This window comes from Achroia grisella, unplaced genomic scaffold (genome assembly GCF_030625045.1).
Source record: "Achroia grisella isolate CSIRO2021 unplaced genomic scaffold, CSIRO_AGI_Agris_v1 utg1186, whole genome shotgun sequence".
Lineage (NCBI taxonomy): Eukaryota > Metazoa > Arthropoda > Insecta > Lepidoptera > Pyralidae > Achroia > Achroia grisella.
In genome coordinates this window covers 4,717,491-4,829,986 of record NW_026712592.1, presented here as the reverse complement: position 1 = coordinate 4,829,986, position 112,496 = coordinate 4,717,491, and the positions used below count along the sequence as shown (strand labels likewise).

The following is a 112,496-nucleotide window of genomic DNA, read 5'->3' as shown; positions in this document are numbered from 1 at the left end:
CTCTGCCCTTATAACCATCCACATTCATTTGTAACATCTTTCTTAAAATATTATCCTCGTTCCTACGCATTACATTACCTAATTACCAAATATATTTTACGATATTAATAATAGGAATATAAAATGTATAATGATGTATAAATACTTACAGCTTTCTAAAACATATGTATATAAGATTAAGTGTAAATATATGTTAAAAACAATTTTAAGTAATATATTTAATGCTTCCTTAAAAATAAAATATTGTATATCATGTCATGCTTACGTCATTTGGCTGTAAAAATAAATAATTCTGTTAAAAGTAAAACAATATGTAGGTCTTCTGTTAGACAAGTGGCAAAATAATCTATCACTCACAGGCAAATGTGGCGGTTTTTTATGGTAATACAATAACAGAGATCTAATAGAAAAATTAGACGTGGCATGAAATTAATGCCTATTACCCGATAGGTGTATGCAAACTGTACTTATACTTTCATAAATATACCAGATAATATAAAAGCGAGAAAAAATATGAGCTGAATTGTGGAATACATCGTGAACCTAATATAAATAATGTGCCTAAAAAGAGAAATGTAAAATTAAAATATCGAATCGATTTTTAAAAATTCTCTAATTTATAGATAGGTAGCTAAATGCCGCAGAATAAATAGGTATAGCTTGTAAATAATAAAGATGAATTGATTGTCTCCTCCGCCTTAGAATCAGTGAAGATCACATGTAGGTATATTTTATTTTTCTTTTTGATTAAATATAACTTTAGAATGAATAACTTACAGACAGCTGAAAAAAATGAATATAACAGTCTTAACAATATTTTAAGTGCAGTGTATGAATAATAAAAGTAACGGTCCATTACCAGGTGTACCGGAATTAGGATACTAACGAATGATAAATTTAATATGTAATAGAACTGCCAACCCCAAATTAAGGAAGAACAGGATTTTAAGTTGGAAAAAGATGGACAATACAGTTCTAAAACAGGACGCAGGAATAAAGTTGTAATAGTTAAACTAATATGTAGTAGATGTAGATGAAATGAAATTTATGTAATTAATAAAATAGTTTCTTTTTTATTAAGGTATTCTGGTATTTGAATAAAATTATATATTTTTATTTAATTGTAAAATATTAATCTGTGAAATTAAAAAACCCAGGACGCCGCTTAAACTATTCAGGATGTCCCAGAACACTACAAAAATTAAGACATATCCTGGGAAATCAGAACGGTTGGCAATTCTAATATACAAAAATCTCGTATCACAGTACGCATGTAAATATAATAATTGATATAGTAGTGGTGTAGCGCTTTATTATTGTGGTTCAGTAGATTACCATACAACACGTTAACTTTACCTCTTCATATTATTACTATATACTATAAATATATTGTTAAAAAATAATAACTTACCGTCAACTAAAAATAATAATTTATTTGATTAATATTACATGTAGGTACCATACCTACTGTATACTACTGGGGGACCTATGGTTACTACATGGACCGGAATTGGCTGGGATCTGGCCTAATACCTCGCTATCAGATTTATGCATGCGTAGAGCAAAAGTGACATGTAACTACCTTTATTTATCAAGTATAGTGAGAGATTAACAAAGAGAAGTTTCGAGACTCTAGATAGCAGTATATTAGTCTGAATACTTTACGAGTACCTACATGTTCCATTGGAATAAGTTCACTTATTGATAATATAGGTATGTACCTATATTATAATAACATAATAAATATAAGTACCTACCTAAAACTCAATCAAATTATTGGTATATAAATTGTGTTCCTTATTTATTATTCAGTTAAGATTACTGCAGAACTATACAAAATATTTTCTATATCCCAACATAACGCTTTGGGAATACTATTTTGAGATTTGGAATCTAGTAGTAAAATATTTGTATTATATAACTTATTACCTCTACTCTATTTACACTCTGAAAAGAAAAATATTTGGATTCAGTATCCAGTTATTGAAGGATACTTACATAAAATTTCATATATCAATTAGATTTTAATCAAAATATATGATACATACGGTTTCAGTGGTATTGGTTGTTTCAGTTGTAGGAAAATCCTGCAAAAATAATATGTTAATATTAGATAATAAATGTAATTAAGTAATTAGACATAATAAGTTGGGTCTATAAATAATATGATTATAACAAAGTTCCCAAAAGTGCAATACGTACTGACAAAATTGAAATGTGTGTTACATATTATTATACAATTGAAATGTAACACATAAAAACAAAACAATGTTTATAAAAAAGGGTTGGAAGTTGATTGATAAAAGAAATCTCTTAAGTATACTCTGGCAAAACAATATCGGTATATAGTATTTCATTATACCTACCTATTATTATCATTTTACATATTTTTATTCTATAGTGTTACAGTAGGTGTTGACATATTATTATAATTGCACTATGGCCTTGATATGAAATATTCTTTTTAATCATTCTCTACCAATATTTACTTACTTCTTTGCAGGTATTGGTCTCATATTTATTAACAGTATAAGGCATAAGTATAATTTAACTGTATATCATATTTTTTAATTTAGGATAACAACAACTAAGATAAATTAATAGCAATAATGTATATTACCACTATTTTATATTTATCATTTTGCCACGGTATGGTCATGAAATAGACTGTAAAAAATCTGGGTGCGTACATCAATCTCACCTATTTCAGCCGCCAAGAAGGTTGCTTTGTAAGCTGAGCTTTGGTTGTAAGATGCGATTGTAAACAATGAAATTATAGATAAGAACCATAACATATTAGCCCTCTGAAAATAATGATAACGCAGGAATGGTATCATAGATATCACATTATAACGTATCCGTAGTACTGTCCATGTATATAGGAGACGATTGCCTACCATCAGGTACATCATTTAAATTACTTAAAACCTAACTTTTTCATCAGTTCTCACCGTCACATTGCCATCAGCAGTATTCTGAAAATTATTTTTTTCATTTAGATAAAGGCATTTTTAAATAAAGAAAACCTCAATAGCACAGATGGAGTCATTAGAACTGCTCTATTGAAAGAATTTACTTTTATTCGATAGAATTAGTAATTACCGCATTAGTAGTTGATTCCTGAAATTATTTAAATTATAATTATAATTATTGATAGTAATTTATGCTTTTAAATAATAAAAATTATTGTCTACCGTATTAGCTCCTGGTATCTGAAAATTTTACAATTTATACAAATTTCAAATTCGTGGACTAGCACCACGTTTGATTTTATTTAATTTTTATTTTAATCATGAACTTGTAGTATTTAATAATTGTAATTGCGTAGATAAAGTATAACGAAGATATAATATATTTTTGGTATTACAAAAAAAAACATTTAAGTACCGTGTTGATTTCTGGATCCTGAAAAAATTATAGAAAAATAGTAATAAATTAATTAACAACCGTTTTATAATCATGTAAACGCGAACTTTCAAATTAAGTTCAATGTACTGATTAGTTTTATTAATATATCGAATAAATATGATAAAAACAGTTTTGTGTTGAAATTTTAATATGTAGATATATATATTCGGGATATCAAATGTCCGTAGTAGGTATATCTATAATAGTATACAGTATACCTTTTATTACGATATTAGTAAATAATTACCGGACTAGTCTCTGGATCCTGAAAAAAAAAAACATTTCAGCGATTTATTGCGAAGACTACTAGCTATTTTACTGTTATATTAATCCAGAGATAACTATATGAAAATCATCATCATCTGCTTCCTTATCCCCTTTTATTTGACTTTATCTTCCATTCATCCCTGTTCACATCACCTCAACTATATGAAAATAATATATTCATAAAAATTAAAATAATATTAACAACTCTAGGCAATTTACACAGCGCCATCAAGTCCCAAACAAAGCAGAATGTGTGGGATGAGAAATAGACAACTGATACAAAAACTATAATACTTCTTTTTGGTTAATACATAGGTACATATATCTATGTACTGTTGAAGTGACCATTGAAATGTAAAGAAATGTTAAAGAGAGCAATAATTACTTAAAGGTATTAAGGACGATTAGATATATGTAGATTTGAAAATCCAGAAATTGAACCAATTAAAAATATAAAGCGAAATAGAAAGCTTTCCATTTCTTATAATACAAATATATAGAATTCGTCTAAAATAAACACTGTATCAAAATCGTAAATAAACGCGTGTACATGTATTACACATATAAACCTTCATATTGGATCACTCTAGCTGTTGCTAAAAACTGCATTAAAATGCATTGCGTAATTTAAAAGGTCTAAGCGAACAGACAGCGGAAGCGACTACATTTTACACTATATAATTAACAAATGAACGTTATAAATTCACAAAACATTATTATATATTTTGTTGTCTATTGTGAAGAAGTATATAAGATATACATATATATCTTATGTTAAAGTAAAATTAGTTTAGTAATTACCGCATTAGCCTCTTGACCCTGAAATTTTATCATTACTTTGGTTTAAGTAATTAAGTATAATAATAACCCTGGACAATTCACAGCGCTGTCTAATCCCAAGGTAAGTAGAGCTTGTTTTATGGGTACTAAACATCTGATACAATTACTTAAGTAAATACACCACAGACCATCATGCCCGTATATAAACAAATTCTTAGATAATATAATCATATGTTAAATGAAAATATTTGTAATAATTAGCAAGTTAACAAATACTTACCGTAGTGTCAACCTGAAAGTTTTAACTAAATAATATTTATAGGTCGTATACATAATATCCAGAGTTTCATTACTTTATATATCATAACAAAAAATGTTGATCGCGGCAACGTTGTTGCGAGCAACTTTACCTACTATTATATAGTCATTGAATTCTTTATATTATTCTATATATTCCGACTTGAACTAACAATTATTTTTTCTTTATGCAACGATGGTGGCAAACAAGCAAACGGCCCATCTGATGGTAAATGGTAACCGCAGCCTATGGACGCCTGAGACACCAGGGGTATCACGTGTGCGTTCCCCACCTTTAAGAAATCTTAATATACTCTTCTTGAAAAACCCCATGCTGTCGTCTCTCGAGAAAACCTTGGCAGGTAGCTTCTTCCATAATTTAAGTGTACGCAGGAGGAAGCTCCTCTGCAACCGCACTCTCTAAGGTTTCAGCGTGTGGGGATTGAATCGAGAGTAAAAGCAAGCATTCATTAAAAGTATTCATTGAACTTTATGCATCACTGTCATACAAATATTATATAAAAAAAATACTGGTATTGTTATTTCTATCATGTCTCTTACCAAGATATTTTTATTCACCACCAAAGTCAGTTGCAATCTAAATTTCGGTTGACATATAATAATAATAACCCAGGATAGTTCGCACAGCGCTATCTAATCCCAAGTAATAGCAGAGTTTCTGTTATGGGTATTATACAACTTATAGAAATATTTGAATAGCCCATCACGGCTATTCATTTCGGTTCATTAGGTATAGATTTATCAGATTTTTATTTATTTGCCCTTTAGTTCACATTTAGCTCGTCAGTTACAAAATTATAAGACAATAATGGGTAAACATTAAGATAAATTTTAATTTAACTTTGAGATGTATTAACTAATGTGATAAAATATATTATTAAAAAAAATGCCGATTCTAAATTGGTAAATAGGTCGATACATCATTCTGCAATTGAAGATTCAATTGCAGTCGCTGCTTAATATATTTTGCTAGTCTTTTTTTTGTATAACAAGTATGTCTTTATTTCTTGTATTATATTATACGTGTATATTTTGATGTGAATAATGTGTTTCTCTCTATTTAGAGATAATTAAATTATTGTAAAATATTTATACTCACCGCTGATGAAATATATATTACGGCTAAGATGAGAATGAGTATAAAAACACATTTTATATTTTGCATTATAGCAATAATACGTTCAGAGGGCGTATTGGAAATGAGAAAACCTATGTATTATTTGATATCGTTTTATGTGTTTTATACGCAATAACAGGCCGGTAGATATTAAAATTTACAAACTTGTATTATATTAAAATTTTATTCATTTGTAGTTGTGTTCCAGTTGAAATGTACATGTATATAGGAGACTATTGCCAATTATCATTATATAGGCCGTCACCTTGATGCAATTTCCGATATACAAAATAGTCATACACTATATAGGATGATTTTACATAATAATATTATTATAATGAAAGAAGTGGAAAAATGATATATATAATAATCGCCCGTATCAATGCCGTATATAAAATTAATTATTTTTATTAGGTATTTTACTTTGTTTGAAAATAAAAAAAAGAACGAATTGAGAAAATTTATAGAGTAATTATAAAGTTTTAGTAAAGATATCATATCAATTTATGTTTGTTTATTAATGAACGACGACCCCAAACTTCTGTCTCTTAGCGTTCTTGAATAAACTATTTTAGAAATTAGGAAGACTAATAAAGAGCAAATTAACATTTCAAAGTATTGTTTTTAAGATTATATATCTATCTATATAATTCAGGAATCAAAATGTATATCCGACTTTTAATTTCTTAGAGCCAGAACCCCAAAGACCCCACTTTTACGCCAAAAAATGTGAAATGCCTCTTAATATTACTCAGGCTTTATTAAAGGCTAAAGTGTTCATTTGATACTTAATCATGTTGCACATTTGACCGGTTAATATAATGCCTGTATGTAATGACGCCGTATAATACGACATTAATATATATAGGCGGTATATAATTATAGTCAAATATAGAATAACTTTGAGTAACATACTATACAATCTCACTTTATTCCTAACCCAGTACTTGCGATAGGTGATGATTGTCGTTTACTTCTACCGGTTGGTTCGGGATATCGAGAATTGATGGTTCTTGCATGTAGAATTCTGGGTTCTATTCATATTATAGTACCCTGACACAAACTGATCTCACGTTTCCAGTGCTTTTCAAATATGAGCCATAAAATCTTAATATAAGACAATTATTACTTTAAGACTATAAAATGATTAAATATTTTTTTTGTACCAACACACTATAATTTCATTTAAAAGAGCAATACTAAACACAGTGTAAAATATATATATGTACATATATTTGCAACTCTATATAGATTAAACAACAAAAATCATTTTGCCTCTTCTGTCTTCTCTTGGTATGTGACAATACCTTTTGCTATTAAGTCTGGAATTTCAACAGCAAGCCATGGTCCAAGCTGAAACAAAAATTATAAATAAGAAAATATCGTTATGACTGCAAAAATGAAAGTAAATGAAATTTTTTTATTGTTTTCCTCAGAGAATACAAACAAACATTTATATACACAATTAATATATAAATATGATCAAACAATAATATCAATGTTAAGTGAAATATGTTTTTACAATAAAAATATGGCACTATAGTAGCAACTTATTGTTTTCAAACACAAGTTGCTACTAATGTGCATGGAGTGTTGAGTATTCACCTTACATAATTACTAAAAATCCCAGCTGAATTCATTATGAGCGACTTAGCTTACTTCATGCTAATCCTTTCAACTTCGAATGTCATAATCTTGTGTATAATGACTGCATAGTGTAAAAGTAGGCCATAAGATGATGCCCAGGCCCAATTGTGGGATAATATTAATGTTGTCAATTAGATAAATAGGAATACAGTACAGTTTGCAACAATGGCCCATTCAAACAGTAATATTATTATTAAAATTGATGAAATTGTTTTTGAGTTTATTCATAACAAACAATCTAATCTTTCCTTCTTATAATATTAGTACAGATATCCAAATTATTATTCATAAAGTTAAAATACATTCACATCCACTACATAATTTATTATTTTATTGCAGGTTTGCCTGTTTTATATACAAATATTTTAAATTAGAAAACCACATACTCCAAGAGCCATAGCATGAGCAATTCCAAATTTGGGTACATTCCTAGCCCATAATGGCTTGAAATGATCTGTAAGGCATATTTTTCCTCCTCTGTACATTTTTGCAGTCTTTCCATCAAGACCTGGGAGAGCTAACTCTGGTGCAGTTGTCGGGTATGTGATAGGTATCTAAAACAAGAATACATAATAATCACACATAATCAATTGTAACATTGGAAAAGGTTAGAAGATGTCTGATAAGTTATGATAAGCTCATAATAATGCAATAATAATGGAAGACCAAAACCATTCAGATTGACCTCTTTCAGTTGCTATACATGAATTTATCTACTCTGCCAAGTCAATCACAAATAACTTTAATACTACATAATTTTAAAGTAACATTTTAATTAATATAAAGACTTTTTACTTTATAATCCTTATAATATTATAAATGTGAAAGCAGGGATGTATGTTCAGCTTTCACACAAAAACTACTGAACCAATCATCATGAAATCTTAAGATATATAAAATATACAAGCTTTTACCTGCAGATTTTCACTCGCAATGAATCAAAAATTTTTTTTTTAATAAAAAGTATCCTATATTCATTTCATTACCTCCAAGACCATGTCTGTTCTTAAGGGTATAAGCTGGTATATAATAATTAAATAAATACTTACATCGAATTCCAGATCAAACTCATACTTCAAAAGGTTGTGGACATACCAGCATTTTCCAAACCATCTGGTACCTGTTTTATCTGATTCCAGCCTGAACCAATCATTATCTGCTGTCTTATTGTTTTGTACATACTGTAATCAACAAATTGCACATAAATTATAATATAGAAGTGATATTTTTTACACAAGTGTTTATAACTAATACTTCTATGTAACTATTTTTGTGATAATATCCAGTGTTAGATAATTAATAATAATTAAATACATTATTATGTATTTAATAATTTATAATAAATACATACTTAATTTAATTCTAAGTATCATTAAATATAAAGCATCTAAATTTCAGACATAATGATTGTCCTTTATAGTAAACTACACAGAGTATTATGCTGGAAGTAGGTCAAATAAAATGGAATACATCAAGCCTCCAGGACCACCAATAAATTTATATTAAATAGTTAATCAAAGGTAAACTGATTTCAATGAAAGTGAAAGTTTGGGCAGTTGGCAACCAGTATTTTATATATTTTAAAGTCATTGAACTAATATAAACGAAATTACTAATGTCAAGTAGAATAAGTAAATTATTATTATTCAATAGCTATAGGTAATAAAACAATATATTTTAAAATGTTACTTTAATGAGCGCTTGATATTCCTCCTTCAGTCTAGCAACCCATAACTCTTTATCTCGTGGTCCAGCCTTGGTTTGCAGTAGTGGTATACTACTTAAAGTTTTCCTTGTGCCTTCATCTACCATATTGTTCACTTTATTTCATACTGTTATCGTAAAATTAAAATAAAAAAGGATTAAAACAACACAAAATACATGGAACAATTGCCATCACATCACTTGTACAGGGTTGTCAGCAAACAGCCAGAAATCTTCCCAAGTCGCTTTTAATATTAAAACTCACTAAATATATGTCATACCATTTGAATTTTTTAAGGACTTATAATATAAAATTAATATGCAACAAAATATAAACCAATAAGAAAAAGGGATATTAAACTAATTTATAACACAAATATTATGTGTATTCATACTGCGTAAAAGTACACTAATCTAATACCAGAAATCTCATGTTGAGCAAAGCTAACATTCGAAATGATGAATGTCATGGTGTATACAACTATACACACTGCATTATGTAATCTTTTCATGTAATCGATACTAATCCAAATCCAAAAATAAACCACCTTTGCAAGCTACTATTTTAAAATTATATGTCATTAAATGGTAAATATTCATGTTTAAAATGTCAGCTAAATATGCCACAGAATCAATTTGAAGAGGATAATAGGCTAAAATAGCAAGAAAGTATTTCATGGTCACACTGCAACGTCGCATTAAAGTTGTCAATAATGACATTGACATATTTGGCATTTGGAGAGCTCAACTACGGCTGTATGGGCTTTGTCTCTTTGCTTTTCCAATAAAAATAAATAAAACAAAAAAAATAGAGAGCTTACCGTGAATCATAGATTTCTTACCGCGTCACAGTTTTTTTACTACCCACCCACTAAGCAAGTACTCACTACGTTTTAAATCTATACTTAGGATAATAACTGGGATCTAAACTAATCTTATTATTATTATTAATATTATAAATGCGAAAATTTGTAAGTATGGATGTTTGTTATTCTTTCAAGCAAAAACTACAGAACGTATTTTGATGAAACTTTATGGGTAATATAACTTATACATCAGAATAACACATAAGCTATATTTTTTATTGAAATTTAACGCGTGCGAAGCCGCGGGCTCAGCTAGAAATTAAAATAACTTAAGTATGAAACAATTAATATTTTTGATGCAAAAACTAAATAGGTAATCAAGTACCTATGTTATTGATGTAAAATAAATATTTTATCTGTAAATAGTCATAATGATCTCTGACCATAAAATGTCACATCTAGGTAGAATGTAGGTACCTAAAACTATGACATTCCTTGTGTTTATACCCACAAACCTCAGCAGGAGTGTATTTTTTTTATTTGAATACATTTGTATGGGATACAAAGTAAGTAGTGATCGTACTGGCAGTTTTATAATTCAAAATTTGAACAAAGAAAACTTGTAAATTGATTTAAAAAATATACAAACTATGAACATGGTGTTCGTGATGTGGCGTTAGTCTCCAGTAAAATAATATTAAAATATATACAAAAAAAAAGAAAAAATATAATAACCTTATGTAAGTGGGGTCATTCATATAATTCTTGATTTTCTCGTACTTAATAATAGCACAGATAACATAATATTACATAATAATAGTGAAATAGTACTTAATTATGATTGAACCTGTTGTTTCTCCATTTTGCCCTTTGCCAATACAACAAGAAAACTAAACTTGATACTATTTAAGAGCTGTTTAATAATTGCATGCATTAAAATATTTAGATAGTTTCAGTACTGCATCGGTAGGGTAAAGACAGTTATGTTATGTTTTGATTTTCAGAATCTACTACAAGGACCAGTTATTTATGATTAATGTAATTCAAAATTACTAACTTGCTAACCATACTATTGTTGATATAGTCTACGTTTGATAATGGCTGATAGGAAAAAGTAAGTTAATTGATTACAAGTATGAATATTTTTTGTATATTACGATGGTGTAATATAAAAAAATACAAAGTCGTATTACCGTAGAGTTTTGCCCGCGTGAAATAGTAAAAGAACCTTATAATGATACTCCTATTAATTGTATAGGCAGCCATATCTACATAAATCGGTCAAATGAAATTATTTTACGGTAATACTAGTTCTGTCCATGTGCTCCGCATTTCAGGGCCATATTGATTTACCGTGAATTAAATGGATAGTGTAACGCAATATTTTTTTGTCGTATAGGGCTCAATAAAATTGGTTTGGAATAATGTCGAAAGTTAGCGGTTATGCGGGTGAGCGGTATCCTCGCAAAGATGATGCCGGAAAAAAGTGAGCGTGCTGCAACAGTGACAAGTGTTTCAATAACGAAAATCTATTAAAGGATTTATAACATAAAATTAAAAGAAATTAATATTATATTAAATATTATAAATGCAAAAGTTTGTGAGTATGGATGAATAGATGGAAGATGGATTACTTTTTCATACAAAAACTACTGAATGGATTTTTATTAAACTTTACTGTATTATAGCTTATATGTACATCAGTATAACACAGACTATATATTTCACGCGGGTGAAACCACGTGCTAGTTAATATTAAATATATTATTGTTATGATGTAGACATCTGATATTTAGTTCTGTTTTTTCTATTTATAGGCACATACCTACCTTACTTTCTTAGCGGGCTAACGAACAAAGAATATACTAAGTCTGCGTTTAAGGAGTAATTTAAGATACTACAGTAAAAATATAGTTTACATTTAGGTTCAATTGTTATGGTATAATATAAATTTTTAGAGTGGCAGGTGTACAAATATTGCTATAATTTGTTTAAATATATCTGTATTTAAGGATATTTCAGTAGATTACGAGACAAAAAAAAAACTATTATTTTCTATAGATTGAGTTGATATAAAAAAATCGCATTTTGGTCTATATTTTTTTCCAGACCCCCAGCAGCGGGCGATGCTCCTATATATAAGAAGAAAAATGAGGTAGTTACAGGCAAACACAAGGAGGAGCCACCGTCACCAGAACCAGAGAAAATACAGAATACTCTATCACAAACAATTAAAGAGTTAGTATAAGTTTATTTGATAGTATAGCGCATTGCTAGATGAATTCATTTGTCACTTGTCCATAATATTAGTCTTGGGTTACACGACGTCTTTTTAGAATTAAAAAGACGTCGTGTAACCCAAGATTTCAAAATAATTGCACCCGAAGACCTCATAAAAATAGTAAATATTTAGGTATCACTACTAACAATAGTCATAACTAGACTTTAAGGAATGTGATTTGTTAAAAAATAAAACTAACCTGTTTGGTTTAGTACCTACTTGCATTGATTGAACAATTTTTTTTTCGTGGTGTCATTTATCCAACAACTATCCAATATAGTTTTCAGGCGACGTCAACTGACATGACATTACCAGAAGAGCTTCACTAGTTTATATTACTAACGATCCATCTAACCGTATAGAAGTATAATAGTAACATACTTTTAGTGACGCTGAATATAGAGCCATGTTAAGGCGGCAACGGTTCAAGCGCAGATGGCCGGAGATCAGTAAAGTCAAGATACGTACAAAGCCGTGGTTACCACCAGGACCTCCACAACGAATGCCTCCAATTGTAAGTCTTAAGTATATCTATACTAGCTGTACCCGCGACTTCGTCTGCGTAAAATAGTGACCTTGACCAAACAATGAAAAAATATTTAGTAATCTAACCCAATAAAAAAGTTACAATGTTCTTCTTCAAACTTCTCTTCAAACTTAAAAATGAAAATTTCCATACAGAATTCCATACAATTCAATAAACAGCCTAAAAAATAAGTTTCAAACTTCATCTTTAAAAATGACGGTACTTCCACACAACATTACATCTCTCCATTCAATCCCTTATAACCCTTTTTCTATGTCATATCATATATTCTATCTTCTATACGTATCATAACATTTTTATAAATGTCAGTGATGACTTACGGCACAGAGACATGGTCGCTAACTATGGGCCTCATGAATAAGCTCAAAGTCACTCAGAGGGCGATGGAGAGGGCTATGCTCGGAGTTTCTCTGCGTGATCGAATCAGAAATGAGGAGATCGGCAGAAGAAGCAGAGTGACCGACATAGCCTGAAGAATTACAAAACTGAATTGGCAATGGGCAGGGCACATAGCTCGTAGGACAGATGGCCATTCGATCAGTAAAGTCCTCGAGTGGCGTCCGCGGACCGGAAGACGCAGTATGGGAAGGCCTCCAGCAAGGTGAACCGACTATCTGGTCAAGATCGCCTGAAGGCATTGGATGCGAGCAGCGCAGGACCAATCGTCGGGGAGATCTTTGGGGGAGGCCTTTGTTCGGCAGTGGACGTCTTCCGGGCTGAGATAATGAGAGATAATGATGAAATGTCATATTTATTTATATTTAATAAACATTCTAAAAATTTCTTTAACTTCTTTTGAAAATCGATGATCCAGTTAACCAATAACATAATAAAATTTTGTTAAATCAAAATAATAGTATAATAAATGTGATATTCGAAATTGCAAACTGTCCCTCTACTTGAGCCAACCCGCCAGAAGGGAGGAACGCGTATTCCGACCCTGAATTGCATGGATGGGACGGTAGATGTTGTTTCCTCCAAGGACATGTTCTTAATATTATATGACGTTTTATTCTTCAAAAATATTAATAATATGGTCTTACGTTCTTGTCCAAGAGTGGGGTCATCAGTTATAGGCTGTACCAGGATTATATTTAGGTATTTATATAATAAAATTGCCGAGCAAACGTTTATATATTTAAATTTATAAGACAACGGATTGACAATAATCAATTGCGCACGCAATTTCGCATGCGCGCAATATACAATAATACAAATGACATATATTTTTTTTAAATTAGATTGTCATTCCACAGTTATAAAGTGTACTTTCCAAAACTTGTAATTTTTAGTTAAACCAGTACCTATTATAATAATATAAATGTGCGATGTATTCAACCGCATAAAGATCACCTTGTATTTCCATTATGAACCCCTTACAACCCTTTTTTCGCATTAAAAAGTAGCCTCGGCGTCTAGACTATCTGCGTACCAAATTTCATTTAAATCGGTTCAGTATTTTTGGCATGAAAGCGAGACAGACAGACAGACAGAGTTACTTTCGCATTTATAATATTAGCAAAGGTAAGTAATCGATTTTTAAACTAAAAAAAGGCACTATTGGATGAGTTGTGGTGAAGAAATCAGCTCACGATTTGATCAAGGAAGCTATCCCTGGTATAGTTGCTGGCTATTAAGGTCATGTTAGGTGTTAATAATGGGATAGACACAATTTTAATTGTAATAAAATTAATGTAGAACCGATATTTAAAGTAAATACTGTCGATTATAAAAAGAACAGCCAAAATTGATTCACTGCTAGCGAGTATACCTATGTGTAGATAATAATCATTTTACGGCCTCATTGGTTAAGCGGTTTAATCCGATGGTCCAAGATGAACGAGCAATAAATTTAAAATAAATGTTATTCTGCATAACATTAAAAATGGAATACATATTTATAATTCATGTATGTATTTATAATAATATATATTTATTTCTGAATCGTCTAAGACCCATAATACAAGCACTACGTGTTTTTGACTAGATGGCGCTTTGTGAATTGTCTAGATTTACTATTATATTATTTTCAGACAATAAAACGTCCGGAGATTATGACTCAGCCGTGGGTACCTCCCTATCGGCGCCGTCGTCGTCCTCGCCCCAGGCGGATGAGGATACCTCCAGACGAAATTACACAACCATTGTACGAATTTGCTAAATTAAAAAAGGTAACCATGAAATTAAGAATTTGTTACCTTACATAATCCTGAAAAAAAAAACTATAGGTTGGTACCTAACTACGAGTACATATGTATAGAATACAGAAAATACTACATTTAAGACTCTGAATACAGTAAACTTGGGAAATAAGATTCATAATATAGTGGAAGAATTACTCGACTATAAATAAGTGTTTACTGCTTCTACTTAGAAACCTAAAAGGTCGTAAGACCGAATATGACCTGGCTAGTATAAAAAACGTTTGTAACTTTAAAATTCTAATTTCGCGAAACATGAAAATAAACTAAGTTAATAAGACCTCTGTTATCGATTAATGTAACTAATAATATGGTCAAGTTCGTGCAGCGTATTTTTGGAGAAACAAAACTTCAATGCTATTAAACCCATCCTTTTTGTTTAAAAAACAAGGCAACATGTTAATCTGGTACTACGTTTGCTACTGTGTCAACAGTAGAATATCTTGACTATCCCATTTGAGTCTAAAAAATATATATGTGCAATTTTGAGCTTATATTCTTTTTTGTTTTCTGTTCAACAACTATTGTACATATGTTCTCAAAGTACAGATTTACTATTTCAGATCTGGCATAATTTTGGTCAAGTTGAAAAAAACAAGATGATACTGAAAGGAAGTATCGGATGTAATTCTAAAAAGTACTCGTCTACTGCTTGCGGTGAATATTTTAAAACTTTTCTAATGTGTATAATAGTCCTCAATTTTTACTGCTCTTACAAAACCTCCATGCACTTCTTAACTCAAACTATAATATTATAATAATACATCATAGGAGCCCAAACTGGCTGCATAGCAGCTGTGTGCCGTGCACTTTTGGAAGATAAAACACCTGGACAGCTTACTAGGGGAGATGTAGACGACGTGATTGAAGCTGGAGATAGATATTATAAACAGTGCATGCTATCGCTTAAATGCTATAAAGGTAAGTCTGTAGAATTATTCTTTGAATGAGATTAAACCAGAGGTACTTAAACTGTAAAAAATCGTCTGCGGAAGTACCACAGTATTTCAGCCGCCAAAGAGCGTGCTTTTTTATTAGGTTGTTTGGGTTATTGTTAGCCTAACATCTTGGCCCTATATCACTGCGACCTACATAGATCTGCTCGCCCTTTTCAGAGATCGCTACCTAGACCCGTCAGGGACAAGAATTGAATTGATATTCTTAGGAGCGATGGTTTTTATCTTCTATGGATAAAGTGTAAACTTTCCAAAGGAGATATTATGTTTATGCATGATAGGACTACAACCACATAGGATGTGTAGTGACGTTTTCTCTTCATTTTGGCAAAATCTGCAGATCTTGAGTTGTCCACGAGCTTGCTTTACAGGCTGTGTTACGGTTGTAGAGTAAGATTAGGCAATGAATTTACTGAATAATATTAAAAAATGAATCTGGAATGGCAACCAATTGTGGTATCACAATGACATGATGACGTGATGTCAGTTGTCCTGTTTTGTATATAAGCGACAGTCATCGCTTAACATCAGGGAGACCTTCCTACTTGTTTACCATTCTATTTATGTACAGAAAAAGGCTAATATCCATTGAGCCAATGAAAAAATATCTTGTTTTACACTGTGAATGTTATGAACTAATCTTGTTATAAGTATAGTTATATCGAATCACAAAATTCAGTCATGAGTGACGATCGATATATGTATTATGACAATGTATTGTCAATACAGTAAGTTTATTATTAATTATGTAGTCTGTGATACAATCACAGTCATATCATATAACGTAAATCCGCAATGTGAATAATAGGCAACCTAACCTGTAATTAAAATATGGAGCTATATCCCGCTGTACTGCTTCCATAAATACAGACCATATTTAAATTTTACAGGTCGATAAATGTAGTTTTTTTATAGGTATTAGGCTTGTAATGGATATTTTAGACCATTAGATCTTTCCTACTTGTTATATTTGGTTTAGTCTTAGTTGTAAAACTACAGAATGGAACATAAATTAACATTAAATGTTAATTTATACGAAAAATCAAAAAATACTATTCTATACAGGCAAGCCTCAACTACAACTGAACCAGCTTCTTACATCATTCTTCTTTCGCGACAGCAAGTATACGGTGAAGATATCAGAGATTGAAAGGGGGTTGCTTGCTAAACACCCTGATAATATCCAAGCTGAACCTGATCTTATGGCGTAAGTATCTTATTATGTTGGTCCTAGTCCTATGTTGGTCTTAGTTAGAATAACTTTATATACAAGTAATTGGTTGAGTGCATTGATTTAAAAGAAATAAAAAATTAGTAAAATTGGAAAAATACGAACTTAATTGTTCTATTGTGAATAAGCTAGGTACTACTCTTAGAAGTGGACTGGTTCTAACAGATATAAAGCAAGATATACGTGATATAAGTATATATACAGAAAATAATTTTTAAGCTTATTGTGTAGTGTTGTTTTGACATTGCACTGAGGCTTGAACTTTTTGTGTCCGAGATTGCACTTTTGAGTATTATTGTTTGTCCAACTTCCAACCAACAACAAAATCCAACTATTTGTTTGCGTTAATAGATTGTATCATATTTTACTATCAAATTACAGTAAGACGTGAAAAGTTAAAATAGAGATAGACACATTCTTTTATGTCTGTTAGTACAAATTTAACTTTACGAAACGTCTGTTTAAATTCTCTCAGAAGTCTAGAACTGCAGCAATATCTAAATGTAAATATTTATTTCAAGTCTTATGGAAAAGAAAATTGGTTCTACATACATGATGATTTTAACCTTGGGCGGTGACCGTCATTTCTTAATATGGGGCCACCCACCTCCACCCGAGTCAGGAAGCCAAGTGAGGACTATCTGCTACATCTTTGATCCTCATATGCTTAACGAACTGGGACAGCCACATAAATTGTGAGTATACTAGTAACTACTTTAATATTCTATACCATATTAACTATATGCGATTTGGTTTACCTGATTTTCAGTAATCTGAATACTGTAAGTATGTCTTAGGACTTGATTATATGACTAAAACTATGTATATATATTTTTTTATTAGATTTTCAAATTTCCATCTCTATATGTTAGCTGTCGTCCATGCAATGTCGACTTAGCTTGTATCAGGAGTTATGAGTAGTTCAATAATACGCGTTGTCGATTTAATTTATTATTTTCTTACGAAACTAAACATTGGACTCAACCACATTATTTCTTAGGTTTGGTGCTGGTGCGTTTCTTCGATACGCCGGCATCACTTCCTTTGTTCTAGACTTTCTTGCCAACTATGGAGATCTAGATGCTGCTAAAAAGGGCACCCCCAAACCACCAATAACTTTGACCAATATAGAGGTATTATGGCATTTACTATTTAATTATATTTTTTTATAAAATCTCCAGCTCGTTTAATATTATGTAAATGGAGCAGATGCCTATTTTTGAATTATTATACTCACCAGGTGGTGCAAAAGGAACCATTGCTTAGAGAGCCTAAGTATGAGCTTGACCTGAAAGCAATTAAGACTCACTGTCAAAGCGAATGGGATAGTCTCAACATCAATGCTTTGTTAGAGAAAAAGATCAAGGAGGTAAATTTGAACATCTACTAATACCATTTTGATATATCTAAATTAATTTTATTTGTATCGTGGTATCCCTCATTTGTTGCCATTCCGGAGCGTTAAGGTGTCATGTATTTCTAAATTTAATTGTGTTTATAGAATTAAACGTGTGATCATCCGACAAGCTTTCTGAAAAGATTATCATTTGGAGTTACAAAAACATTATTTTAGGGAAAACCATCCTGTTCCAAGACCATAAAAAAATGCAAAGTAGGAGATCGATCATAGAAGTATATGCAGTTAGCTCACCTTCTATTTATTGGTTCTAATTTCTGATACTAAATTACGAGAGTATGAGGTATTATAGTCAACAAGAGAGGAAGATATAGATAATAGTCGATTATGTAAACCGAGATAATTAATATTCTCAATCTGTAATACACTACCTAACGTCTCGCAACAAAGCGTTTAATTTTTAAACTAGTATTTTTAGTTAAAATCCATCACATCTTGAATTTATGTGGCAAAATTTAAATCGTGTGGAAAATGTCGTGGTAATGCCATCTTTTAATTCATTGAAATATGGAACATATAAAATGTGTAATAACAACGCACGCCTAATTACAGGGTCAGTATCCACTGTGTTCCTTAAGCGCAGTGAGCTTGGCCACTTCAAGAGCAACTTCTAGAAAGAAAATGAGAGAATTCTACCAAAAGACTCCTAAAGAGGTAATATATTTTTTTTTATTCCTGGAGTCAACGCTGACCAACGTCTCTCTCTTTCTCTAAATGGGAAATTGAATAAATTGACATCCAACCACATTTGTTTCCGCAATTTATCAGAGCAAAAGATACAGTAGCACGATTGTAAACAGCAATCTTATACCTCTAAAGACTTTTGTTTTAGTTTGTCAAATGTCTTGAATTTTTATCTTTGAAACTAAGCAACGCTACGTGTAAAACGTGTTAATGTAAAAATACACCCCGATAACATTTATTTTTGTGTTTATCATTCTTCTTCTTTCTAAATTCTAAATGTACATTCGGTTTAGTACATTCGACGACTTTAGTACCTTCCTTTATGCAAGATGACAGACAAAGGAGAGGAGAGTAGGTGGGCTGTAGTCCGAAATGGTCGCAGTCGCACCTCCTTTGAAGCGACAGCCTATATATGAATAATCTGCAATATTATTTTACAGCCCCCTCCGCACTTGCCGGTCGCCCCCGAGCGAGCACCTCCAAGTCCAACCCTAGATCAATTGATGCAGCTCCGTGGCGAAGACTTCTTCTTGTATTGTCCTAAAACAGACGGTCATACATACGGCAGGTGAAAAAAAATCCATTGTGATGAATTAGTACTGAACAACTACCGGCACCTTACTACAACTCTCAGATTGTTCGTAGTAAATTGCAAACCCATCAATTTATTATTTTACATACAACTGAGAATTATAAAAAACATCTTTACCTAAAGCTCTGAAATAATTTAACTAACATCCTAAAACCATTCACAGAGATGATATGATACCGCGTCCTAAATCTGAGACAGTTTTACACAGTCCCGTGGAAATAGCTACGCAAAATTACCACTCGCAATTTCAGCAAGTCGATGTTGGGAAGTGGATCCTGAGGGGTACAAGACATATGGGAAGTTACAGGTAAAGTTTCTATGTCATGATTCAGATACCAATCTCTGTAGACCAATAATGATAGAGGAGAGCATTTACAATTTAATTTAGTTCGAACTATTGGAAAAAAACTTAGGTAATGATAGACCACCATAAATAGTAGTATCAGTCTACTCTAAATGTCGACAATACATTCAATCAGCAGTTAATATATTTTTTTATTTGAATGATAGACCACCATAAATAGTAGTATCAGTCTTCTCTAAATGTCGACAATACATTCAATCAGCAGTTAATATATTTTTTTATTTGAATGATAGACCACCATAAATAGTAGTATCAGTCTTCTCTAAATGTCTACAACACAGTCAATCAGCAGTTAATAATTTCATTGACTAAACTACTTACTATACCGCTGCGATTTTCAAATATCATATTAGCGCTGCTTTTACACGATACATTTTTTCATGCGCGATCAGAAACGCACGTGAAAACCAGCTCGCTCGCAATCGTGAAGCATTAGCATTTATTATTTTTTTGAGATGATTCTTTAGCGCGTAATAACACACATAATTTTGTTTTTTAATTTCATTTTTTCAAGATTTTATTTTCCAAATGCATCTTTAAATTATTTATAAATTATCAATAACTCTATACTCTATAGTCAGATGTCTTCCATTTTACAATGATAATTAATTATTGCAAAAATGCACTAAACGATTGAGAACTCGGGACTGGCGCATGCTGTTTTTCTCGTTCTCTTTGTCTACATTTACATGCACATTCTTTCCTTTGTCAAAACCGATTCGCATGTGAAGGAACTTACGTGTATAGTTATATAATCAAATTCTCAATTAAGGTATCAAACATTCAAGACCTACACAAGTATTCCGTGCTGTGTAGCTGCTCTCGCTATGCTGAGGAGGCTCCGAGCACGGGCATGGAATGAAGATACTTTGGATGAGACCTTGGATATCGGCTACAACCTGTATAGGGTAAACTTATTCTTTGTTCTACACTTTAAATCTTATTAAATGTTTGATAATATAATTATTTATACGATAGTATTCGTAAATATGAATTACCTATTACAGCCCGACCATGCAAATATTGTAATATAATACTAAAATGCTTAATAATAACATACGGCCCATATTACTCGCTGATAATGTGTTCCTTTCTCTAGTTAAAAGAATTTTCAATATAGGTTATTATTTTAATTACTGTAAAGGTGCACACTGTACTGAATTTTTAAAATCTAACACGCACCTTCCCAGTACCTCTATCAGTAACTGAACAATTTCTCTAACAGGAATCTTTAGTTGAGCGGGGAGGCCCAATTCGTCGGCTTGTTCTCGGTGAATTAAAAGACAATTTCAGAATACGTGACAGAGAATATACCCACAAGGTTGGTTAGAAATTACACCCACTAAATGCTATCATAATTTAGATTTAGTGTAAATATGATTTTTATACATGTATTAAAAATTTACACATAATTTAATAAAGTTTTTAGCCAACTAGAATTTTTTGAATCTGCCAATTGCATTAACAATATAAACAGATAAAGAGAGACGAAGATCCTACCTATTTTGAAAGATCTTACTCTCTTACTTAAGATCTCTTGATAATTTTTTTATTAAATTCTGTTATAATAGCTGCGAGGAATAGCAGTATGGGGTAAACTACTGTCTTCGAGTCCCAAAGTCTTAGATCTCTGTCGTGGTATTGAGAGTTTCTTCAAAGAGTCAGACGCTGGTGTTCTTCAGGTATGTTTATTATTTTCTAGATTTTACCGATATTGTACAATCCTACATATATTGTACTATACCAGTAGCCGACTATATGGTTTTGAAAATTCAACCACGTGGTCATTCAGAATGGAATTGTATCCATAAGGAGAAAATTAAAATTTTGCGAGTTTTCAGATTCCAGGAGAGTATGAAACGGCTATTTGGAATGAAGGTGGCACATTCTACGTATATCATCCGTGGCCCGCAGATAGATATGGGCATAGGGTAAGTGAATATTTCTGGCTGGTAATGTATAAGCTACACTAACTTACATTTAAAAACAATACAATAACCCTATAACTTTCCTATTCTTTATCAGATATCTTACAACAACTTTCAACCCGTGTTAAAAAACCATACTACATTAGTGTGTAGGATAATACACTCAAGTCATTATATCAGCATAACTTAACTATACCGATTTTGATGAAATTTTATGTGTATATTCAGTAGGTCTGAGAATAGATTTATAACAATTTTTATACCCTTAAGAAGGTGGCTTACCCCAAAAAAAAAATGTTTTTATTTTTTTCACCAAATTTTTTATTTCAATTTTTTTTATTATGTGGCATTAAAAAGACATACAGCTTTAAATGTTCACCCTTCTACCAGCTACCCCTATTTTTTAATAGCAATATTTATTTATATGATAAAACAAAGTTTGCCTGAACAGCTAGTATAAAATATAAATATATCTAATTATAAAAATACGAATAAATTAATTAATAAAGGTTTTGAACATCTTCCATAAATCTATTACATCTGTAGAAAAGATACATATAAAAGAACACAATTATAGAATTGTGTTCTTTTATATGTATCTTTACAGCTTGTAGACAACATTTAGGCCTCAGACAAGCATATAAAACTATCTATAGTTTTTACTAATAGCAACCAAAGATTTACCAGTTGTCGTTATAATCCATTTTAAATCCATCAATTACTTATTGTATAAATTATTTTGGGTATAATTTTTGTAACTTGATTTTTAGTTTCCATTTCATAATAATTTTGTATTCATAGGTTGGTCTTCGGGAAGGTGGGAAAGCCTGCCTCCTCTACTTTGGGCACATAGCTCGTTTGTGTGAGTACTTCATGGACAATGTAGCTGATATGAAGAGAAAACCTTTCAGCATAGCTGATGTCAGCGTATTTGAACGAAAAGAAATGCCTGAGCCTTTGAATAAACTTAAACGTAAGATTATTATTATATTTATACGCTTTACTGTAGTATCCAAATAACTAAGGTATGTTATTTCAAATAAACAAGCTTCAGATTCAATATTAAATACCATTTTATAACGTATGAATTTGTATCATTGCCATACATACAAACATGGCAGTCGTGAGTCACGTGAGTCTCGATTGTTAGATACATATTATGTACAATTTTAAGTATGTATATATATATGAATTTTATTATAATTGTAATTACTTCTTCCTTTTACTATTTTTAATTTCATGCTATTATTTACTTAAATGCACTGCCCATTAACCGCCCATTAATCTTGGGTACTAGATAACTACTATACATTTTAAACATAGATATTTTTTGTACTAGCATATATACATAGAAAACATTAGAATCATACTCACGAAGTTTTCCCTATGGTCGACTGGGAGAAAATAACTTATGGTCTAAAAGCCAGCTATTTCTTTGTATTTTGTAATATGTATAGTAAGAATACATAATAATAGAAATGGAATTGGAATAAAAATCAATTGGAAATTATGAAGCATCCTAATTACACTTGGCCCTAAAAGAAATACAAGAGATACTCTTACTCGTAAATCTAGATCTACTCGTATATTAATTTTCTTAATTATATTTTTTCGTCCACAGCGGTAGCTCCCAACCGGTGGGTGATCCGTGGTCGATTCCATGAGGGTGATGATCGTTTCCCAGAGGAACACCGCAATAAGCAAGCCACGCCAGCTTCTATTGCTGCCATAGCTATGGCACATATTGTGGAACCTTCGTCGTGGACTCCTGATGATATCGATGAGGTTGTATTTTTAATCTTTCATTATTTTCAATCTTCTGTGTCTTTAAACGGTTATGTTTCAACTATCAAGAAACATCCGCTGATTCCTTTGCTACTAGTTAGAAAAAAAAATTCGTCAACTTCACAGACTCTTATCCGAGGTGATATTCTATACCAAAATACAATCGAATATCTCAAACGTATGGGCATCAGTTTAGACTCCATGAAAAATACAGAAGAAGCCGGAGAAGAAGAAGAATCTGCACCAAGCGGGACACTGGCGGCAGCTGATGTTCTTACTAAATTTAAGATCTCAGAGTACGATTGCATTGAAGCTGATGTTTTGGACAGTCAGTATAGCGGTGAGCTAATAATTTAAATAAACTTTCAATCACGTGTTATGTATTTTTATAGGGAACAATGTGATAATGATACAGACCTGACGACATTGAAAAGTTGAAAAATAAGTATGAAGTTGTTTAGCTCTACCCAAGTGTTAAATGACGTGCCTTATAAAAACATTTAAGTAATGTTTTATTTGTTATTTCTATTTCTTATCCCAAGTAGTTATTTAAATGACATCATTTAAATAACTACTTGGGATATGAATGATGAATGAAGATGGGATTTAAATCTGCTATACTCACATGAGTATAGCAGATTTAAATCTCTATCTAAAAGCTCTAACTTGGTTCAATTTTTATAACGCAGAAACGTTAAAAAATTGTGTAGATTGAATATTTATTAACAATATTTGTAACGACAGCTTTTAACCTATTATACTCTCTTAACCCAAATAGGACAACTCAATGCTGATAAATCTAGTGGCATAATGTCTTTAAAAGATTCTTTGAAACAACTATTCAAAGAACACACTCATGCAATAGTGACTGCCAGGGGTGGATCTACAGCAGTATGGATGCAGGACAACCACATGTATTTCTTCGATCCTCATGGCTGTGATGAAAATGGTAATTGATCTTTAAAGGCTTATTTCTATTAAGCAGTAGTATTACGCTTTTATGTACTCAAATTTATTACTGTAACTCGCCATCCAATAAATGTGGATACGATCCACCCACAATAAAAATATGTATAATCATGTCACCTTCATATTATGTTTGTACGCATTTATGTTTCGTTTTTAATATCTTGCGACGTAATATTGCAACATGGAAACCTCCAATATGAAAGAAATATCTTAATATATTTAGGAATTCCATCTGAGGAGCCACGTGCAGCTGCTTGTCTGGTGCGAGTAAAGGGTCAGGTTGATGAACTAGCTAATATTATAATGGGCAACTTGGCCCCCGGTTCTGACGACAGTTTCAACATATCCCCTGTAACTGTAACAGCCACTAAACTGAATACAGAGTTAGGAGCACCAGAAACTAAATTAGAGGTAAGTATTATTAGTACAGCCTATTGTAGACATGCTGATGTCATAAATAAGTCATTACTATCACTTATTACCTTAGAATTTAGATTTTTATTATTTTCACTTTTACTTGACAAAGTTATACAAAATTATACACTCGCGGAGCACCAATGAAGGATGAATCGATGAAAATAAAATTTGTTACTTAAACCATTATAAAATTAGTCTAATATGCTTCATGATGGTTTTCAGATCCATATCATTCGTTGCAAGTAGTACAATATCTTCCATTGCTAGCATGTGACACCCTTGGTACTTCATGCGTCCATAGGCTACAGTAACTCTTCACTATTACATAGGCCGTATACTTGATTATCACCATAGATTATAAAAATAAATGTGGTCAATAATATCCATCATTAGCGTCTTGCTTTTTATGTAGATAATATACTTATAGGAACTTACATTACACTTAGTAATAATATTAAAATTTAATTAGAGTAAAGATTTTGGATGGATCAGCAAGGGCACTGCAGCCATCATGATGGGTCCACGAGGAGAAAACACTGCAATTGGTAAAATCGCTGAGAAAGTTGGTATTGGGGTAAGTTTATAAAAGACATAACCATTTTTATAACAGGACAAAAATGTTCTTTATGAGTTTTCTATGTACATGTATCATATATATTATATGCGGAAATGCGAAACCAATATTTTTAGTACATATATACGATTTTGTTTTAAATATTCGGTACACCTAATCTCAATATTAATGTTATATATAATATAATTAATCCAAAATTGCAATAGGAGGACGATATGGCAGGTCGTCTTATCGCGTTACCCGCAGCTGCTGCTTTCGTTGCCGCCACAGATTCTGTACCACCTCCACATATGCATCAAGATCACATGTACAATTTCCTTGGTATGATTAAAATAATGCGGAATTTATATAATAAATGATTAGCCATTTGTTTTTGTCTTAAGTAATGCATTTCTCTATACAGATGCTGGTGCCGATTACTATCTTAATCACGTGAAGAAAACAGGTCGCAAGGAAGTGCTGCCTGAAGATCTGACAGAGAAATTTGAAATGGGAGCCAACACTTTTTCCATAGAGCTCGGAGAAGCAATAAAATTATCTCTAAGATTGCCTGATGAACCTCAAGGGGTATATTATTATATTTATCTAAAAATATTTTGTTTGTTTTTTAATACGGGGAACCCTATTGATATAAAATAGTCTTTGAATTTTAAAATGTTAATATTCTATAAATTACGCTAGTTAGTTAGTTACTTTACCTTAATTGAATATTACATTTCAGGAAGGTGGTGAAGAGTCGGCTGAAAGAGACGAAATTGGTGAAGAATTAGAAGAGGAAGAGAAAGAAGAGCCAATGAGGCGTGCGTTATTATATTTATAATACTTTTTGATAAATCTAAACTTGACAGAACATGTTTTATTGAGTTAGGTATTATTTTGCGGGAAGTCCATTAATTACTTAATTTATAAGGATGGACGTTAGGACCACAAATTATATATCGGATGTAGATTACAAATGTATTTATTATAATACCTTACATGGGGGTTGATATTCTGCATATTACACTTTATAGTCCATTAATTACCTAGAACATATCTAATGGTAGTCTTTTTGTACATTAGTACTCGTAAGATAAGATTTATTTATTTATTTATTTATTCATTTCAATATTACAATGGATATTACTCAATTATGATTATTTCACGAATCTTTTTCCAGAAATAAAGGATGCTCTCTTTAAGATGTGGTACGATCAATCGAAACTCGCTTCAGTATCCCTCCTTGTGGGAGATTATCACCAATTAGGTGTGTGGATGTCACCAGGAGGAAAGGTAGTTGCATTCGATCCAGCCCCCACTCTGAATAAAGGATTACTGACACCTCAAAGAATTAAAAAAGGTGATATTGTACAATATGTGTATAATTTTCTAATAAAAATATTTAGATTTGACACGGTCAATTATGTATAATTGTTTTTCTTAATAAAATCAAAATATTTTACTACTATAGGCGACGAGATTAGGCTTCAACGTTTAAAGGACGAGATGACTGGTGAAGGTGGTGGTGACATCGATGAGGAAGGTGATGAGGAAGCTGGTGGAGGTAAGTATGCGAAAACAATTTTCTTTGATGCTATTCATGCGCCATCTATCATCTCTGTCTTTTCTCATTTAGCCAAGGGTTGCCTGGACGAGTACCTAATAATAAAAAAATGAGTACTTTAATAATTGTCGCTATGATCGATTTCCTCTATTTATTTTCTGGTCGCATCAACTTAGAGTGTTTGGATTTGTAATAATGGCTCTACATATCGTAATTATATACTAATAAATTGAAATATTTTCTGTAAGTCAATCTAAATCCGAATTATTATAAAACTTAGTTTTCATAAATCAAATTCCGCTATAGAAAAATTATGATCCGCAGAAGGAGAAGAAAAGCCTGAACCAGAGCAGGAATCCGTGCCCCCAGAATCGTGCCCAGCTTTGATGGTGTTCGCCAGTCCTGGAGAATTTATTGACAAACTAAGTAAATTTTACTATTAATCACATGTTATGACATTAATGCAGCACAAATGAAATTACTATGTCTATTACTATTCAAATATTTATGTAAGTAAAAAAATCTTTATGAGAGTATAGGAATCCATCTATCATTTCTAAATGCAGTACAGTGAACTCTCTAATAAATCAGTGAAAAAGTGTAGTATAGACTATATAAGTCATTAGAAAATAAAAGTATCAACTTACTTAAAGTTATATTATTGTCAAACGCACAAACAGGTAAAATGATCGATAGCAGACGAAAATTTATGTACTTTTCTTGCAGCACTTCAAGGGGGTCTCGATAGGAAGCAGTGCCTGGCGCCGTACAAGCTATATCCTGTAACGATAACAAATGAACTGACATCATTGCTGAGAGAAAAACGCTCTTCACCTAAAAGGAGTGACGAGGAAGGTGCTGGGGATGAAGAAGGTTATTTTGTACATCCTTAATGTTGTTCATATTACCTACCAAGTAGTTGTTTTTTATAAGTTATTGATATTCTAAGATTCTTAGATTTTAATGGACTGTATTTTTGTTAGGTACATACGACAAAAAATTACCACTTACAATAGGACTTATTGTCCGATGTGAATATTTTCGGAAAACACAACTGCACTCGCGTATTGTTTATATTAATAGTACATTTGTTTCCGGCGATTTTATAAGAAGTTAGGTACATGTATGTTGTATTGTATATAATTGCATAATAATCGTTGCATATCATTCTCTTTTCATATTGACTGGCCGCAAGACGACAAGTTCTATAGTTTAAATATAAAATATTCTTACGTCACTCGCTATATACAGCTCTGTTCCCTATATTTTTTCTTTAAAACAATTTATTGCTAATATTGTAGTTCATTCATTACACTAATTATTTGTTAAGGGTCTATTTTATTTTACATTTATTGGTACGGACCCCACACATGCGACATACTCACTAACGTTATACGCATTCACGAAGCGGCTGCGGGTGGGCGAATGACGTAAGCGTGTAGATGGAATTAATTTCGCATGTACCGAATGAAATATTTATAATTTTATAACAAGGATCATTAGAAACTTTCATAATGTTTTATCTGCATAATATCTGATATTTGAAATGCTGAGTTACTTAATTCATCCATCTCTTGTATAGATTCTATGGGGCAGCAGTTTCAGATGAATGATAATGCCCCGCGTGACTAGAGAGGGAACACTAGATCTATTTTTAAAAAATAAACATTATTTGTATATGTTGCTGGCAATGTTGTTGGTAACTTATCCACCATTCTTTTTAGGAATACATATTTGTATTATGTTGATACCTCTTTTTTATATTACTTTTAGCTTAGTTATGAGCGCTCTTGGGAACTATACAACAATATACAATTATTACCGATTTTAAAAAATAGTTGTAGTTTTCTTGTTCCAGTCACGCCCCATAACAGTGACAGTTGCTATCACTGTAACTATCATTTCGTTATCAAACATCTTATGATATGACATTTATGGTCATTACTGAAATTATGTACAAAATTTTACCACTATTCAGCAAGCATCAAATCGTATTTTATCTTTTATCGGTTTACTATGTTTCTCAGTTGATGATGAAGCCCTGATAGATTCACTAGACGACACTGCAATAGGCAAATACTTCACAAGACTTGGACGAGCCGTTGCATCCCTGAGAGGCAGGGTGGCACAAAACGAAAACTATTTTATGGATCAGCCTAACAGAGACAATCAGGTCAGGAAAGACAAAATTATGTAACACCATTTAAATGATGCTCATTTTTTAATGGTCACCTTAGATAGATAACTATATTACAAGTTCAGCCTTTAGTGAAGCATCCAATGTTTTATCAGCATCGTCTATCTACTCTGTCTATCCAGCGGTATTTCTAAGATCTGCCTGAAATGTTGGTACTATTACTATCTTTATTTCTGTTCGCATATGTAACAAAGAACTAGAAAATATATCACAACTCAGAAATACATTCGAACCTTTTTTCTAGTTAAATACAGAACTACATGTTCAGATTTATATCTTTATATGATGTTAGATTTAAAAATAAGAGTATATACAATAATAAATAAATACAGGATGTAACCAATTCCATAATGGGCATAGTCGTCGAACATATTGAACCGTATATCCATTGGAAACCACAGTTGATTGATGCGATACTAAAATATGGAGATAGATTATATACCAGCTCGCTACCCAAAGCTTCAGCGCCTCCTAAACTTCAAACCAGTGAAGTGGAAAAGGAATTCCATGTCACCAACTTCAACGTAAGTATTCAAGTTATAACGAAGAAAATGTAAAATATATATTTCTATATCTCTGTATTTGTATGAAAAACTGAATAAGCTCTTCAAAAAAACTATGCTTACCTATTGTTGGCAGGTGAGACTGGATGTTGAGGCTAATATTGTGAACGGTGATATAAAAGCAGGCGAGTCTGGTGGAGTACTAAGTTTGAAGAACGGACTCATTAAATTCTTTGAATCGGTATTTTGTTTTCTATTTTGATATTTATTGCTACCATAGTTACACCACCACTTAAGTACTAACAAAATTTATCTCTAAAGCAATTGAGTGCAGAAATGTATGTGCCCTCATTGATAAATAAGCCAGCTAATATTCTGATATATATTTAGTAGACTTGAAAATAGTTTTAAATCAACTGACCAACTGACGTACTAATTTTTGCAATACACATGGTGTTGCAAAAATTAGTACGTCAATGGAGTTCTAATAGCAATATTCAGGAACTTTTTGCAGAACAAATACGGAGTTCTTTGCGCAAAGGACTATTGCGTAGGCATATGGATGGCAGCTGATGATAGAGCCTACTGCCTTTGGGAACCACATTCCGTTGGTCCGGGTGGTAGAACATCTCCTGGAGGTGCAGCAGCCTTAGTACTATTCTCAACTATTGATGAGTTAGCAAGTACAATTAAGAGTAATGTGGAAGCACTCGGTAGACCTGGATCTAACAAGTGAGTTAATGCTTTGTATTTTTTTTTATTTCTAGATAGGTAACCTGTTTACTAATAAAGGCTCTCTAAATATAAGTTGTATTGTCGAAACTTATCAAATATTGCACTTTTGTGCAATGATTCTTGAAAATATACAATTTTACTAATCTGTATAGCAATTTCCAATGTAATTTACTATTATACTTAATAAATACGTTTTTAGATTCTCTATCTCATCGGTCAAGGTATTCTGGGAGTTATCTAAGACGCCCGGTGCTGTAACAGCTCAGGGTACTATACCCGATGAGGGGTACGAGTGGAAGGTACTCACCGCTTACGTGGAGACAGCCCGAGGGAGAACTATTCTAAGAGGAACGAGACCTCCAGATCTAATCAAGTAACCATACTCATTTATCTTAAAAAAATCAATTCGCAATAGCTTAGTAACCGAGGTAGACTTGTAAAAAGTAGTTTGCATTGGTACCTTATATATTTTAGCCGCTAGATAGATTGCTTACAAGCTATATGTCTATTGAAGGTAGATATAATGCAGTAAAATTACATGATAAGGAATATGACATCTTAGTCCTACGGAAGGGCAACGCATTAGCTATACACATGAGTAGCCTATGGATATCACATGTTAACGTGATATCTATTATGCTACTCATGTATATAGGCGACGGTTACCATATCAGTAAGTGGTAACCGTCGCCTATAAGTATGAGCATTTGCTGTCAGCTTGATTACCATTGTATTTACATAAAAACATTAAATAGTATAACATTTCCCAGTACAATGCTGTAAATGTATTAAAATACACCTACTATATCCCAGATTTATATTGAGCAATAAAATAACATTGTAAATGTAGTATATCTCCCGAGGTTCGACGCGAGACTACAGCATGGGGTTTTTCAAGAAGGGTACATTAAAAGTTTCTCATTGGTCAGTAACGCGCACATGGTGCCTGGTGCTACCGTTTACCATCAGATGGGCCGTATGCTTGTTGCCACTATCGTAGTGTAAAAGAAGTGCAGAATGGAATTCTAAATCAGGTTCACTCGTGATGCTCTGCTTCAATCTGCATGCGGTGCCATCGTGGCAGCATGCATGTCATACATACGACGCCCTCACCTCTGGACGAGGAATACAGTGGACGAAGTGATGGCAGTTGGGTGCCAATTGTTTGCCGCTTCATTGGCATCTTTGGGGTATGAGTTTCGACCTGGAGAGGACGTTTTATTGCCATTACAAGTGAGTAACACGAGACACAAACTAACAGATCTTTTGATGATTTCTTGTAAGTAAATACATTCTTATAAGTAAATACTGTTATCAGCAGCTTTGTCTGCACAAATTTTCACCCCTTATTACGACTCTTCTATTAACTACTAAAAGTTTTAAAAAGATATCAAATAGACAGGAAGACAAAGATACTTTTGTATTTTTAAGATAGATAAATTTTTTCATTAGGTATTTCTATATATAAGGTAGCGGTTTCTATGTTGATTAATGTATACTTACTTGGAACAACACAAGAAAAGAGCAAAACGCAAGTTTCTTCTGATTCTTCTTGTGATGAGCTGCGTTCGAAATGAGTGGTGGAATAAAAGATGTGACTATTAAAAAGTTCTTATATAAAGTTTATTTGAATAAATATTATTCATATTTCTTACCTGCCTACTTACCTACTCTACCACTTTAAGTAGTATATTGAAGTTATATTAATAATTTTACAGGTATTGAAACGTTTCGTTCTGGGTGTGAACTACGTGCGATATGATCTTGATGCCGTGTACTCTGGCAAGTTAGAGCAAAAGGAGCCGACTGGCATGACTGTTCGGTGAGGAAAATATAAAGATTAAATAAAAAAATACATATTATTTTTATCTAAATATTGATAATTTATCTACATGAATTAATTACATAATCGAAGCACATATCTAAATGGAATTACCATGTGTATGAACTGTAGTATTCTACTGTCCTTTATATTGCCTCAACTGTATAAGTACTGTATCTCTATCTCGGGCTTTTCTACCGCAACCCACTTTGTATTATGATTCATAGTAGATATTTTTTATGTATTGCAATAAATAAAGATGTTAAATACAATAATATTTTAGTTAAGGTTTTTATGTTGTGTAACTATGACAACTATATTACATTAATATGTATTTTTTTAATAAGTAGTTAAATTGTTCAGATGTGCACTAGAGCGCTTCTTTGAATCTCACAATCATGGAATTCTGTGGTCGGTACCACATGCAGTCGCTGTGTGGAGGGTAGCTGGAGCACCAGCATTTTATATGATGGAACCTCACGCCTGTGGCCCAACTGGATTAAGAATAGATGCACAGGTAGTATAACTTTATAATAAATACTGTGTGCAATATTTTTATCGCTAATATATATAAATTAGAGATCTAAAATAATTAACGATAATGATGATGATAAAAATTAGAAAAATCTTTGGTTTTTCACTAAGTCTTTATGTACCTTTATATAAACATATATGATTTCTGGTTTCTATAGATATAGTAAAGTTAACAAAGAAAATGTATCACCATATCAATTGTGTAAATACCTAAGATTTTCTAAAATGAGATATGTTTTCCCAATTTCAATGTTTGATCTTCCAGGATGATGGAGCAGCCTGTGTTTTGACGTTTACTTCAGCGAAACTAATGGCGTTCGCGTAAGATTATTTATACTTCATATTGGAAAGGTTTCTTCAGAACAATATATATATATATACTACATTATACTAGAATATGTATATTATATATACATCTGTGAAAAGGCAAGTATCTCCTAAACTACTATTAGGTAAACCAAAATGGAGTACGTAGAGAAAACCAAGGTTGAAGGTTCATATGAGTATCATTACAGAAACGTAATGCACATACGTTGGCTATCTTTGGTACCAACAGAGTTTCCTTTTTATTTATTGGTAAATAATTATTTCACTATCTAATCTCATTATACTGCAGTAAAATACACTGGAGGCATACAAGGTATGTAGAGAAATTACGGCTTAGGTATTCTCTAAAATATTATTTTGTCAAATGTATGTTTCGATTTCCACTTCATATCCCTGTGTGAGGTACCAGTTAGCTTTGACCTATGTATTAATGTTCTTCTATCGCTTTCTAAATATGGTAATGAGATATAAATTCTCCATCTATCATCTTTGCCTTACAGCTATCTTCAAAATATAACAGTAAACGAACGTCTAAAGCACGATTTCCAACTATATGCCATGACGGTAACAGTGCACCCCATAAAGCCTCTTGGCGGGCTCGACCCACCATTAGTAAGAGCGATATCTGGAGTGAAAGTTGTACCAGCTACTAGCAAGGTAAGTTACACTATTCAAAGCAGTTATTTATAACTTATTTAGAATAAAAAAATGTATCGATTATTCAGTTCACTAAAAGCATTCAACATATCAGGGAAACAGAGAATTAGAGAACTGATACGAATTATTAAAATCAATACTTCTCGCCGCCCCCTCCCCCTCCCACCTCCAGCTCCCCTCCCTCCCCCTACGAGTTAATAAATAGTTTGTCTATGATTATGTTGTTTTCGGCAGAACTGTATTTAAATTTAATGTAATGTAAAATTTCAGAAGTGTTAGTTCTTAAACAAAGTAATGTGTTTGTGAATTTCTTGACAATTCATATTACGAAGATTGTGGTTTTAGGTAAACTGGGATGTAAATAATATTCGCTGATGAAGTAAGTAGTGCAAAGCTAAATGTTATTAATATGGACAGATTGGTATTGATGGTGCAAAACGTCGCGCGGATGAGAAAGATCGAAAGCACCCTCCGGGCCGCGCCACTTGTATTGACGCCCAGCGGGCGGCGGATAGAAAGGACAAAGAACAAAATAAACTCAAAGGTTTTCAATTAATTATACATGTATGTAATATTGAGATTTCAAAAGATTTTCTAACTTGTAAATACCTTAATTAAAAAATTTCCTGCAATTTTATATAGTTAATAAACACATTCACAGGATATATCTAGGAAACCATAGTATAGAGTATATTGTTGTCTTAATTTTGAAAGGGCTTGCTAAATTAATCTCGAGAAACACTATTTGAACTTGTACAACATTAAAATAACGAATTATTCCCACTAGGTCAAAGAAACACCAGCGGTTGGCTGGTCCTCAATGACGGAACACAGTTCTTGTCAGCGCAGCACTCTATGGCCTGCAAGAAGTTCCCATATGCATCCAGGGGTTATCAGGTATTATAATTATCTTCCATATAGCGTGTCATGATAAGGGTACCTTATGTCTTCACACACATATAAGGCAGTACAATTATTTTCTCATGTGGAACTAAAGATTATTTCATGACTTTTAAAAGTATAAAGAATAAAAAGTGTTACCAATGTGTAAGTATACTTTTAGGGCGGAAATCACGAAAAATGGAAAAAGAATTTTCTGTAAGCTTAGATTCAAATTATTTCCATTATAATATAATTCCTAATTTTATGGACTTATTAAATGTCTCTGAATTTGATTTTATTTCTTCATTCTATTATTCATCTTTATAGAGTACTAGCTACCTGCCCCGACTTGGCAGGGGTACAGGTATTATATACATATAAAACTTCCTCTTGAATCACTATCTATTGCTAAAAATTGTTACGTAGTTCAAAAATACGTAAACGGAGAACAAAAGCGACTTCATTTTATACTATGTAAAGACATAGCTCTTTATAATATAATTACTTCAACTAGTTGATAAATATGTTGTTATTACACCAGATTTATTATATTCTATATTGGTATTCCATTCACCCTCCCTTCTTCAATATGATTTAACAATCAATAAGAAATTTGAAATTGTTTAAAGCTATTCAAACAAACAAGCAACCACATAATAGTAGCAGATGTATTAAGACAGTTCTTATAAGTATATTATGCAGTCATAATTAAACCTCACCAGGCTATTGCATGTGCCGTGATGGCCGTTGCAATGTCTCGCGTAGAAGACGTCTGCCGTTGGTGTTCCTCGACCCTGGATCAAGTGCTGGAGAGCGGAGACCAGTTGTACCAAGACAGCTATTTACACTACCATCCGCCTACTAAGATTTTAAATATGCAACAGGTGAGCAGACGATGATAAACATTGTAGTACAGTCTTTAAGTAGACACAACCATTCTGAGGGAAATTGATTCGGAAAACGAAATATTCTGGGGAATTGAGAGACTCTTAACACCATTGACATTTTTTTTTAATTTACAACGTTTTCAATTACTGACCTGTCAATTCCTATCGGGGTTTGTTTGCAGGCAGTTCTCTCTTATTTACTAAGTAGGTACATCTATTATTTTAATTTATATCTACACAAAATACTGCATTCCGCTTTTACATTATATGTTACTTACTACTAAATTAAGATAAGTATTTTTTTATATGTATGTTAAGTTTCTAGATCATCGTGTTCTATACATATAAATAAAATTGGAGTGTTTGTTTATAACATTTTTTACAACATGCATTTGAATATAAATACGGTACATTCACCATAATATCATTTTTTTTCTGTCTGTCTGTTTGTTCTGGCTAATCTCTGAAATGGCTGGACCGATTTTGACGGGACTTTTTTGGCAGGTAGCTGATGTAATAACGAGTAACTTAGGTTACTTTTATTTTAAAAAATTAAAGTTAAATTACACGCGGACAAAGTTGCGGGAACAGCTAGTATTATACTATAATTCATGCTCAAATTCAATACTCATGATTGACAAATTTATTTTCAGATTCTACGTAAATTCTATACGCCTGGTAACTGCGTGTGTAGAGTGGTGGTGTACACCCCCAGACAAGTAGGGAACCTTGACAGTGATCTAGTTCAGAAGGTAAGTAGGAAGTAACATTAATTCTGATCTAAAGTATGCATCTTAGTGATATGCACGTAAAAGTATATATTTATAACAAGACTACAACGAATTGTGAGACTATATAGATTTCTAAACTAATGAAAATAGGTATATTTTTTAATTTTATATAGCAATTTCGAACCTATATAAGACGATTCCATTAAATAATAATACGGCCTTGGTAGTCTAGCGGTGGTTTAGCATGCTGTACTCCCGATGGTCACGGGTTCGATTCGTCGCACAGTGCAAACATTTGCATATGAAACATTTGCATATGAATGCAAATGTTTGCACTGTGCGACGAATCGAACAATCATACCCATGAGGGTATGATTGTTTGTATCGGTCTAGGTGTTTTCTGTGTGTATTATGTATGTATTTTCAAAAAATAAATCCGTGTATTTAAATCAGCTGTCTGGTACCCGCAACACATGCTCTGGTTACCGTGGGACAATTGTCCAGGAATCTTTATTTATTTAACGAAAGATTCTAATATAAAAATGAAACAAAAATAAAAGGAGTTATCGTTAGCTGGTTGCCAATAGGGACTTAATCTCTCGTAATATGAATTTGAGAGAACTGATGATAGACAGATCTATCGGGTTAAGATTTTGCGTTGTCCACAGACACAAACTTTACGATGAAGCGTTCAACTTGCTTTAATTCCAGCTTGCTCTATGGGTCGTCAAACTGGACTCCTCTTGTGCTATTAGAGAATAAAGAAAAAGAAATATTTATTTTTAATTTAAACATATTATACGAAAAATTAATTACTGTACGTAGTTTTATAATATGTGGCAATTATAGGGGAAAAACACCTGAAAATAACTTGTTGTTTATAGGTGACTGAGTTCTTTAGAGAAGAAAAATCGGGTGTATTCGTCGCTGGGAAGGGGGACTTTGCTGTAGCCCTATTCAGAACTTCGAGAGGTATTGTTAAATGTTACAATTTTGTGAAGCTAATAATATTATTAATTTTATCTCATCCAGCATTTAGATTTTACATTGTTCCCTGGTAGTAACATTTATTTTTTTATTAATTTGTTAATTTGTATTTATTAATTTATTTATTTGTGTGTAAAAGTAGTTGTGTATAGTTTTTGTATTGTATATTATATTTAATATCAAATATTGTAGTTCTTTTTACATCTTTGCAGGGTATTACATGTTCGATCCGGCTGACAGGGATCGCTATGGGCGTGCGGTGGCGCCCCCTTGCCGCGGACGAGCAAGGGCATGCTTTTCACAATATTCCAATGTAAGCAAACTATTAAATTGGATTCAGAATCTTCAGATAATGCAATACAACAATGCGGTTTGAGTAAAGCGATCTTTTTCCCTTATTTATGGATATGACATTGTATTATAGTTGTGACAGCATCACAGTTAAATATCTCCTTTGGAAAGTACATACTCTGTCCTGAGCAGATAAAAACCATCGCTCCTCGTATAAATTCTTCAATTTTTGTCCCTAACGGGTCCAGGTAGCGAACGAAAAAGCTTGTATAAGTGGAAAAACAACTGTACTGATTTTGATGAAACCTTACAGTAATATAGCTTGTACATCAAAATAATATGTAGGCTATAAATTTCACGAGGGTGAAACCGCGGGCACAGCTACTTATACATAAAACCGTTCTACAGTTCTATTCAGTCCTTCTCCTACTTTTACTCAACGGTTGAATTAATAACTGAACGTCCATCTTATAAATTCAATACGTACTTAATTGACAAGAAATAAAGAAAATCTCGATTTTGTTATGTAATGATAATGACAAACGTGGTGATATGACGAATATTACGTTATCATATAACGGTAGCGATACGGCTCATACATTTCCTTTGGCAGAGGACTAAAATGTCATCCTTTCCTCATCATACAATCGAAACGGCTTATGAAACAAGCTGCTCTGTGGCTGCAATAGGTGAGGTACACACGCAGGCGACATGCGCTGGAAATTAAGGAAATCTTTACATTTATATAGAGAGTAGTGCTCTGGTATACATTGTTTAATCTTATACCATACGTGGTTTTATAATATAGTAATTCGTTGTAGGTACAAACTCTAGCCGAGAAGTTGGGGCCCAATATACCACCTACGGTTAATGAAACGGCTCATTACGATAAAGAGGTAAATGTACAATACAAATGTACCTGTATAATTGTTGTATAGAATATTTAAATTACACATATTGCCAGTTTTATGTTGTACTTACTTACATAATCTTCAAATAGTATAAAATAGTAGAGAAATAAACATTAATAAAAGAAACTTGACGTTTTTAAACCACTAAAATGTCCTATATGAATTACATTTGATTTAAGTTGCTATTTTCGTCTATCCATCACCTCACTTCTTCTATATCGAGTACGAGGATATTTTCATCTCAATACAAGTTTGTACAAGATTGACCGAAAATACGATAAAGTACGAGGTAAGAGAGCCAAATTGAGATGACATACCACTTTTTATTTTTTCGAAGCAAAGTATTTTAAGGTTGGCAACCCTGCCATGGATTTTAAAACGGTTTTCACCATCATTTCGAGAAGTACTTCCTTACCGTTTATGTATAAGACATGAATACTGCTATCTTCACATATACTGTGTACGTGCGGAGTCGAGTGCCCAGTAATAAATACTATAAAGAAAAAACATAATTAGGTACGTCTTATATTTGTTTCACAGGTCACTGTATTTACTGATAAAACTAAAGAAGAACCCAATAAAGATGAAGATAAAGAGGTAATTATTAATTTATTAGTAATGTACACACCAATAGGTATATTTATTTATTTCAGACTAAAAAAGGCCCTAATCGTAAATATCTTATACACTAACATATGTACCTAATAATTAATACAAATTGTGTTTACGGCAGTGACGACGGCAATCTGCCACGGTAGCGCCGATACACCATAATACCATACCACCCCTAAATATATTAAAATTATAAAAACGATTTATGATTCTGTTTGAATTCGTATACAGAATTAATATATAACGTTTTTTTCGTATTTATATTACTTAGTACTTCTATAATCATTCCGAACTACGGCCAAGTTAGAATAGTTCGAGAAAGTAGTCCCGCATTCAATAGCTAAATTAAGGAGAGATTATTAATTTTACATTATTATTGAACAAGGTACACTTTGAAGAGCCAGCTAACTTTGCTATATATGGCATGGATGTGACCAGCTTACGTAGACTGAATCAACACGAGCGGTAAATACACTTGATATCGATAACTTCTTATTTCACACTAGCGCCACCCGCCTACTTCTGAAACCCTGGAAACTGTGATACCTTTATAAATATATATTATTATATTTTCTACTGTCTTAAACTGAAGCTAAAGAAATGATAGGCTTTATTTTATTAAGAGAAAATTGTACGAGATAAAACTACACGGTGATTTTTTCTTGTCAAATTTACGACTATGTGTTTTAAATATTTATATGAAAATAGTATTTCAGAGATGATAGAATATGGGATGCTGTTTATTCTAATAATTAAATCGAACCACCATTAAAGTTACTTTAGTTTCAAGAAAATTATTAGCTTACACAGCCATTACGGATAGCTATATATGCTAATAAGTTTCATTTTGCTTAATTTCTTGAGTGATATTTTTACCCTACAGTTTCAAATTAGGAGTCTATTAAGTATAATTTAAACTCATTTTACTTCTTACTGCTGAAGTAATTCTGCCAATAAAAACCTGAAGATGCAATAAAAGCATAATAGACAAAAATTATATACATAATACCGAGTATATAATTTTTGTAGTTGTAAGGACTCATAAGCTTCATAAAACATACTGACAAAGATTGTATCAATGATTTTAATATTATTTTAATTTTTAGTTATTGTTCAACTATCTGACTAAATTAGAGGACATTTCATAATATAAGCTTGAATGAAATAATTAAATTACTCTCTGTATATGTATATGTAAGATCTGTCAATTTCTTTATTCTGGCTCTATTAATAAAAAGGCACGGAAACGTTAGTGTGAAATGAGAGCACATAAAAATTGTGATGTTAGTGTACTGTAAACTTATGCCACACGCTCTATTTGGAACTAAAGTTTTGTAATAAAATGTAATTTATAAAACAGTCTTTTAATGTACACTGAACTCTATAACATATCCTCGGAGTATTTATAGATAAAAGTGCCTAATGTCTAAAACTGTAACTTTGTATTGAGACCTGCGCATAAAATATTAATTTGATAAATATGTGCTCGATGATAGAATGAATTCAGTTTAATACCCACGATGGCGATATGACCTAGAATTAATATTTTTGTTTTAGGAATTGAAGATTAACCGCTCCCTATAATTACCCCATATTATTTTGAGATAGTTTTAGACCACTCTGTATTATGCCCTCACTATCAGGCGTTTCGGGTTATACGAATTGTTCTTTTTATGCCACTAACTGTGGACTTTGTATATACATATGTATTTATGCTCGTATGTTCTATATACATATGTATTTCAGTCGCCATGCAGTTTACTTTGTAAAATTTAGTTTAAAGTATAAGGAAATAAATACAGGGCACTGAGCATGACATTAGCCCATCGGAATGGCATGTGGAATGTCAACAATTTTATTTGAAGTTGTGTCAATTTGATTGAATTTGATGTGGAATTCCTGAGCACATTCGTATCTTCACGTTTTTTTATTATATATATATATATATATATGTATATATATATATGTGTCGCCGCAGCTACATTATAACCCACAAAGGAGAATGAATGACGTATCTGCTGTTGATTTACCATATTGATTACCAAATTGAATCACATTCATTACATCTTTAATATAAAGACGATAGATGGAGCCACCATGCGGCTTAATATCAACTCATAATCACTTCAATTAATGCCGCTAGATGGCGTCATTATCACTCCTTTTTTAATAACTTATGTTTGTTGTTTAAAATTACTGAGTATAGTAAAAACTACATTAAATATTAAAATTTATTATGAATTAAGCAATTGTTATGTGAATTGTAAATAAATTTATCTATGTCAAGCGAATGTCGGATGTTGCGTAACGTCCGCAATTTGATTGCGGATTTCCTTCACAATAATTAAAATTTTGATAAAATGTTGTAACCATTTTAAAAAATTAAGGCGTCACCTGGATTTAAATTTAAATAGCAAAAAGTTATTTTTAATAATAATGTAACGTTCAATTATTCTGCATTTAAGTTGTTAACTAAAATCACTACACACACTTCCGGATGATTCAGTTAATAGTGTAAGTCAAATTTATTAATACTACAAGTTTGTGGCTTTATTTCATTGCTAATATTATTACAATAAGTAGTCGGTAATTTAAGTAATTATGTCGCTTTTAGTTATTGTTTAATTATAAGCCTTAGGCAAAAATTGTATTTTACTTCCGGCACTGTGGCGATCGACACCTTCCGACTTGAGCGCGCGTTCAAGTGGGACCAGGACAAGACCAGCCATGTGGTAAAATCCCACGATTTTACCACATGGCTGGTCTTGTGAATAAGATTCATTCTGTGTTCGGTGCTTGAGCGGCGTGGAAGTAAGTTGAAAACTCTTGTTACTTTAGCAAAATCGATTTGTAATTATAATCACATTAGAAAAGTATTGTGTTATAAAATAAAATGAAAGATAGACTGTAGTTTTAATCATATTTATACATTATTATTATATTGTAATAAACTAATCTATTTTCGATTGTGTTCTTTTATTATTTTAATAAAATGTTAAACTACTACTAGTAGGACCGATGATCATGTTATAGGTTAACGGTTCTGCAGCGTTTTATAAAAGTATTCTTGCGTTTTTATTCCGACATATATATATATTATTGCTAAAGTCGTGGTATTACTAGTAAGGTAGTAATACTTTCACCTAAAGCCGGATTAACCATTAGGATCCCTATGTAATACAATTACAGCCCTTCTCTATTATAAAAAAGAATTGAAAAGGGTTTTTTTTTAATAATAATAACTATTCCAGGTTATTAAATACCAGGCATAAAACTATAGATGGAGAACATTTTATATATGATTATACAATGTTTTAATTTTATTTTTACTTTAAATGCTATTTTGTAGCCGTAGGAATCATGTCGAACAATTGTATATACAATTTTACCAAGACTCCGCTCGCCATCCACAGGGAATTCATGCCCACACGCTAGAACCTAAGTGGTTCCGGACAGTGCGGTTTCAGAAGAACATCCTCCCTACGTACACTGAGATTGTAGAATGAAGTGCCTGGCAATGTTTTCTCACGAGACTGCAGCATGGGGTTATTTAAGAAGGGTATATTAAGGTTTCTTAAGACGACGCATCACAAATACCTATTGGCGTTAGAAATCTCATCTTTTCTCAGCAATTACAAATCCTTGGGATGATATTTAAGTATTTCATTTTTCACTACTTTAACATCATAACCATTGTATTTCTCGTTATTGGATTGATTAACTTTTGTAGCAGAGAAAAAATCTCAAAGATTGATCTCATAAAATATAGATTTAATTAGTATAAGTTTGATTTAATTAGTAGAACTGATTTAAGACTCGAATTTTCCAATATAATGTATATTGGAAAATTCGAGTCTTAAATCAGTTCTTTCTTTTCTTAAATCAAATACTAAGTACACACTTAAATAGAACCATTCTGATGTATATAATAACCAATAGTTTTTATTTTAAATAAAATAAACTGTTTTTCCGCACAAAATCTCTTGCTCACAAGTAGTTTTGTATGTATGAGAGTTAGACCAAGTCAGTCAGTCCCCGGCCATTGCTAAAGTCAGACTTGTGCTTAGCGCCCATAGCGCGCCTGAGATCGCGCACTATCCAGTCATAAATTATTTCGTCATACTATACTGTGTGCGCTGTAGCATGGTGCGAATGACAATGAAGAATGTTAATAGGTATGCCAAATCGGTTGAACGTTTGGTATAATAAAGCTTGTATGTATATAAATATATTCATTTTTGTTTTAGTCAAAAATACCCATTAGTTTTTATTTTATAGGCATTTAAACTTACAATAAATTTCGAGTCCCGCTAACAGTCACGCTTCGCTTAGTAGCGAGTCGCCGAGTTTGTGCAATATTTTGTTTTGTTTTCATCCACGCATTACGTTAATATTCTATTAATGAAATGGATGAAGGAGTCGAAAAAGGGCAATCGGATGATCTGCCTAAAATAGATGCACTAATAGGTTGCCCATTATTTATCAACAAATAGTGATTTCATTGCCGCCGAAATGCGAGGAATAAAAATGCAAAGGTAAGTTAACATTTCTTGCTATTTTGAATTATATTTTTGAATTGCTGTTTTAAAGTGTTCTTTTAAAACAAATACCCAACTGATGTCGTATTGCAAGTATTGCAACTCAAATAGGCAGAAGTACCAAATCTAAGGTTTACGTTATAGACAACAAATGTGTGTTAAGAGTTTTATGTCTATAGATACGTATGTACATATGTGAATATAGGTACCTCTTTTAGTAAATTTAACTAAACATATATATACATTGATTTATTGCAAATGTAGTGGGTTGAACAGATGTACTAAACCTTTTTTTAATTTTGATTTGTCTTATTAATAGGCCGTTTTATTTATTTTTATTTGTAACTTATTCCAGGTCTGCAAGAGACAGCTTTGGTGATGATGCTATCGGTTACATACAAGTAAAAAGAGCAAGATATTTGTACGGTCCAATGTAGAATCATGCGCGAACACCGCGTGCACGTACGCGGTGTTCGCGCGTTATCGTTGCAGTTTAGAATGTAATGAAAAGGACCACGAAGTTCCGCCAACAGAGGCTGTAAACTTACTATAGCATTATTAATGTGGCTACATCGTCGAAGAGAGGACTTAACGACTATTATCAAATTTGTTGGATTTTTGTGGTTATAATAAATTATAACTATTATTTTAGTGGTTGTATTTGTACATTTCGGCATAACACATGATTTTCTAGCATTTGGTTTGGTTATATTTGAAGGTATTTATAATTTCTAATGAAACGTAAGACGCCTCCGTGCTGATAGCTCGAGCGGACAGAGCGAGTGTTGTACTATTACGTCACACCGTCACACGAGTCCGCATCGCTATAAACCAGAAACTAATTGACGTATTGAAGTAATTCTTTCATTATATATTTTATTTTTCACAGAGAATATGGAGAGCTAATATTCAAAATTAGTTAACATTCTTCATTACTAATTTTACATTTAACAATTGCTACATTTTAGTTAATACAGTTATTAATGATTTAATATATTACGAATGAAGTACAGCTGAAATACTAAGTCCTAATTTGTAAATCAAAGGAGTGAAACGAAACCTTAATGAAACTCACGCGTACCACATTACAGCGCACAGGCATATGATATAGTGAAAATTAATTGTTATAAATGAAAAACAAAAGGTAAGTATTTTTAAAAAGAAAACTTATTTGAGAGAACAATATAAGGAAATGGTTACGTAAATATAGACAAATTTTGCATTAATTTTATTTCGTAGTTTTTTTATAAATAAAAATGAGGTATTTACTTTTAAAAATCTTATTATTATACGCGGTGGCGTGGCGCGCGGGGCCCGATTTTGTAATTAATATTTATCGCGGCGTCGCTTTAAAGGTCGGAAACGCGCACGTAATACCCCTGGTGTCTCAGGAGTCCATAGGAGCATTACCATTTACCATCAGATGGACCGTATGCTTATTTGCCACCATAGTAGTATAAAAAGAAACTATTTATTGATGGAATATTTTTCAATGGGGCTTTACACTGGTTTTTAGTTTGTTAATTCTTTTCAAGTTGATGAAACGATGTGAATTACTCCAATCACATCATTTTGTGCATGCTCGTGGCCCCGTAGACCACCCGGGGCCCTTGGGCAGTTATGTGCTCTGTACTGGAAATTAATAATGTCAAGTACTATTGCGTGAAAGTAATACAATATCGACGTTCTACAATCATACAAACTTAGTATTTGCAGTGCAATATATATTTCAGGCAAATCTTTTATCGATGACTTCGTAATGATGATAAGGCACTGGCTCTCTCGGCAAAGGTATTGTCGGTAATGGTCTGGACTTGTTACGTTGTTTGATCTTGTAATCGCGCATACGCTGATAAATAATCCTCGCAATTATTGAGATTATAGCAAGGCTAACTATACACCCGGCAATGATGCCTCCTGGAAATAAGTTAAAAATATACTTGTAATACAAATTCAGAGCTTTAAATGATAAGATTTTTATGATTAATATCATGACTGCTTTTAGAATAACCATTATACAGGGTTACTGGAAACTAGACGACGTATTCCCGTCAGGAGGTGATAGAGGAGCTCAAATGCAATAATTTTGACCCTCTATTTGTTTGGCCGAAAGTTTGATTTTCAAGTTATTCTGAATTTTTGTGAAAAATATCCAATTCAGCGTCTTTTGAAACATTATTAAAAAAAATGGCTTGTTGAATATCTTTCAACGTAATTTTTATGTATAGAGGCTTCGTAACAAAACATAACTCACAAAATACCCATGAATTCTTAATAAGTAATTACTACAAATATTTTTTTTATAAATTATTACTTGTGTTTAAGTGCCACGTAGTTTAAAAACATTGACTCTAAGCGTACAAATTACTGGGCAGTTTCCAGTAATTCTGTATTTAACCTTAAATCATAAGGTCTACGTTTATTCTTAAGGGTGCAATATCCCAGTTTTTAATAAGGTTTTTTTAACATAATTCATTAATTAAAGAGTAAAGGAATGTTTCTAAAAATTATTTTTGAGAGTAAAGTATACAAAGTTCAACTTGCAATTATCATAATAACCATCACAATTCACACGACGCCATCTAGCCGCAAGCTAAGCACAGCTTGTGTAACATATAGGTAGTAGATTACTGAAAAAATATTTAAACACACTTTTTTTTGTAAATACGTACCTACCTAATATAAGGACTCAGGAATTAATACAAATGTTTGTATTGTGTGATAAATCAAACCCACAACCGTCGTAAGTAATAGCCCAAGAGCCCACGACGGCAAGACATACGTCATATTCTTAAAATAACGAATTTGATATGAATTTTTTTACACCTTTGTTACCTGTTACCTGCCAAAGGAACCACGATCCAGGTTTCATGTTTGGGGATCGTTCTTACCTGTGTTGGGGACACACATACAAGAACTTTCACGTTTACTAATATGACGTATGTCTGGCCGTCGTGGGCTCTTGCTCTATAAGGCAGTGTACTAAACCGCTATACCACCGAGACTGTTGAATGATATAATCATAAATCATCGTCATATAGTTTTACCTTTAGAAGGCTTATTTTTCAGTGGATTTTCATTAATGATAAACCTAATTTTTTTAAAGGTTCGTAAGCATTTATTTCTTTCTGAAATGACTTTGCATGTTATTGTGATACAGTACAACATTGTGTTGTTATCACTTCTTTTCAGCAAGACAGTACTGTTGACTTCTGATGACTTTACTACATGTGGCATTGTATTGTTTTCTGTAAAAAAAATAAGTATGTAAATACTATTCATTGGACCTGATGTATCTAAGCTTGATGATTTTATAATAAAAAGCAATTATTTAATAATAACCAAGTAATCAACAGAGTAATAAATATCTATTTGTTACTCTGTTGTTCTTGTGCCTAACTTACCCTTAATTTCAATAAAATAACAGTTTACGCAGTTCAATTCAATCTCTTGATTTTCAGCGTAGTAAATATCTTCAACATCCACATTTGTAGTTATATTATCTGCAATATAAAATATATATACATAGAATCCCTTCTGATTTTATAAATTCGAAAATGTAACTATTTAGGTACTCCCATTTCATGTCTAAAAAGCAAAAAATTATCTTAATGAAAAAAGAACCAAGATTGGACAAGGAAGACAAGGAAGAACGATATAACAGGCTATTCTATATTTCTAAAAAACAGACAGTCGCAGGAAACGGCCAGTGTAATGAATTAAAAAGTTATATACAAAAATGTTATTCTCTAAAACTATTTATACTAATATTATAAATCTGATTGTCTGTCTGATTACTAGTTTTTCAGACTTAACAGCTAAGAAAAACGGTTCGCTCCTTATCAGTGAAATCAGACGTGTCAAGTGTTGCGTTTACCACTTGCGGTCCCCCACAGTGCGATTTTCTAGAAACTTTGCCACGCACAACCACATTGTGGAATCACCTTCCAGCATTGATATTTCCGAACCGATACGATATTGAAACCTTCAAGAAAAGAGCTTATTCCCTTTTAAAGACCCCTGGTGTACATCTTCAGGTGAGCCGCATGTTCATTTATATTATGTGTTATAAAAAAAAACGACGTCGACAATTAACCAAACCTCTGACTACTGTATCTGGTAGTCGTAATGGTAATATTTTACGTTAGGTGGGGCGCCACCTGCAGTCTTTGATAGCGGTTGTGTTGTCACTTTGAGCTTTAAAAAAATTAGATAAACGTACTAATTCATTCTGAAAAGTATATGTATATACTTACAAACCTATTTGTGATACAGTGTATACGGTGTTATCCAGTCTAAATTCAGTGTCTTGTGAAAGAAAAACGGAATCAAACCACTAACGAAATCCGGATTACGTATTTACCGGATTTCGTTAGTGGTTTGATTACCTTATAATAATATTTTATGGCCGCACTTCAATCAGTGATACATAGTTTTGATACAAGTAACGCCATCTCACGACGCTTGGAGGGAAAACATAAACAATATCCACTACAAATGGCTAAGTGTAATAAAAATGTAATCCGGAACAACAAACCTGATACTCCAGTTAGGGGTCCTCAACATTTTGTGTCACAAGGCACCCCTGCGGAGAACATGGCTATGGACACTAGCATTTTTGATGACTCCCTCGCCGAATCGAAACACAACTCAAATAGTGAAATTATGACTGAGCTTGGATTTATCAGAGACGAATTGCGTGCTATTCGGTGTGAATTCCAGGAATTCCGAGCGGACTGAACGGACTTGCGTTCATGCATAAAATCTAGTAATGAGCGTATGGAAAATATGTATATTAGGATAAGCGAGATTGAGAAACGTATCGCGATACCATCAGAACCTACGGATATATCCCCGCTGAATGATGTAATAAATCAACTTAAGCAGAACTTGAACCACATGGACCAGGAACTACTCGCAAGTGACATTGATATAAGCAACCGTTGTCATGCAGGTGCCAGTAAATTGGGTATTGGTCTGACTTAGCAACATATCGTAAGTGCCGACCGAATGGGAGCGCGCCATATAACTGCGACGAGCGCCGAAGGTGCCGTGCCCATCCGCCCGCGTCCCATCGCGGTACCTCTCGCTCGGCGTGACGTACGAGATGAAATTCTCCGGAATGCTCGTGTCAGGCGGGGTGCTACTACAGAGGACTTCGATACATCCTCATCTCCACGTCCGTTCTATGTCAACGAGCGCCTTACATAATATAACCGTGCATTATTTCAAAAAGCGCGGGAAATGGGTCGCCGTCTGGGCTGGAGGTTTGTATGGTCACGTCGAGGGCGTATTTACGCCAGGAAGGATACCGCAAGGCCCTTTCATGTGCTGCGCCGTGAAACTGATCTCAATACAATTTTTGTACAGATGGACAACTTTATAACCGTTGCTAACTGTATTAAATGTAAAAATAAATATGTCTTGGTTGTTGTAATGTTACCGAGCAGAAATCTAATTTTAGCTTTACTATATTTTTCTTATATTATTTTAGTTGTAACACCTATATTTGAAATTTATATAGGTATATCCTTTTCCCATCAATTATAAGAATTGGTTAAATTGTTTTAGCAATGATCGTTTAAATGAAATCAAACTACACTATTATCCGACAAATATCTTAAGTCTAATATGTACATTACAATATTCTAATAAAATACATTGTACAATATTTATTCTGTATATAATAATACAATTTATATGTATAATATAGCATCACAGCGTCATTTTACACTTAAACATATTACTGTATATTATCACAATTTTCATATATTATTTCAGATATATCAATATTTCATATCACTCATTCCATAATGACTCGACATAAATTTTTTAAATTTAGGTTTTTCAATGTAGGATATTTAGGGACTAAACACGATGAGTTTTTGCTGGCTATGAGTCGCCACTCGGTCGACATCATGGCCATTAATGAGACATGGTTGCGTGCGGGCAAGGAGGGCGGGCGCCCGTAGTTCCTGGCTACTGGCTACGGCACACGCCGCGTTCGGCGGCGGGGTCGGATTTTACATCAGAGTAGAAGTTAATGCTCGCGCGCGGGCGCATCCCGTCCATCCCTCAGTAGAACAAATGTGGTTGACATTACATTTAAATAATAAACGAATACTTATCGGTACGGCTCACCGACCGCCATGGCTCGATACGGACGTTTTCCTGGATGCTATTACGGATAACATAACCTCATTCGCTCATTGCGATAACCTAGTTCTTCTTGGAGATCTCAATATTAATTTGATATTTTGATTTGATGTCAATGACTGCAAATCAAAGAAGTTACTTGCCTTTTTTAAACGTTGTAGTCTGACTCAAATTATTAACACGCCTACACATTTTATAAATAACAGTCATACACTTATCGACATAATTTGTAAACAACTTGTTGAAATTACAAAAGAGGACCGAACTATTTTATCGTCACAGCCACTTGCAATACGTAGGGGTGTTCCTCAGAGCTCGATTCTTGGACCATTGCTGTTCATAATATATACGGCGGATATTGTTAAATGCATACATTACTGTCAGTGCCAATTATATTCAATTCAAATTCGAATTCAAAATATCTTTATTCATGTAGGTCTATTACAGAGTCTTATGATATGTCAAATCTACCGTCAGTTCGGAATGATATCGAGATGAGAAGAACTGACAAGAAACTCAGCTCGTATTTTTTTTCAAATAATAGTGGAACATGTTTATGATAAATACATTTATTAAAATTCAAATTTGGGAGAATAGAGTGACCACCAGCATATGGTATCGCAAAGAACAAAAAATTTAATCAGTGTTCACAACCTGAACAGACCAGTCCCCACAAGCAGCACCCGTTCACGAGTATGACGTATGAGCCAGCCATCATTGTACTCAACCATATTAGAGGGAGCACATCGACCCGCTGATATGCTGACGATTTGCAGCTGTATATATCATTTATGCCTAGTGAGACATCTACTGCTATTCAACATATAAATGAAGATCTAAATAGAATTTCTAAATGGTCAGAATTGAATTCACTGGTCTTAAACCCGCTAAAATCTCAATTTATAATTTTAGGTAGCAAGAAACAATTTACTAAAATAAAGTCAGATAAACCAGTTGTCAAAATATTGGACGAGACGATAGAACGTGTAGACACGTGTGTGCTTTGGGCTTAAAAATGAACCCGGGACTTCGGTTCGAGGATCATATTAATGACACTGTACAGAAATGTTTTTATAGGCTCAAAGTCCTGTATAAAATGCGCGATTATTTATCAGTGGAGCTACGTAAACGCTTAGTGGACTCACTGGTTTTGTCAAAATTAAATTAAGGAGATGTAGCATATGGACCATGTTTGTTATCAAGAACAGAACGTTTAATTCAAGGAGTCCAAAACGCTTGTACCCGCTTCTGTTTTAGAATACTGCCCAGAAGTCACATAACACCATATTTGAATAATAATGACATTCTCAAAATGACCGCTAGGAGAAATCTCCACCTCGCCACTTTGCTGTTCGGTATAATGGCATCCAATCAGCCTCATTATCTGTACCATAAATTAACCTGGAGGCAAAACTGTTACCAATACGTGATACGATTAAATGTCAATACACTTAAAATTCCAAGGCATAATACAGCTGCATTTAGGGGAAGTTTTAAATATGCCGCCACTCACTGCTGGAATAACATACCACCACCTATTCTAGATCTCAAATCAATTTACACTTTTAAACGACACGTAAAAAAATACCTTTTGCAAGTACAAAAATCAATCTAGGCAAAAATACATTACTACTTTATATATCTGTATCTTTATATACCCTCTCCTGTATCTCTTTTGTTTGACTGTATTTATATCTATTATCGCCTTGTCATTTGTGTACTATCTCTATTTTACCTAAATGTGTATTTTTGTATATTAATTTATATCAATTTATTATATAGTTAGTATTATATAGTATATCATATAATAAATCGTGTACAACACGGCAATACACCACCCCAGGTCTTGTGCTGAAAAACAGCGCTGCAGCGCTCCAGCCGCTGCAGCATTATCATGCCATATCATGCCATGCTCAGCACGGACCTATTCAGTAGATGCTTCGTCAGACATACACATGCACACACACGTAATTTGTGTACTGTTTTTTGTAATTGTCGCACTGTTTGTTATTCTTTTTTTTGTTTGTTTAATGTGTGTTTTAGTTTTTTCTTCTACTGAATAAATATATTTTCATTTCATTATGAAAATAGAATTGTAATAGAGTAGAATTTTTATATAGTTTCAATGAATTACATATACTATATATTATAATAAAATTTACTAGTTGATTTATGCATTAATATTTCTCACCTGATGTAACAACAATGATGTCATTTTTTGTAATTGTCTGTCCCACATCATCACCTGTCTGTGAGAGAGTACAGGACAAAGCGGTGTTGTTATCAAACTCGCCTAAATACATTTTAAGATGTATTGGATATTTATCAGTAGTGTAGTTGAACATTTCTGAAATAATAATATATATTAATAATAATATTCTAGAACAATTGACGTAACGCTAACCAATCCCAAACTAACAAGAGCTTGTGTTATGGGTACTAAACACCTGATACGTAAATACATGATTTTTATAAATAGGTACATACATAATATATATACATAGAAACACCCAGACCAATACAAACAATTGTACTTATAATACAAATTTTTGGCACCGTGCGTGGAATCGAACCAGTCTGAACCATCGGAAATAGAGAAGTGGGCTAAACTACTATACAACCGAGGCCGTAATAATTGTATATAAATAGATAATGTAGTGATAAGTCACATGTTGTGATAAGTCACAATAAATAATTAAATAAATGATTGGATTTCTTTTAATGTAATTGATGGCATGTCTCCTGGGGCATGTCAGCTTATTTGTCGTTGTAAGTAGGTAATACTGCCTAGAACTTATATATGCGATACTAGCTTTCATGTTTCTTGCGTTCAGTGGAATGGACGCATGACAATTGTTGCATTCACCATGATATCGATAAAGACAATGCCTCAGACTAACCAGTCAAGGGTAATAGTCATCTTATTAAGTATTTACAATATCTATAAATATCACATAGTAATTTTTAATATATGTATACCTGCATACGTTCCATAATTAAAATATTGAGACAGATGCACGGAACTTCCACTATTTTGTATATTTGCGCATGTATAATGTACACGTGACTTCTTCTTGATGTCAATTCTAGTATTAGTTTGTAATGGAGCTGCAATGAATTAATGCAATTTTAACTTGTAATTTATAAACATATTTTACTAGTGGCTAATCTCAATTATTACTCGCGAAAAAGAAAGTAATAATAGCATATATATATATATATATATATATATATATATATATATAAATAAGCTAGAAAGATGTTTTTGCACAGTTTCTGAGAAAACAACAAAAGCTATTCACAAACAAATACTAGGTGCATATATTATGTCGTATAATTAATATTTTTACATATATCTCTTACAAATATCTTTTTTGTATCTAAATATCGTGTAATATTTTATCTTCATGTCTATAATACTTATTTGTATGTATACATATTTTCTATGGACAAATTAGTTTGTTACTGAAACACGCAATAACGACTTTGATTTAATAATTAATTTAACAACAAGTTTTGAATAAAATTTGATAGTCCTATTCATGGATTGACAATAAGTCACGATCAGAAGTTAGTTATTAATAGTTACCATTTGGTCATCATTGACTTGCCTTTATGCCATTATTTGGGGTCAGCGCAGTATGTCCTGTTCTTCCACTGATCCCTATCAGGCATCATATCTGAGCTTACTCTCCTTTTATACATATCATCTTTTACATAATCCATCCATCTTTTTTAGTCGTCCTCTGCCTCTCCATACATCCACGGTCATGTTAAGTATTTACTTTCTTTAGGACATGGTTTTCGTTGCTCCTCATAATCTAGACACGCGGTAGCGTGTCAAGCCGAGTTTCAAGTAAGACAACTGGCGAGCAGCACCGTGTGTATATTTACACGAACCATTTGGAGCCACTTTTGACCCCCTCATAACTCAAAAACTCCTTCACATAAATCTGTCAAATTTAGTTCATATATTGAGACTTGCGAAATAAATATGTGTTCAAAATTTCATAAACATATCTCAAACGGTTATTTAGATATTAATGTCCAAATATCGTCATTTTTATCACTGATCAACTATAGATCAAAATTATATCCCACTTCCAGATGACCTAGGAAGTTCAAATTTTATATACGAAATATTACTGTAGCCTTCGCAAGTTCTAAACATGTTACTTATCGGTTCCTATTTTGTTATTAGTAGTAACTAGCAATCGAAAGTAATAATTGGTATATGAGAACTGGCCAAGTTAGACCTTAGGCTACAGTATATTATTCTAAGTTATAAGAAGAAATGATATTTTATATTGTTATAAATACATTTCAGGACAGACCATTGAACTTGGCACCCATTTACATAGATCTCACCTCTTTTGTCGTAGAAATCAACAATCAAGGCATATATCATAATATTAAATTCGGCTATCATTTCACATTTATGTGTTTGATGGGATACGTCCATACTAACTGAAACCTTGCAACTTGTCTTTAACTGGCGCAACATCAAACTTCCTCGTTTATATACATTATTACATATTCATTATTCTATCATTCCTGGTTACCCCTCTCGTCCATCTCAGCGTTCGTATTTCTGCTACATGTACGCATGTTCTTTCGTTCATCTCCATTACACCCCAACATTCAGATCATCCAGCACTAATTCTGTGCATTACATCACAATCTATTTTATTATTCTGAACAATTGCTAGCAGACTGGAAGCATTACATCATTATAAAATATGAAACTGGAGAGACTGCAAAAATTGCAGAACAGGTATTCACTTTTACTTTTGCTGCAAGCCAACATTCTCTAGTTTTTCTTGCCATCTTTCCAATCTACTCTGGATCTCGAGTCCGTCCTTTACCAACAAGCACAATAATGATTACCATTACGCTAATTGCGATTTGAAATGCTATATAACTTACCTTCCGTTGTAAGCGGCTGAGATTCATTTTGAACAAATTTATAAACTACATCTAATTTTCTAAAACATTCAAATACATTTGCCTCTTTAAAAGTACAGCTTAAACTGAAACAGTAAAGTTTTGTGTTTTTTTCCGCTTCTGTTAATGTAATATTCATAGAAATAGAACCAATTGAGTTTTGTCGTCTTACATGGTTTATAATTTTATGGTTTACTGAAAATAAAAGATACATTAAGTATTAATAAAAAAGTTTTTACAATCATATTTTTTTTTATTAAACAATTTGACCGTTATTCGAAACCCAATAAAACATGAGAGTAGCGAATCCGTTTCCGCTTTCTGAGAATATAGTGCCTATCTCTTCTGACTAATATTTCTGTCCCTTTCTCTCTTTTCCCTACCACTGCCACCACTAGCGCCACCTAGCGAGCTAAGTTTAGAGGGAGCGTTATTTTATTGTACATTGGGGTTAAGTTTCCCGTTGAGTCCAGTCGGCAGTAACTAATAACTCGACGACTCCAGTTAGTGCCTTGAAATATTGGATCGTGTACTTAAAATAAGTAAGAACCTACCCACATATTTTATTTTTATTTTAGTAATCACAGTTACGGCTTATTTCAGATATATTAATCAGTAAACCGTGTACAATTCTGTACCTACCCACAAGTTTTATTATTTTAGGTGTATTAATAATTACAAGTGTGTAAATTTGGTTTTCTAACCGCTGGCCGCCCGCAGGTTGTTGGGTCCCCGAACCCAGGGATTACGTAATCTCCGCCCTGGGAGGCTGAGCCACCGCTTGCGCATAATCCCTGGTGTAGTAGTCGTGCCGGAGGAGGAGACCGGAGTGGACCCGGCTGCTACACCAGTGGGGGGACCAGGGGCCCTTCCGGCCGCCGTGCCACCAAATCGCTCAACCTGTGCAATGCTGGGGTGTGTTGACGCACCTTTTTGTCCTTTCTAATACCAGAGCAACCGTTCCCCTTTTAACCTTTAAAAAAAACACCAAAAAAAAAAATGACCAGAAACAAAGGAAGGAAGTTTGGTACATCAGCGGCACCCCAATCCACTTTCAATATGGATTTCTGTAACATCAGGGGACTTCACGGAAACATCAATGCGGTCCACCAACACCTTGAGACCGCCAAGCCGACCCTTTTATTCCTTACGGAGACCCAGATATCCTCTCCGGCTGATACATCATACCTACTATACCCCGGGTATAAACTCGAGCACAAATTTGTACGTCGTGCCGGGGTATGTTTGTATGTCCGGGGGGATATCTGCTGTCGCCGTCTTGGTCTAGAAGACAAAGACCTGTCTGTTCTATGGGTACGTGTACGTGGGTATGTGAGATCAGGGTGACTACACCGGCATCTATGCGTGTACAAGCACGAATAGATGCCGGTGTAGTCCGGTGTGGTCTCATAGCGGTGACGAGGATACGACTCGACTGTTTGAGCACCTTCAATTGACGTCTGATAAAGTTCTTGAGCAGTATCCCTCCGCGAGGTTAGTGATACTTGGAGACTTCAATGCCCATCACACCGAGTGGCTCCGTTCTCGGCTCACCGACCACGCGGGGAGAAATGCTCACGAGTTTGCTCTGGCATATGGATTCTCTCAACTGGTGCCTTCTCCAACGAGAATACCAGATATTGAGACCCATACGAGCTCCTTACTTGACCTTCTGCTGGCTACACATCCGGACGGATATTCAGTGACCGTGGAGGCACCAATTGGTTCTTCAGATCACTGTCTTATCCGATCCCAGGTACCGTGCACAAGTCCTGCCACATCCCGACCTCCGTGTCAACGTCGCATGTGGCATTACAAGTCAGCAGATTGGGATAGATTGCGAGAATTCTACGCATCGTACCCATGGAAGCAGTACTGCTTTGCATCAGAAGACGTCAATATCTGTACAGCCGCCGTCACTGAAGTCATACTTGCGGGTATGGAATACTTTATTCCAAACTTTCTTGTTGCTTCAGGGGCGAAAAAGCGACCGTGGTTTAATAGGTCTTGCAGACAAGCCAGACAGGCTAAACAAACTGCTTTTCAGACTTGAACCACGGCTCGTTCTAACAATGATATTGGCGTATCTGATGCGAGGCGGAATTTAAATGCTGCATCTAGGTTTAGTAAGAGGGCAATTGCTAGAGCCAAATTCGACTTCGTCAGCAAAATTGGAGAGCGACTAGCACGACATCCTTCTGGAAGTCGTGCCTTTTGGTCGCTTGCCAAAGCTGCCGAAGGTAACTTTTGTCAGTCGTCCTTACCACCACTACGGAAGCCGGATGATAACTTGGCACTCAGTGCAAAAGAGAAGGCCGATTTGTTGTGCGCTCTTTTTGCCTCAAATTTGACTCTAGAAGCTAGGGACACCATACCTACTACCATCCCATGGTGTGGTAGCTCTATGCCGGAAATATCCGTAACGCAACGGAGAGTCCGGCGCGAGTTACTGTCTCTTGATGTCAACAAGTCGAATGGGCCAGACGGCATACCGGCATTGGTATTAAAGAAGTGTGCTCCTGAGTCGTGTCCTGTACTCACGCGCCTCTTCGCGTTTTCATACTCCTCTGGGCAATTTCCGCAATCATGGAAGACCACCCTTGTGCACCCTGTGCCAAAAAAGGGCGACAGATCAAACCCATCGAACTACAGGCCTATCGCTGTTGCATCTCTACTCTCCAAGGTGATGGAGCGTGTAATTAATACACAGCTCCTTGGATACCTAGAAGATCACGATCTATTGAGCGATCGTCAATATGGTTTTCGCCATAATCGCTCAACGGGTGATCTTTTAGCGTATCTCACACACCGCTGGGCTCTTGCCATAGAGAGTAAAGGTGAGGCGTTGGCAGTCGGCCTTGACATAGCGAAGGCATTCGATCGGGTTTGGCATCAAGGTCTTCTATCGAAATTGCCCTCGTACGGAATACCAGAGGGATTATGCAAATGGGTCGCTAGTTTTTTGTCTGGCAGATGCATCAAAACCGTGGTAGACGGTGATTGCTCCGATAGCATGGACATTAACGCTGGCGTCCCGCAAGGCTCTGTTCTCTCCCCAACACTGTTTTTGCTGCATATCAATGATCTGTTAACCACAGTTAACCTTCATTGCTATGCGGATGACAGTACCGGGGACGCATATTACACGGGCCGTGCTAATATCCCTCTTTCCATTGTGGAGGCAAAACGCGAACAGCTTGTGTCTGAAATCGAGAGTACTCTTACCAGAGTCTCCGATTGGGGGCGACTGAACTTAGTTCAATTCAATCCTACTAAGATACAAGCCTGCGCGTTCACCGCTAAGAAAACCCCTTTTGCTGTGGCTCCTCAATTCCAGAACACGTCCGTTACCATCTCTAAGAGTATTGGGATTCTCGGTGTCGACATCTCTAGTACTGTTGAGTTCCGCAGTCACCTGGAAGAAAAGGTAAAGCTGGCGTCCAAAAAGCTCGGTGTGCTCAATAGAATAGAATAGAAAATCATTTATTCAAATAAACTTACATTGAAGCACTTTTGAATAGTCATAACATTTTTTTTTAATCTACCGCTTATTCGGAATGCTGTCTCATCACAAGAAGAACAAGCAAGAAACTTGTGTGTTGCTCTTTTAAATAATTTATTCTTACTTACAATTTAAGTTTAAGTGTGTGAATACAAATAGAGCGACAATAGAGCGAGGCGGTACTGCGTCACTGCGGACCAGAGACTTCTCTTATATAAGTCACAGGTTCGGCCGCACATGGAGTACTGCTCTCATCTTTGGGCGGGAGCACCTGGATACCAGCTCGGTCCTTTTGACTCGGTTCAGAGACGTGCTATGAGAATTGTCGATGATCCCAATCTCTCTCGCGGTATCGAGCCACTCAGCTTGAGGCGAGACTTCGCCTCGCTTTGTGTGTTCTACCGATTATACAACGGACTGTGTTCTGAGGAATTGTTCGACATGATGCCGACAGCCACCGCACCGCTCGCCATCGACAGGGAATTCATCCCCACACACTGGAACCTAAGTGGTCCCGAACAGTGCGGTTTCAGAGGAGTTTCCTCCCGCGTACACTTAGAATGTGGAATGAACTTCCTGCCGAGGTTTTCCCACGAGACTACAGCATGGAGTTTTTCAAGAAGGGTATATTAAGGTTTCTTAAGAATCGGCAACGCGCAAGTGATACCCCTGGTGTTTCAGGCGTTCATAGGCTACGGTAACCATTTACCATCAGATGGGCCGTATGCTTGATTGCCACCATAGTAGTATAAAAAAAAAAAATTATATATCTATTTCTCTAGTGGACTTAAACGGCATTACCGTTCGAAATAAAATATTATAATGGATAATCCGATTCCATCCACTAGTAAAGGTAACGAAGAAGCTTCAAATGAACCTGAATGGTAAATCGAAACATAAAAGAAAAACTGTGAATGGTAAATCGAAACATAAAAGAAAAACACAAAGATTATCTGAATCATCTGATAGTAATAGCTCGTCAGAGGATTCGAGCTCTTCTTCGCCATGCAGTGATTGTAAGGGTCGGAAATCACGCAAAACAAAACGAAGGAAGAAGAATAATAACCGTAAGTTTGATCAAGTATTTAACGAAATTTCATGCAAGGCATGCGATAATCAACATAGAAGTCGCTACGCACTCATTATTAATGTAATAAGATAATATTGTCAGTGCTATAGATTTAAAGTTTTTCTATAAAAACATTATTATCGTTAACGAATTCTTCAATTTTATAGTAAGCTTTTTTGCAAAGGAACTGTTTTATTTGACATTTAAATCTTTTTTCTGGCAGATTTATAACAGACTCTGGTATTTTATTGTAAAACCTTACGCAATTGCCATAAAACGAATTACTAACTTTAGCCAAACGACATTTAGGTAAAATCAGTTTGTTATTGTTACGTAAGCTTTTATTAGTGCAATCACTAACTCTTTTGAAACTGTCTATATTCCTTCTGGCATAGATGATATTTTCATAAATGTATTGAGAAGCAACGGTGAGGATTTTTGATTCCTTAAAACACTCTCGCAATGACTCCCTGGAACCCATACCATAAATGGAGCGAATGGCCCTCTTTTGTAAAGTAAATATTGTATTTATATCAGCTGCTTTGCCCCATAACAAAATACCATACGACATAATGCTATGGAAATAGCTAAAATAGACAAGTTTAGCCGTTGCCACGTCTGTTAATTGTCTAATTCTTCTTACCGCATAAGCGGCAGAACTAAGTCGACTCGCCAATTTAGTAATATGAGCACCCCATTGCAACTTGGAATCTAATGTGATACCTAGAAATACAGTATCGTCAACAAAATTAATAGATTTATTGTCCAATACGATTTTTGAATCTACCGGCCTTACATTGGGGAGAGTAAATTTGATACATTTAGTTTTATTTGCATTTAGTAGCATATTATTTGCCGTAAACCATTTTAAAACATAAGAGAGAGAACCGTTTACTTCGTCCATATCATCAATATGTCGATTGACTTTGAATACTAATGAAGTATCATCAGCAAACAGAACTATGTCAGCTATCTTTTCTACCATATAAGGAATATCGTTTATGTAAACTAAAAATAAGAAAGGACCTAGAATAGAGCCCTGAGGAACACCCATTTTAATACTAGTTCCCTCAGACTTTACACCATTTATTTCAACAACTTGCATTCTATTATTTAGATAGGATTTCATCATGCATAGTGCTTCATATCTAATACCGTAATATTCTAATTTGAGTAAGAGTGTTTCATGATCAACGCAATAAAATGCTTTTGAGAGGTCACAGAATACACCGATAGCATCCTGTGACCTCTCCCAACAGTCAAAAATGTGTTTCATTAAAGCTACACCAGCGTCAGTAGTTAGCCAGTCATACACTGCTAATGAAGAAAATTTCTGTCATAACAAGTGTGATAACGTTATTGACGCAAATGTGAGTGGAGATTTGTATTGCGATGACAATTATGCTGAATCTAGCGGTAACTTTACTGGTGCAACCGCTCTTTCGGATACAGCTATATCCAATGAACCCGCGCTTACCAACGGTAGCCGGACAGAGTTCAACATATTGCTTACAACAAAAACAAAGGAGCCTCACGTACCACAGGCACCGCCTGCATATGTGGAACAGTTAAAGCTATTGCAGCGTTTCAATAACGAAGAATGGGTGAATGTTCGTTACGCGGATGTGCAAAAACAATATGTGCATCAACCAGGCTTTGTAAACTTACGAGCAAATGACGAGATCACCAGGTACGATACTTCACGGACCGCCTCTAATATGGAGAGAGCATTTGCTGATTTAACGTATGCTCTATTGAAACAGCGCGATGCGTTACAGAATGAGATAAACTTATTCTTAAACTGGGTTCACGAAACCGAAAACGTTACTTATGAGTCAATACACTTGAAACTCAACAATATATTTTCCAACGGAGAATATATGAAGGCCTCAAGTGATGCATAACAATTGGTTTGCGGTCACGGGGCCGAAATAATTCAGCAACTTCGTTGACAGACAATCCTCGGTAAAATATCCCTTTCATAAAAGCGCATTTCGTCGTATACCACCGTCAATAGATAATCTCTTTGAAGCGGAAAAATTCAGCGCTGATCGAGAGAAGGCCGGAGGTACAAAGAGCATCTTCTGGAACAATCAGAAGGATCGCAATTCTGCACCGCAGAACGATTCCGATCGCGACCACCGCACTATACAAACGCAAAAACCACCAGTGAAGCAGTTTAGCTCTACAAAAAATATCTCAGCTAATAGAGGAGTCAAATCAAGGAGATACACATTTCAGTCCCGAAGAGGCACTGCCTACCGCGGGCATCAAGGCGAGAACCACACAATAGAGGGCAAAGAACACGCTCCCCAGTATCGCACCGGGATCGGAGCAACCCAAGAAAATACTGACTACGCCTTTTCCGTCGGATGCCTACAACATCACGTTCTTCAGTGGGAATACCTCGGTGCTCCTGCCCATGTTTTAAAAATTATAAAAGGATAAGGCATTCCTTTCATGAAAAAGCCTCCACTTTGTATGTCAACTCCCCAAGATCGCATTATGCAAATATCAGACAAAATATCTGCCATCATAAACAAATTATTGGCTCAAGGTGTAATTGTAGCAGTACCAAACTCACCAAGCTTCATCTCCACAATATTTCTGAGATTAAAAAAGCGACGGATCACCCCGTTCAATCTTCAATCTGAAAAATCTGAATCGGTATGTTCACGCGGGCAAATTCAGACTGACAAACGTGTTTCGAGTGCCGGACTTTCTACAACCTCGAGATTTCTTGGCCAAAATAGACATCCATCAAGCGTATTTTCACATACCAGTTTCAATGGGTCACAGAAGGTTTCTCCGCTTGATGTACGAAGGAAAACTACACGAAATGACTTGCCTTCCGTTCGGCCTAAGCTCAGCACCGAGTACATTTGCGTCCGCCACGAACTGGATAGGACTTACGCGAAAACGGAGTACGGCTGTTGATTAATTTGGACGACTTTCTTCTTGCCCATCAGGATCCCACAATCTTAAAGAAGAACATTGCATTAACCCTACAGACATTAAAGCTGCTCGGGTGGTATGTAAACAAGGACAAATGCATTCTCCATCCGCAAAAATCCGTCGAGTTTCTAGGAATCAATTGGAACACACGGCTAAATATAAAACACTTACCCGACAGGCAAATCACGAAAATAAGAAATATATTGGCTGCAACAGAAACCAAAAAGACAGTTTCAATCTTGACTCTTCAAAAATTCGTCGGAAGCTTGAATTTTGCCAGCTTCGCGATACCAAGGGGTCGGTTGAATTACCGACACCTACAAACCCAACTCAATCTGCTTTGGAAATTAGACGAGACGGAAATAATTACATTATCACAAGACAGCTTAATGGAAATAATATGGTGGAAACACAATTGCAGTCACAGTACGCCCATTCACACCTAACTTCCCTCGCATTACCTGACAACGGATGCAAGCGATGCGGGATGGGGTGCAAAATTAGACGAAATAAGTATAACGGGGACCTGGACAAAAGAACAGGTTTATTTACATTGTAACCAAAAGGAAATGTTAGCAATCCGGAACGGACTAATCGAATACGGCTATCAGCTTCGATACAACCGTCTCCTGATACAATGCGACAATCAAACAGTTGTGTCCTATTTGCGCAACGAAGGCGGGACGAAGTCATCAACCTTGATGAAAATAACGGTCGATATTTTTCAAATATTGGATCAACACAATATTCAGATGACAGTCTATTATATACCGGGGCGATACAACTGCGGCGCCGATCGACTGTCTCGAAACCATGTATCTCCCGAGTGGCATCTATTGCCTGCACTAACAGAAATAGTTTTTGCCAAATGGGGAAGACCTCAAATAGATTTATTCGCGTCGATGGCAGCTCATGTCGTAGAAAAATATTGCACACTCGACAGACACGACAATCAGGCGAAGATGTACAATGCATTGGGACGGAATTGGGTCTTTCCTCTGGCATGGGTATTATATATATGTGTCAGGACTTTTGGGATAAGATAAGAAGGAGGTCCTTATCTCATCCCAAAAGTCCTGACACATCTGAACAGAGCTCGAGGGCTGTACCTTATGGTAGTATCGAAGTGGGACAAAGTGTATTGGTGATCGGATCTGAAATCCAGAACCTTAGCACCTCCGTTCACAATAAAACACTTGAACAAGATACTAGTCGACGCTTCTACGGAACTTCCACCTCCAAATGTAGAGGATCTGAGTCTGGAGATCTAGAAACTTGGGGGTGGACGCAACACCCCAACGACTGGACGAAGGAACAGGTATCATTATTAAATTCTAGTTGGCGCACGTCGTCCCTAAACACGTATCGCTCAGCATGGAACAGATGGCTCAAATGGTCAAAAGCTAATAATATAGACTTTAATAAACTCCAAGGCGCAGATTTGGCTAAACATCTAGCGGATCTACATCACAAAGAAAACTTAGCCTATAGCACTATTGACACAACAGACATGTTCACAAGTCTGTTGTGTCAACTTTTTGCGACCCAAACAATCGGGATAAACTAAGCACACACTTTCTTGTGAAACAAATATTAAAAGCAATAGCTTTAGCTAAACCAAAACCAACTAAAATTCCAACATGGGATATCATCGATATCTTAACCAACTTCTTGGCGAAACAGAACCCTGATACCATTAGCTTGTATAAAGCATCTGCTCAGACAGCAGCGATTTTGCTTCTATGCTCTGGACGACGCGTTCATGATTCGACATTGTTAAAATATCTAATGAACACTGCATAGTTTCAGATGATGATGTTATATTAATTCCCGTCTATGGCTCCAAAACGGATACAGTTAGCTATCAACAATCAGGTTGGAAATTACTGACAAATCAACAAAATAGGGCTCTGGATCCTGTTCATTGGATAAAGCAACTAATAAAGCTTTCGGCAACAAGAAGAAATACGACTAATTACAACGATTTATTTCTTACTACAGCAAGATTAACTAAACCAGCTTCGTCCACCGTCATTGGGGATGGTTAAAAAGGCTGCTGAAAAAAGTCGGTATCGACGCCACCCCAGGAACCTTCCGATCAGCTGTAGCTTCTAAGAACTGGGCAGAAAATTTTGCTATGGATGATATTCTTGCACGAGGAAACTGGCGATCAGAAAATACCTTTACACAGTTTTACCGCCGAGAAATAATTTCATCACGAAATAGTCAGTTGATTACGCGTTTATTCAGACCAGTAAATAAATAAATTTAGTACAATAATGCAGTGATTGTAAAGATTACATTTTGGTTCGATTATATCAATTAAAATGAGTATAAATATTTTGTTGTAATTGTTAATTCTATTAAGTAAATGTCTATGATAAAATCATTTTTTATTTTATTCTTCAATCTTGGAACTTTGGGTCATCTAGATCCTACAATTGTTTTCTAATACTTATTCATATATATATATATATATATGTATATCTTCACACTTTGGCGTTTACATACACCACCACCAGGCGATAACGGACACTTCTCATGTTTTCGAATAACGATCAAGTTGTATTCGAAGCCCAATATTTTAAAATACTGCCATTTTTTCCACATTCGCCTCCAATGAACAAAATATCGCTCCCTCTAAACTTAGCTCGCTAGGTGGCGCTAGTGGTGGCAGTGGTAGGGAAAAGAGAGAGGCACTATATTCTCAGAAAGCGGAAACGGAAATGCTACTCTCATGTTTTATTCGGTTTCGAATAAGGTAAGTATGTTTAATAAGCGTTTTACTGTAAGGTAAAACGCCTGTATTATAAATATGGTATTTTGCGATTAATTATTTGTACGTTGTTATAATTACCAACTTATTATAATTCAAACAATAATAAATTATCATTTACTTTATATGGAGAATGTCCCATTGACATAATACTCTCACACTATAACTATCTCTACTTATACTCTATGTAATTTGATCTTTAATTTTATGGGTGTTACTACCTACACTTTATTATACCTGTAAAGTGGTCAATAATCAATCGTCCATACTTCCGATAATTGTAAATTCAATCTCCACTCGCTAGAGGTACAGATTTATATACATATATTTATATAGTAACTACATAAAATACGATGAATATTCGGTATTCTGTAGCTTATTACAACGATGAAATGAAATAACTAAACCTAAATGAAGATAAGTAAACCTAGATTTGTTACTCACAGTCAACGTGTACCATGACGTATCCTAGATAAACAAATCTGCTATTGTAATTTGGAACATAGTAAAAATTTTTTTCGCCTTCATTATCCGAAAATCTCTCGTAATCTGCAAAACAAACGTGGATACTTGATTCGATAAATATAATGTAGTTGAAACTAAAAAAACTGCCGTTGTCTGTGTCGTTAGTACAGAGACAATAATTATTTATGTCAAACAATAGTAATGAATTAGTTATTGTTAATTCTAATTTACTAAATATATACAAACGGAGTAAATTAAACATTGGAATACAGGAACATAAAATATAACGCATTAATAAAAATTATTGTGCAGTATTATTATTCTAATTTACCAAATTAATTTAAAAATTTTTAATTATAAATTTATTTGTACATACCTCCCTTGTATGGTTTCACCAATAGTCTGGTGTAATTAGTGTCGTATTGACACTGATTACAACTATTGCAATTATTTATATTACAAGACATCGTTGTATCATTATCAAAACCGTAAAGCCTCATTTTGTACTGCAATGTATATTTGTCTGGAACAGTCATTGCCATTATATCTGAAATTCATATATTTTACCCAATAAACACCTATTGCAATATAATTTGAGTCTAGTGGTTTTATGCCACTTAGAGACACCAACGTTCATAAGTTCATACAGAATAAATTTTACATGCAAAAATTTATAGTTCGAACTGACTCTGCGGTGACAAAAGCACCGATAATAAAATAATACGAGAAACAAACACTATTAAATTATTATAAAATGATTATTTATATTTGTAATGGCTCTACCATTACAAATATAAATAATAATGTATATAAACATAAACAATAACAGATTACACACATAATAATAAATAACAGAATATTATTTAGAAATGTATATAATCTCAAAAAAACATGATACAATGCGCAACCTACCTACAACATATGTATATAATATGTATTATTGGGTATCCAAACACGAATCTATCTCATTACCAGGCAGTAATTAGGCAAAAGTGAATATGGAATATCAGGTGGTAAATAATGTAGTAAGGCCTCCATTGTTCATCGATATATACATTGCACTCACAATTGCATAAAGTGTTAAAGATGATGAACTACCTGTATATGTATTATATAATCCTACCTAACGGATAAAATTAGACTGAGAATATTAATAGGGGTCGAAGCTCGGCTCACAAGGCTCTACATAAACAAAGTGATGTATGGGGCCATAACGCATGCAATATCTCGACGCAAGATCTTATTACAGACAATTTGTTAACTACGCGAGAATAGGGTGGATTTAGGCTTATCAAATTGTTGTTAAATGACATTTTATTTAGTTCACTTGCTTAGGGAGGGGCAGTGCTTACGAAAGTGGCTCTACAATAATACGAACTCGCACGATGTATAGTCCGAACATTAGTTTATTGTATAAAGTGACAACTAAATATTTAGTGTGGAAACAATTATAGGTATAATTTTCTAACTCTATCCCTGCTGAAATATACTACTATACTTTATTCTAGGTTAGCTTCTATCCCACATCATCAAGACAACGACTCTTTGTTGCTGACTATAAGGTTACAGGAAGTGTGTGTTTAAATAGGATTACATATGTCGTCTGCAGAAAAGAGAAGTTTCGACCTCGTTTTTAAATCTTTGTTTAGATCCACCTTAAAAAAATACATAGCAAGGATGTTTATTAGTGGTCTTAATGCGGAAAAAACTTTTACTTTGTACCTGCCCCTGCTTGATAATTTATGAATTGGTAGAAATTAAAAAATTGTCTATTATTCTGTGTATTTTCGTTATCTAGTATGCATGTATGTAAATAAAATTCTCCCACTACTCCGTCCGTATTAGAACACATTGAACCTAAAAAAAGAAAGAATATGTAAATAAAAGTAAAACATGCAATATCAAATATTCTTATGCAAACTTACATATTATATTTTAAAAGTATTTGAAAAAGGAGAACCTAAAATTAATTCTCTGAAGACTTAACTAGTCTTGTAATAATTTCGTATTCAAAAATGTAGCATAAATAACACGATTTCTAACTCAGAGAAATACAATTTCGGTTCAACTTTAATAATTGGTATGTAGTAGAGGTAAATTTCTTCTATAGATCAGTAATTCAACAAATTCCTTTATTCCTAATCCGCGAAACCATTTTTTTATTACACCTCTGCTCATAGAGCGTAGTAGATGTATAGCGCACAGTCTTCCTCAATAAATGGACTTTTTTTACAGAGGAAATTCTAAGAGGAATATTCTAGAATAATCAAATTACATGGCTCATAACTCAATTTATTATCAGCTATGACCATATCCATATGTAAAACAAATAATAATATATCCTTAAACCAATACTATTAATAATATTAGGATTTTTCTGTACATATTCACAAGAATATGAACAGAAAAATCCTTTGCACTGCTATTGTGTTCCGTTAAATATAATCCAGCTGGGTTTACAACCTTAGCATAGTAATAATATATTTAGATACTTAAAATAAATATGTCAATGCTTTAAAAGTAAATGTATCAAAAACAATTGAAATACAATTTCAAAATCAAAATGGCGATAGTAATCGAAATCTAAACATTAGGGATAAACCTACATATCAGGGACAAACAATAAATGAAACAAATGCTTTAAAGTTCTTAGGAATTACTTTGGATAAAAACTACATAGATTAGTTGCTGATAACAGACAGGTTAGATAAAGTAACCCAAATATGAATAAATATTTAAAGACATTTATACAGATTTTAATATTGTGTAATGAATAGGACAGATATGACCGCAAATACGGAGAAAAAACACAAATCTACAAAGGTTGATATCAAAAATGAAGACGAAAAACTCATTTTAGTAAACGAGTCAAAGCGATTACGTTCTTAACATAAAAAAAACTGTACATGTTAATAATAACTTTGGCATGCCTAGTACCAGTAAAATTAAACTTCTCGTTTAAATTTTCTCTCTCTAATTAGTTAGAAATGAAAAAATAACAAAAACTACTTACATAATATGGTTCCAAAACCTAAAAATGCGAAATAAATACCTATCAATAAGTACGCTGTTAAATACATGTTTGCGTAAATGATTCTCATAATACGATTTACTCTACGCTTCTTCGTTAATCTGAATATTACCACTAATTAGGTAGGTTAATATTGAGTATCGTAGTACATATGTAGTTTAATTATATGACTAACCACAATGTACCTCAAACAGTAGTAGACGTATTAAGGGTCTCACAATTTATGCTTACAAATAATGAACCATTTAATATTACAATTTACTAATCAAACTGAGACCTTTGTTTTGTCCTATATGTATGTCGTGTTATAATCTAGTACTCTCAATGAAAAGTCTTTCAATACTGCTAAACTATGTGTCCGATATGATGTTAGCTGAAGTGCAAAAAGAAAACGTGTTGATTCTATTAGACTTATTTACTACCAAGAAATTAAAAAACAAATATTAAAATTCAAAAGAGTAAATCGAAGTCAAAGTGACCAAAAATGAGGTCAAGCAAATCCTTCTAAGACTTTCTTAGTATTTAGTTATATCGTAACTTGCGTCCTCGCAAGTAAATATAAATAAATAAATGAGAATCCTTACTCATTTATATGCAAAATATATGTATATTTTAAATGTATGTTTACGTACCTACATAAGTTGTACAAAAGAGATACGTTAAAAAGGAGATATTTAAGGTAAAAATAAAGTTATTGAATTAAAACTTCGAAGTACTAGTTGTGCACATCGAGAGAGATGGAGCCAGAGAGAGATTTAACAACATAACTATCAATACTAGTGGATTCAGAAAAGTAAGAAGACGTATTAATCTTATTCCACTCAATGAGACATCACACTAGGAAATATAAAGCCATCTTTTAGATGACTAAAAGAGTTTCGAAGGGACGGCATAATACCAGGAATCAGATTATGCTGACTCCTGGTATTATCCCGACTCCGACAGCGCCATCCAGTCCCAAGTAAAACAAAGCTGTTAGAAAATGAAATTTAGACAACTGATAAAAATACTTAAATACATAAAAGAAATGTATTTAAGTTTATCAGAAAGAAAGAAAAAATATTTTATTCAGTGCAATGTAACAAAAATACAATATAAACAACAAACGAGAGAAAAAAAAAAATGAGCAAATAAAATGTACATATAATTAAACTTAATTTACCATAATTAAAAATAAACATAAAATAATCATTTTTTACATACAAAAATGCACTGAAATGGCTCCACTCAGCTTTAATGTATGTCCTAGGTGGACATACAGTTGGTTTTCAGTGGCACCAAAAATATATATATATAAAAGGGGGGGAGAGAGAGGGCACTATTTATAATATTCATGATAATAATTAAAACAAAATTACAACTAATAAATACAAACCAATTACATATACTAGAAAGAATAAAATAGAATAAAATAACATTAATAAATATAAACATTAAACATATATATACAACTACTTTGCCGTAAGATTTATAGGTTATATAGTACATAGATAATTCTTGTATAGTTTTTTAAAGGTGAATAATGATTTGGCGTTCCTAACTGGCGGTGGAAGATTGTTCCAGCATTTCGTAGCAGCGTACTGGAAGCTACCACGAAAAGCAGCTGTTCTGTATCGCGGACAAAGTAAAAGAGAATTTATTCTTATGTTACGCTTTGAAAAATTTAATTTATCATACAGATATGAGGGCTTTTTACTGTGTATTACGCCAAAAAGCAATGAAGCAAAATGTAAATTTCGACGTGCTGACATATTTAACAAGTTATTCTGTTCCAAAAAGGGAGTGATATGAGCACGACGAGCAATAGGAAAACAAAATCGAGCACATGCGTTTTGGATACGTTGTATCATTTTCTTAGTTCGAGCTAAAAGGCACTCCCCAAACACATTATCAGCGTAATTAAACTTAGACAACACTAACGCTTCGCACAGTTTGATTCGAATATCAACAGATAAGAATTCACGCAGCCTGTACAGTACTTTTAGTCTGTAAAAACAATTACGCATGATATCCAAAATATGTTTTTCGAATTGTAATCTCTCGTCCATAACAAGACCTAAATTTCGTGCATATGTCACTTGTTCTATATGATTTCCAGACAAAACGATTTGTGGTTTACGTGCATTAATATCAGTTACTTGACGTTTGGAACCCAATAATATGAACTTCGACTTACTGGGATTAACAACTAAACAATTTTGTTCACACCAAGAGGCTAAGCGATTCAGATCTTCATTTATTCTATTTACTACCGACTCAGTTGTATCCGGTTTTACAGATATGTATAATTGAAGGTCGTCAGCATATAAATGATAATTACAATTTTGAATAGTGTAAGTAATATCAGTCGTATACAAAATAAAAAGGATAGGCCCTAGTATAGATCCCTGTGGGACTCCTCTGTTCACAGATAATGTAGCAGAGGTTGACACATTGCCACTGTCATCATTAGTTTCAACATACTGTGTGCGGCCGTAAAGATAGCTGGCAAACCAACGCAAAGCATTATTATCAAATCCATAAAAGGCTAGCTTTGATAATAGGAGTGAGGTATTAATAGTCTCAAATGCACGTGAGAAATCTAGCAGTGTTAATAATGTACCATTACCACCATCCCGCGCAGTCAAAATATCATCCACCACATCCAATAAAGCAGTGGTAGTACTACGAGACTTTCTGAAACCGGATTGTTTGTTAGGTAAGATACTGTTTGATTCGAGGTATCTTGTCATTTGTATACAAATAGCCTTTTCAACAACCTTAGACATAAAAGGTAGAACATTAATAGGCCGTAAATCTTTAAAATCCTTTGGATGTTGCGTCTTTGGAATAGGTCTAACTTTGGCTAATTTCCATAAATCAGGAAACACACCGCTTTCAATACTTTTATTTACTATGGCAGTAATTATATTTAATGTACGGGGTAATGTAACCATAATCATATCCAAAGTTATACAGTCAGCGCCTTGCGCATTCAATGAAAAAGATTTAATTATATTGTAAACTGCGGTTTCAGTTACTGGTTTTAAGGTGAATACAGCAGAACCAAAAGTATTATTTTTAAAATAGTCAATTAAATTACTGTCAGCATCTTCTTTTCCAGGAAGATTAAGAAAATGTTGGTTTAAGCTATCAGGTTTATTCAAATATGCGGGAAGTTCAAAATCTTTTTTGTGAAAATTAATCAGTTGTCTAAACTTAGAAAACATCCAGACGATACAAACTATTCTACTTTTGAATACAAATGTTTGCACTATATAGGGATTCGAACCCGCGACCACCAGAAGTTGTTCTAAACCGCTGAACCACCAAGGCTGTCAAATTAGGTAGTATTTTCAATGAAATAACAGATCTACAATATCTAAATTATAATTGGTAAACACAACGGCCCTGTCGCTTTTATGAAAATTTATTTATAGTAATATATTTAATCTGAGGAATACTATTGTGTTTACTTCTGTGTGTAATATAAAATAAAGCTTTGTTCACAAATTCGTCTATGTGACTAATTTAAAGTAATTACTTTATCCTCCACTAGCGACCCGTCCCGGCTTTACACGGGTGCATCTATACTATAATACACATTTATTCTATATATAAACCTTCCTCTTACACCACTCTATCTATTGCTGGAAACTACATTAAAATTCGTTGCGTAATTTAAAAGATATAAGCGAACAGACAGCGGCGGCCACTTTTTTGTACTATGTAAAAATGCCATATAGGTACACCAAATTTCGTTATGATTGTGTTGTGCTGTTGTAGCAGTAAGAAGAAACATAATAACCAAAAACCTTTACATTCATATTACTGATCAAAATGTACATAATTGGTCCTTATCTACTAAAATTTGTCCATAACACGAGTATTATATTTTTAATTAGACAGTGTAGGATCGGGAATGTCACGTGTTAATTAATTTTTAGGGTTCTTTATAATATTAGTATAGATAACTATAATTAGTACATTACAACAGAGACTGTTATGACAAATGCGATGGACTGGAATGATGCCAAGTAATTAATATCGATTACAGTCCTAACAGTCTAGATCACATGAATATTGTTGACTGTAAGTATTTTTTTTTATTTCCGATTAAAATATTATCGTAACGAGTTTCAAAAGTGTTTATTTAGCAATACACTTTTATATAAGAAGGTACTTACTTATAACCATGAGTATAAGTCCCTTGCAAACTTCTTAGGTATTTACAAGTACATACATAATTATGTACGTTTAATATTTGTTAATCAAATTGTATACATGATACACAGAATATGAGTGCTTCCTGTTATTATCGCAACTGTGGTAAGTTATAAGTATAAAAAAAGTTTGAACGCGATATATAATCAATGTTTCATTCGCTTTTTCTTACATTTTTAAACCTATTTAAAACTTAGGTATTTACATATTTATATACATGCAAAAAGATTGTTTGTAATAAATGTACAATCATTAAATGGTATAAAATAATGTCGCTGTCGCTGTCTGTCCCTATGTATGTATAGATAGAGTGATTCTAGAGGAACGTTTATATGTATAAGATATGTACAACCGGGCGAAGCCGGGGCGAGTAGCTAGTATTATATACGCGAAATTTTGTAAGTATGGATGTTTGTTACTATTTCACGCAAAAACTACTGAACGGATTTTGATGAAATTTTACAGTAATATAACTTATGCATCTGAATAACACAGGCTATATTTTGTATTGATATTTAATGAAGGTGAAACCGCGGGGCACATCTTGTATCATATAAAACAAAGTTGTTTATAAAACAAAGCTGTTTTTACACTTATACCTTTTAAGTTACTCCAGGAATTTTAATGCAGATTTCAGTAGATACTTGATAGTAGAATAGAATAGAATAGAAAATCATTTATTCAAATAAACTTACATTGAAGCACTTTTGAATAGTCATAACATTTTTTTTAATCTACCACTCATTCGGAATGCTGTCACATCACAAGAAGAACAAGCAAGAAACTTGTGTGTTGCTCTTTTAAATAATTTATTCTTACTTACATTTTAAGTTTAAGTGTGTGAATACAAACTACCAATTAGCACTAATTCAATGAAATAATAAAATAGAAAAACCATTCAATACACAACAACTGGTTAAACAATTAATAAGAGAAAATAAGTCATAGTGATTAGAGCAGACCAGTCCACACAAGCAGCACCCGTTCACGAGTATGACGGATGAGCCAGCCACCACTGCGCTCGAACATATTTTAGGGAGCCCAATGACCCGACCCACCACGCCGCCACAAGTCTGGACATTTTAGTGAGCATGACTACTCAAAGCACCAGACCACGTCATAGCTACTCACAATTGCCATTTGATGGTTATAGTATTCACATTTAACATGAGAATGCATATGCAGCAATCAATACAAAAACCGCTACGCTTTCATATTTCTAAAATAATTGAATGAAGAAAACAATGAGATAAACAAAATATAACGTTGTATGCTAATAAACGAATTATTTACTTGATATGTTATCGTAGTAGATCTTTTATACCATAATGTTCGAGCTTGTACAAAAGTGTTTTATGATCCACGCAATCAAATGCCTTTGATAGGTCACAAAAAACTCCGAGTGCATCCTGTGACTTCTCCCATGATTGGAAAATATGTGTTATCAGCGTTACACCTGCGTCAGTGGTAGACTTGCCGGCGGTGAAACCATATTGTTGACTGTGAAGCAGTCGGTTATCCCTGAAATGTTGTAACATTTGATTTAACATTATCTTTTCAAACACCTTACTTAGAACTGGCAAAATAGATATAGGTCTATAGTTCCCTGGCTCAAATTTATCTCCTGATTTAAATTGTGGGATTAATTTGCTAAATTTCATTAATTGTGGAAAAGTGCCATTATCAATACATTTATTAAAAATAGTAGCTAGATATGGAGCAACAATATCTATGAAAGAACTAACTACTTTTACAGATATGCCCCAAAGGTCTTCTGTATTTTTTAAATTTAGCTGTTTGAATATTTTTATGATATGAACGGGGCTAACATGTGAAAATTTAAATCTTAAATCACAACAACCGATATTAGCCTCTAGTAATATTTTTGCTCGAGATGGAGACAAGTCCAGAGAAGATGTAATGTTAATCGGAATATTAGCAAAAAACAACAAACAACACAACTTACAAACTTTTTTAAAAATTTTAGAATAATTTTTCACATAAATGGTGAATTTGTCATCAAATCGATATTTTTTTTGATCGTATAAATCAAACAAAATATTTCTACTTTTAAGTATACCTACTGTTGCCCATTCCGTGAATTTAGATTTAACATAAACGTCTTTTTTCTTGAAAAATTTTTCATATTCTCCTGATAGAATAGTAATTAGCTTGGTGTAAAGATAATCAGGATTATTACTAGATTGTAACAGCAAATCCAATTTATTTTTAATCGCGCTTTTGTATTTGTTAATATTGTAAACATTTATTTGTCTTTTTGATTTTTTATTATTGACTTTATTGATCTGACTGTTAAACTTAACAACTTGACCACAGTGATCTGAAGGAAGTTTATTTATTATGAATTTTTCTGTATACTCAAGTTTACAAAAAACATTATCAAGACAAGTAGCAGACGTGGCAGTTACACGAGAGGGTTCATGAAAGACATGACTTAAATCAAATGACTGAAATAAACGAATATTTTTTGTACATGTGTGTGTGTTACAAAGAATATCAACGTTAAAATCTCCACACATAATATTTTTTTTAATACTATTAAATATTTTTTTTTATATATCCTCCATCACCCCTTTAAATACATTGTAATCACTATTAGGAGGCCTGTACACACATATAAGGATATCATTTTCTAGTTCTATACAAGATAATTCTATACAACACTCAATAGAAAGTCTAACAATATCAGCACGTTCCTTTACTTTAATATTATTTCTTGCAATTATCATAGACCCGCCTCTGTTAACTGACTTTCTATTGAAGCAGCTGACAACGTTATAATTATTTAAATAGAACATCATATTGCTCTATTTAAGCCAATGTTCTGTGAAACAGACAATATCAATATTATACTTTTCTAAAAATAATTGTATAATTAACTCACTGCCGGGAAAACTTTGTATGTTCTGATGAATAATTATTAATTCTGATTGCTTTCCCTTTGTCTTTGTGAGCAGTTTAAATCTGCAGTCATAGTACTTATATCACAAATATTAATATAATTATTTGTTATGTCAGTATTTTTATGTTTAAGTTTACCATGTAAACTGTTCATGTAGTCAATATTATAAGCCACTAAAGTTAAACTATTTTATTTTTAGATGATTTAGAAAGATTCAGGATGAAAGTTTTTTTTGCCAATTTATTAAAGTGCAGCGCTTTACTAGTAATAAATAAATGTATATTATAATATATATCTATTAATAATAACAAATATATATTACAATTATAGCACCATCCGTTTACCAGTACAAAATTATAATAAACAACTTCTAATGAGAAAATATATAGTACAGGTATTATTTGTCAACAAAAAACAACAGAGCAATAACTAGTATTATCAGTTTTTTGTTGAATGAATGGTATGTTTAAATGCCTATTCGATTATTTGGCTCAGGATGACCTCGTGAGGACTGTTGCTCTTACTTCATAAACCTAAGTAGAAAAGTCTGATGTCAGCTATAGTTACATCCTGCGTAATCCATACAGAGATCTCCATGATTTTCGTTGCGGTTGTTTTCATACAGCTAAACAAACAAGTCTATATACAGACTTTAGTTTGTTGGTTGTGGGTGACAGTTTCGTCCTCATTCACCAAATCAAAGGCCGTTAAACCAGATCCCAGTGACCTCATCACAGCTCTATACAAATATAATGTTATTTTTGGTGAGATATTATAGTTATATCCATATTTTTCAATTGTTAAAATGCAATTTTATAGTCAAAATGTTTATTCTAAAGTAGTTTACTATATACTTAGTTGTAGTTTAACATGTCTTATATACTTGAAGTGTAAGTTCTGCTCGGAAAACTTTCGCTATTCTTGACTCTCAACTAGACCTCTTTTATTTCTAAACATTATTGAGAGAAGAGTAAAAATTCTACTGACTTGATTTTCTTTAACTTTTCTACTTAATTTTGACCGTCAGATGTGGTATCATTAGATCATTAGATACCGCTTGTAAATTCAAGTCACTGGGAGTGTGTTTCTGCTACATTTTGTGTCAATTACTTGTTATTCCGCGTTATTTATTGACCATGTGCACGGCCACAATGCCCAGCAGGCAATCGCCGTCTAGCATACTCAACTATATTGGAACCCACATTAATATTACAAAGAACAAATATTTTACTACTAGAACTTATTCTATTTTTAAAATATAATACCAACTGATACTAGCAAATATGCCAGTCTTTTCTTAGTTAAAAGATAACCTATGTTCCTCTTCATTAAGATCTAATTTCATTAAGATCCTGTTTAGTCAAAAGGTAACAAAGAGGCAGTCAACAACACCTTCGCATTTATAATACTAGTATGCACATTGTCAGAGCATTATATGAGCTGTATTTTGATTGAAATAATAAGGATTGCAAAACTGTAACCGAAGATATAAAAAAATCCTCTTTTGTCTATCTATATCACATCAAACTAAATATTTTCTGATGATACTTCATGTATAAAAAATAAATCGCTTGAAGATACATCAGTTACGTTCAGCACTACCTTATATAATAAAGTTTATTTTTACATTATATTTTTGTTGAGAGCCGACCAAACAGTAAGTACTAAAGGAAAATTGTTTAAATTACATTACTCGTACTTTAAGGGTAAGTAAAACTAGAGTAATAATATAAATTTATTTAGCAAAAAAGTCAACATTAGCATACCTACATTGAATTAATTTTGCAGTATGTATACACGAAAGAACAGACACACACACCGGCACTCCTATGCAGTAAAACAATAATTAAAACCGATACACTACTAACAAGTATTTGCTAAACAGGACTCCGCTCAGCATATTGCTGCAGCCGAAGCTACAGCGCCGATTTTCAGAGGAGCCTTTAGGGTAAATAAAATAGATAATAAACAAAATTACAGAAAATAATAATAGTTATGGATCGACTTATAAAGCGACAATCCGAACAAAAATCTGAATATAAAATCACAATTTAACATTTTATAATAAAAATGATCCATACTACTTACATTCATATACGTAGTAGTCCATTTCCCAAATTCACAATTATGGACAACAAAAACACAAGACCTGCAGTTACACACTTTATTACATTTAACCCGCATATTTGCATATTACCCGCAACTGGTACACAATCGAACTGATAATTTCCTAGTGTAGGTAGTAAACGTCTTTCATTGCATCTAGGCATAGTCAGGGATACGAATACACAAAATGACAATGACAACAATGAATATATAAAACTGAGAAAATGTAATTAAACTGTATAATCTACACATATAAATAAAATTGGAGTGCCTGTCCGTAACATTGAAATAACCACTTTTTACCACATGAATACAAATAAGGTACACACACCAAAACAAAATTTTTATCAAATTTTTTTTTATCTGTCTGTCCGTTTGTTCCGGCCAATCTCTTTATGCACTCTATCTCCCACTAGTACCTTCTGCCCTCCCCTCTCCCAACGTATACCGCAGAAACACTTTTATATTCCTCCATTCTATATTTTATTCTATACGAGTATTGGTTCAAATTCAAATTCAGAATATTTTTATTCATGTAGGTAACTTGTCATTACTAAATTTAGAATAAGTTTCTTTAGTGTTTTTTACATTATCTATGTCAATGGGATAGTTATATACCTCATAACAAAAGTTAAAATTGTAATTAAGTACACGCATTGTAGTCATTCAAGAAGTCGTTTATTTTATAACTAGCTGTACCCGCGACTTCGTGCTAATGTTTCTAAAATAAAAGTAGCCTAAGTTACTACTTATTACATTAGCTACCTGGCAAAAAAAGTCCCGTCAAAAAGGCCCAGCCATTTCAGAGATTAGCCGGAACAAACAGACAGACAAACAACAATTTAAAAATAAAGAATCGGTTTAGTAATTTTGGCGTGTAAGCGAGACAAACAGACAGACAGAGTTACTAAAACTTTTGTAATATTAGTAAAATATTTAATAAACTAACCCAAAGAAGATAAAGAAAAAAGTGTAGCTTCAAAAATGACGAATTTACATAAAAACTTTCATCACCTATTTTATTTTACCCCCTTAAGGGTAATTTTTTACAAACTTTGAATATCATATTTAATTATAGTCAATTAACCGCTCCAAAAATAAATTTCAAGCGTCTAGCTTCAAAAATGACGATTCCTCCATACAATCTTTCATTCCCCCTTTCAAGCCCTTGCTACTCTTTTTTCGCATTAAAAAGTAGCCATGTCCTTTCTAGGGGTCTAAACTATCTGTGTACCAAATTTCATTTAATCTGTAGTTTTTCCGTGAAAGCGAGACAGACTGAGTTACTTTCGCATTTTTAATATTAGTAAGGATTACAAACAGACACTCCGATTTTATTTATATGTAGGTATGTATCAGTGGCACTCCGTGAGGAAGTAGCCATTATTATTGCTAAAAGTTGCATATAGATGGCGTGATTGGTATCGATGGAATTCTTCATAGTTTTGCAAACGTTTTAAAAAACAAAACTGTGTTTTGAAAAATGTTTAATCAATTTTTAAAAAGTTATACATATACATGATAAAATGAAATAATGCGTTTAGAAAAGTAATTTTCATATATTTACTCATTTTGTTATTTTCCAGTACTTAATTACACTTTAATCAGTGCTAATACGGAGTTTAATGTTTTCAAAATGCTTTCATAGACGGCATTGTTTTCATTTGTATAGTCCTAATTAAATGTTTCTTTTATATTTTCCAATAATAAGCACTTAATATATTATTATTATAAATTAAACATATAAAAAAAATTAAGTATATTAAAAACAGCCGAACAAGCAAGCAATATTATTTCCAATAATACCTATGTAGGAAATGTTGCCATATTAAAAATAAATTACATGTCAAGTAAGAAAGCAATGAACTGGGGATGAGAAGAAATTCCAAGTTATTATATTATGTGTAACCAACTGCAAATAAGTTTATGATTTTTATTATATTGATTCATCAACAAGTCCAGCAATATTTTGTGTACCAGGAATTAATTATGAAATGATTTTAATGCAATAATTGTTTTGATATTGATTTATTTGGAATATAATATAAAAATAATAGAAGTGTTTGAAGTTTTAGTGGTATAACAGACAAGCAGTGACAAAATTTTTATTGAAAATTATTAACAATTGTTTATTCTGTGATTAATAAATTATTAAAAAGTATTTTGTTACCTGAAATAAAAATTTTATGATCTTCAAGTGTTGTGTTCATGCAATGTTAGTTTCACCTCATTCGATTTAAAATGTCAGGAATAATTTACTGCATGATGATTTTGTATTAGATGGTAATCATATATATTTTTTAATGCAATGTGTATAATAATTCCCATTTTCATCAAAAAACTTTGTGTTGATCTATATTTCTCTCTATATATAATATTTCTCTGTCTATAGACTTTGGTCGTGGAATACTAATAAACAAAATCTAGAGACTGTAGTATATCACAGCATCCCAGAACCTTGTATTTAAGTCATATAAGGACTAAAAAAGTAGCATTAGGTAGGTACCTAATGCTACTTTTTTAATCAATTAATTAATTTGATCTCAATTATCATAACGATGATTATGTTGAGAATGCTGCCAATGATGAATTTTATGGTGGTCATAAATAAATACCACCGTCACCGTCGTTAACAGTCATTATTGATCTCATCATCGTTAAGGAGCAATTGCTCCTTAACCGATAGCCCGATTTTAGTGCAGACGCGTTACGACATATCTTCGTCAGGAGAAAAAAAGTAGGCATGGAATAAAGTAACTATAACATAGTACTACATTAGCCGTGTCTGCAGAGCATCAGCGAACGACATTATACCTACATTGAATATTCGATTGTACCCAATCAGGAGTTCGACACAGTTATATATCTATCATGTACGTATCTTTGCAAAACAGATGTCATGTAGACCGAATTCCCTGCCATCTATTTTCATGCTTTATTACTAATCACCCACTAGTAATCCGAACTGCTTCAGATATAGCGACATCTAGCGCCTACGGCGGCGAAATAAAATAGCCCGAGTTAGGAAGGAACCATTTTCTTGTATGGGATGGGGTATCTGTATGTAATATTATATTATCTGTGGTATGTATGTATAGAGTGTGCATTTAAAAAACGAAAATACCAACTTTAAAATTTTTATTTTAGGAAAAAATGTTACTAACTAAATAAAATAACCTTTAAATAATTTATAAATTTCAATGAAAATCTGAACATTGAACACAAATGTACATAATTTATAATAATTACTTAAAAGTAAAAAAGGAAAGCAGTAAAAATATTTTGAATTAAGATATGAAGAACGTATTGGTATAATTATAAAATATACCAATCAATCAAAAATATGATATAAGAATTGGAAATCAATTTTTAAATAAAGTTGTCGAGACAATCATCAACTACAGCCCGCTCGCGCGATGTGAGCCCGCGTGACAGGTTGATGTGAGAAGTAGCGAGAGGCCCCCGAGACGTATAGGCCCAACGCGGTGCATGCGCCTGAGCGCGCGGTATTACTTACAACATTACTTTATTTTTCTATAAAATAAAAGATATTTTCTAAAATAAAAGTAGCCTAAGTTACTCCTACTAGGACTAGCTACCTGACAAAAAAAGTCCCGTTAAAATTAGTTCAGCCATTTCAGAGATTAGCCGGAACAAACACAACGACAGACAGATAGACAGACAAAAATTTTAAAAAGTGGTTTTTTGGTTTGGGTAGGTACATACATGTACCTACTTATGTTCATATGCATGCAGTCAAAAACGGTTATTTCAATATTACAAACAGACACTCCAATTTTACATTTGTATAGATTGTATAGATGTATAGATAAGCTTAAGCGCAAAGTGTACTTTTTACATGTATCCTAAATTTCCCTTCATTTAAATTCAAAACATTATCAGGTAATTTATTATAAAATCGTATACAATGTCCCATGAAAGATGTACTTACTTTTTTGAGACGAAAACAAGGCATATTTAATTTATTTTTATTCCTTGTATTAAAACCGTGTAAGTGACTAATCTGCGGTTAATGTTGGTTTTTCATAAGGAATGTATGAGATTTTATAATTAATTTTTTAATATTTGAGTAAATAAACTACTAAGAATATGATTATGGGTGATGTGGATGACCTATGAGGACTACCAAATAGTATTTTATCATGTACCAACGATTACCTGACAGAACCAGCGTAGTTGTGGGATACCCTTAAATAATTTAAACTAATGTTGTGTGTATTATTGTTCAGTTCAGAATTGACTAGTATATATCAAACGAACATGTAGATAAAGCTCGAAGACTTTACTAGACAAGATTGCCAATAACATTAGTATTACGGCTGGCAACGGCAGTGAAATAGGGTAATATAAGTAAAATTACTTACCAAACTTATAGTGATGTATTTAGTGGTAGAATGTATGACACAATGTAGCAAAACAATATAATAAAAATATATATGTCAAATTGTAAATAAAAAATATATGGTTTAAAAATAGAAATATCTATAAAAAGAGGTCTGTCGCCAGCATGGCACGCCCCGGTGCAGAGCACCAATCTACAGTGGCGACTGTGCGCAGTTTTCTTGGGTCCATTTTGCGCACTGGTCTTTTCAAGATCCCCATGCTTCCCCGGATCTCCACCACCCTGACCACTCCATCAGGACCGGTGAATATCTTAGAAATACGGCCTTTGGGCCAGGTTCCTCGCGGAAGATTTGGATCCGCCACCAGAACTGGATCTCCCACTTTGAATTCGGCTTGCGTCGATCCAGCCTTTCGTGGAATCAACGTGGGTAGGTATTCATGAAGCCACCTGGCCCAAAACAGCTTCGCTAACCGCAGTACCTTCCTGTGGTCTAAGCGACAGCAAAGGTCTGCATCGGTGCGGGGACGGACCAACTCGGTTGATGGTGTGCCCAATAAAAAATGGAAGGGTGTGAGGGCCTGTAGTGTCTCCGGCTCTACTGGTACGTGTGTCAGCGGGCGAGAATTGACTACTGCTTCCGCTTCCAGAAGTAGGGTACTGAATACTTCCTCTCTTGGAGCTTGTTCTTTCAGAGTTACGGAAAGCGCAGACTTTATTGATCGCACTAAGCGTTTCTACGCACCTCCCATTGATGGTGCCGCTGGACAAATGAAGACCCACTCTATTTTATAGTTGGCCGCGAAGTCGAAAACGTCTGTGAGTTGGTTGACTGCGCCGACAAAAGCCGTGCCGTTATCTGAGATGATTCTCGCTGGACATCCTCTACGGGCAATAAATCTTCTTAGGGCCATGATAGCTGCATCTGCGGAAAAGCTTCTTACGATCTCCAAATGAATGGCTCTGATGGTAAGGCATGTGAATAGAGCTACCCAGCGTTTTTCTCGTCTGCGCACAACGGCAACTTCGACTGGGCCGAAGTAATCAAGACCGCAGAAAGAAAATGCGCGCTGATGATGGTATAACCTATCTTTAGAAAGATCACCAAATGGAGGCGTAGATGGGAGAAGCTTCCTAATCCTACAGAAACTGCATTGTTTGGCAACAGACCTGACACTTGGGCGTAAAGCTATTATATAAAATTTGCCGCGCAGGAAGTTAACGACGGTCTCGATATTACCATGACCAAATTTCCGATGATAGTGATCGAGAAGGAGTTTTACAATTGGATGTCGACCGTCTAAAACAATAGAGTTAATGTCCTGTGCGGGAGCACCTAATACAGCACGAATTCTTCCATTTAAACGGATTAAACCGTCTTCTCCCAACATCAACACAAGACCTCTAAGCCTCCCTTGATTAGTTGGGGGAAGACCCGCGGTAAGACTCAAGAATTCGTGTTTAAACGATTCCAATTGAGTGTATAAAAATAGGTGCCTCTCGGCCTCCAAGATTTCTGCGGCCGAAAGAGGTTTCAAAACTTTGGAGGAGACCTTGGAGGCAGCACCCTTTAATTTTGAATTTGGAGTTTTTTTCAAAGGCGACCGAAATATTTTAGCACAATGATGTGCACGGGCGGTTGCTCTAACCAACCGAACCCAGCGACCGAAATGATCGTGATTTGCTACGATCGGAGATGGCATTTCCGGATGTTCGGTTAGCAAAAATGTTAACGCGTGTTCGGGTTTTAGTTCCTCAATTACTAGTGGAGGAATGACCGCAGGCTCGCGAGGCCATTCTTCTGGTGGAGACAAAAGAAAATCTGGGCCGATATACCATCGAGAGGAAGAGGAAAGAGAGTATAGACCGCCTGTAGCATCATCTGCTACATTTAAGGCCGATGGAACATAACGCCAATTGGCAACGTTTGTAGTCTCTAATATTTCTCCTACACGGTGAGCAACAAACGGCTTAAACGTTCGGGCATCGCTACGCGATCACTTTAAAACCGTTGAGGTATCTGTCTAGAAGAAACTTTTTCTTTCGGGGATGGTATACTCCGAAGTGAACTCTGGATAATGCTAATTTATAACTGTTCGGAATTGAGATGATATCAGGTGGCCAGAGTTTTTGTGGTGTTATGTGATAAAATGTCAACATTGAAATCACCACACACTATAATTTTTTTGTTAATATTAAATACTCTTTTTAAAATATCCTCCATTACCTCTTCAAATAAATTATAATCACTATTTGGAGGTCTATATACACACATAACTATATAATTTTCTAGTTCCACACAGGAAATTTCAATACAACACTCAACGGAAAGATTGCCAATATCACTACGTTCTTTTACTTTTATATTATTTTTCACCAATATCATGGAACCTCCTCTATTTACTATTTTTCTATTAAAGCAGCTGACAATATTATAATTATTTAAGCTTAACATCATATTGCTCACTTTGAGCCAATGTTCAGTTAAACATAGAACATCTATATTATTTTTTTCTAAAAACAATTGAATAATTAATTCACAGCCGAGAAAACTTTGTATGTTCTGGTGAACAATTTTCAATTCTGATAGCTTTCCCTTTGTCTTTTTCAGCAGTTTAAATCTGCAGTCATATTTAAATTATTGTAAATAAAATGATTCTTGCTAGAATCCATATTTATGTCAATATGTTCAGTATGTTTAGTATTAGCATTAGTACAAGTACTACTAATTGGATTAGTGCAACCCATTATAATTCTTATAATGGGGTCATTTATATTATAAGCTAGTAAACTAGCTATATTTCTTATTTGTTTTTTAGGCAGATAAAATCTATCTCCAGTCATACAAAAGTTTGTAACAAATTTGTTACTATCAAAAAATAAAAAGTCATTATGACGACAAGTCATATTATAAATTAAATTATTAATATAATATATGAACTTATTTTGTTCAATAGTCAGAGAATGACAGTAAGGAAATGCACATAAAATTATTTTACCTATGCCCAGCTCAGCAATATTAAGCAAAGAGTTTACAAGTTTAATGACATGACTTTTTTTTACATATAAACAGTTGCCTAAAGCAATGACTAATGTGGTTAACTTATCATACCTACCATTAACCACCTTATTTAAAATATTAGGCAATGAAGCACCAGGTAGACAATTATTTATAACATGTTGAGATAAACTTTCTGATAATGAACGGCCCAAACCCTTACCATATTCATCTGAATAAATAATTGTCCTTCGTACTGGTGCAACATTACAATTATCAGTTTTTAAAGACAAGTTAGAATTGAGTAAATTTGAACAAGGAGTGATTGACTCAGTCAAGACTGATGTGATTGACTTATTGTTATTTCCATTAGGGCTATATTGAAATCAGTTTCAAACCTACTTAAAGGAAGACGTTGGGTGGTTTCATTTTAAATAGCCAAAGCCCGCTCATCGTTTATGCTGTGGAAGTCCTTTTTTATAATTTGAATTGAATCGAGATAATATTTTTTGTGGAATACAGGCCACTTATTTGGTTATAACTATTTTATATGTTTTATATTTCGAATACCAAAATTATCTTCTAAATTGTCACTACTATCTATTGTTCTTTTTCGGTTTCCCTTCCTGGCCCTAGTTAGTAGTGTTTCTTTATAATATTAACATATACAATATATATATATATCCTACAACTCCCTGGTTTCCTTTATCGCCCACATATTTTGGTCCTTCTCGTTTTGAATTCATCGACATATTTTTTTTCTAAATTTTAATTATCTAAATTACAACATGATCACAAGATCGAAGGCGGCGATGAGGGAATGCCAGGCTGAGGGCCTGGGAGGGTTTCGTAGAAGCATTGTGGAACCTAGTGCTATGAGTTGTGAAAGTGTTGTGCCAAGACATTCAGCGGAGTCGGTGCGGGAAGCGCTCTCAGTGCCATTACCGTCCGATCAAGAATTTGACCTGCCTGAATCGTTTGCTCATCGCGAAGAGTTTGGGATTCTGAATGATGCAGCACTTGTATCGTCGTCGAGTGGTAGGCTAGCAGGAGGACCTCCAGCGTCCAAGCTGCAGCAGTTACCTGGCTCGGAGTACGGTCAAGGATGCTATTCAGGGATGCCGGTGAGTGAGTGTCGCGATGGCAATGTCCATCGCAACTTACAACAGGTCCAAACAGTACAGGTGAGTGAACTGTCCCGCTTGGCAGATGCCATTTTTACTCTAGCTAATAAAAATAGTAGGCCTTCACCCGTAGACCTTACCACGTTCAGTGGTAACGTGAATGAGTGGCTACTATATAAAAAAATATATGACGATACGAAGTCGTCCTATACGCCTGCCGAAAATATGGCCAGGCTGCGTAACTCATTACGTGGTATAGCTCGAGAAGCAGTGTCAGTACTTTTACTTACCTCTTCATGTCCTGAGGATGTACTACAAATCCTCGAGCTTCGTTTTGCTCGACCTGAGCAGATTGTTCTATCAGAGATAGCAGCAATTAAAGCTATCCCTAAACTTGGTAGAAACCCTAGTGATATTTTTATTCTATCTACAAAAGTAAAAAGCTGTGTAGAAGTAATGAATTTATTATGTCAACGAGAATACATTTATTCACCGGAATTATTACATAATGTCATTTCCAAATTAACACCTTTATTATATAGCAAGTGGTGTGATTTTGCCACAATTCACTACACACCCGGTCAACCACAACTCGAGTTGCTTGCTGAATTTTTATTGCAGGAGGCTAGTAAACAAGCACGCTTTGGACTGCCGTGTGAGGCAGTTAACATCACGTCTCATGCGGAAAGGACGAGGGCGACATCCATGTCTGCGGCCCCGCGCACGGATTGTGTGCAGGCTTCGTACCGGAATGCACCCTCAAGGCAAACATGGGCAAATACTACCACTGCGTCTGTGCCCCTTCAAATAAATAATAATTTGTCCAAACTCATTTCTTGTGCATTTTGTTCTGGCCCACATAGTATTAAGACTTGTTTTAAATTCATAGCACTCTCAGTTGATGACCGTCTCAGTTGTGTAAAGAAAGAAAAACTCTGTCCGAGATGTCTGAAAAAAGGTAAGCACAGCTGGAAATTTTGTAGAGCTAAACAGTGCGATATTTGTAATCAAAATCATCATAAATTTTTACATGTTGAAAATAAATCGGAAAATTCGTTTTCACATAATACAAATATTGATGCTGTCATTTGTCAGAATGATAATTTGAATTTTTCTTCTGATAAAATAGTTCCGAGTACTTGTAGTAATAATATAATTTCTTTTTCAAATAAACAAATGCAAAGAGATCGGATACTTTTGAAAATTTTACCTGTTATTTTGTATGGTCCGATTTCCAATATTGAAACTTTTGCACTTTTAGATGATGGGTCTTCGGTCTCAATGATCGACGCTGACTTAGCGAAGCAGTTAGGTCTCAGTGGTACGGAAGAGAGTATGAACATTACGATGGTAGTTGGTACACGTAATGTCACCACCAGCTTAGTAGATTTTAATATTAAGGGTAAATACTGCTCGGAGATTCATACCATTAAGAAAGCCCGTACTGTACCTAATTTAAAGTTAGCATCACAATCGGTTGACACTAGTGAGTTAGTTTTAGAACATTTGCATGATCTTGTCGACGTTCTCTCGTATTCTAATGCTAAGCCAAAAGTTCTCATAGGATTGAGCGACTGGCATTTACTGATTGCTAGAGAGAATCGTATAGGTACTCGTTCCCAGCCGGTAGCCACTCGCACGCCTCTGGGGTGGGTACTATACGGATTAGCATCTAAGATTACTGCGCCTGTTCAATTCATTAATCATTGTGTATTTTCTGAGGTAGACAATGACCTTGATATTTTAATTAGGGATTACTATAAGTTAGATTCTATCGGTTTAAAATCACGCGAGCCTTATACCACTTCGGAGTTGAGAGCCATTCGTATTTTGGAAAATACAATAACACGTCTTCCAAATGGTCGATTTGAGGTTGGTTTACCTTGGCGTGAGGATTCAGTAGTTATGCCCAATAGTTATCATCACGCCCTGTCTAGGTTGAATGGCTTAAACAAAGGATTCAAACGGGATCCTAATTATCAATTATTGTACAAACAAAATATTGAGGCTTACGTTGAAAAAGGATATGCTGAGGAATGTGTGGTTGATGACGGTATTCTCTCAAATTCTAGGATTTGGTATTTGCCACATTTCGGTGTGACAAATCCCAATAAACCGGGCAAGTTGAGAATTGTTCACGACGCATCTGCTAAGAGCAGCGGTGTTAGTTTAAACTCGTTACTATTGCCAGGTCCAGACTTACTTCAGTCATTGGTAGGTATCCTTATAAGATTTAGAGAGGGACAAGTAGCTTTGACAGGAGATATTAGAGAAATGTTTCCTCAAATTAAAATTCGTGAAGCCGATCGCAACTGTCAACGCTACTTGTGGCGACCAGATGGACCGGACGGGCAGGTTCGTGAGTTTAGGATGTCGTCTCTTATTTTTGGTGCAGCTTCGTCTCCTTTCACCGCCATTTATGTTAAAAATAAAAACGCTAGAGATTACGAGAAGCTGTTTCCTGAAGCAGCGAGAGCTATCATTGAAGATCATTACATGGACGATTTTCTGGGTAGTGTAGACGATGTTGACGCTGCCGCTTGTCTTGCTAGGGATATTGTAGATGTTCACAGTAAGTGTGGTTTTGAGATGCGCGAATGGACGTCGAATAAACCAGAGGCTTTACGTTTTGTTCCTAGTAAGTTACGTAAAGATAACGAGTCTCATGTAAATCTTGATATAAATAAAGCTACTATAAGAGTTTTAGGTTTATTTTGGAATCCGATATGTGATTATCTAAGTTTTAATGTAAATATTCAACAGCCCCATGATCTTCACTTAACTAAACGTCAGGTCTTGAAAGATTTAATGAGAATTTTCGATCCTTTAGGTTTTTTATGTCCCTTTATTACGCAGGGAAAGATTTTATTTCAACGAACATGGAAACTAGTTACTGATTGGGATGACTCACTGCCTCCGAGTGAATGTGTCAAATGGCAGGATTGGTATCGTGGTTTTGAAACAATAAAAACGTTGACGATCCCGCGATGCTATTCGGACCATATTGACCCATCCTGTCGTGAGCTACATATTTTTTCTGATGCTAGCGATCAAGCTTACGCATGTGTTGCGTACTGGCGTCTTAAATATCACGATGATTCAATCAGAATTGCTTTTATCATGAGTAAATCACGAGTCAGCTCTCTTGAACCAACGCCTATAGCTAGGTTAGAGCTTCAGGCGGCTCTATTAGGTGTACGTTTAGCAGATACAATCACTCGGGATTGTAAACAAAAGATCAACGCACGTTATTTCTGGTGTGATTCGCGAGTGGCTTTATCGTGGATTAGAAGCGATGCACGCAACTTTAAAGCGTTTGTTGCGAATCGGGTCGGAAAAATTTCTGAGTCGACACTACCACGCGAATGGCGCTGGGTACCGTCAGAGCTTAATATAGCAGACGATGCCACTCGCGTAAGTGCCAAAAGCTCAATCGAGCTTAATAGATGGTTAAACGGACCGTCCTTCTTGATGGCAACTGAAGAGCAATGGCCAGTAGAGCCCGCTGCTGACCCCGTCGCTGGCCAGGATCTGAAGTGTCATCAGACAGTTTTGGCAGACTCTCGGCCCTATTTCAATATTATTCCAAATTCTAAAAACTTTAGCAACTGGCTGCGACTCTTACGAGCCACAGCCAGAGCTCACCAATTTTTACGCCTACTTATAGAAAGTAAGTCAAATAATGTATTTTCTAATAATAGATGTCGTTTTACTAATAGGGGTGCACTACGTCCGCTTCTTTTTAAAGACATGAAGTCAGCAGAGCTCCATTTATTACGGCAAAGCCAGGCGGAGTCTTTTAGTCTCGAGATTGCAGCTTTACATCGTGACGAGCCACTTCCTAAATCCAGTAGAATTGGAAATCTCTCGATAAAGCTAGGTTCGGATGGACTACTACGCCTTGATGGAAGGATATCAGCTACGCCAGATCTCTGCGACGAAGTTAAGTGTCCTTCTATTTTAGATGGACGTAACGAAATCGTTCACTTGCTGGTCCAGTATTACCACATCTGGGCTTGTCATGGATATAATGAGACGGTTGTGAACGAATTGAGACAGAGGTATTGGATTCTTCATTTACGACCAACTGTTCGCTCAATTGCTGCTAGATGTCAAGCATGCCGCATAAAAAAGGCTTCAATCTCGATTCCACCTTAAGGAGATTTACCGGTATGCAGACTAGAACACCATCAACGTCCGTTTCTGAACACCGGCCTTGACTATTTCGGACCTATGGAGGTAACAATAGGAAGGAGACGCGAAAAGCGATATGTTGCGCTATTTACCTGTCTCTCCGTCAGAGCAGTGCATCTGGAAATTGTTGGCAATTTGAGTGCAGATGCTGCTATTATGGCACTTAGACGTTTCATGTCACGCCGCGGAGTACCAAGCAAGATCTTTTCTGATAACGGCACGGCATTTGTTGGAGCTAGTCGAGAGATAAGAACGATGTGGAGAGCCATGAATCATGCAGAGGTAGCAGATTACGCGACATCTCGTGGTATAGAATGGAACTTTATTCCCCCCCTTTCTCCATTCATGGGCGGTTGTTGGGAAAGGCTAGTTCAGTCTGTTAAAAGAGCTCTTGCAGCGGTTGTCAAGAGTAAATCCTTTAAAGAAGAAACTCTTATCACGTTCTTAGCAGAGATAGAACACGTCATCAATTCGCGCCCATTAACCCACATATCGGTCGAAGCAGGAGAGGGACCTGCCCTCACGCCGAATCACTTCCTCCTTGGGCACTCATCTGGTCTTCCCGGCCCCACCACATTAGATGACGGAGTGTTACTTGGCAGATCGCACTGGCGTAAAGCTGTACGACTAGCTGACCATTTTTGGTCAAGATGGCTGAAAGAGTATGTACCAAAGCTAGCGCCACGTACAACGCGGAACTCTCAGCAGCGATATACAAATTTAGCTGTTGGTGACATTGTGCTGATTGCTGATGGAAACATGGCTCGTGGAGTGTGGCCCAAAGGCCGTGTAGTCGCCGTATATCCAGGACGCGATGAAATAGTTCGCGTAGCGGACGTAGCAACAGCTGGGGGGATGCTTAGGCGTCCTGTACGCAAACTTGTTAAACTAAGTGTGTAAATATTTTTGCTACTTTTTTTATATGCCTGTGTTCCATGATTTATTGTTAGTATCGAGCCTAACGGGGTGGGCAATATGTGGAATACAGGCCACTTATTTGGTTATAACTATTTTATATGTTTTATATTTCGAATACCAAAATTATCTTCTAAATTGTCACTCCTATCTATTGTTCTTTTTCGGTTTCCCTTCCTGGCCCTAGTTAGTAGTGTTTCTTTATAATATTAACATATACAATATATATATATCCTACAACTCCCTGGTTTCCTTTATCGCCCACAATTTTCATTTATTAAAGATTCTAAATCGGAAACAGAGCTATGATGGATAAACTACGCGGATTTACCCGGAAGCCTATCGAACATTGTCCATCCTAGAACGGTTTGGACAGCCACAGGCTGGTTACGAGAACTGCGTCGAATGCCATGCGGTAATGACAAATGCCAATTGTCAATACCAATTATTAAAAGAGGCTTGGCTTCCTCGTAAGACAATTCTTTCACCAAATCCTGAAGATGAGAGAACTTTGCAACATCTACAGATCGAATTTTTTGGCATGCTACACCCAATATTTTTGCAATATTTGGTCAAGGATTAATCGATTAATCGTAGCTTGTATAAAAATATTTTTATAAATAATAATATACTATAAAAACTGTTTAAAAACATTTAAGTTGACTAATTGTGATACAATAGTGATCAGTGATACTAATACGAAGGACGCCATGGATGAAAACTGTGAGTGAATTGTACTTACCAAGAATATAATTGTACCAGCAGCATAGCAATAACACTTTCAAATAGGCATAGAACCCCAATGCAAATTGAAGAAGAGTGAATACGAACAAAATCATATAACAAAATAAAGATAAGCAATAGCATAAATAATACTATTATATAAACATCAACGCATTTGCCACTTGGATGTTATTGTTTATTATTTACTGTATTACTGGTATGTCACTAACACATATAGTGGAAGATATCATTTTATGAGTATACACCAAAACACCAACAAAACATGTAACTGTGATAACTGCTTTAAAACGTCGAGGATAAACATTGTACGACGTAGAAAACGATACTAAGTAAAGTACGAATTGTCGGAACACAAAATATAAACCCTACGGACTTGTGTGATGTTTATTAAATATACTGAATTGAGCTGATGGGAGATATAGTTAAACAATATTTTTATTGTTTGCAATTTGAAATTTTATTTAGCAATGAAATGAGACTGTATTAGCGTTGTTTGCATTCACTTAATTTAATATTTTTCAACGACACTTTTTTACTCTTATATTATAGGTTTATTCCTATCTTCGTTCATGTTTAAATTAATTAATAATTGTGAATATGCTTGGGATACATCATATTGATTAATCTAATATAGTTGAGTAATTAAATTCCTAACATTGGATACAAATTAATTAGATATAATATAATATTTTAAACAACTTTACATGACAATTTGATTTTTGATTACTGGTGTAAGTAAATATAGCCATACAAGAAGTAGATTTTCTTCATTGTATTTTAAAATTTATAGTGTTGGAAGTAAGTACAAGTACAAGTTTAATAGCAGTCAATAATGGTGCGTCGCTTACACTGCCTGATGGATAATATAATAGTAGAAATGAATGAAAATAGAGAGATGCTTGTATATAAAATATTTAATATTAGCTGGTAATTACACCGGTAGAAGGACCAATGTTACGGCTGGCAACGGCAGTGAAATAGGGTAATATAAATAAAATTACTTACCAAACTTATAGTGATGTATTTAGTGGTAGAATATATGACACAATGTAGCAAAACAATATAATAAGAAATATATGTCAAACATTGTAAATAAAAAATATATGGTTTAAAAATAGAAATATCTATAAAAAGAGGTCTGTCGCCAACAATTAGTAAAATAGGGAAAGAATTATTTTCAAATAAAAATTCTTTATTTGTGAAGTACAGGTTACAAAGCTTTTAAGAAATAGTAAGTTTCACGTCTTCTGTACAATGCGCCAACAAATAGGTATTTATAATTGAAAACAAACTATATACAATATGTACATATATATATATTATAAATAACTAATATTCGTCATGCAGAAATTCATTTACCTTATCTAAACTAATATTAGAAAGAGGAAAAGTTAGTTTGATTGTTTGTATTGACTAGAGTCCGAAAGTACTGGACTGATTTGAAAAATTATTTCATAATTAGGAAGCTACACTATCCCTGGGTGACATAGACTATATTATATTTCCAAAAAAGTTAGGGATCCTTACAAAAACTCTAATAATGTAACCCAAGGTATAAAAAAACATATACATAAAAAGTACATAACACCGCGTGCGCTGCGAAAACTATGAATGATAGAACAAAATAATGTACTATGACTTTGTAGAACACATCATTATCTACAAACAGTGCAGCGACGGCATGTGTCCAACTATTATAGTTATGTTACAGTAAGTGTTCTTTTAATTTATAAATTTAATTAAAATGCCTATAAATGCCTATAAAAAATGGGAAGAATGCACCATGAGCCATAGAGCACATATAGAGGCCGAAGATAGAACCTTCAAAAATCTTACAAACTCCTCTGCTCTCATGGGCGGCAGTACTTTGGATTTGGTGGCGATTTCGGATAGACTCTCCCTATCATTAACAGAGGTACACGAGCAGATATATCAATATAATTGAAAGATTAAAATTATGAACTCTCATAAATATTATTATGAGACCTCATTTTTATGAAAACACAGATAGTGATTTCCTGCAACAACTGCTCAAACTTGAGGAAGAAATTTTTCCTATTCCGAATTTAAACAGAAATTGTGTTGGATGAGTGAATTTAAAAATTTTGATAGATGCTGTATACCCTGACATCGAGAATTTGCACGAAAAAGGCTTTTATTGTTTGTGTTCAAGGGTAACAGTATCACCCAGGATTGATACTCAAGTACGAAATAAACAATATGACAATCAAAAAGTTCCTGGCCAAATAAAAAATTACAAATCAAACGATACCGTGAATAATATCGCAGTTCTCTATTCGCAGGAATTTTTAAATTCACTAAACCCTTCTGGAATGTCACAATACGAATTGAGGTTAAAAATCGGAATTCCAATCATGCTTTTGAAAAGTTTAAGCCCACTTAACATGTGCAATGTGACGAGGGTACATACCATATCATATCATAGTGACAATCATCACCGGCCCGGCAGCTGGGGAACTAACTCATATACCAAGAATACCGAAGATCCCAACTGATCTGTCAATACCATTTAAACGGTTTCAAATTTCCGATTAAAACATTTTTCGTATTAACTTTTAAGAAACCCTACGGCCAGACCTTCGAATTAGTAGGGATCGAAAAGAATGTTTTACTCATGGCCAACTGTATGTTGGCCTATCACGGATCGGAGTTCCTGAAAATCAATTTATTTTGCTGCCACAAAACAAAACAACATCAAATATGGTGTACAGTGACTCAATAAAACTGTAACCCGACGCAAAAAAAGAATATGTGTGTGTGTTAAAAATTACAATTTTTAAATTTTTTGTTATATTTTCACATTGGGCTAAGCCTTGGCGGGCCGTTATAAAGTATAAAACAATTTCGCTTCCCCATGTATGTTTTGATCTTAAATAACTACGCGGATTTTGATGCGGATTTTATTAGAGTGACTCAAGAGGGAGATATAATCTCTATATATGTTATACTACTGAACAGATTTTGATGAAATTGTACAGCTTATACATCAGAATAACATATAGGGCATAACTTTCACGCGGGTGAAACCGTGGGCACAGCCAGTGCTATAATAATTATTTTCTAATATCACAGATATATTTTTCAAAGTAAATTTATACCGTCTACTGTCATCAGTGAGCTTATTCTCTTAGGTATTCTATGTATACTAGCTGTGCCAGCGGTTTCACCCGCGTTAAATTTCAGTAAAAAAATATAGCCTGTATGTTATTTTGATGCTATATTATTGTAAATTGTCATCAAAATTCGTTCAGTAGTTTTCGCGTGAAAGAATAACAAACATCCATCCTTACAAACTTTCGCATTTATTATATTACTAGCTACTCGCCCCGGCTTCGCACGGGTGTACATGTATTATATATATATAAACCTTCCTCCCGAATCACTCTGTCTTAAAAAACCGCTTCAAAATCCGTTGCGTTGTTTTAAAGTTTTAAGCATACATAGGGACGGACAGACAGCGACAGCGGCTCTGTTTTATTTACTATGTAATAATGATTAAAATTGTAGGTATCATACCTAATATGCCTTTACTGAACATAGATGTATTACATGGCGTATGCTGTAATTTTTCCTTATTTCTGACCGAACACAATTTTGAACAAATTTGTATTGTATAATTATATATTAATATATATTTTCGTTTCTCATGTAATTGGAATTGCAGACAAGCTGACGGTCCATCTGATGGTAAGTTGTCGCCTATAAAACATGAACAGCGCCGCACTATCAAGTTTCAGGTGAGGCCAGTGGTACCTACCACCCAGGCATTACCATTCCGGAGTACAAACATATCATAGATTGTAATGTCACTGCTATATGACATCCTTTAACCATGCCTATGTACTCTCAATTGTATTACTAATAAGGATAAACTATTGATTTTATGTACAACAATTGTAATAATAAACCACATTATTCATTATTATGTACTCAAATGGCGGCCAGTGTCATCTGCGATACAATGTATAGGACATGTTTATATTTGTTTTTAATAATCGCCAAGAGCAACGAATATGGTGAGTGTAAACAGCACTTCATTTTACTGTAGAACTCTTTACTTTTTAGAACCGCAGTTGGCCTTTACAGCTTCACCCAACGAATGAGAACCCCTTTTTTCAAACTACTTAACTGATACCCGCCGCTTCGTCTGCATTTTTGAGATGATCTCTATGCCCGTCCTTGTGACAACCTTATCTGTTTCCACAATATTTGATTAAAATCCGTTTAACGGTTAGTTGTCAAAAGATAAAAAAACAGACAAGTCCACTTTCGAATTTATAATAAAAAATATTACTATGTAATTTTTTTTTACTTCTTACCGGTGCATTCCTTACACTGCCTGATGGATAATATAATAGTAGAAATTAATGAAAATAGAGAGATGCTTGTATGGACGTTTATTATAGCAGAGCGCAGTGACAAAAGTGTTATAAAACAAAATGTATAAAAAGAACTCTTATATTTTAAATATGGATAAACGAATATAAAAAGTAAAATTATATCAAAACAAAACTGTACACAATAAAACTAAACACTATACACTAAAGCCTAACACCAATTATATATACATATTACTAACGAACTCCTATATACAATATCTAATCTAAGACAGTATACAGATAGCTAACCTAAACTTAATGAATGAGTGCATTTACAATGTTTTAACTTCATTAGAGGTTTCGTTAAAATGTCAGCGATCATGTCAGTAGTAAGTATGTATTTGAGAATGGGATTATGACATGCTAGTGAATCTCGAATGAAGTGGTGTTTAATGTCTGTGCGTATGTGCGTATGTGCTTTGTGCGTACATGATACGTGTTGTCGTGTCCCAGTTTTAGGCCTGGTTCCAATGGTGTTGTAGCTGTTAATGCGTCATTCATATTGAATTTTTGTATGAGTTTCTCAATGTATTTAGTTTGATCGAGAGTGATGACGCCGGATCTTTGTATTACTCTCATACCTAGACAGTCCTTGAGTGGACCAAGATCTATGATGGTGAACTGCTATTTCAGTTGGTTTTTAAATTCATATTTCATCTTGTCATTTGTACAGAGAATGAAAAGTCATCAACAAATACAGCGACTAGGGGAAAGGGATTGGTAATAATGGGAACTAGTAATTCCTATTGCTAGCAATGTACCATGTTAGGTCGACATCCACGCGGTTCTCTCTGGAAACTATCGTGATAAATTCTTGGTAAATTTGTCACGATGGGCTAACTGACCTGACCTCGCTCTCATCCTATCATCCTCCATCCTGGTGCCCCGCCAGTGTAAATCGTTAGCGCAGGCAGGTGTATCATTTCATTGTCATCCAGTAAAAAAAAATACAGCGACTATAAGGAAATCATTATCCTCTCGTTTGTAATATATACAGTGTTCGTTGACTGTTTGTGTAAGACAGAGAATTTTCATTGTTTCAGAAACTTTTATGTTCCATTGGCGTGGAGCTATTTAAGTCTATAAAGGGATTTTTTTAAATAATGAACTTTCTCCTTTTCTTTTGAAAAGCCTTCTGGTTGTTCCATATATATTTCCTCTTCGAGATCTCCGTTTAAGAATGCAGTTTCTACATCTAGGTGGTCTAAAACGAGATTGTGTTGCACAGCAAATGCCAGCAATAATAGAATTGATGATAATCTAGCGACTGGTGAGAATGTTTCACCATAGTCTACTCTTGCTACTTGAGTAAATCCTTTTGCTACTAGTCTGGCCTTATATTTGACTATTTGGCTACTTGTATCCTTTTTTAGTTTGAAGACCCATTTGCATTTAGTTATCATTCTGTCTGTTGGTCTGTCAACTAAAATCCATGTTCCGTGATTATTCAGCCTTCATAGCTTCTAACCATCTTTTTGTGGATGATCTAATACTATCAATACTATTATGATATCTATCAGGGGGATGTCTGTCTCTAAGAGGATATCTCCTTTCAGAAGATTGTTCCATTGAGATTTCAGATTCGACAGATACTTCTGGAGTTTTAGATTCTTCAATGTCTGTTGGCTGTGCAGAGGTGAAAGGTTCAGGTTCTGTATGATGTTCACAGACTGGATTTTCCTGTTCTGCTATAGGCTGATACATGCACATATGCTGAACCGGACTATAAATAAGTACAAGCATATCTGGCTGATTAGATAAGGAAGGAACTTGGTCATTGTCGGGATGTTGGTAAAATTTTTTGTGCGCCCAAGTTGTACTAATTCATATACAAAAACACATACACTTTTCTATAAACACATACTAATATACAGATTCATTTTTAAATTCAAATAGGAGAATAGAGTAACCATCAGCATATGCTATTGCAAAAGCAAAAAAAAATAGTCTAATGAATGTTCGTAACACAAACAGACCATTCCCCACAAGCAGCACCCGTTCACCAGTATGACGATGAGCCAGCCATCATTGCACACAACCATATTAGAGGGAGCACAATGACCCGACCCACCACGCCGCCACAAGTTGGAACATTATAGAGAACATGACTGTTTCAAGTTACTCTATCTACTACGTCATTTATAGTATTTACAGCATAGGCAGTAACAATCACAGTTTTCCCCATTACAATATTTGATTTACATTATTTAAATTATAACATGTCATTAATCAATTTATAATAACTTTATCTGATGTTTAATACATTGATAATTATATTCATGGGAACGTTATATGCCTCATAACAAAAGTTAAAATTGTAATTAAGTCCACTCATTGCAGTCATTCAAGTAGTCGTTTATTTTGTAATAAACAATAGCTTTAGCGCAAAGTGTATTTTTTACATGTATCTTAAATTTCCCTTCATTTAAATCATCTGGCAATTTACCCATGAAAGACGTACTAACTTACTTTTTAGAGACGAAAACTAGATATATTTAAGTTATTTTTATTCCTTGTATTAAAGTAAATGACTATTCTTTGTAAATAAATTTAAGTATTTATGTACATACATAATATTTTCATATATATATTGAGAGGGAACAGTAAGGACACCTGTTTCTTTCAAGCGTTCTCTAAGAGATCGCGACACGGTAAATTATATATTAACGATTTGCTTTTTTTTGTGATATAAAAATTTAATCTACATCAGCCGCCTTCCCCATAATATAATACCATACGACATTATACTATGGAAGTAACTAAAATACACTAGCTTCGCTGTTACAGTATCAATTAACTGTCTAATTTTTCTGATAGCAAAAGCAGCCGAGCTAAGTCTTTTAGCCAGCGGAAATATATGTGGTCCCCACTGCAATTTGCTATCTATTACAATACCAAGAAAATAAGTCTCATCATGAAAGGCCAAAACGTGGTAATTAAAACTAACAGTTGTCATTACTTGTTTTATATTTGGTAAAGAGAATTTAACACATTTTGTTTTCATTGAATTAAGCGCTAGATTGTTTGATGTAAACCAGTTAAGAACATCCTCAAGAGCATTATGTATATTATTAAACTCCTTTGTACTTCTTTTTACTTTGATAATAAGTGATTATACATATATTACACATACCTATTGTATCGTGCGAGAAATCGAACCCGCTACCATCGGAAGTAAGGCGGTGACCTAAACTGCTAGACCACCAAGGTCGAAATATACTTACTGGATCGAAATATGGTAAAAGTTATAAAAGTATGTTAGTATTAACGAAATAGTCCACACAGTTTGCCGTTGTTTTAGCATGCATAGTGTATTAGGTATTATAGTCATTAAATAGCAATTTTGTTGATGTAGAAAAGTTTTACATGTTAACTAAATTAGTTATTAATTTAGTATCGACTATCAAATCTGGAGAATGCTGTAAACTTTTGAAACAAATGTGTTTTTTTTTAAAGAATTCATTGATCTCCTTTATATACTGAGAAATCACTATGAGAATCTTATTGCTCCGGTAATACTACCTACAAGACACTCTGAGCTGTATACCACAGATTACACGTTTAGGTACAGCTTTTTTTCTGCAATTAATTGTTTTCAAAAGTGGAATTACCCCACAACAATATATCATACCTTAGTTAGGATGGAAAGAATAAATAGAATTGGCCTTTTCTCAGAAAAAAGTTGTAAAAAAGCTCATTGCATATATTAGCTTTTTCAATGGATTCTGTAATAACAAAACCGTCATGCCAAATACTTTGATAGTTTTGAACTTCATCAACTTTACTGAGTGTTTAAACCTTTAGTTACAGTACCTCAGGAATCTACGATGACCAAAGCCGTGGGTGACTACTTGGAGACAAATTGCAGTTTTGTAGGGCGAAGCAACAACACATCATTAACTAAATATTGGTTGCAATTATCAAACGACGGAATACGTAATAAGCCTCAAATTAAACACCATAAACGATACTTTTGAAAAAAATGCTGAATCATAGGTTTTGTGTTAACTTTAAACCAAAAGATCAAATATAATATTTTAAACACCCAATGTAAAAATTATGTGTTATCGGGCTTGCTAATTTGTGATCTCTATTTCCACAGGTATTGTCTTTCTATAATGATTAACACCGAATTTTTTTATTTCTCTAATTGGCAAATCTCGGTCTATGCACAACAAAAATCTGCAGATTTTGCCATGCCGAAGAGGAAACACCACTACACGTCCCATGTGTTGTAGGTTGTATTGTAACACACACAGAAACAAGCACGCACCGTGGTATTATAATTATCAAGTTTCGGCTGATTGCTTCCACGCACACTTCCAATGAGCCCTGTGTTGTGTTCTGAAGTCATCATATTGTTATAGAATCGCTGCTGCAAATTAGATTATTTTTTATCACAGGCGCTACAACATAAGTACTTCTTGGTGGCAATTATAATATTACTAACTATTATTCACTGAGACATCCGATAGATATGCGTGTTCAAAGCAAATTGCAAAATCAAAATAATTCGGCTGGAATCCTAACAATGCCCCAATAGTCGAATTGTCTCTTCAAGTGTAATACAAGTTATCCACTATTCATAAATAATTATTAATGACTTGCATATAAACTTGCAATGCTATTTAGAGACAACACAGATCGGTGACTCACTGCTTTGTAATTGCACAGCATTGGAATTTGTAACTCGTTATACTTTAACGGTTTTCTTGATTTTACTTTCTTTTGCAAGACACTAGCACACTGTTAAACAATTTCGCAGTTTGAAAAAATGCTTTGTAAGGCATATATACAAAATATATTGTAAAAAATTAAAAATATGCGTAAAATGAATTTATTTAGTAAAGAAACACGTCTATACTGCCTCAAAGCGCAGCGCGAACCCCCTACTTATACACAACCCACTCGCGAATTACGCCGGACTGCTATTGTTTCGTCATCATTTTTATGAATTTATTTATTCGATTCGCACACGCAGTCTAAATGAATTGAAATGTCCAATCACTAACCAGCTTTTTGACTGGCCAATCGTAACAGCAATCGGCTGATCACGTGACAACTTTCGTGGTCAGAAGCAGTGATTAGTTAGGAAGCGTAACCGTAACCGAAACTATCGGATATCCGATATAAAAAAATATTCGTAACCGAACCCGAATCCGAAATAAAAGTTTCGGATAATATCGGATAGGGGCGGAGCCTAATAGAAACCCGTCATGTAACCATTTTATTAGCTATTTGTATTTTACTTTTGAAATTCCTTAAGAAATTAATATCCGTAACCGAAATTATCCGAAACTAACGGATAATCCGAAATAATTTCATATCCGCACCAGTATCCGTATCCGGTATAATAATCTTTCCTATATCCGAAACCTATTCGTATCCAAAATTTCATATCCATAACATAACTGGTCAGAAGTATTGTCTCTCGATTGGATGCGAACGGCGGTTGCAACCTAGCTGAATTTCATGAAATCCAAATTTTGCTAATATAAGCCAAAGAACCCTCTGAACCATCCTCATTCATCAAGTTGATCGCGGCGTGTGAGATCGTCTTACATAAGCTGGATATCACAAAGTGTCATCGGTTCTACCTAATTGATACAGCTCTATATGTCTCTATAAGAGATTATGTTTCAGCATTTTTTTAATCTTCAGAAGCTAAATAAATAGCTATTGTAATAACTAAATTTTTAATTCATATTTAGGTAATATTCGATATATGCATCTACAGATATTCTGTAAATAAATATTTGAAAAAATATGCTTACTTGCCATTTTCATTGAAAACATTAGAGTAAGTACTTACAGCCTACAAATGTTTCAGATTTCTTTAAAATTGAAGCATATAAGAATGTGGAGAATATTTTAATTACAATGAAGGTGTACCCTTTTGATGCCGATACGACTATGAGTTGTGTGTACATTACAAAGGAACATAATGACTCGACAAACAAAAATGAAATCGTCATAGATCCGACAACCGAAGGTATGTATTAAAAACGATACGGATGAATGGAGTTCGCTTGTAAAATATCAGAAACAGTTAAGGAAACATTTGACTAGCACTGTCAACTGAACTGTCACCGTTCAGGACTAGTCATTAAAATTGTAATGGAAATTAAAATTAACCGTTAATTAATGTCGATATTTAAAGTTGTATTTAAAAAAAATTAAGTAAATTCATAGGATTTTATAACATTAACTAGACTTCGACTGTGAAGATATTCCCCGCCATTGATGTTTCGCGTCGTGATTCAATTATGGGCATGTAGGTAGGGACTCCACTCTGAATTATATTGTTCCATTCATGTTTTACAGAGCTACACTCTATTCATCATTCGTCTCCATGGATAACTCTTGTCTTAGCTAATCGACCGTAAAGCACCTTGCTTTTAGTTTTCATACACACTTTAATTGCCTCTTCTACAGCACAAATTTGATTTTAATTCATTGAAATTGGTTTAATAATTTAGCAGTGTAAAGGTACAGAGGTAAATGACACGGCAAACGTGGATTGATGGTAGGGTGAAAATTTAGGGTTGTAATTATTTACTAGTACCGAATCATAATAAAAATAGAATAGTCAATTATGTCAAGAAACAAAGATTTCTTTTTTGGGTGGGCCACTCTTATCACTTCGGGGTATAAAAATAAATATACTATAAAATGACTAGAAAATGCATTAAAAATTTAACTGAGATAAATGCATACATATGTATATAGTTAAAGAATAACTATATAAACTATATAAATAACACACACACATACATATACACACACACTTACCCTTAGTTACCTTACACTTAGTATGGGTATGTACCCATACTCCTAATCAAACACATGGACACTATAATTTTTATTCTTTTTTTGTTTTCCTCATTTTTCTTGTATAAGTACTTATTACTTTGATTTTTTTTTCTCACTACACTGTGTTAAATAAAAGTTCAGTACAATCTAGTATGTCAAAAAGAATAGCGTCTCTTTTATACATTTTTTTTTTGTATTCAAAAGTATTTAACTTTTTTTTTTTTTTATTCCTTCATGTACACAACTGCAGATGTACCAAAAAATGTTTACAGAATGTTTGGACGGAACTGGCTTTCGTGACACAGGTTTCACCTAAATCGAAAGCCAGGGCTAACTATATTTAGTTGTACCGTGCATTTATGAATAAAGTTTATTATTATTACTATTCTTAGACATATACAATTTTATCAAAATCGGTTTAGTAGTTTACGAGTATGGTTCCATCGCGGATAAAGGACGTGACACTGAATTATTATATATTAAGATTATGGATTATGGATATCATTGGAATTATATAAAAAACAGGTCTAACGCATAAAGTAGTAAACTATTATAGTATGTTATAGTAAACAAACATCACGATCATTTCAGGAACAAAATTCTAACTACTCTTTATATTTACAGATAATAAATTGAAAGAACCGGATATTATAAATTACGACCCCGGTAATGTTACATATAATTGTAACGGTAACTATTTAATTAAAGTAAACAGTAAGTAACAGATTATTGTTTACCTTTATATTAGGTACGATTCATTCCCATGAACGAAGGCCGCCGGTAGTAAAAGTATGAGGCAAATCCTAATGGGGATAATACTAATACTAAAAACATGATGTAATACTGACCTTACCTGCCAATCCATTTTTTTTTTGTTCTGTATATACCTTAACGGTGAAAAAAATGTTCTTGAATTATAGTAGGTACATAATAGTTTCTGAAGAGAGCGCGGAACACGCCCCACTACCATGGCATACGCCAAACAGTCTCTCGGACAGAAGGACTCGCCATATAAAAAACCCCGACACATCGCACATCGAACACGCACTCTCCTAGCGCAAAAACCTCCCCGAGCCGCCCATCCGAAAGACCTCACGTAATCGACCACCGCGAAGAGCACATTCCGCGCTACCGCCATTTTTTCTCATTTCAATCAAGTCCAATTACTGACGTAAACCTAAGTCTCGCATGTGCGGATACCTAAGTCTCGCATATTTCAGCAGCCAAGCAGCTTGCTTTGTAAGCATTGCAGTGCTTCGCTGAAAAGTGATATAACGCAGTATAAGTGAAATTACAGGAATAAGAGCCATGTCATTTTAATTATCTGGAATAACGCATATCAAGGGCGCAACATAGTAATATGATGTACGAAGTGCTGTACATATATATAAAATAATAAACAAGCCACGTTTTATAATATTATTTATCTTTCAGAATTCAACAAAATAACACAAATATTACGAATATTCAATTACACTATGATTAACATGACTTTAATCGATGATGACGACAACTCGATAATATATTGTATCAAATTTAATTGTACACATAATGATACATTTAGTACTAAAACATGTTCTCGTGAAATATTAGAAAGTTATATGTTACATTTGAATGGCAGTAAAACGATGGACGAGTACAATGAAAGCAATGGTACGTAGCTTCTTTTATTTTATTTCTACGTGAAAGCTCAATTGTCGCAATGAAAGCTGCTCCTTACCTACAGTTAGTAGGTAGGTACTTACTCAATGTGGTTGGCGTCATTGGGTGCTGGAATATTAATTGAATTAATTTAGTAATTACGATGACAGTTATTTTATTTTATATCTACTTGCAGCCGTGACTGGTTATTTATCAATTCACCAGAGGTAGACTATAATGAGTCGATTACATGGTTACCTAAGTCTCAATATTTCAGCCGACAATCTCCTCGCTTTAAAGCTGTGTTTCGGTTGAAAGGTGGAGATAAGGTGGTAAAATTATAGGATATGGATGCATAACATTCTCAACAATGGCAACGAATAATATAGTGATATCCGCGGTGCTGTTCATGTGTATAGGCCGTCAGATTGTCTGCAATTCCAATTTCATAAAAAAAATTTGGTTGTGGGAAGCCAGTCGGGTTGCCCTTGTAATAAATTATATTTTGTCCACAACTGTATACTATTATTGTCTGTTTACAATAAACATGAAGGGTACCACGAAAGATACGTCAACGTTCCTATTATCCTCCCTGTTCAGTTGTGATTGGCTTACACCTATTCTAATATAAACATATCGTTTTAGTGAATTTAGAGAAATACATATATAAAAAGGAAAGAACTTACAGCTTCTTCTTGTAATCATACCAACTTCCGTAATAATTGTACGCAATGTCTGTTTTAATTATTAATGTTTCTAAGGACTGTATATATTTTATATTATATTTTTAGTTACAAGAGAAACTACGGTCGCTGATGGTAAAAGACATATATTTCAAATTGACAATAAAAATCGAACGAAACATAAAATATTTAAATATATATATATAAAAAAATATAATTATCATATAAAAAGGTGCGTTATGCACAGTCTGATTCCTTAGATAACGCATTAACATTATATTTCTCAAATAATTCTTAATTTGTGTATTTTTAAAATCTTTACATATAAGAAAGTACGTATTGTATGGTTTTATTAAAGTAATCATTTTGTTGTTAAATAATAATTGATAATCTAAAGCTTTGTAAGTGGTAGAGCAAGCCGTACGACCACACGTGGTTGTTCAGCTCGATTGGGCCGCTCGAACCGGGAAATACCACACCTCGGCAGAAAACCGGCGTTAAGCGGTATCGCGTTTCGCATGGTGAGCTGTAGATTCCGGACGGCCCTCCCCCTCCCCCTCTCCCTTTCCTACTTCCTTGCCCTACCCACCCCTTTCTTACATACCATGGCAGCGGATTACAAGATTTTTACCCCAGGGTGATACCAGTAACCATGTTACTGGAGAATCCACCCCTGAGATATCACACTCAGGCTGGGGTGGGCAATACTCTGCTCAATTTGGCCAAAAGGAAACCGAGCAAATCTCCATCGGCGTTTCCCTTGCTCATAGTCAGTTTTTGCAACATCAGGGGAATTCATTCCAATCTCAACGCCGTTCACCACCACCTAGAGACGGCGAGGCCGGCATTGCTCTTCCTTACGGAGACGCAAATATCCTGTCCCGACGAAATTTCGTACCTGACCTACCCTGGATATAAATTGGAACACTATTTTATTCCACGGGCCGGTGTGTGCGCTTATGTCAGAGAGGATATTTGTTATCGCCGTCTTGGTACACTTGAAGGTACTGACCTGTCCATTTTATGGTTGCGTGTAGATTGCGATGACCACCCCCGCATCTATGCATGCTTATACAGGTCCCATAGCGGTAACACCGAAACTGACCGACTCATTGAACACGTCCAAATGGCTACAGATTTTTTGCTCCAACAGATTCCCTCCGCTGAGGTCGTGATTCTAGGTGACTTCAACGCCCATCACGCTGAATGACTCGGTTCACGTACCACCGACTATGCGGGGAGATCTGTTCATGGCTTTGCTTTGGCATATGGTTTGACGCAACTGGTATCCTCGCCTACGCGAATTCCTGATGTTGTTGACCATATACCTTCACTGTTGGACCTTCTGCTGACTTCTCATCCGGATGGATATCAGATCTCTGTGGAAGCCCCACTGGGATCCTCTGATCATTGTCTGATACGGAGCGAAGTGCCTCTCACGCGTCCTTCTTTGCCGCGATCTATTAGTCGACGTCGTGTTTGGCATTTTAAGTCGGCAGATTGGGATGAGATGCGAAGTTTTTTCGCATCTTACCCATGGGGGCGAGTTTGCTTCGCACTGGACGATCCTGATGCAATAGCTGAATCTGTCACCGATGTAGTACTTCAGGGAATGGAGATGTTTATTCCAAATTCCCTGGTACCTGTCGGTAGTAGATCTCAGTCCTGGTATGGCGGATCCTGTAGATCGGCTTCTCGCCATAAGCAGGAATGCTTCCGTGCCTGGATTGCAGCTGTGAAGTCGAGTGATCCAGACACCAGTGCCCATAAAAGGAAGTATAACTCTGCTTCCAGGTCCTTCAAAAGAGTTATAGCCACAGCAAAGTCGGAGCACATCAACAGAATTGGTAAGAGACTGAACAGTCTTCCATCAGGATCCCGGGCTTTTTGGTCTCTTGCCAAAGCTGCTCAGGGAAATTTCTGTCAGCCATCTTTTCCACCACTGCGCAGAGAGGATAACTCGTTGGCCCAACATGCTAAAGAGAAGGCCGATCTCCTTGGGTCTCTTTTTGTGTCCAACTCGACGCTGGACGATAGGGAGGAATCACCGCCGGTCATCTCGCGCTGTGAGACTTCTATGCCAGAGGTAAAATTTACCCAAAAGCTGGTACGTAAGTCTCTTTTCTCCCTAGATATCCACAAGTCGAGTGGGCCCGACGGTATTCCTGCTATTGTGCTCAGGACGTGTGCACCTGAGTTGGCTCCGGTACTAACGCGTCTTTTCCGGTACTGCTACTCTACAGGTGTAGTCCCGAAACTTTGGTTCATCCAATCCCTAAGAAGGGAGAACGCTCAGATCCAGCTAACTATAGGCCCATAGCCATCACCTCCTTATTCTCAAAGATCATGGAGTCGATTGTTGATTGTTGTAGAAGTGAACCAGTTGATTTCTGATCGTCAGTATGGCTTTCGCCAGGGTCGGTCGGCTGGTGAACTTCTAGCGTATTTGACACATCGATGGGCAGAGGCTATTGAGAGTAAGGGGGAGGCCCTATCTGTTAGTCTGGATATTGCGAAGGCCTTTGATCGGGTTTGGCACAAGGCTCTTCTTTCAAAGCTACCATCCTTTGGGTTGCCTGCGAAGTTATGCAAATGGGTCGCCAGCTTTCTCGCTGATCGGAGCATCAAGATCGTTGTCGATGGTGCTTGCTCCGACCCACACTCTGTGAATGTTGGTGTTCCACAAGGCTGTGTGCTATCTCCGACTCTGTTCCTTCTGCATATCAATGACATGTTACAAATCAACAACATTCATTGCTATGCGGATGTCAGTACCGGAGATGCCTTGTACAGCGGCCATGCTAATATGTCGCAGGCAAAAGTTATAGAGTACCGGAACAAACTTGTGTCTGAAATCGAAACTTCACTCCATCAAGTTTCGGTTTGGGGTCTGAAAAATTGTGTTCAATTCAACCCCAAGAAAACACAAGTTTGCGCGTTTACCGCTAAAAAGATTCCATTTATCGTATCTCCTCAGTTTCAAGACACTCTCCTTGATGTGAAGCCAAATCTCGAGGTCCTTGGCGTTGATATATCCAGTGACGTTCAGTTTTGCGGTCATTTGGAGGACAAGGCTAAAATAGCCTCAAAAAAGCTTGGTGTGCCCAGTAGAGTGAGACGGTATTTCACGGCGGCCCATCGCTTGCAATTATACAAGGCGCAGATCCGGCCGCATATGGAATCTCATCTCTGGGCGGGAGCACCACAATACCAGCTACTTCCATTTGACCGCATTCAGAACCAAGCAGCCAGAATCATTGGTAATCAACGTCCATGTGACAGACTCGACCCATTGGCTTTGCGGCGAGATATTGCATCTCTGTGCATTTTCTACCGCATATATCACGGGGAGTGTTCTGAGGAATTGTTCGGATTAATACCAGCTGCTGAGTTTCACCACCGTACCACCCGCCAGAAACTGAAATACCATCCTGATCATCTGGATGAATGGCGGTCTTCCACAGTACGGTTTTCTAGAAACTTTTTGCTTCGCATAACCACATTGTGGAATCACCTTCCAGCAATGGTATTTCCGAACCGATACGATATTGAAACCTTCAAGAAAAGAACTTATTCCTTTTTAAAAGGCCGACAACGTACTTGCACTTCCCCTGGTGTTGCGGGTGCTCATGGGCGGCGGTAATCACTTACCATCAGGTGAGCCGCATGCTCGTCTGTCCCCTGTGTTATAAAAAAAAAAAAAGAAAAATATAAAATTTATTTGTAAAATGGTGTTATGAAATTAATGCGGACAATAGCGGTATAGTAAACAAAAATATGAATTCATCAGTGATGTGTAATATCAACTCAGCCTCTGTCCACTTGCACGTTAATTCATTTATTATAGTCTAATAATATAATCTAAATAAGACTTGTACAATATATAAAAATATTGTACAAGTCTTATTTAGATACAGGACTAAATAAGACTTGTACAATATTTTTACTGTGTACGTCTAAGATTCATTACAATTTATAAATGTATATTTAGCACAGCTTAAACACTTGGAATTATAAATACGTAAATAATTATTTCTTAAATTATCTTTATTAAATTGCTAAATATATCATTGTATTCACATATTATCTGTTTATAGATGTAATCATTACACTATTAGTAATCTGTGGGATCGGTATAATGATCGAAATTATTACAATATCAATACTATGTTGGAAACTTCGACATATAAGAAACTCTCAGCTCGCCTCTTCGCCGGACGAAAACTTATACGTAAGTCGTTTTCAATTGACTACCAAAATATGAATAGGTACTACTATCAACACACACTATAGGTAAATTTCATTGCTTACCTCACACTGAACCACATGTTCTCTCCATATTAAGTATGTGAATCATACCTGTATGACAAACTACATTTTATAAATTTCAGGATTAAGTTTCAAATTTGTAATTTGTAATCAGAACGTTAGCACGCTGTATCTTCTGTTTTCTTTTTGTTGCTGATTGAGAACAAAATATATTACTTGTCCTTTCCATCCCCAGGAGTTTGTGAGAGACGACTAGAAGAACTCGCAAGTACATCGCTTCATGGGAAGAAATGGTGTCCTGTGGTAACAAGACAAGGATTGTGCAGACGAGGTTTCAGGCTCCAATGTATAATGGATTGTTAAAACGAGTCGACTTAAGTCACTAAGACTTCAAATTTAGTCGTAATTTCATAATTGCCTTGCCTTGATAGGCATGCTATATATAATACATACCTACATAAAATATAATTTTTTCTCATAAAAATCTTTTACACCTATGTATTTAAATTTACTATTTTACATTTAGTCCTACATTATTTAATTTACTATCGTAAAAATATATTACACTAGAAATCACGAAGTATGACCATCAATTCTAAACCACTTGTTAGTCTCGTCTCGATTCGCAGGCGATAACTTGCTCTTCGCTTCCATAGCAAACAGCGCTTGGAGCATTGTTGACATGATGAAGAAAAATCTTTATATTGTATCTTTTGTTTAATTATATATAGATCGAAAGCCACTAATGACCAGTACTGCAAAACTAAATCAAGATAGGAACGTAACAAATACAAAATGTGGATAGTATGCGTATTTGGATCGTAGTTTCATTTAAAAGCCAACAGGAAAAGATGTCGAATATAAATAAAAATTCTCAAAAGAGTTTCTGCTCTTTGAGGAATGAAGAGTCTCTCTCCTCCTCTCCCTAAAGGCGTAAATTTATCAGTATGTGTATAAATTATATCCATCTCAACTTACGATGCTCAAACATGGTCCTTAATAGAACAACACAATCCAATCTTAATGTTTGTGAAAGAGTAATAACGTCGTGAGAAACATTACACGAGGATAACTAAACTGAAGTTGGACTGGCCCGGTGAGGCCGGTTATGTGATTAGGATTCACTCAAAAGATGGACTAGACACGTGATCTATTGGATATTAATCGCTGGACACCAGTGTTGTGGTCGACCAAAGCTTGATGGTTAGCTAAGATTTAGATTATTTTTCTGCGCCACACAAGCCACATCTTGGCTTGTTCAAACTCAGCATGGAGAAGTTTGAACGTGGGGCGGGGCTTTCGCATATCTGTAGGATTACAAATTACGTAAATAAACTAATAATTAATAAATTAATTATTATATTATACAATGCATTCTAGTTTCTTTTTATTTAAAATGTATATTATAACTTTGAATGCGACGTCTATAAGTATAAAATAATTAATATTATAAACATGATTGTATTTAAATACATTTATTTAATAAATAAATAATACCTACTGTAATTTTGTTTTTTATGGCTTGGTATTTCAAATTTAACAATATTTTGATTGCCATCTAAACAGGAAATAAACACACACATCGTTATTTCAGAAATAGCTAAAATAACAAAACTTTCCCTGATACAATTTGATATGTACCTATTGTTGTCTTTAGAAGTGCTATTAATTTTATATTGTCATTTACTGGAGAACAAGTGTAGAAATAAATGCTACAAAATGTAGCAGTATTATAATGAAACGCGTCGCAAAACTATATTACGATTGGAACCTCAATTCTCAAACGAAAGTATACGTAGCTATATATGTATTTAGAAGAATTCAAACATAACTGGGATCATATATTACGAGTTACAAATAAGATTATCCACAATCATATGCAATCATGAAGATTTTTGTATGTGAATAGAAAACAAACGCCCGCACGGTAACTAGAATGGCAATCAGACGGGCCGTCCTCTTGGTAAATGGTAAACGTCGTCTATATACTTGAACAGCTCCACAAACATGAAAACAGTAACCCTCATGACTTTCCTGGGAACTAAGATATCAGCCTCCGTAATTCACTGCCA

General features: G+C 34.3%; 4 protein-coding genes and 1 long non-coding RNA gene across 7 annotated transcripts; 2 read left to right on the top strand and 3 right to left on the bottom strand.

The window, feature by feature from the left end:
• Nucleotides 1–7,046: 7,046 nt before the first annotated feature.
• Nucleotides 7,047–9,459, bottom strand: LOC131854298 (ubiquitin-fold modifier-conjugating enzyme 1). The gene is made up of 4 exons (XM_059205399.1): nt 9,227–9,459; nt 8,587–8,718; nt 7,924–8,091; nt 7,047–7,243 (listed from the first exon to the last, which is right to left on the bottom strand). Exons 1-4 carry the CDS (start codon nt 9,347–9,349, stop codon nt 7,157–7,159), a joined length of 510 nt encoding a protein of 169 aa, XP_059061382.1. The 5' UTR covers nt 9,350–9,459; the 3' UTR covers nt 7,047–7,156.
• A 1,237-nt stretch (nt 9,460–10,696) lies between these two features.
• Nucleotides 10,697–40,363, top strand: LOC131854007 (uncharacterized). 2 transcript variants are annotated; one of them, XM_059205133.1, is made up of 51 exons: nt 10,697–10,787; nt 11,052–11,161; nt 11,447–11,533; nt 12,157–12,285; nt 12,716–12,842; nt 14,909–15,046; nt 15,640–15,733; nt 15,848–15,997; nt 17,098–17,239; nt 17,785–17,958; nt 18,264–18,396; nt 18,504–18,632; nt 19,233–19,334; nt 19,805–19,932; nt 20,120–20,263; nt 21,093–21,228; nt 21,546–21,641; nt 21,892–22,002; nt 22,162–22,251; nt 23,050–23,221; nt 23,870–24,033; nt 24,160–24,373; nt 24,812–24,982; nt 25,226–25,413; nt 25,889–25,993; nt 26,200–26,314; nt 26,397–26,560; nt 26,715–26,793; nt 27,153–27,332; nt 27,444–27,536; nt 27,861–27,962; nt 28,263–28,409; nt 29,564–29,709; nt 30,066–30,257; nt 30,373–30,477; nt 30,751–30,968; nt 31,171–31,344; nt 32,006–32,204; nt 32,690–32,793; nt 33,157–33,310; nt 33,593–33,648; nt 34,155–34,311; nt 34,729–34,855; nt 35,099–35,208; nt 35,916–36,077; nt 36,734–36,832; nt 37,696–37,783; nt 38,011–38,111; nt 38,911–38,985; nt 39,541–39,597; nt 39,998–40,363. In XM_059205133.1, the coding sequence occupies exons 3-51, from the start codon at nt 11,472–11,474 to the stop codon at nt 40,079–40,081; spliced, it is 6,387 nt and encodes a 2,128-aa protein (XP_059061116.1). In that variant the 5' UTR covers nt 10,697–10,787; nt 11,052–11,161; nt 11,447–11,471; the 3' UTR covers nt 40,082–40,363. The 2 variants fall into 2 exon arrangements, with proteins under 2 accessions (XP_059061116.1, XP_059061123.1); XM_059205140.1 differs by lacking the exon at nt 11,447–11,533.
• Nucleotides 40,364–44,722: 4,359 nt separating this feature from the next.
• LOC131853897 (uncharacterized) lies at nt 44,723–69,244 on the bottom strand. 2 transcript variants are annotated; one of them, XM_059204979.1, is made up of 10 exons: nt 69,031–69,244; nt 67,740–67,874; nt 66,394–66,564; nt 65,997–66,101; nt 55,233–55,445; nt 53,286–53,414; nt 52,498–52,653; nt 47,555–47,653; nt 47,198–47,398; nt 44,723–46,067 (listed from the first exon to the last, which is right to left on the bottom strand). In XM_059204979.1, exons 1-10 carry the CDS (start codon nt 69,116–69,118, stop codon nt 45,880–45,882), a joined length of 1,485 nt encoding a protein of 494 aa, XP_059060962.1. In that variant the 5' UTR covers nt 69,119–69,244; the 3' UTR covers nt 44,723–45,879. The 2 variants fall into 2 exon arrangements, with proteins under 2 accessions (XP_059060962.1, XP_059060971.1); XM_059204988.1 differs by lacking the exon at nt 67,740–67,874 and having other exon boundaries at nt 69,031–69,242.
• A 13,539-nt stretch (nt 69,245–82,783) lies between these two features.
• LOC131854512 (uncharacterized) lies at nt 82,784–84,346 on the bottom strand. The gene is made up of 2 exons (XM_059205643.1): nt 83,389–84,346; nt 82,784–83,331 (listed from the first exon to the last, which is right to left on the bottom strand). Exons 1-2 carry the CDS (start codon nt 84,344–84,346, stop codon nt 82,784–82,786), a joined length of 1,506 nt encoding a protein of 501 aa, XP_059061626.1.
• An 18,878-nt stretch (nt 84,347–103,224) lies between these two features.
• Nucleotides 103,225–105,755, top strand: LOC131854462 (uncharacterized). The gene is made up of 3 exons (XR_009358053.1): nt 103,225–103,292; nt 104,456–104,545; nt 105,266–105,755. It is a non-coding gene; the product is annotated as an uncharacterized LOC131854462 (long non-coding RNA).
• The last annotated feature ends 6,741 nt before the right edge of the window (nt 105,756–112,496 follow it).

Excerpts from the sequence above, each read along its gene's own strand:
- LOC131854512 (XM_059205643.1), bottom strand. The coding sequence starts at position 84,346 with ATGCCATCTCCGATCGTAGCAAATCACGATCATTTCGGTCGCTGGGTT. Across the intron at positions 83,332-83,388 it reads AGCGGCACCATCAATGGGAG|AACAAGCTCCAAGAGAGGAA; the intron begins GTGCGTAGAAAC and ends TAACTCTGAAAG.
- LOC131854298 (XM_059205399.1), bottom strand. The coding sequence starts at position 9,349 with ATGGTAGATGAAGGCACAAGGAAAACTTTAAGTAGTATACCACTACTG. Across the intron at positions 8,719-9,226 it reads AATATCAAGCGCTCATTAAA|TATGTACAAAACAATAAGAC; the intron begins GTAACATTTTAA and ends TGTTGATTACAG. Across the intron at positions 7,244-7,923 it reads CTCATGCTATGGCTCTTGGA|CTTGGACCATGGCTTGCTGT; the intron begins GTATGTGGTTTT and ends TTTTTGTTTCAG.
- LOC131853897 (XM_059204979.1), bottom strand. The coding sequence starts at position 69,118 with ATGAGAATCATTTACGCAAACATGTATTTAACAGCGTACTTATTGATA. Across the intron at positions 66,102-66,393 it reads GGTGAAACCATACAAGGGAG|ATTACGAGAGATTTTCGGAT; the intron begins GTATGTACAAAT and ends TTTGTTTTGCAG. Across the intron at positions 47,654-52,497 it reads CATCATTGTTGTTACATCAG|ATAATATAACTACAAATGTG; the intron begins GTGAGAAATATT and ends TTTATATTGCAG.
- LOC131854007 (XM_059205133.1), top strand. The coding sequence starts at position 11,472 with ATGTCGAAAGTTAGCGGTTATGCGGGTGAGCGGTATCCTCGCAAAGAT. Across the intron at positions 26,561-26,714 it reads TGCCTGATGAACCTCAAGGG|GAAGGTGGTGAAGAGTCGGC; the intron begins GTATATTATTAT and ends ATTACATTTCAG. Across the intron at positions 27,537-27,860 it reads TGATGAGGAAGCTGGTGGAG|AAGGAGAAGAAAAGCCTGAA; the intron begins GTAAGTATGCGA and ends TATGATCCGCAG.